Source organism: Polistes fuscatus, unplaced genomic scaffold, assembly GCF_010416935.1.
Source record: "Polistes fuscatus isolate 324 unplaced genomic scaffold, CU_Pfus_HIC Scaffold18, whole genome shotgun sequence".
Taxonomy (NCBI): Eukaryota; Metazoa; Arthropoda; class Insecta; order Hymenoptera; family Vespidae; genus Polistes; species Polistes fuscatus.
The window spans coordinates 2,318,637-2,443,712 of record NW_025113086.1 but is presented as its reverse complement, the minus strand read 5'-3'; the positions used below and the strand labels follow the sequence as shown (position 1 = coordinate 2,443,712).

The window sequence follows — 125,076 nt, the reverse complement described above, 5'->3', positions numbered from 1 at the left end:
ATAAAAAAAAGAAAGGAAAAAAATAGTATTCGATATTAAAGGAGAGCAGGGTGGAAAATTCAATTGCTGCTGACCGTACCCGATTTCTTGGCTGGTAAATATCACGACGCTTGCGCCGTAGAATTTTCAACTGTGCTTAATAAAATGGGGAAGGGATGGGAAGGGATAAGAGGAAATAGAGGAGAAGTGTAAGAGGAATAAAGAGGGAAAGAGATAGTGAACACGCAGGAAGGACAAAATGGACGGCAACCAATCGTGTAGCGGGCCAAAATGGCCGTCGGTGAATTTAATCAATACCTTGACTCCGTCCTTCGTTGTAAAGAGGAGGAGGACGAGGAAGAGGGGTTGAGGAGGTGTAGGTGGAGATGGTTTAGAGGAATGGCTAGGTGAGGGGTGACGTGGGAGACCTAGAAAAGGGGTATGAAGGGCTAAAGGAACGACGTAAACTATTATACTTTCGACCCATGTAAATGTTCATGTAGATGTACCACTACCGAGGTCGATATACCTTTGTCTCTCTACGTAACTCGCATTATTTCTTCTATCTTACAATACACTGTTGAAAGATAGAGGAAGAAAGATAAAGAAAATGTTCATTATCTCTCTCTCTCTCTCTCTGTGTAGGATTCATTGCTTACGTTAAGGAGTACAATGTTACTTCTATACATGTATCATTGTATTTTATTCAGTTAAAGTTATTACTTTAGCTGACAATCCAATGTTAACGAGACAACCAACGGGATTGACACTCGACAGGTGTTTTTCGATTGATTTCTTTTTATGGGATTGTTCAAATAAATTCTATTTATGTATGTGTTTCAAGTGTTTGTATGATAAATGTGATAGGAGTTTCATCGAAGGGATATTAAATTAGTTTGAATGATTTTAAATGTTTAATGTTATCCATTTTGTATTATAGGGATTATTGTTTTTTGATATAAGTATAGTTAATACAGTAAAATTTAGATTATATCGTATTTAAATAAATAATATTTGTTTTATTAAATTATTTAGTAATCATTTAATTAATTATACCATGAAAGGATCTTTAAAAGTGGTACATATTGTCTGATTGAATAGATAACTATCTAGTGAGTAAACCTTGATGAGAACCTTTTTAAAAATATTACTTTTAAAAAATTCCAATTGGAAGAAGAAAAAAAAAGAACAGGTTACACGTGTGCGAGACAAAGTGTGTCGAGTGTTATTTAAGAAGAATAAAAAAGGGGAAAAAAAGGAAGAAGAAGAAAAAGAAAGGAAAAAAGATTGAAGGTAGAAGACAAGGATAAAGAATAATAGAAGGGTGGAAAGAGTCGATGAAGGGGTCGTTTTTGCGTGGATGGTAGGAAATTGAGGAGGGGTGAGGGAGGAGGGTGAGAGGGTGGGAGGGTGGAAAAGGGTAGTAGGTCGGGAGGATTTAATGCAACCACGAACGTTAGATCGATCGTATACTCTCCTACACTTTTTTTTGTTTTCCTTGCTTTCTTCGAAGGAAATGTAAAAGAAAAAGATAGAAATAGTGAAAGGGAAAGAAATGAGAAAAGAAAAATCTCTTTCTCTCTCTTTCTTTCCTTCTTTCTCTTTCTTTTTCTCGCATCTTCTCGTCGAAAGTTTAAATCGAGCCGACAGTACCCTAGGGCTCATCGCGGAAAGAATTCACTGGCGGCATCTGTTCTGAATTTCCATTCTCCACTATCGTGAATTCTAAAGAAAAAATAAAATTGTTTCAAAAGTGAGAGAGAGAGAGAGAGAGAGAGAAAGAGAATTTAGGATTACCAAAAAACGTTCTTCTTAAACTTGATCTTTAAAATTAATTTATTACTAAACTTTTTAGGTTAACTTTTCTGTACAACTTTTTTGTATATGATTATTTATTGCACACCCTGTAGATTTGGGTGAAAAAAAGAAAAAGAATGAAATACATTTGATTTAAAAAAGGGATTTATAAAATTGTTTCGTTGAAATGATTCTTATTACGAATTAATATTTTTCGCGTTAATTAGTTCCTTCTTTTTTTAGGTTATGTTTCGTAAAATTATACTTTTTAAGATTAACATTTTATTCTAATAATTGAAACATTTTCGTTGGCATCTTGTAAATTGTTGCAGACAATAATGTGACAAACGAAATACGATGGTATCAATGGTTTTTGTTTAAAAGTGATTCGAAAAATCAATTACTCGCTTGATAGACATTAGACGAAACTTTTGTTGCGGTTTGACTTTTTTTTTTCTTTCTTCCTAAAATGACATGCTTAGGATTTAACTTTTGGTAGAACTAAAAACTTTAAAGCACACCCTTTAGATTTGGAACGATTTCACGAGAGTGGAATACGAAATTCGTGTTTGCCAAAATAAGAAAAAGAAAAAGAAAATGAAGAGTGTACGATCGAAGCCGAACAAAGTACATGCTCTAGATCTTTCGATAAGATTTAAAACCTTTTTTCGAGGAAATATTTATTAACATTAAACATCTGTCGTAAGCGAAAGTATTACTTTGTTAAGAACAATAACCGATAAGCTTTGATTTGAGAAAAAAAAAAAAACTGATTTAGCCGAATTTCGATCGGAATCAATTCGTCTGGGAAAATTTGCTCGGACTTTTGATCGTTTTGATTATTATTATATTTTATTGCATCGTAGAAACGAAAGGTAAATAATTTAGGATAAAAATCGTATATCATTCGTATTGATTGATAAACAATTGATAACGGGGATGATTGAAAAAATAAAAAAAAAAAATAAATACAATTCGTGTCAATTAAATTACGTAGTTTACGTTTATATTACGTCAGAATAAAATAGTAACTCGTTGGATTTATCATTTCCTTTATCTTTTTCCAACGAAAAGAAAAAAGAAATATTTAATCCGATAACGTTTGGACTTACGTAGCAAGTAAATAACTTATTTTTTTTCTCCCCACCCAGTCCACCTTTTCCCTACACTTTTATTATTTTTTTTTTATAATAGAATTGAAGTTTTCAAGGACGTTTATAGTAGCAAAAAAAATAAAAGTATTTAAGATTTATCGATATATAATAAAAGATTAGAATTTCTAAAGAAATTCACGTACTTGTCATAACGTTATCAAATTTTTAATACGTTAAATACTTAAATATTAACGCGTGTACGTGTGTGTTATAATGTTGATGAATTAGTATTATTAATCCTCGTAGAATGAGAGAAAAAAGATCTTTCATGAAAGATATCATCGTATAATGAATTTATTTTACAAACAATTAATACCTGTTGTTGATACGACGATACCACCCTACGCTTATGAAAACATGTTACTTATCAATTATCATTGATCAATTGATTTGACGTTTTATATTTTATCGAATTTTATAACAATTTATCTAGAATCGATACGTCGTCCAATTACTCACGATCATTCAGTCTGTCGAAACGTTATTGTTCGGATAATTACGTTCTTTTATCTAATTGTAAATTTTTCTCAAAAAAAAAAAAGAAGTGCTCGTTCTCTTATTATTTATTCGTATAATTTTGTATAAAGAAAAATATATTTGTTTATTAAGGTAAGACAAAAGATTATTTGTTCGTTAAATTAGAAAAATTGTGGATAATTGATCGTTTTGATAATTTTGATTCGTTGAATTAGTTGAAGAAATTTTTTTGCGATTGAAGTTTACTATAGTTCGGTTATATTGATTGTATAGTCATTTGATTGAACGCATTCTAGCATGCTTTATCTGTAACAAACATAACCAATGGTATCTGTATTAGCTGGTATGTCACGTAACTGTTAGATATGTCAAATTTCTATCGTCGTAGTCAGTTCATGCTTCAGCTACTAGAAACTTCAGTTAATCTTGGTAGTATTAATGCTATCGATTAAGTAAATAAAATTGTTCGGTACAAATGTGAATCGTTTATTAAAATTATACTGTATTTATGAAACTCAGTGAATAATCTAAAACAAAACACAAAATAATTGATAATTAAACGTATCGTAAATTTGATTTAAAATTTGTTGTGATTTAATAATTGGGCTAAATTTTATGAAGTGGTTTACAATAGTTAAATAAATTTTTAATCGCGTAAATTTATAGTTCGGTGATTATAGTTGTAAATAATTAAAAATTATGTTTAGTGCATAATTTCCTTAAAATAAAATCAGGACTCAGTGATTGTGATGACAATAATCGTTTGTTAAATTTATGCACAAATGATTTCAAATGAAATAAATTCAATTTAAAGATATCAATCGTAAATTAAATCGGTTAACCTAATTCTATAATAAATGATATTTAAAATTTACATTATCACATAATCCTAAATTGAAATCAGAGTTCTCTGTAAGTTTTAATTGTAAAGTTTATTCCGTGCTAAGTGACGATAATTGTTTCCACAAAACGAAATAACAAGATAAACATCGAAGACTACTTTTGCTAGAAAATAAGCAAAAAAAGAAAAAGTATTCATTGACCAGACTAACCTAAATTCAGTGAACAATATCTAAGAGGAGGGGTGGGGGGTGGGGTACTAGACAAAATATTAGATTAGACACTTGTACGATCGAGAAAAACGAAATCTTATCCGTTCGTAAAAAAAAGAAAACGAAAATAGAAAAGTATAAGACGAAATATAATAAAAATAATAAAGAATAAGATGTGAGAAATGTAGAAACAAAGAAGAAGCGGTAAGGAGTGGGGGAAATAGTGGCAGAGGAATCGAGGAGTAGGGGTTTCGAGGTTGGGGGTGGGGGTAAAGTTTTGATATTGATTAGCCATCAGTTTCAGATGACGCCTCTAACCTGGTGGGTGTTGCTGGCAACGTTATTCGGCCACGCCAGGATCGTCCCGGCAAGGATTTACGAAATTGAAAACGCATGCGCCATTTTGTGCCGAGCCGAGAAGCTTCTTCTTTTAGAATCAAACGAAGAGGGGAATTTAGTTGGCAAAGTGGGGGAAAAGGAGGGGAACGAGAACGACGAAGAAGACGTGGAAGAGGGGAAGGTGGAGGAGGTGGGGGGCGGGGAGAAGGCGATGGCAGTGGGAGAGGAAAACTACGAAGTGATCCACGTTACTTCTCAGTTTGTCGAAGGCCGTCGTGGTGGCCTTCATCCTTGTCATCGTCGTCGTCCTCGTCGTCGTCGTCGTCGTCGTCGTGATGGTGTTGTAAACGATCATAATCATAACCACCATGACCACCATGACCATCGCCATTCGTCATTAAACGATTATTGTTTAACATCGAATCAAATTCGATTACATTGTCGAGAATTTTTCATAAATCTTCGAAATCGTCAGGGATGCAATTGCCGATTGATTTCTTCTTCAATACGAACGAATCTAATCGAGGGAGGAAATATCAATCCCAAAGATTCGAACAAATTATCGAACCTATCGCAAAAACGAGAACAACAACAACAAGGAAAGCAACAACAATTTCGGCAAGTAGTAGTAGTAGAAGAAGAAGAAGAAGAAGCAGAAATACGAGAAGAAGACAAACGTTTTTTATTGGCGACGATGAAAACGATGATGAGAAATCCAAAAGAATTGTCAACGATCAAGGATCATCATTATTATTTACCAATCAAAATGGAAACTAATAATCAAGAATTGGTAAGCAGTGCACCTGACAATCCATCAAATTCAGATGAGATTGACTGGGATTTGTGGTGCATGGCACAGTGCGATATCGGCCATGGGGGAAGTGCCTGCGAGTGTGACATCATTCCTTGAATTTTTATTCCTGGTTCCTTATTTTTTTTTTCTTTTTTTAATTTCATTTTTTATATATATGTATTTCGAGACGATTATTAAAGGAAGTAGGAGGAAGAAACCAATAAGAAGAAAGAAAGATGATAAGGAAAACAATATATATATATCTTTGATTTTTAATTTGATGATCTAAACAACTGGGGGATAATAAAAATAATAGCAAAGTTTGTTAGTTTGCCTATTGTCGGAGACGCCAGAGGAATTTACATATCTCATAGATGATATATATAATATTATAGGCGTGTCTAGGTCAGTCACGTTTGATCATACGTGATCATTAGAATCTTAACTGAGAATGTTGTTCTTCTATCTATCCATTTATCTATCTATCTATCTAGCTAGCTATCTATATCTATCAATTTATCTATTAAACTATCTATAAATGTATACGCAATACATGTAAGTTTGTCAATTGATTAATTAATTAATTAATTTTAATTTTTATCAAATGTATATACATTATTTATCTCATTATTTTCCTTGTTTCATTTAAATAACTATTTCTTTCCTTTACTGCTATCGTTTTTCTTTTTCTTTTCTTTTTTTCTTTATTTAAGAACGAACGTACAATTTGAAAATATTTTATACACCTCTTTAATTATTTATTTTAATATATATATGTTATATTAATTTTTTTTCTCTCGATATGTATAAGTTTTTCATGATAAGACAAAATATATTCATTTGAATTAACTCATTTTAATCGTAATTTAGATCGCTAAGAATGTTACGCTAGGTCGAGTTCACACGTCGAAAAATAATCATGCGAATTGATCGATAAATATTACAACACGTTTGTTTTCTTACTTGATAAAAAGAACGAAAACACACACGTATATATATACATACACATATACGCACACACACGCACATATACACATGCAAATCTATGTAAGAAAGCAGGAAAAATTTAGGATGTGTGAACACGAGTCTCTGGTTCGAGAAATGTGTGTATTATGCAATAAATGATATTTATGTAAAACGCGATTAAATTGTAACGTTTAACGTTAAATATTAATCGTCAATTAAATTCGATGAATATAATTATTGTATCGTGTGGTTGTCAATTTTTAGCTTTTACACGAAATCTATTATTCGAGTATTTTCAATAATTATATTATAAATGATATAATATAATATATAATATAATATTATATAATATAATAAACGCGTGTACATAGTTTTAAGATGAAAATCTAGAAACGGTATAATAACAAAATCCAAGTCTTCCATTATGATAGTTCATTTTACGATTAATTAATATTAATATAAGCTAAAGAATATGAATTCATCTAGCTATACGTGTTATCATTATTAATTGATAAGGAACAAATATTGTCTGTGTATTTTCATCGGCGAAGAAAATGAATTATTTTTCGTTTATTCTTTCTATCTGTCTAATTATCTATAAATCTATCTATCTATCTATCTATCTATCTATATCTTCCTTTATAATGCAAGAAATAATCTTATTACACGAGATAAGAAATGTGTACAAAATATACGATTCGTTAATCTTGCGCCGTTAAAAAAAAAGAAGTTGTGACGCGACAATAAGATGTAGATTTTAGAATGCCTATGGATAAGATGTAACGCTAATTTTTCTTCTATTTTTGACGATCGCAAATTATACCAACGTGCCATATGTATTTCTTAATATTTCATTTTTCATAATTAATTTTAACAAATTTTTTTCACCTAAAAATATATATAATAATAAATAGTTACAGAAGTATTATTTTATACATTACAATATTTTGATTATTTTAACTATAACTATTTAAAATTCAAACTTTTACAGTTTATGTTTAAAACAAAAAAGTCTGCCTTATATTATTTTTTATTCATTATTACGCGATGGTTAAAAATAGGGTTAAGGTATAGCGATCCAATAATTCATTATTTAGGCTATACTTTTAAGAAATAAAACTTGTAAATATATTCATACATTATATTGTTAAGGAAAATAATGGTAATTATTTGAAAAGGAGATAAAACGGGGTACCAAAAAATAATATATTTCAGAAATATTATATATATATATATCTATTAAATTACAATCTCATTGTAATATCAATACATGATACATAATATAATGTTAAGTAACTTTAATTTTAATCTTAAATGTAATAATAAATCGATTCGATAAGTAAACTAAATCTCTGCGTGAAAATAATTCCATCTCTGTCTTGTATATAAAATAAAACAATTAAAAAAAGCCAAGAATATGTTTAAATTTATAAAAAATAACAGGAAGAAACATCGCGATCAATAAATTTACAATATTCAATTCATTTGAAATGTTTAACAATAATTTTTTTATAATTAATCGATCATGAAAAACATGTCAAAAATGAATTTAAAGGATTTTAGAGTATAGTAGCACATATGTTTTATCGATTTAGCAGATGACTATGAAACGCTGAATTATCGATCGAGTAGATTGTCAAAATTTACAGTTTTATTACACGAACAGAAAAAGTTCAGTGATAATACAGTAATGATTTATTGATAATTAAGCAAAATTGATAATAAAGGAATCTACTTAACCGACTAGCAGCAATGAAAATCAATAGAAAAATTCTGTTTTATCGATCAGTAGTCGTGACGATTAACAGAGTTCTATCTTATCGATTGTAAACTCACGAGATATTAGTAGTGTTTGTATAGTCAAAGAATAATGAAGTACAAAAAAGCACACAGATCCCTTTTTTATCTGACCAGATTCATTTTAGTTACAAACGGGACCATCAGTCGAAGATAGAAGATACTAAAAGCTATGACTGTAATATATTATCAAAGAATGAAGTATCCTTATATTAAAAACGTTTAAATAATTACCTGAAATAGATAAAAATACTAAAATCAGAAAGATTTAATCTTAATTTCTACTCATTAAAAATAATATTCTCGTTACAAACATCCGCGACGTTAGGAAAGTCATACAAACAATATTTAATAAAAGTACTTTCATAGAGGACAACGTCTCATTTCAACGGTGAATTTCGAGGAAGACGGTGCTCCGAACATATACTCGGTGTTTTTAAACAACAATAGACACTTGCACCGATTAATTAACAATTATTTTAATATTTTAATGAATTCTTATTATAATTAAGATTGATTAAACGCATATATATTTATTTAAACATTACCTAACTTTTGACGTACTTTGAATATTAATTAATTTCGATTTTATGTTTTAATTGATGAAAATTCTACCCCTTCCCACCGAAGTCATCACTGCGCAAGAACATTACAACAAATGTACATTTGTTTAAACAATTATACAAAAATAAAAGAATATTAAAATGAGAGCGTTATAATATTAAATTTTATTGATTAATTTTATTGATTTTCTTTTATACACATGCGCAATTTTCGAAACAGCACATAAACAACTTTCACCAAAAAAACTTTAACAGAGGATAATTACTCAGATCAACGGTGAATTTCGAGGAGGAGGGATCACAGAACATATACTCCGAGTTTTTAAGCAACAATAGACACTTGAACCGATTACTTAACAATTATTTTAATATTTTAATGAATTCTTATTATAATTAAGATTGTTTAAACGCATATATATTTATTTAAACATTATCTAACTTTTGACGTACTTTGAATATATATTAATTTCGATTTTATGTTTTAATTGATGAAAATTTTACCCCTTCCCTCCGAAGTCATCACTGCGCAAGAACATTACAACAAATGTACATTTGTTTAAACAATTACATATAAATTGAAAGAATGTTAAAATCAGAACTTTATATAATTTTTATTTCTATTTATTAGAATTAATTTGTAATTACACTAATACATTATTTTAAATATTACATACTCTCCTATTAACGTATTTTGAATATAGAAAATAATTTTAATATGAATTTATTTTTATGATTTTAGATGACTGTGTCTTCAGCTTGGTTGCGTTCTTGCATTATAACATAATTATAAACTTCTCCAATTACTTATATTGTTTTTCAATCATTGTTACATAAAATTTAATATCAAACGTTTATTAAAATTTTATTATTTTTTTTAGAAACAATTCAATGGGTAGCGGGTGGATTTCTTCTTCGCAAAGGGCGCCATTTGTTAAGAAGGAATCTACTTCAGGGATGCGACCCTGCCCACGCGAGCCTTGATTCTATCTTTCTCCCAAGGATAGAATCATGTCCTACCCTTAGCTTTTTAAAGTGAAACTCCCTATCTTTTTTTTTTATTTTTTTTTATTTTACTTTGCTTTTTTTAACTCGCGATTTTGCAAGCATAGATGTGCACGTAGCATAGGAACTGAAACTGCATTAGAAGGGATGTCTACCACCGCTATTAGTAAGACAGGCCCAGGGATTCAGTTCCTCAAGCTTGCAGTAAATATAGCACCGGTGGGCAAACTGTACGTGCAGCGTAAGTTCCTCGTAATATAGATTAGAGTCAGTGGATTAGTCCAACCGGTGGGATACCACTTAAAAAAAAAACGTAAAATGTTTCACTTTAAAAAGCATACTTTTCAACTTCTTCCCTATCCCTTTGCTTTTTTGTTGCAGGTTACATAGGAGGAGGACCACACCAGGACAGCACGAGGACCAAACCAGGACAGCACGAGGACTTAGTTATAATAAAGGATAGTTTAGGATAATTATTTGTATAATAAAATGTATAATTAAATGTATAATTATATGTATAATTTTAATCTATTTATTCTTCTCCCCTTAGCACATTAAACCCGTGTGACATTTATATTTAATGTATTTTATTTGTTCACGGGTTACATGTTACTTCGATTCCATTCATGTTTTACTCCTCTTTTATCATTTTGTTATTTGGTTTTCCATTTTTCTCTTCATTATCGATAGTAATTGTAAAGATTTTCCGAATAAAACTCTTAGGGTGGGGCATAAGAGTGGGGCTCATTAAAAATCATTCACGGGGTGATCATTTTCATTTCATTTTCTTTGGTTTCAATTTAATTCGGATGGGGACATCTTCAGGATGCACATCCCGGGTCTTCAGAAGCGGTTACCTCCTCGTGGTTAGACCTGGGCAATGGTATTTTACTTTCAGTATAATGTTTAACATATAAAATATGTTAAACATTCCATTGCAAGTAAAATCTAGCCAAAGACCGCTTACAATAAACATTATAATTGTAATTAGTTTCTTTTAAATCCCTAATTAATATCATATTCCTTTACTCCCCTTTCCTTGGTTCCTTTTATCCATTTAATATAGAGAAACTAATTACTTTATAATGTTTTTTAATAACTTTTATGTATTTACAGATACCAGGGAGTAGTCCAAAATTATTAAAATTTTTTACCCTAGAAGTTATTAAAGGGGGCTTGTGTTTTTCAATGTACTTCTGTATTCTTTAGTTTTGATCGACAAGTGATAATGAGAGAACTACCTTATCGACTTTTTCATACAAAATTGATTCTCTCTTGTTTCATTATCGACGTATGATATACTAGCAGAGACTCTATCTTATCTTTTGCCAATATATGTAACTCGTATGATATATAAAAATTCTTGTTTCCTTATCATGTTTCAAGAAATTTCTATGTATATTTACAAACTATTTAATTATCTACATTTGTGGATATCTTTAAACAGTTTATATATTTATTTAAAAATGATCGGAATCGTAATAACATCTTTTTAAATGCATATTGCATTACGAAATCTGATTTTATATTTTAAAACTTTTCAAATCGAAATGCGAACAACACGACCACTCCTTTTTTCTACTCGAATATGTTTAAATATTATTGTTACAAATGAAAAATATTTTTACTATGTTTTATTCAATAATTAAATGAAAAGTAACAAGAGATATATTATTATTGGAATTCTTATAAACTCTAAGAAAGGATATATTATTTCCCACGAGGTAAAAATCAATCCTAGGAGCCATCGAAATTATATTACGTTTCTGATAACTTCTAATACAATTTCGACACGCTATTATTCGTTTCCCTATGGTATTTTTCAGATTCCTATAAAAGCTGAGATTTCTTGGAAGAAAGCATCAGTTCAGTTTCTCAGAGCTTTCTCTAAGCAACAACAAGAACCACATCTTCAGGTATTTATTCAAACATTTTTACATATAATAATAATTATAAAATTATTTGTTATTCGAATATTGAGAAAATTTTTCTAAACGGAGTATACAAACGCGATGTATTTGTAAAATTGAAATATTTTCTACGAAGGCCAAACTCATTTATCGAAACGTCACTCGCAACGATTTGAATCTTAATATTTTCATTTTTCTATACTTAAAACGAAATAACCATAACCTTTTAAAATATGCCCCATACAGCTTTGCCATTGGTTTACTCAGAATATTGACGTATATCAATGAGTCGGTATACGTTCCAGTTTAAGAAAAACTCATTGATTAAATTTCTTTGCATATAATGGTCCATATCTGGATTTGATAGAAAGATTTATCTTCAATCGTATTCACAAGAGTATATAAACACTGAGATTTTCTTAGATTTCCAACATTAAGTGTTTGACTTTCGTTGAAGTATCACAACAGATTCTTTGAACGAGTAAGAAAGTGTACAAATATTTTATTCGTACAAATTTGTATTCAGTGTTTTAATCGTCTAATTATTTCTTTAGATTTTTATTATTTCTCGTTAAACAAAGTTTTCTTTTTTATTTATCTTGGTTTTTCGTTTGTATTTTTTCTTCATAATTAATTCTATACAACGTGTACAAATTTAGTTCGATTTATCGTGCATCAACGATATCATTTGTTTTGCAGGTTAACCTCAAAAAACACATCATTCAAAATGGTTGCCATTCGTCTCGTTCTCGCCATCTTCTTCGTTGTTGCCATCCTTGGGCTTACCGTTGAGGCTGGATACAAAAAACCACCCTTCAATGGTAGCATTTTTGGAAAACGATCCAACTCCGAATCTGGTAAAGAAAAATACAAACTTTTAATCAAACATTTATGAATGATAATTACTAAATGATTTACTCTAATTTCATATTGATTTAATCCAATGTTTTTGGCATTTTATAAATATCAATACTAGTTAGATTTAGAAAACTCCAACGAAGTTTCAATACTAAAGAAGTAGTATTAAAAATAATTCTATTACTCATACTCGTACTCGTAATATTCAACGATGTACATGTACGAGCAAATTTATATTGAACTGTACTTACGTTTAAACATGTCTCGACGAAATTGTTATTAATTATTTAAAATATTGTCGATCTATGTTTCTCGTATTGTTATCGAGATAAAAAAAAATATATATATATATATAAAATCTTAACGAAAATTTAATTTGAATGATTGCAGATGCCGAAGTAGCCAACCGTGCACTTTCAGCAATGTGCGAAATTGCCAGCGAAGCTTGCAACGCCTGGTTATCGAGATAAACAGGAATAATCAATAATTAACTATAACTTGCTTGTAATCAACATGATCTTCTTTATGTAAAAATCTTAATAAATGTAATCATCTACTAACACATTAACATATCTAACCTATCATTCTGATATATTATTACTATTATAAGTAAATTAAATATAAGTTCATTTAAATTCTAATGGTGTTGGAGAAACATTCAAATATACAAATAGTATCATTTGAAATTGATAGCACGTATCGTTCAACTAACACGATGAGGGTTATCGATTTTAGTATATTTGTTTCGATTGAAAAAGTATTGACGTTATTTTATATTCAAATCTTTTTACTTAAATTATTTATTTAAATTAAATACGTAAAATATCGAATTTTTATTCGATCTCATCTGCAATTTTTTTAATAATTTGAAAAATATTTAATACATTTTATACTTTTGTTAGTTGAATACAAAACTTTTCAATCCACACACAAGTATTTTTATTATTTCAATAAATTATATTTCATTATTAGATAGATTTAGATTATAGTATGTTGCATGACTCATAATCATACTAAAAATATTCTAACAATCATAAAATAATAAAATAAATGAAATATATTTATTTTTGTAGAATATAATATCATTGAAATTCAGTCAATAATTGCAATGACTAAAGTTTTTCAGTTTGATCAAACATTATGAGGGTAAAATCGATTAACAACTGATACATGATTGAAATACTTAATTCGATTTTAATCGAGTATAAATACGCAGAATTTCGTAGCTCACTCGTTACAGTATATTCCTGAAATTGGAAAAAAGTACAGGTACGTTTTAAACAAATTTAAATATGCAAAATTATCGATTAAAAGACACACACACTCAAATATCTCAAAATTTTTTCACAATCGTTTGATATAAAAATAATACTTTTCTCTTCAAGCACTTAATAATTAATAATAATTTTTTTGTTTATTTAACAATACACAGATAATTTTAATTGTCACACTATGACGTTTGTTACTCGATCACGCGATTGGCCAAGGAAATTATTTTTCAATGGTACGTTTAATTAAAATAACGAATGGTGTGTGTATGTTCTTTTTTATTTTAATATTAAATGAAACTTGCATGAAATCGTTTGATTTTATTTTATAGCCTTTCTTGGATCAATTTTGATATTATTTGTCGTGGAAAGTTTAGTGAAAGCTGACGAAGTTCCAGCATTTTTTTTAAAAATTGCTAAAAATATTCCACGAGTTGGACGAAGCGAAAAGTTTGATGATTTCTATTCAAAATCCACTGACAATAATCCTAGTTCAGGAAAATATCACGATAATTCGAAAGTACGTGTAATTATATCTTATTTCTTTTTTGACATCTTTATTATTAATTGTTATTTTATTGTTTAAACTTTTGTTTCGAAGTCATCGCAGTCTTGGCAATCGCATGAAAATTCGGAACACTTCGAGAAACCACTTAAAAGACGTTTGGATTATTCGCTGATGGATCGTAAGTTAATTGTTTTATTTAAATGCAACGATTGTATGTGTGTGTGTGTGTGTGTGTTGGTTTTAATTTTTTAATTTAAACTTCAGAATCTTATTCTTGGCAAAATTTTCCACTTGCCATCGAAGGGCCTAGGGAATTGTGGCGAACTTTAGCAGGATATTCGAAAGATCCATTGGAAGAGTAAGTTTTTAATTAATTATCAATTATAAATAATTGTTATTCAGAGATTATTCATATATTTTCAAATAAATTCGTTCAGTATTTTTTAAATACTTTTTTTAACGATCAAAATATAACAGCATGTCGAATGAAATTTGGGCGAGGAAGAAACGGACCGACGAAGAGGTTTCCGATTAGAAACAATTAGAAAGTTTAAAACAAATTTATATTTTTATTCGTAAAGAATGAAATAAGGTAAAATTATTATATAATTGTATTCTTTTTATTAAAATTGGTGCTTGGAAAATATTAAACGGTAGACAATACGCACACTTATGTATTCAATATTATTTAAATTAAACAATTCTCATGTATTTGTCAATATATTTTAGCAACAATAACTTTACTACTAAAACAAATTATAATAATTATCGTGATATTAATTTTAGAAGTAACGTAAACCCTATTACATTAATTTATTTTGTATAATTAATATTATTTGATCAAATTACAATCATAAATATCGCAACTTCATTTCGATTGGCACATATTTCAATATAAATGTGCATAATTATATAAAAAAAAAATGTTTATGTATTTAGGTGCATTTACTCAACAATGTTTGGCCTTTCCGGTTTTTAACAAATTATGTAAAATAATATTTCATTTCACGAGATATGTCTTTAGCCAACTATAAAATTGAACGACACTTATCTTTCTTTCTCTTTAATTTTACGTCAATTCGAACTGTCAAAGTGTCAAACTCAGTGTAGCTTCTTATTTGCATTGTGTATGTACGACGATGATGATGATGATGCAGGTGCAACGAGAGGTACACGAGTTTCCAACTACAATTCCTCGTAATTTGTTGTAATTCTCGTAATAATAATCGTTTGGTGAACAAGAGAAAAGAAAAAACGGTTTAAATAAGAAACAAGGGGAAGAAGAGGGGAGAAATAAAATGAAAAAAAAATAAAATGGAAGGGTTGCGGTTCGGTCACGCGATCTTTTGTTTGAAAAATTTATACAATATTCTTCGTAGAAAGATTCAAGAACATCTTTGTTATAATAATATTTCTTTTTGTTAATAATAATCTGATCGATATAGTGACGAGATAAATCTAAGAAAATAGAATAAATTAATGAATATATTTTTGGTTAGATTTTTCTATTTATTAGGAATATTATCATTGGAAATATTTGATTTGAATGTTAACAAAATATTATAACAAATATATTTATTTTTTAATTCAATTTTATTTGTTAATATCGTCTGAATTTTATTCTCAAATAATCAGTCGTTGTTATGAAAAAATAATTCATAAATCGTACGTGAATATATCTTGAAACTTTAGTAAGAGATTTTCGTTTTTACCGATCGAGTTAAAAACTAACCTCTTACTCGTCATAAAACGTTTGTGAAATCTATTTTATCGATAGAACGTAAGAACTGTTTTATCAATCGTGTAGTTTGTTCGAGTAAAGTATATAGAACTTCGAATTTACCGATGGTCAAAATTGTTTGAATAATTCGAAAGAATTCAAATAGATGGTGCTGAATGTTTCGACCCAGGAAAAAACTTGACGACTTCTTGTATAGATGACAACACTTGTAAATGATCCCAATCATCGACAACCCTCTAAAACAATAAATAGTCGTAATTAAAATAATACTTGTGTTTAAAATAATGCTTTGCGTTTAACTCGGTTGATAGTGTATAATTTTTATTCATTATATGATAAAAATAACTACGAAAGAATTGACTTTTTCTATTATAGTGATTTTACATTAAACAAATCGTTACTTTTCGTACTTTAGTCGTTAATCATTTATTTATCAAACAAAATACAATAATTTAAATCGTCCTAATTTATTTTATTAAATCGAATTAGAAATATGAATATTTTTTCCTTAGATTTATAATATTAAAATACTAAGAAATCATTTCTTTACAAGCTTTCACTCGTTTCATATTCACTTATCGAAATAAAATCCAATTAAAAGAACACGATCATGTACCTAGTTGATCCGACCATAAAACACCGTATAATTTAACCCGCAGTAACTTAAAAAAAAAAAAGAAAAAAAACAAAAAAATATCAAATCCTAAACGTTACAAGAGTTACCTTTAGAACAAACTTTCCAAATAATCATACGAAACAATGATCCCCGACGATCTTTCAATTATAACCCAAAAGAATTTGAATACTCAACTTTAGGAGAATCACGTTCGAGGAAATGTGTGTAAAGAAATTGACGAAAACATTAGGAATCCTTTACTTTTTAAGAAACCCTGTTTGCCCCATCATCATCATCATCATCATCATCATCATCCTTATCATCCTCATCATCATAATCATCATTATCATCATCATCCTCTTCTTCTTCTTCTCCTTCCTCCTATTTTTATTTTTTCATTAATATTTTTCCATCCAAACGTAGATAATTCACACTTGTTGGTTAAAAAAAAAAAAATAAGAAAAAAGAAAAAAGGATAAAGACGAACAACACGAAGGTATCACGTTTTCTCTCTGAAAGCAGCCTGAGGTTTCCGTGTACAACTTATGTTAGCCATATCATAGCCATAACACTATAAGACATGATTTTTCATAGCTGACTTTCCCCGTTCGTGTTGGAGAGTAGTACACACCATGGACGACGAGTATGGGACCGCGTTTCCGCGTAACTCAGCGACACGCGAGATCGGTATTTTCTATCTCACTTTATATTCTTCAAGAAAAGAGGAGATGCGGCTGTTGGCTGATCGGCCCTCTTCTTTTACTTCATTCCCCCCCTTTACACCTTACCCCTGTGTTGCTTCACCATACTTCAAGCCCCTTCCCTGCCTGTTCTTCTTCTTCTTCTTCTTGCCCCCTGCCCCCTGCCCCTGCTTCTTCCTTTCCACCAGCACCCCCGACCCTCCCCCTTTTTTTCCTATCTTTCTTTATCTCATTCTTTTTATCTTTTTCTCTGAACTCCGGAGAATCCGAGCAGGGGTTCGGACTCGCACGTAGCAATTTACGGAAACCGCACGTAACGCGCGTTCCATGCTGCCCCTGGAGGAGGAGGAGGAGGAGGAGGAGGTACTGTGATAGAAGGAGGTAAAAGAGGTATAGGGAGGTATAGGTGGTATTGGTGATGGAATAGAAGGAGGGGGAGGAAGAGGAGGAGGAAACACAGCAGGCACGAGCGTTTCCACGGAGTCTCTTGCGTAACGGATCGGTGTTAGATCGACGGTCAGAGGTAACTGTAGTTTTCGAATAAGAGGAAATTCCTTCTTCTTCTTCTTCTTCTTCTTCTACTTCTTGTTTCTAACCCCCTTACCTTTTTTTTTTTTTACATGTATATGTTTTTTGTAGATTTTTTTTTAGGTTAGGTATAGGTTAGAAATCACAAATCAAATACGGGATTTGTGGTGGGGGTTAGGTGACTCATTTAGATTTCTCGGATCGTTAATTGGATGCGTTAACTTAAATGAGTTTGAAAGGTTTCATTGTTAATTTAATGAATTTATTTGTTTGTAGGATAATTTTGATTGGCTTATACGTGTTAAGGGTGTTGATTTGAAAGTTCGGGTTCAACGATATTTTTGACAAGAAATTTTTGGGAAATATAATTATTAAATGGTTGTTGCCGATGTTGAAGAAGATTGATGAAAATTATGGATTAAATATTTATCGTTTAATTTTTGTTTATCTTTTTGCGAATTCATTATATCCAGCATGGAAATTTTATTTTGTTTTTTTTTAATAAACAATTGTTCGCATTTGTAAAAGATACTTTATTTGCTTAATTTAATGCATTCTAGCATGATGTTTTATTCATTTGTCGTAGTTACTCGAAAATCCTTTTTGCCCAAGTTAGGCAAATAAATATCTACTAATCGTTCTTTAGAATTTTTCTTAGAAATAGTAGTTGGTCGTAAATCCTAGGAAAGTAATTAATCGTACTATTGAAAAAACTTGGATATCGAAGTGAAACGTTCAGGTGAAGTAAATCGATAATTAAGGCAAGTTTTTGACGATTGGTAAAAAAAATGTTTCTTTTTCCATAGTACGTATACGCACGCGCGGTTGCATGGTGTATATGGGGTTTTTAGAAAAGAAATATACGCGGGTAAATACTAACTAACGTTCGTCGTAAATCGAAATACGTGTTAAGGGAAGAAGTAGCGAAGTTAAACGTTTACTTTAATTACTCAAGTTTTTGATCTTCAATAAAAAAAATTTGTATCTCAATCCCATATGTGTCTATCCGAGGAAAAGAGAGAGAGAGAGAGAAAGATTGCATAATCATGATTACATAATTTAAAACAAACTAAGTAACAAATAATATTAATAATAATAATAATAAATTAATTAAGTTTCTCTGCGCGTTACGTGTACCGTTTTTGCTACACGTGGAGAAAGAAAAGGTGTTTAAGAAAAACAAACGAATTTACTAATTTTACTTGATATATTTTATAATTATTAAAAATCAACTATGACAATATAATAATAATAAAATTGTTAAGTAAGATGTAGAGATAGGAAATATTTAACGTGAAAAATAAAGACAAACGTTTGCGGTAAATTGAAATGCGAGTTAGAAAGGAGAGGAGAAATAGAAAGAAGAAGAAGAAGAAGAAGAAGAAGAAGATGAGGAATAAAAAGGTAGAGAAAATAAAAAAAAAGTAAAAAAGATTGTCGGTAAAATTGCGAGATCCGGCAATGGTGATGGCGCGATGGCAATTTTCTTAAGAATACCTAAGAAAATAAAAGAAGTAGTCAACGAAATTAATCCTCCGTATAGTCTGCCAATTTTTCGCAACTTTCCGGTACACGTATGCGGACATCTATATGTAATGTGTATGTATGTGTTGTATATAAAACACATTATGGATCCTAGCGAGTCAAATCGAAGGGACGTTATGTGTAATATGGAATTTAAGTTTTGTTATTTTCCCTCTTTCCCTCTGTCCATCTTATTCTTGTTATTTTTTTTTCTCTTCTTTGTATTTCTTGGAAGATACGCGTGTATACAAATTTTCTCGGATAACGAGCTAGTCGTGTTCGTCATTTCTTCAGAAGGAAACGAGGCGTCTCACGTAATTCGACGATCGAGTTCGACCTTTGTTCTTTTTAAATAAAACCCTAGTATATTATAATATACTCGTTGCAACATCTACTTTGCACGCTCAACGCATTGAGACATTTTAATACAATCATATTATTATTATCGTACAAATATTAAGCGTGTGTAGTGGTGTTTATATAACAAAATATTATATAATTTTATGAACTAACAAATTGTATTTTATAAATACAAATTGAACAGAAACGGGACTTGAGAAAGAATTTTGTTCGATATAATATTGTTTATGGAAATATATTTGGCGAAGAAAAGTATGAGAACGGGAAAAATCTTCTAAGCGGAAGTTGAACAACGTACGTGTACTAGTACAGTCGTTTAATAACCCTGATTTGATGTTTATACAAACGGTCGTGAGAGGAGAGGGAAATTTCTAGCGACGCCGAGTCTGGGACGAGAGGGTGAACATTGGGATCGCAAGCAACGAGCGTACATAATCACGTAATGCGGTTATCATGCCAATTGCGTAAATATTTGAGCCAATTTGTGGCATGCAATAGGACTCGAGAAGTAGTGCCTCGAGTGGTGCCACCTATCTGTCAGCGCTTTTGCTACTGTTGCTTCCACTCTGCCATCATGAATAATCAACTATTTATTACCTTACAACTTCTTCGAGGTTTCATCTTTTCGATATTGTTCAAATAGAAATGATGATTTTTAAGTTAAGTTTTTGTTTGTTGATCTTCTAATTAAATGAGAAATGAATTAAAAACGAGATGTCACGGGGTATTAGATGTTTTACATTAAATGAATAATTTAAACCGGATCATAAAGTAAGGTTAGTTTATGTTTAAACGAATAAAAATGATAAGATTGAAGTTTAAGTTTAATTAACAATAATTAAATCCCACGAGAACGTATACAGAGTTGCAATTTAATTTCATTAATCGAAGTTAATAATTAAATAAAGTTTAAATAAAACAACGATCGCGATAAAAAATTAGAAATAAATGGGAAACGAAAAGATTTGTTTTCCGAATAAAGGGGCTAAATTTTACGATAGAAAAAGGATCGAGGGAAAAAAAAATGGAAAAAAGGGACATAGGGGAATAGGGTGAGAGAAACGGAGACAAGGAAATAAAAAGTATAAGACAAAAGAAATAAAAAAGAAAAGAAAAGGAAAGAAAAGAAAGAGAAGACGTAGGTAGTTCCTGGTAAGATGTTCAAAGGCGAGACTTTACCTTCCACTCGGATACCTTACGTCCCTTTCGGAGTCCGGTACGACTCGACTGTTCTTCGTGTGCCGCCTTCTCATCCCTGCAGGTAGGTTGGTAGAGAGTAAGGGGGCCAAAAGCACGGATCAATTAGGCGAATGCACGAGAGAACGTAGGACCTCGTAAAACCTGCGGGACCTGCGTTTCGACTTCTTTCGATCTACCGGAACAACCGGTGCTCTCCGTGTCGAGGACAAAACGAACTTGACGAGGGAACATAAAGCGGACATCGAGAGCACACGCATATACACAGATAAACATATTTTTAGTCACACACTCGCATACGGATGCTCTTGCATCCACGTCTTATATTTCTTTTTTCATTTTCATTTTGTTTTTATTTTATTTTTAATTATACTTCAGTTTACCTCGGTTAATCTTGTTGTTTAAATAAGAAACAAACGGAATGTTGCATTCTTAACGGGCGTGTGCTTTTCATTTCGATTTCGTTCGATTTGTTTCTTTTTTCTTTCGTTGGATCATGGGCTTGGGGGAGGGGGGAAAGAAAACAAGTAAACGTGTGCGCGGATATATTCTTGATAAAATTAATTATTCTAGTATCGTAACGTGTATCAAATGATTGATTGAACAAGAAATGTTTACTTTGTTAAATCATTCATCCGAGATTTTGTTCGGTAATTTTATTATACTAACTGACACGAGCCGTTTATTTTGAAATTAACCTAAATCTATTTTTCTTTTTTTATAACAGGTAACTAATTCCAGGTGGGGTAAACATTTTGCTACAGTTAACGACAAATGAATATTAAGCCAATTATAATTAATATGAAGAATAGAACACATAGAACAGATACTGAAATACTTTTCTTTTGTTTCAGGAATCCCGAAGAAAAAGATGAAGAAGGATAGAGGGGAAAGTATTCTTATGCACGTGACGAGACACGTCGTGAACATTTCTCGGTACAATATATTTAATCATTTCATCATAACGATATTATCATGAATATTCATGACAGATTAAACTACAACAAATACATTTCCATATTCAAATCTAATTAAATCCCAATTAAACTAAGAACACACAAACGGAACAAGGTGTAATTTTAAAAAAAAGTAAAACCAATTGAAATTATTTAAATAATATTACGTTTCAGGAGCATTCACGAAGAATGAGATAAAGGAAAAGCATTCGGGAGCGTGTGAAGAGATGCCAGAAGATACTCAAAGAAAAAAAGAGATAGATAGATAAAGGAATAAGAGTGAGAGAGAAATAAAAAGAAATAAAAGAGATAGGAAGGGGAGCAGAAAAAGTAGCAAGCAAGAAATCCGTGAGTAGGGGGGGCAAGTGGTAGTGGGAAGGGGGGGGAAGGGGTAAGGGAGAGCAAGAGGCGCCTTGTCATGCCGTGTAATGACGACGAGTCAGTGCGACGCCCTGTTGGAAGGTGCAGCAGCAGAAACTTGATGACGAGACGAGGAAGAGCAAAAAAAAATATACTAAAAAAAAGAGACAGTCAGACAGAATGAGAGAGAGAGAGAAAGAAAGAAAGAAAGGGAAAAAAAAAGGAAACTAACAAACGTCCTGCTTTATCTTCTCGCAAAACCGAATAAAGTTTTCTCTCTCGGGTAAAGGTGAGGAAGAGGGGGTTAAAGGAGAGGAGGAGAGGGGGCTGGGGAGATACGTTGCTACCGTCATTCGCGTATCCACTTCTTCTTCTTCTTCTTCTTCTTCTTCTTCTTCTTCTTCTTCCCTAACTTCTTAAGTTTCTTCTTTCTTTTTGATTTCATGTCCGCCATTATGGAACGACAGCCAAAACGATGCAACTGGTTGCGATTGATCGTCCCATGTAAAACATGAATGGATGGATGCTGATCTTGGAATGTATATGTGTTTGCGTGTACGTGTGTACGCGTGTGTGTATGTATGATTCTTTCTTCGAGACTTTCAGGAACGTACAATTATTTTTTAGGTTATGTTGGTAGTAGTAGCAGCAGCAGCAGGTATATCTTATTCTTTTTGGGGTTGTCTAGTTTTGATGTCATTAGACATGGTTCAGTGACAAGGATGAGAGAGTTTTTTTTCTTTTTTCTTTTTTTTTTCGATGGGATTTCATTCGGAGTCCATAAGATTTGTAATTTTCCATTTGACTATGGTTTATTATTTCTTTCGATTTTTGGTCGATCATTGTTAGAACGATGATTCAAATTGGAATATCGTTCGAAAACGAAAACTTAAAGAAACTTATTTGGACTTTTTATTGGTTTCTTCGAATAATTCAGGAAAATATTTTTTTTAGATTTGCGTTAACAAACATAATGTTTTTCTATTTTAATTTTATTCACGATCAATTGATTCAACATTGTTAACTGATTTAAATCAATCGGCATTAAGTTAAATGAAATAAATTTTTTGGAAGATTATGTTAAAATACCACGTGAAATGAATTATTCGATAATAAAATTTTCATGATTACATTTCAATGTTTAATGTTAACGAAAGGTGTTACTTAGAAAATAACTCGAGGATTGAATATAAGTTTAGTTTCTTTCATATAGTATCCATAATATATTTGATTATACAATTAAATTTCATTGGGTTATCAATTTGGGGTGTTTAACAGTCGACAGAAATGAGCTAATAATTCGAAAATAAATGGTTACGACCAATAAGAAGTAAAAATACAAATACGTGAATAGTTCGGTAGTCCCGAAACGAATTATTTTACAAAAAAAACCTCCCCCTGAAATGGGACTTCTCGTTTTAAGAAGAAGAAAATAAAAAAAAAAAGAAAAAAAGGAAAGAAACTCGTATCGTAATTTTCGATCGGATAGTAACGAGGCGTCAACTGGCACGTTTCCCCAGATATAAACATATTTAGTGAAAACATATCGTTTCAGTGAATTTACGCGGGACCCAAATCGATAAAAGTGGACATTAACGAGGCCATCGAATTACGTTTTCATAGCCGTGCCGAAAAGGAACACTATTGGGGTAAGAGTAGGAGTAGGAGAGGGGGGGAAGTAGGGCCCGTTCTGGGACTCAACCTTTTACCTTTCTTTTTCTTCCTTTTGCCTTGTTCACGTATTCCTTTAAAATCGAAAAGAAAATCAAGCGAAACAAATGTACAACAAATCTATCCTTGATCGTTGATTATTGGGGAAAGAAAAAACACGATTGAGATTAGAAACGTTGAAAACCCGTGGTAAATTAAACAACGTCGCATTTAACGGGAGATTAAAGAATGAAAGGAATGAATGAAGAAAAGAAAAAGAAGGAAAAAAAAAAAGGGCGAGTACCCCTAAATGTGACCGGTTCGATAAACAACACTCCCCCCCCCTCATTCTCCTCCACCTCTTGACCCCGGTCATCCCTGTGGTGAGAAAAAGAAAGAGGAACGAGAGACCAGGCGTTAAATGAAATTAGCGCGGCGTTTAGTCGAGTTAGACGGCCCGTTTAGGCGATCCTTTTTGGGGTTATAAATTATTCCGGAATGACTTGCAGCATGCTGAAGTGAAAGAGAAAAAGATATAGATATAGATATACGCTATCGCAAAAGAAAGAGAAAGAGAATGATGTTAGAAACTGTTAACTATCGCTAAAGTAATAAAATATACAATATTTGTATATTAAAACATTGTAACTGAAAATATATTTACCTTGAATAATATTTTATCATTTTTTGTTCAACGTTAAACAACTTCAATACACAAAACAGGGATAGTTTAAATTAATATCAGTATTTTTAATAGGAAATTATATTAAATATATTTGTATTATGCAACAATTATTAATTCTATTTTGGGTATGAAAAAAAAAGAAAAAAAAAACACGAATGAATGGGGGAAAAAAGAAAGTAGTATAATGGAACACAAAAGACTTTTGACTTCTCACAAGAAAATTAGGGATTATTAGTTGTAAGCATTATAACGAGTCAAGGTCTATAACGATGGCTTTGGGAAAGAAAAAGGGACGGGTATAAGGGACTACATGGAGGCGTGAAACATTGGCGCCTAGTGGCGCCAAGTGAAACTGGAAAAAAGGTCTTTGGATATTTCGTAAAGGGTAAAGTGAAACCGTGAAAACAGGCGGGAGGGGGGCGGGATAGAAGATTTAAAACTGACAAGTTTGGCGAGGGGTAGGGGGGGGAGCGAAGAAAATTCAATACTTCTCATAATTAATAAATATTTCACTAATATAATATTTCATTTAACAGGTCTTCTCGTGGCTCAAGTGGTAGAGCGTTCTTTCGGTATGCGAAAGATCCCGGGTTCGAATCCCGGGCCTCTCGATTTGTTAAACAATCTTGAAACTCGACTTTATTGGGAGAGTTTTCTTCGAACGAACAAATGCGTCAGGGTTGCGTCACTAAATAATATTTCATTTGAATGTATTCGTAATAACAAAAGATTATATTTTATGATATTAATTCATAGAATTATTTTAATTTATAATTATTTGTTTAAAACAAATATAATATCGATAATCGTAAAAAAAAACAGATCGAACAGTAAATACGATTGACAGTAAATGACAGAATAAAAAAGTATACAATAGGAATAAGTATGATTGTTAATAATGTAGGGTGTATATAGTATACATAAATAGGTGAACGTTGACGGGACTATTAATCTCTGACGAACAAGCGGAACTAAGGTGAAAATATAAGATAGAAGAAGCACGAAATATCGGCAAAGAGAGAAATAGAGTGAGAAAGGAAATAAAATAAAAAGTAAGTAAGAAAGAATGAAAGAAGAACAAGAACAAGAAGAAGAAGAAGAAGAGAAGGAAACCTCGGAAGCAATTATAAGCGAGTCCTTAAATACCTAACGCTAAGTCAGCCACGGGGTCTTTGTCTCGTGTACCTGTAGCCGACTTGTTTCACAAACGAGGCTAGAACGAACTACAAAGGTCGGCCGCCCCCATGTTGAACAGAGAAGAACACTATGCCGTTCTTCTAACCTTTCTATTTCTCTTTCTATTTGACTACTTCTTTCTTTTCTACTCCGTGTGAGGCATGGGACCACGGAGTTGTTAGTCGCCCGTGTGGCCCTTCAATCTTTCTTTCATTCTTTCTATTTCTTTCTCTCTCTCTCTCTCACTCTCTCTATCTCTCTCTTTCTCTTTCTGTTTCTCTCATTCATCAAGGAACTTCCTAAAAACCCATCGACAAAAAAAATATAGTAAGAGAGATAATAGTAATAAGACACTACCTTTTCTTTTTTTCTTTCTTTCTTTTTTTTTCATTCCAATCAAATATTTACACTCTTATTATTGACTCTTAACAGATCAGATCTTCATTCATTCCTAAGTTCGTTGTTTTATCTTCTTACTACATCGATTATACAATCCTTAACACGTTCCCTGACGTGAATATGGTTATGGTATTAGAGTTTTAGAATCAATTATTATTTCTGTTATGTTAAGTTGAATTTTTTGTAATTATTATGCATTTCAGAGAGTAATGACTAACTCTGATTTATTAGACTGTCTACTTTTTAATGTTCAATTAAATGTTTACTGTTCGCTAATGTGTCGAAACAGTTGACTCACCGGTTGGTAATTTATTACACGGATTTCGATTTGGTCAAACGCGTCATGTTGTTTAATATTAAATTCATGTTACCATGAATGAATGAGTGAAATTGGAGATTGTCAAGATTCACATGGTCACTTGGTACACGTGAAAAATATTAATATAAAAAAATAAACTCAAATATTCGATCTTTCATCGACATATTTGATACGCGTGAATCTTGACATTCTCCAATACATTAATCATAGTTAATGATAATTATATCATAAGATTTTCGAACAATTGATTGAAAAGAATAATTTCTCTAGGATTAGGACAATTGTATTTCTCATAATGTTTCATAACAAAACTATATTATCACAAATCACAGAAAAAAAAAAAAAACAAAATGTAAAATATTTTATAACCCATTTGAGATCTGAACCGTTCTCATTATAATTCATTTTTATTGAAACCGAAAAAATTTCTAGAGAAATCATTGAATAGTAATAGTAATAGTACTTTTGACTCGGAGAACTTTATTCTAATCGTTTGAAAATAGAAGAAGAAGAGAAGAAAAGAAGAGAAGAGAAAAAAAATAGATGAGATGAGAGAGTATTCTCTTCAGCAATGATGTTTCCGTGCAAATCTTTAAACCGCCTTGGGGTGATCGCGTGATATCCTCTTGGCTGGTGGATCCTAGCTGAAGAGCTAGTCAACCCCCTTGGGAGAAGTGTTCTTGTTTTTTTCTTGTTCCTTATTTTTTGTATTTTTCAGAAAGAAAGATAGAAAGAAAGAAAGAAAGGGGAATAGAAGAAGAAGAAGGAAGGAAGGAGAGGAGAGGAGAGGAGGAATAGAAGGAGGTGGAGAAGGAGGAGGAGGAGGAGAAAGAGGAGGATGCCTGAGGATGCACGACCAGGTCCGACCTATCCTGAAATCCAGGACACGCGAGCCTCGCGGGAAATTCCTAACTTCTATATAACCGAGCAAGCAGCACCTCTTCGTCTGTTCTTGGTAAAACACCAACGACCGGGTAGCCTCGAGCGTTTAGTATCTTCCTCTCGTGCCGAGTCTGCGCGCTTATACATCGCGAATCTCCACCTCCTTCTTCTCTTCCTCCTCCTCCTCCTCCTCCTCCTCCTCCTCGTGCTTCTCCTATTCCTCCTTCTTATTCTCCTCCTCCTACTTCGTGTTCTTCTTTTTCTTATTTTTCTTCTTCTGCTTCTTCTTGTTGTTTTCTTTCTTTCTTTCTTGGTTCTTCTTAAGCCTTTTGTCGAAACGGCCTCTGTCCTTCGAACTGTCAATGATTTACGCTTTCCTTCAACCAAGAAGGGCAACCTCGGGAATGGAGATAAGTGATTGGGTTGATCATAGGAATAAGAAAATCAAATGGTATATGTTTCATTGATATGGTTTTTAATAATAATAATATAAATAATGATTAAATGTTATCAAGAATTTGGGATTTGTTAATGGAATAATTGTATTAATTATATCAATGATCATTACAATGAGAAATAATGATTTGTATTAGTATAAATGTAAGAAAATATTTGGGTGTGTTAAAACAGGATAACTACTTGAACGTATTTAAGTAGAAACAATTTGGTAAAAGAATTAGAATAGTTTTGGTTGAATGGTATAGAATGGGATTAGAATTAGAGTCGAAAGGATTTCTAGGAAATAATAGAAGATTTCTTTGGGAGAGAGTAAAAGAAAATAAAGAAGGAAAAAGAATAGGGAAAAAAAGACAGTAAGATGTCGGAGGTTTGGGAGGAAAAGAGTTGGTAGGAAGGGAGTTCCTTCGGGCACGGTCGAGGGCTCTTGAAAGAGGTCCAACGAAAGAGGGAAGAAGAAGTAGTAGAAGAAGAAGAAGAAGAGGAAGAAGAAGAAGAAGAAGAAGGAGAAGAAGAAGAGGAAGAAGAAGAAGAAGAGGTTGCAGGGCTAGCGGAGGCACTGGCGCCGCACGCGGCAGCCTCAAAGGGATCCTCCGCACGCCCATCTGTCTCCGCCCCGCCCCCATTCCCGCGCACCATATACATCATGTACGAGTACGACGTTTCAACCGACCACCGGGACCAACATCGCGTCAGCTTCAGCGTCAGCTAGCGTCAGCTTCAGCGTCAGCTTCAGCGTCAGCTCAGCGTTAGCTTCAGCGTTAGCTTCGGAGTGTCAGAACTCGCATGAAGGTAAAGTCGCGTCACCATTCCATGGCACACCTCACTCCCCCTCGAGGGTTCAATTTTTGTCCTTAGGTGAATACCATATAAAGTGAGCCTCGTTCCACTTTTCCGAACGGCTACCAGTTTCGTCCGATCGTGTCTCAACCTTCGTGAGATTTTCAAATAAGGTATTAGCCTGATTTACCACCAAGTGACATGACAGCTTCAACGACTATTCGATTCAATTCGAATTCTGGGATAGCAATGTCCCACCTCTCTCTCTCTCTTTTTAACCAATGTTGGTAAGACTACATGTCTCTTCTTGTTCGTGGATTTGTTACTTCTCTAGTAGGGTTTCTTTTTATCTTCTTTTTTTGTATTATTGTTCTACTTGAGGGGTTATCGTTTGATAGAGAAATTCTATTCTACGAGACTATTTTGGTCTCTCGGAGTGTTTTGTTTTTGCTTATTTTGTTTGCTTTTTATTGGGGGTGGGGGTACCACATCGTTACCGTATAATTAATAGACTTTTAAATGGGCTATCATGGGATAACGTCACGACCATGCGAGAAAAGGATCATCCATTCTCTCTCTTTCTCTCTCTCTCTCTCTCTCTCTTTCTTTCTCTCTTGACTATGGTAAGAGAAGCGTGCAAGAGAAATTTTGCAATATCACGCTGCAACGGTCGATCAAGTGTGCCGTCACGAAGGACCTGACTTTTCGGTCGTCACGATAGCCAAGGCTTTACAGCTTACTTAGCAGTAAGAGCGAACGGCGTTTAGTATCTTGACTAATGAACCTGCGGGATCCTGCGAGCACCCGCCAGGTTACTTGGGTTTCGTTTTAAACTCCCGTGGAAAGGGTCAACCAGAGAGAGCTGAGGAAGATGGATGCAGTGATGCTTGCTTGCTTGCTTGCTTGCTTGCTTACTTGAACTACAGTGTTGCCAGTTTCGATCTTGGTTCTCATCAATACAAAAAAACAAGAAACACACTAAAAGAATATCTTTTACGAATAATCTTTAAGAAAACCAACCAGCAAATCAAGATAATTAGTCGAATACTCGGAGAAATGAAATTACGTATCACCAAATAATTTTTATTATCACCGTGTTGTTAAGTTCCGAGTCATGAGATTGATAATAAAATAAAGCAAAAAAAAGGGGTCAAGAAAAAAAGGTACATTTAGGTATCTTTCGTCATGTTATTTGATTGATTGGACAGTAACTAATGAGCGGAGGGAACTAATTGCTCTTGGTAAAAATTAGCTGGCAAAAACAAGGCTAAGCATACATAACGCCACTGACCCGTGACTTCCCTTAGTAAAGATCACAAGACTACTTAAGCCGCTTCCTGACCACGACCTTCCGGTTCGACCTTCCCGATATATCCCGTTAATTATTTCGAGACCCACTCTCTTTCTCTATCTCTTTCTCTCTCATCATCATCATCATTATCATCATCATCATCATCGTCGTTTACGTTTCCGTTTCTACCGACTAATCTTTTTTCTTTGTCCCCTTCCCCATTCTCGGATGCACCTTTCCTCAAATCCCATTCATAGAATTTCAGGATTTCTAATAGGATTATAATATAGGAAAAATAATTCAAAAGTTAAAAGCCAATTCTTTGACAACAAATTCAACGCTTAAAGTATAAAATGGAAAAGTAATTTTTTGATTGGTTCGAGTAATAAATTTGGAGACCGAAAAGGGTTCGAAAGCAAGAAGGTTTCTCGAAATCTTAAAAATCCCTTCTGGGCATAGACTGGAAAGAAATAGAGAATACAAGGGGGGAGGATCAATTATGTTGCCTGTTGGGTTTTTAAATTCGTGTCGATTCTGGTTAGGAACAAAACCTTTTTTCCCTCTTTCTCCGATACACCCTCACCTCCCTCATGCTCCTCATCCTCCTCCTTCTCCTCCTTTTTCAAGACTCTTGATCTTTGTCTTCTTTCCCTTGTCTCTTACAACACGAGCTTTTGAAAGACAAAGATGGTGATAGAACAGAAAGAGAAAGAAGTAGTACTCGAGTTCTCCGAGAGAACACCGATCGATAAAACGTATCTGAAATAGGCTTCTGCGTTCGAGACAAAGGATAGCGAATAGGAACTCTGATTGTGGCTTTAAATCTTTGCAAATGTCATTCTCGTAGTTGTCCAACTATCAGTAAATTCATAAATTTGCATTTAGGCATATCAAAGTATTAAAAAATTGTACATCGATATCAATAATCCCTAACAATGATCTAAAAATCAATAAAATAACAACTATAAACTAAACATATAAATGAAAATAATTCGAATGTATAAAAACAATCTTTAAGAAGTTTCGAAAATGTAAGATTTAGATTTACAATGAAACATCGATCACGTTTATAGCACCCAAAGTAATTTATCTCTTTCCGATTCGGTTGGTATTCGTCTATCACGTTAGTTCCTTGTCTAGCATTGACCAATAGCGTGACAGCCTTGGGCTGGCTAGGCAGATGCATGGCAACGAGTTGACATCGAACGCTGCGGGCTAGCAAGCTAGCAAGCAAGCTAGCAAAGAAAAAGAACAGTTTGAACACGCAAGGGAAGAACCGAACAACCGAACAAGCTAGCGAACAAGCAAGCAAGCAAGCAAGCGTACAAACCACCCTACATTTTTTGGAAAAGGGAACGCCATAACCTCGAGCAGAGCACGCTCGTTTCGTTTTCGTCTTTCATTGTCGTTGTAAATGTATCTGTCGAAGTATTATAAAAGTATAGTAGTTGGGGGGTAGGGAGTCCCTAACACAACCGACTACGACACATAGAATAGTAATGAAGGATAGAGATACAAGGCGGGTCTTATGGTGTGTGCATGGAGAGGGGAAAGCAAGCGTCGGTGTCGAGTCTCGACGGTGCTGAGCGTCGTCACGCGAGAACACAGCCAGCTGACGTCCTTTTCTTTTCTCTTTCTTTCTTTATTTCTTTATTTCTTTCTATCATTCTTTCTCTTTTTCCCACCCACGCTATTCATGACTCTCCCGAACCCCCTTACCGACCTAACCCCTCGTCTGCTTCCACCAACCACCTCACCAACTTCTTTTTTTATTCTTCTTCTCTTTTGTTCCTAGCTACCAAAGCACCTTTCTTCTTCTTCTTCTTCTTCTTGTTCTTCTTGCGAATAACTTGGAAGCAAGTAAGAACTAGCAGAAACTCTTCTTTCCACCCACCCACGGGTGGAAACCGTGTGAATTCTGAGTTCCCTTTATCAACAGGCCGTCAGGACGCTTGGAGAACTCCAGGTGTTCGCCTTTTGCATTCGTAATATATCCTGCGTGCTTAGGAGGATGGAAGAGAGAGAGACATTGTGTTAAAAGGAAAAGGATTTTTTTGTTTCTTTCTATCTTTATTTTTCTTCTTTTTCTATTTTTATATAAAAATATAAAATTAACGAGAACAAGAACATTTCTTTCCTATATTCTTTGACATTTTTAATTTTTAATGTATTCTATTAATTGGAAAATCTTAATTTAGGATAATTAGTTGAGAATCTAAAGGATCTCAAGGTGTAATTGGCATATATAGCATTACGGTAAGGGTAGTTTCAAAGTGTCACTCATCTTCTCTTATGTTCCTCCCCTACAATTATAGACGACCGTTTTCCATTTTCTCCCCCCTTTGGTTGTTCTACTTTAACATCCCAACTCGTTCTAGACTGACTTTTCTAACACGTCTATCTACGAGGGGGAGAGAAAAGTCACTTTTATGTTAGTCAACCTACCACCTGAATGAACGGATGAGAATTAAATGAAACCAAGTTGTAGTAAGGAATAGTGTTAGAACTTGAAAATAATGTATATCTGTTAAATTGAATAATACTGATCATAATTTTAACATAGTTGCTGTAATCCTCAATAAAATTATTCTAAAATACTGTCCTATTTTTTCCAGTATTATATTCCAATTATTCATTTTTACAAGTACACAGTATCTTTCGAGTTACTATGTTGTTTTCTTTTTAAGTAATTCAAGCTTTTCCTGATTTCTGTTAGGTAGGTTAGAACTAATTGGTTCTCGGATATCTGTTTTATAATAAATAATATAATTAATAATAATTGACTAATAAAGTTAACTGTTCAAGGATCATTTAAAGTATCCCCGAACGGATTAACATTTGGAAAAAAATATTAAGGGGTAATAAAATGTATAGGGTGACTCTATCTAAGTCTAATCCTGATGCTAAATATAGTAAACGTTTTTCGGAACGTGAAAGAAGAGAAAGAAAGAGAAAGAACGATAATGTTACGTAGAAGACGGTCAAACACAATGTTTGCGGGCAACGCCTACCCATACTCATCCCAGTTTTACTGCCCGGCAGTAAAGTACGAAAATTATGATCCGAGCTTGTCACTGCTCCAGGCACTGAGAAATTCTTCGACCTGAACGTTCCGTCTCTTTCTTTCCTTCTTTCTTCTTAGTCCACTTATACCTACACAAATATAACAAATACATACGTACCTCATATACCCAAGGATTGGTATGAAAACTGGGAAAGAAATTGGGCTGGGGATTATTTCGCTAATTTTCTTCCTTCCGTTCTATAACGGCGGGGGGGACGGGGTTGTAACTTTTTATTCGTATTTATTCACGGACTGATTATTTTCCGAAAGAATTGGAAAGTTTGATAGGATATTAAATCGTTTTCTTATTCCATTTTTTTTTTTTGATAACGTACAATTTAATCCATTTAACAATTAATTAAAGATTCTAAAATATTTTACTACTACTACTGTAGTCAAATATTTGTTTTTCTTCGTTTGATTTTATAAAAGAAATAATAAATAGGATTGGAGATGAAAAGTTTTCTTTCCCAATCGTTTCTCAAAGTGAAACACAGTTAACAGCCAACGGTAACGGCAACAGCAACAGCAACAGCAACAGTAACAGCAACAGCAGCAGCAGCAGGAAACTCGGAATGGAATAAATGCGAAATCCGCGCGAAATTGCACTAAGGAGAGAAAGTTTCTCTTCTCGTGTCGGTGTGATCAAATTGCCAGTTCGCGGTTTAAATTGCATGCGTTTCTACGTGTCATTCGGATTCGAAGGAAATGTCACACACTCTAGGAAGAAGAAGAATAAGAATAATAAGAAGAAGGGAAGATGAGTGTCTTTTCAAACGACGTGTCTTACTAATCGTTCTCACAATTTATTAATAGTTACCTATCCGAAGATATTCTCTTTAGATTTCGAATTTGATTGACAAGAAGATACCATTTCTATCGAGGAATGATGACAAATTATCAAGTTTTTCATCTGACGATAAATAATTTGCTATTGCAAACATAAAGAGAAAGTTTTTTAAGAAAACAAAATTTCTAAGTTCTTTGATACACGTTTGAATCAGTACGTACTAACATATAAGTTAATTTTTTAAAGGTACATATATCAGGTGATTTTTAAAACGAGGACCTATCGGCTTTAGGAAATTTCTCATTCTCTCTTTCTCATTCTATATAGGTATCGCGAACGAGTAACGGCAGTACGAGTAACACACCGAGTCAGGGTCCTCCCGCTGCCTAATTGAATGGCATTTTATTTAGCACAGTTCCCCGCACACTGGATAGCTGGCATTTACCTCAATTACGTAATTCAGCGTATACAAGCTCAAGCGGGCAGCTACCCAACGCAACATAGGCATTGCAAAGGCTATGGTTCTGATGGTGTTGGTGTTGTTGCTACTCGTAATAGTTGTTGCAGTGTTGTAGTGGTGTTGATGGTGGTACTGGTAATGGTAATGGTGGTGGTGGTGGTGGTAGCTGTTGTGCTAGTACCTCGCACGTTTTACTAGTGGTCTGTCAGTGTATTAGTGAGAATGGTTGTAGTAATGTTGGTGGCGGTGGTGATGGTGGTGGTGGTGGTGGTGGTGGTCGGTCGACTGATGACACGTGTTTGCGCTACCGCCGCCATGCAATTAGCCCCCCAATGTAATTTCGCACCGTAAGAGCGTGCCACGCTCTTTTGGCCTAGTGCCGTAGCCGAGGGTACCTACATCGGTGGGTACCCCTGTATTACGAAGCGGGAAGTGATTTCGTTCGATCTCGCTTAAGAAATTCGATCCTACGAGATGAAGATGATGAAAAATAAGAAGATGTTAGTAGCTGTTTCATTCTCGATCGTCGACGTCTACCCCCCTTTTCATTTTTCTCATTTCCATCCGTGATATATTTGTTTTTTATTTTAAGGTTAGGATATCCTATAGGTCAAATATAGATCAGTATGGAAAATGAACATTAAACTCTATCTTTCGAAATGGTCTTCCCTTTTTCGAATTTATTTAATCATTATTTATGTCAATCATCGTACATACGATTGGTTAGATCCCAGATGTTACGTGACGTAACGTGACAATAGATGCATCATTAGATTGTTGGTTATAATATCATCTTTAATACTATCTACTTGGTAATTGTCTCTATCCAGTGAAGTTACACAGTCATCTTGATAACAGTTTCAAATACATTTGCGTTAGGTCAGTGTTCTTAAACTGTTTGTGACGATGATCGGTTTAACGTTTGAAATAATTCATAAGTTTAGAGGGGTTCTAATCGAACGATCAAACTATTTTTTTTTTTGGATCTTTCTCGTTGAGTTTCCGTTATTCTTTCGTTCTAGCTACTATTTTGGATAATTTTTTTTCTTCTTTTTTTTTCTTCTTTTTTCTTTTTCCTAATCACGGTCACGAGCTACCAGGAAGCGTTGTGTAACGTTTAAGGAACAACACCGAAGGCGTCGGGAAATTACCGTGACTATCCGTCTATCCATCGTCGGTCTATTAAATTCTTGCGGTAATTTTAATAATCGTTCGGAAGTTTTCGGATTTTACGGAAAATAATTTCCGTCCTTTTTATTAATCCTCCTCTCCACCAGCACTACCACCACCAACCCCTTCCCCTTTTTCTTTCTATTTGTCAGTCTTTCACGTACAAGGAATGCACTTGGAGATGATAAGAACGATCGGTCATAACCGTGTTCATAAAAAACTTATCCAATAGTACTTTAGACAAAGTTAGGGGTCGTTTTTAACGATTATCACTTGGACAAAAAAATAAAAAGGAGAGTGAGAGTGAGTGAGTGAGAGAGAGAGAGAAAGAGGAAAAAAAAGTATCCTCTTTCGTTATCTTTATGACCATTACACAGGAAACAAGAACTCTCGTTGTGGCGTACACGAGTCATAAATATAAAAGTCATTTATTTTAATTACGATTTTGCAAGGCGATAGATAAAACAGATATATACGAGTTCGAAAATTATTTACGTCGCTTGTCCTCAGGCACTTAAATAAAACTACTAGCAAAGAGAAAGAGAGAGAGAGAGAGAAAGGTTGGTAGGTGGTAAACCTTTTTTTCTTCTATATTTTTTCTTTCCATGTACACCTACGAATCTCGCGAGGATTTTAGATTATTATCGTCGCGAGTTTCTTTTCCTTTTTTTCTTTTTTCGTAATTTCTTTTTTATATATATTTTATTTTCTTTCTTTTCAATCGCTTCTCACCTCGCTCTTCGCTACTTTTCGACCCTCCCCCTCCTTTAACAGATAGATTTTAATCTTCGTTGGATGGAGAACGCATACGCAACACATTTGTTGGTTTTTTCGAAGTCCTATTCTCATTCTTTTTTTCTTTTTTTTTCTTCTTTTCTTATTTTTGTTCAACCACTTGATATATTCACTTTTAATGTCTTCACGCGTGGTGACTTTGTTTGTTATTCTCTTTCCTTCAGATTTACTCGGTGTAAAGTCACGATATCTTTTACCATTTCACGATTGGAGTAACCAACCATCGGATAAGATCCGTTGCGCAAAAGGAAAGAATCAGATTTGTGTGTATATACTTACGTATTTACTTGTGTGAATATTTACGTGTGTTTCTATGCGTGTGAATAGTTGGTACTGGTTACGTGTCAAGATTTTACTTCTATTTGAACGATCTAATCTCACTTGGTTGATCTTCATTAAAGACTTGCCAGATAGTATCGCGAATGAAAAATAAAAAGAAATAGCAAAAGAAATGAAAACCAGGGTTTTCTCATAGATCCGACGGATCGACGTAACCGGTAACAACGAACGGTGCTACGCAAGTAAGTAAAGTACATCGGCGAAAGGATAAAAGAGTAAAAAAAAGTTGTTAGAAAGCTCGGAACAGCTCCACCTCCAGCCATTGGTGGTCCATTCCCTTAGCGATCGGTTGATGGGCGGGGCCAAGGACGTTCTCGTCATCGCTCCTGTCGCGATGATCCTGACGTACAAAGATTTCTAAACAGATAACAACATTTATAACTAAATATATCTATGTTTAAAAACAAAGAAAAAGAAAGCAGGAACATTGACAAATTTCCAAAGAACATTATTAAAATTTAAACATATAAGTAAAAATGATATAAATATATATTTTTGTTAAATAGTTTGAAAGAGTGTCCAAGTATAAAAAAGTATTGGGAATAAGATATTGGAGTATAAAAGAAGAGAAACGATGATCCGTCAGGACGAGCAACGGGCAAGTGCGTTCGCTGGGGCTTCAGGTATAATCGTAGTCGCGTTCCGCAGGTAGGAAGATAGGGAGATTGTCTGATGGGGTGTGGTCAACGTAAGCCACGCCTACTCGGTAACCATAATGGCCTCCGGCTAACAAATGAGAGTTGGGAAGACGGTTGGTCTGTAGTGGGGAGAACGAATCACGTTGCAGATTGACAGTCGCCGTGGGCGTGGTTACTCGTAGCGCCACAGCGGCAACTTTGGGAAATTATTTACCGGGCTCGGGGAGAGGCTCGGGCTTCATTATGTATCATTATACCGGTCCGCGCCGCTCGGTGTGCACTGCAGTTAGTGGCCAAGGCGCGCGCGTGTGTGCTTTTCTCTCTTCTTCATCCTCGTTCGTGTCGTGTCGTGTTGTTATCGTTGTCGTTGTCGTCGTCGTTGTCGCGGTCGTCGTCGTCGTCGTCGTCGTTGTCGTCGTCGTCGTCGTCGTCGTCGTCGTCGTCAGGATTGCGATTCGTGATTCGTGATTTTTGTCTCGAATTTTAAATCGACATTTATTAACGTTATATCGTGTGAACCGTTTTTATCGAGAGAGAGAGAGAGAGAGAGAGAGAGACGAGGAGAGAAAAGAAATTAGAAAAATTTGTTTTATTATTCGCTAATTAGATTTATAAATCTTTAGCGAATTTGTTTATGTATACGTAAATACATACAACAATTGATTAATTTGACACAACTGGTAGGCGAGCGCGCGTTCGCGCGTGTTTTCATAATCAGCGAGGAAGCTGATGATGAAGTGTCGTGTGTGAAGGAAAGAAAATTTCAAGGAAGATAACAAGAGAAAGAAAAAGAGATAGAAGAGAATAAAAGAATAAATAAATTTGGATATGTCGAGGGGGTATGTTTGGTGCAAGGATAAAAATATGAAGAGATTTACGGCGAGCTGACCGATCTCGGGATTAATCGAATTAGTTTTGGATTTAACTTAATTAAAGAGCGGAAAGAAGAAGAAATATAAATAAGGAAGGAAGGAAGGAAGGCGGACGAATCAATTTCAATTAATAAAATAATAAAGTGCAACAATTGGGAAAGAAGAAGGAAAAAAGTGGCCGTGTCGTTAAGTGGAGGTGAATTGAGTGAGAATAATAATAAAAAAAAAAACAAAAAGAAAAAAGAATAAAAACGGGGCTTAGAGAAAAGGATACAATAGAAAAGAAAAAGAAAAACTAAAGTAATAGTAAGTTAAAGATCTTGTTGAAAGATTGAAAACTATCCAATGTCCTTGGCTGGGGAAGAAGATAAAATCGAACTAATCCAAGATTCGGGCCCCGTACGGGTGTCGCGGTAGGGCGGCGGCGGCGACGACGTCGTCCGCGACAAATTTATCAACGCTCGAGGCCGCTCTCGAGCTCGGCTCGAAGGTGGAGAGGCCAAGCAGCACGACGACGCTCAATTTCACGGACCTGGGGAGCCCATTCGGGGCGGGCGACCCCTGTCCGTCTAGTACCCCGACCCCGAACAGTATGTCGGGTGGTGCCGGTGGTGGACCGTCGGGTGGCGGTCAAGCCGGTGGTGGAAACGGTGGTGGAAACGGTGGATCCGACATGGACCAACATCTTCATCACGGTGGACTCGGTTCGGTGACACCAGGACCACCTGGTGGTGGTAATAATGCTGGAGATAGTACAACATCTAGTACACCGGTATCCCAAACTGGTAAATCAGCATTCATCGAACTTCAACACAATAACCTCTACAACCCGGCCAGTTTACGGGGTGGATACCCATCTGGACATAACGTACCTGGTGCACATCAATTCTCTCATCAGGTCAGCGCCCTCGGACACCAATCCTCTGGTCCCGGTAGTGGGAATCAACAACACGCTGAGCCTGGATTCCCAAGTCCTAGGTCAGCGCTTGCTGGATATCCCTTTGGACCGATGCATCAACATAATGCATATGGATATCATCTTGGATCTTACGCGCCTCAATGTCCCTCGCCGCCCAAGGACGGTGAGTACCCTAACTGTATGTATTCGCAACTTTTTTACAATACTATTTTTATCCTTATACATTTTCTTTTCGTTTTCTATCTCACAGTAATTAAGTAACTTATCAAAGTGTTAGATCAAGTTAAATCCGACGACAAGGAATGATATATAATCAATCTTGTTTATCTAAACTCGCGTCAATAAAATGATCTTAATTCGTTCAATCTCATCGATAGTTCCATACGTGATTTTTAACGATCATTGTTAATACTACAACCGAGTAAAAACAACCGTTCTTTTCGGAAATGGGTGGAGGTTATGGGGTGTGGGGGATTTTAAAGAAAGACAACGGTAGAGAAAGGTTAAAGAAACAGAGAGAAAATCTAGAGCAGCAGGTAGCGGTTCATCTTAAGCGTCGGTCGACGCCCCGTCGTTCTCTATCTTTCTTCCCTTTTCATAGTACTACAATGCCATGAAACAGAATCTATGATATACGAGCATAAAAAGAAAAAGGAATCCTTTTTAAGAACCCAAAAGAACAAGAGGAAGGGGAAAGAAAAAATTAAGAGAAATAAGAAAACAGGTAAAAGAAATAATCAAGTTCAGATGGTTCGAGTTAGTCGTAAGGATTAGGAATAACAGATCGCGAATCCTTCTACGTGTCCTTTTATTCTTCTTTATTTTCTTCTCACCCTTGCAACTCGCATTAGCACACGACAACGTAATCACACCGTTGGATTCTTTCTTCAAATTGTCGAGACTAATTACGTTTCTCATTATCAAACGTCGTAGCAACCGGTGGTAGTAGTATAAGTACTTTATCTGCTATCCTATCTCTTACTCGCTGATGTTAACAGATATATCTTTTCTCGCGAGCACTTATTCCAAGAATATTTTACTCCGTGAAATATCGCATCATGTGTGTATGCGCACACACGCAAACGTACACCTACACGCACACGCGCGCGGGTGCATAGACCAAGGTTAACGAAGAGAAAAAAAAAATGACAAGTTTCAACTTAACGTTGATATTAAAAAATAATTTACGTTAGTCTAGAAAAAAAAAAAAATAAGGTTAGGTTATGTTATATTATCAAAATGACAGAAAGTAACTATAGTAAAGAAATTCCTAATATAACGCGTCAATTTTATCGAACAATCTACACCGAATAAACACTAATTAATATACCTATGACTTTTTTCAAAACAATTTTTGTGTAAACCTTTTGAAAGTTAGTAGTTAAAAAGGGGCTGCTTGAAAATGGCTCATTAAATAAAAAGAAAAAGGTTGATAATGTTCTTAACCTCGTAGTTTCGACGTACTTGGATTATGGTGGTTAATATCGAAACAGTTAGGTTAAAACTGTTTGATAGGGGATGAAGTGGAAAGTGTAAAGTAACGAGGAATTTCTGTTAGGGGTTGGTTAGTCATGCTAGTAGTCTCTTGAAAACCCTTCCTATGGACTCTCTCTCTCTCTCTCTCTATTTCATCGGGGATGGAACTCGAGTTTTCTCTGTTTGTTGGAATACGTTGATATCTACTTTTCTACTTCTAATTCTATTTCTATTTCTCTTGTACTTGTGTTCTTCTTGCAGAACTTTTTCTTGTTCTTCTTGGTGGTCGACCGACAGGTCGTCGACAAAAACCCTCCAACAGTGGTCTCTGTGTAAATTCGTAATGACGCCTACGTTCTTTACCCTTCTCTGGTTTCTTCCATCACCCACCTTCCATCACCCCTGTTTTTTATCTTCACCCACGACCCCTCTCTCTCTCTCCCTCCTTACCTCTTCTCTACTTTCACGATGCTTACACACATCACTTTTCTTCTATTTCTCGCTTTTTATTTCTACCTTTTGTTTTTTCGTTTCATCTTCTTCTTCTTCTTCTTTTTCTTCTGTTAAGAAAATTCAGATATTTATAAATAAATATATTTTAATACAATGACCTTATACATAACTTTGAACCTTGCTTTTCATCTCAAACCAAACCAAATGCATATCTCAGTACCGTACTCTTCAATTTCAAAATATTCTTCTACGCACTCCGTTATATTTTCAGCTGATAAAAATTGATAACAACTTTCATTTCTTTTTGTTTCTATTATCAAGCATTTCACAAACGAAATCACCCCTTTCAGTGTTTTCCAGAACATTTTCATTTGCGTTCGAGTTGAATGAACAACGATTCGCCCTAAACTTGTGGATTATGAACGATGATCGCGAATAGTTCGCGTGGACTTGTGTCGAAATTGCATACTAGGAATAAAACGTTTGAAAATAACTGTGCGTTTCTCTATGAGTATTGGGAAAAAAGGGTTGTCTCCTTTTATCGAGGGATTCCCTAAACTTTTTCTTCACCCTCTTGTGTTCTTTTTTCTTCTTTTTTCTTTTTTCTTTTTCCTAAGAATCCCGAGTATTCGCGTATATCCGTTGTAATGATACCTAACAATCCTTAATTTGGTTTTTTTTCTACTTTTATGCGATTTATGAAAGGACTATCGAATCATTCGAAGTAATGCAAGACCATTTCCTCTGAATTTCTTTTTCTACTTCTTTTTCTTTTTTTTCAAATAGGATAAACTTGTAAGAAATAGGGAAACGAAAATAGGTGTGTGCGTTGAAATCAGAGAAATTCTTCGTGGGTGTAATCAATTCGAATGATCTCGGTGTTGTTATTGTTATTATTATTATTATTATTGTTGTTGTTGTTGTTCGCGAAAGAATTCTAAACGATATTACGATTTGCGAAAGGTTCAATTTTCGAAAATGAACGGTTCGACGATCTTCGACAATTTTTCTATTTTATTCTTTTTTTTTTTCATTTTGTTCTCAAATAACGTCATCATCGATACCGTGCGTTTTCATTATGGTATTTTCATTCTTTTTTTGTCCTCGCCAATCGATTCGATAGAAAAAAAAATAATCGAAAGGGGGGAGATGAAAAAAGGGTTTCGTTCGTGATAATCGAAATCGTTTGAAAAGAAACAAAATAAAGAAGAAGAAGAAACAAAAGTGAAATTTTATTTTCATCGTATTTTCATTTTCATTTGTTCACTTCTTTTTTTTTTTTTTTTCGAAAATGATCTCCCGACGATTGAAATTTCCATACGAGATGTTATTATAGTACTTTCATAAATATGAGTATAGTATTCTTCTCATAATGCAACTTGCGTTTCTCGATGAGGAAAAATAACGTTGCAGCTGCCATATAAAAAAAAAAAAAAAAACAGAAAAAAATAAGGCTGCGTGCTCGTTGCATAAATTTATCGATCTTTTCGATTTCTTTTTTTTTCATTATTGTCCGTCGTTCGATCAGTATACTACTATTATTTAAAATTAATGTTAATAGTTATAAATCTAAATTTTTATTTTTATGGGATTTTCAAACGATCGTCCGATGTTTCTTCAATTTTTTTCCAGCCCCCAAACAAATATTTTTGCAAAACTATACCTACGTTCTTTCTGTTATTATAATAAATTTACAGATATACTACGCGTTTAGGTTCGTTCAATTTTAAATGAATTTTTATTACTCGCGAGCATAGGAATTTTTTTTTCTGATCCCCATATGGGATTAGTCACGCGACTAACATTTTTAGAAATATTTATTCAATATTTCATAAATTTTCTATTAAAATCAATATTTTTATTCGATAAGTATCAGAATTTATTGATTAAGTTATAAATATATTATTAAATAATTATTATTTATATTTTACACTTATTTATTTACGGAATAAACACTCATACATAAATTGAACAAATAAGATCAAGTGAAAAGGCATATGATAAAAATAATATACATATATAATTAATAAATAATAATAAGTTATACATACCAACAAGAACTAAAGATTTGAATTTAAAGAAAAACTTTAACGAACAGCTTTTCAACGTGCTGCAATGAGAAATTTAACTGACAACTATAGTGATTTTTACTAACAACATTAAGTATACCACCAAACGATTAATTTTATTTATAACTATCACTCCTGTAAACATTAAAATTGTATTTAGAAGAGAACAACAAATCAAAAACACGTTCGATCTGGAATGACTGTCCATAAACGAATTATTTTTACACGTGGAATAATTGAGTTACAGGTAGCTCGCATGAGTGAAAATAATTCCAATGAAGTTTTTCATTTTATTATAATGTTCATATCACAACGATCATCATTTAGTATATTTTACCTCGACGTATTTAAATACTCAACTAACCGTCATTATTTAATTTAATTAAATAATAAACATCTGATTATAATCGTGATCTTAATTGCCACTGAACATGCTATTGTTTGTGCATCAATTCTTCAGCTTTATTTGCTCTTCTGTTTCTTTATTATTATTTTTCTTTTTTTTTTTGTTGTTGTCGTAAAAATCATTCCAACGTAAAAAGAATAACATTATTTTGTAAATTATTGATCTAACAAACAGATACAATTTGTTCGAACAAATTGTAATTGTTGTATAAACGGTTAATGAATTATTTATATAACAATTAATAATCGAATTTCTTATTAAATTTTATTTGCTTTTTTATTTTTCTCTTAACTTTCCTTTTTTTTTTTTAAATAAGAATTATATTAATGAAAAGAATAAGTTTTCTAATTAATCTAATCGATCATCATCGAAACGTATTATGAATGTCATACTTAATTTACGAATTGGTATTATCAACATTTATTAATTTACTTTTAATGATATTTTCAAATGAATTAATTGACAGACGATTTTTTCCTAATCGTTTTCAGTAAATTTATATTCGTATAATAATTTTCTTTTAGTATGAAAATATCTGTTTGGATAATCTCATAACAGTTATCAAATTCTTCAAACAATTATCCAAAATAAACCGAGATATTTACGTAACTGTATTCCAACTTAAAGTTTCGATCCTGAGTGTGGTATTTAAAGGTTGTTTGCTAAAGGATTTATCTGCATCTTAATATCTGAACCTTTTAAGGGTTTCGAAAGGATCCTCTCGAGAATATTACCAGACTGAGAAAGTTCTAATTTTTGTGGAATGTTTTCGTCAATGGTTCTAAAAATTTGATAGAGTAAATTTGTTCCTGTTTGTCAAAATTATTTTATTTTCATTGAGATATATTTAAAAACAAAAATATAAGAATCAGTGTAAAATTATACGCATTTGAATAATTAGGATACAATCGGTGATACTAATTGTGAAGATTTTAATGAATTTTTGTTGTAGAATCCAAGAAATTTTCATCATTTGAAATTTATTTTGTAAGAAAAAAGAAAATGTATATATTATCTGTTAAGGAAGGTCTTAAAAATAGTACGTTCTTAAGTAACAAAATCGTATGCATCGAATCGTAAGGATAAAAAAAAGGGAGAACTGTAAGGCTAATTATTATAGCAATTAATCGGTGGATCGTGCGAGAGTTCCGCGAAGGTAAGTCATAAAGCTTACCGTCGGTTGGTTCAACGCTGTTGCTTTTATGTCGAGCTAATAATTTTCTCGACTATGTTTCAAGCAAGTATTTTGCATATGGTAACGGCCAACCAACCAACCAACAGCTGCCAATAAGAGAATTATATCCCTACGCGATAAAGGAAGAGAGAAAAAGAGAAGTGGAAATTAAATATTAAGATAAAAAAGATAAAAAAGGAAGAAAATAAAAAATTGATGGGGAGTGGGAAGTTGCCCGGAGGGGGGGGGGGAAATACTATGGCTATGGCTATGTTAAAACGGTACTCGCCGATTTTCCGTACTCATGATGAACGTATACTTTTACAGATACAGTGGTTTCGTCATATAACCCGTTTCTAATTAACGCAAGTTTGCTCGTAATCGATAATAATATACCTTTTTCATTTTATCTTTCTTTCTTTCTTTCTTTCTTACTATTTTTTTTTTTTTATTTCTTTCTTTATTGGTTTCATTTATTCTTTCAATAATTCGTTTGTTGATCTATAATTTCGAAATCGTATTGAAAACTATTTTTTAATGATGATCTGTAATTCGTACATTTTGTTATCCAAAACGATATATTTATTCCTTATATTTTTAGATAAATTATTTCTGTTTTATTATTGAAATTATTTATTATATGAAACGAATTATTATATACTTTTGTTTAAAAAGTTTTCATTAATGTGACGGAAAAATGAATAAGATTAATTCTATAGATTTTCAACGATGACATTTATTTTGTTTTTTAAAAATAATTTATGAAGTTGATCAGTAAATTTTGTTTTAAATGTTTAAAAATAACTCTCTTAGTTTTTTGATTACGTAAATAAATCAATGTAATAATAAAACGAATGAACAGATTGTTCTATATATCATCGAATACATTTTTGAGGTTAGAAACTTCGACGAAAATTTATAAAATGTCTAAACGAAATGCAGAAATAAGAATACAATTTTAAATAATTGAGAAGGAACGATTAAAAATAATCGATATAAAAATATTTAACAAAAAGAACATAAAAACAGATATTTTGGATTAGGTTAGAAAATAAGACGCGTCTTAAAATTGAACGAGTAATATGCGAATAATGAGAATAGGAATTACGGAATGATTGAATAAAAAAAATTGTAAAAAAAAAATAATAGATTAGAAAAAGAAATATAAAGAAAAATGTGGAAACTAGTGAAGTATAGTAGATGGATGAGCTATGATGATCGGTGGCATATACAATACTACGGCCTTTCGCCTTTTAGAGGGAATGACACGAGCGCCGGTCATAAATCACGATGATCGTCGCTCTAACCCACGTTTACGTCCGGCCGCGCGACCGCAAATTACGCTTTAATTAATAATCGCGCTAATTATCACGGGGAAAGGTTCGGTATGCGAACCTCTCGCGTAACTCCTCGACGTTAACTCGATGTTTTGTCGCGCTTGACATCTCAATGAACTTAAGCAAACCACGAATAATACTATTAGCTTGTCGATTTTACGATCAAAGATTAAGGACGTCGACGTATTTTTTATTTTCTTCAATTGTTTTTGGTATCAATTTTAAGATATAACTCAACAATTTTCAGAATACGTACGATCGTATACAATAATATATGAAATATTGTAAGCACAATATTCTTTCAAATAAAAATGAACCGACGATAAAATATTGGATATATGTTTACAAGTTTTTAGGTTATGTGAATCATACATTGGTTCTTATTAATGTAATACGTTGTCGTACCTCAAAAGGGGAATTACTCACTTATATTTCAATGCACGTTTATTAATTACTAGATATCTCTAGATAATACGCGCCATCTACGTTTGCATTGGTGCATTGATTAGCGCCAAATTTAACATTACGAAAGTTATCCGAAATATAGAATCAAATGGAACTATCGGTGAATAATATCGTTAATTATTGAAACATTTATAATATTTGATCAATATAATATATTAATCAAACAATCTCACGTTAAGTTTATTAATTTTGAAATTGAAAAAGGGATGAAATTTTTTAGTTCAGTTTCTCTTTAGTTCGTATACCAGAAATGACGAGGATTCTGAAAGTTGATGTTAGGGTGGTGCATGTTCGCAGACCTCTCGCCATTGGGCGACAAGGGTGGAAGTCTGGTAGATGAACTTGGAGGTGGTGGTGGTGGTTCACTGAGGAATGGCAAGGGTAAAAAGATGAGAAAGCCGAGGACCATCTATAGCAGTCTGCAACTTCAGCAGCTGAATAGGAGGTTCCAAAGAACACAGTACCTGGCATTACCAGAAAGAGCAGAACTTGCAGCAAGCCTGGGACTAACTCAAACGCAAGTAAGTTTTATTACCAATTAATTTATCCTCGAATAATATATTTTATCCTAGTTGATAATAATGACAATAAACATTAGAAAAACAATAAATTAAACAACAAATCGTTGGAGAATAATAGTGAAACCAAAAAAATAATGGGAAGGTGCGTTAACCCTTTTTTGTTAGGTATAGAAAAGAGAGTATCAAATAGCAAGGACTCGGTATATCGCGTAACAGGATCCTCAATGTATAGCATCTGTCAGCATTATCGGCACAAATGACTTTAGTAAATCACCAATCTGCCACGCCCTGGACATCGGGGATAGGGTTGCTGAAGTGTCCAGTGATTCGAGTAGAGGGTAGGATGTTGGTCATCGTAGTTGTAATAACAAGCAGGATCCATAAATTTTCTCTTTGGTACTTTTCCATGGTATACACACTCTACGTGTAGTAATATCTTCTATCTATCCCTCAGTTTCCTCGAGAGAAGAAAAGATCTTTCTCTAATTATCTATCCTTCATGGTTTCCAATGAACGATTTATTAGAAAGAACGTTGAGGAGGTAATATCGAGGCACGTGAGCCAATTAAATATATTTATCTCTCTCTCTCACTTATTCTTGTTTCCTATCTATCCATCCTTTCCTATACCAACACCCTACCAACATCCCAACCAGTTTCATGATTTCGATCTTAACGATATATACTCGGAAGGAATTCTTTTAGATTGGAGAAACTATTTCTTAGGATATCACCAGGAAGATGTCCTCGTTAGATCATTTTTATAATTACTAGTCCATGTGTCAAGAAGACGAATATGGTCTATTAAGAAGTTGATCTTTTTATTTTTAATCTTTTTCTAAATATATGTGGGTGTGTGTGTGTTAAAATGTTAGTAGTATCCTAGTTGTATCTGTGTACGTAACTGTACATAGGATATTTTTTGTGGAAATGTTTGTAATATCCTAACTAGTGTTCCTTGTTTCTGGTATGTGTATGCGTGTGCGTCTGTGTATAACTGCGTATAGCGTAATCACAGGATAACTGGCTGTCGTAGCTCGTTGATGTCGTTGCAGGGGGTCTCGAACCGGATAATTTCATTAGCTCGAGCACCGCGGGAGCTTGTCCCCCCCGCATGGAAAGAATCGAGCTGATGAGCGATCGCGCGCTTCGCTTGTTTGCAAAACATCCGACCGATATAGAATCTTCCCTTATTTGAATCATTGCCTGGATACAAACTTGACGACATTGCTTCATTTTTTTTTTCTTTTTTTCTTTTTCTTTTTTTTATATCAAAGTATCGAGACTTATATACATTTTCGTTTGGTATTATTGATTAAATTCTTTACGATTGCAAATAAGTTGATTTATATTGAAATTATTTTCACTTAAAATGATCATTTATAAATAAATAAATTAGATCAAAGTAATATGAAATTAAAGATTATTACGCGATTAAGATTCATAAAAATAGGGTTTTTATATATATCTATATATTTTAATAAACACTTTTATATATTTCAGATAATATTTTCTTAAGATAATTGAAACAATTTTTAATATGAGAATATTTTTCTAACCGTTAAACTGAGATGAAATTAAGAAAAGATTAATCATGTATATATTTATCATAAAACGCGAAACGATAGAACATAACCTCTAATATTATTCCTCATCTAAAGTATAAGTCTAAGATTGTCGGTGGTAGAAGCATGCATAATTCGTAATCACCCAATCAAGACGTAGGACGGTAAAATAAGCGCTGTTGGGTTTTCGCTACCGTCGGGTTTCTTGTCATCGCAAGGGAACACAACATGGCGCCTCTCTTTCTTCGGACCCTTCCATCATCGTCGTCCACCTTTTTTCTTTCCTTCATTCCCACTTTTCGTATAACCTTTCATTTTACTTTCAAGTACGTATAACCTATCCAAAAATAAAAGAACAGTAGTAAAAAGAAAACAAAAAACTAACCAAAAAGATACGGAAAGCAAATAAAAAGAAGAAGAAACAAAAAGAAAAAACGGATCGAGCTGAGGTCACGCATCTCTTTTTCAACCGGAGGCTTCAATTTGAGGACGTGGTAGCGTGTTTCGTGTCGGTTGGAACAGAACGGAACGGAACGGAACGGAACAGAAATAAAGAAAGAGAAGGAAAGCTTCTGCTGCTGCTGTTGTTGCTGTTGATGTTGATGTTGCTGTTGCTGTTGCTGTTGGTACGCGTAAAGTACGTTCAACGTACACTTACACATAGAAAGTAAAAAAATAATAAAAAAAGGAAAGGGTTAACACACAGTCATCTCTCTGCGTTCCTGCCACGTACCTTGGGCGTGGTGCTTCCTTTTTTCTTCCTCTTAGTCGACTAACATAGCTGATCTCTCCTCATTGGCCCCGAGAATGCCAACGCGTCGAGAACGAGATTCGAAAGTCGCAGGAGGGAACAAGAAGAAGAAGAAGAAGAAGAAGAAGAAATGCACGTGAAGGGAATTTGAAATTTTCGATTTTCCACCATTCGACGATAAACTTCTCTTTACTTACCCCTACTTCTCTTACGAACCAACCCCCCACCCTCCACTCTTACCTTATTTCAACATCCCCATCTCTTCCGTTCACCCTCTTTCGACGTCATCGATCGAATTTTCTTTTTTTTTTCTTCTCCTTCTTCTTCTTCTTCTTTTTTTTTAAATATATATAGGGAAAGAAAGTTTGCGTCATTTAAAGTGTAATGTATGAACCCGACACACACATCATCGATCGATATTATTCTTCTTTTTCTTCGTTTTCTTTTTCTTTTTTTTTCATATGTATGCTTCCTTCATGTTATGAACATAAACGCTCCTTAACGTTTAGCGATCGTACGCGTGTATGCATCCTGAGTTTACACATAGGGGTGGTTTTTCTGATGAAATATTGTTCACGGGGCAAGAGGGGGCCTTACTCGATATGTGTGTTATTTTTTCTTCTTCTTTTGTTTCTTTTTTCGTTCCTTAGATTCGATTGATAATTCTTACGAATTTCTAGTTCGGTTTTGTTGTAGATAATTCTTTTTTTCTTGAGATTTTACTATGGAATTCTAACCTAAATAATATCGATTAGGATGAAAATAGAAGTAAAGTAACATATTTATTCTCTAATTATTATATTATAAAAATATATATCGACAGTTTTAACTGTTGTTGTTAAATTTGAGGATTGTAGTTTTGAATTTGATTACTTTTATTTATTTAATTGAATTTCTTGCGAAAACAGACCATTTCTATAGGAAACGACGAACCTAACCTTAAAATATATAAAATTTATCTAATTTTCAATTATTCGTAATAATTCTTAACAAACACTGTTGAAAACGATGAACTTAATTAAAATTTACTCGCACTAACAATCTATCATACTATTTATATTGTTTTAATTGAATATATTTGAGAGAAAATTAATTGAAGAACAATAATTAAAATGATATCGGATGGTTAAAATAAATTCAACTAACGATAAATAATGCGTTCCAGTCGAGAACACGAGAAATGTTCAAATAATAATTATCTAATGATAGATCAAAAAGAAAATTCGTTGTAGTTAGAGACCAGAGGGAATTGTCGGAAAACAATTCTCCCAAGACTTCATCGGGCAACGGTGTTGGGTGTTGGGTAGGGTGGGGGGCGGAGGAACAGTTAGGGCGGAGGGAGAAAAACGTTTAAAAATAGAGTGAAGTGTAGAAGAAGAAAGATAGGAAAAAGGTAAAAAGAAAAATAAGAATAACGATAGGCCGTCATCGATGAAGGGAAAAAAGTAAGAAAGAAAAAAAAAAATGAAGTGTTGGAAGATACTTGGGTACGGAGAGTACGGATAATCATTAACCGTGCATGACTTATGACGTTCCGACGGTAGTATTATACTACGTGTTTCCATACTTCGTTACCTCGTTGAAATATGTACTAGAACGAAATAGAAATAGAAAAAGAAAGAAAGACAGTGAGAAAGAGTGTGAGAGAGAGAAGGATAGAGTGAAAGAGAGGTATAGGAAACAAAAAAGTAAGAGAAAAAGAAAATACAAAAAAGAAAAAATTCGAAAGAATATCTAAGTGCGTAGTTGAAGTAGATTACTATACTCGTATTAGTGTTTTAACGTTAGTGGGAAAGAGAGGGTTAAACTAAAAGGTGAGATAGTCGGTGATCGATTTTATCGATCTAGCAAGGAGCGAGTTCGAGCACATGGATCACGTTCCGCTCGAATCTGCTTGATCTAACTTGACTTCTATTTATCTCTCTTTTTCTCTAATACCAACTATCTATTTCTTTCTCTATTTTATCAAAGTCTTTCCATCTTGATTTCGTTTTATCTATGAAAGTGTTCGCTAGCTCACAACGCTTTTCCCTATTTTCTTTCGATTATATTTTTCTTTCTTTTTTTTCTTCTTCTCTTTATCTTTTTATTTATTTTTATTATCATTATTATTATTATTATTATTATTAATCGTGATTGCGAAACAACCCTAATAGATTGTTAGATGAAATATATTTTCTTTTATTTTTATCGTTTTGTTTTTTTTTTTCCAACTTCTTCCATTCGATCATTTATTTACAAACCCCCATACGTTTATCTAATCACCGTTGTAATATTAAAATAACAGTGATGGAGTGCGCGTTTGGTATTTATTGAAATGGTTATATGACTGAATTGAAAAATTGTCGGGGTTAAATTAATTTCATGATCGATTTCTTATTTCAATTATTGATATTTTACGATAAATTTATTCATTTATCGATCATTTTTCTTTTTCCCTTTACTTTTTTTTTTTTAACTCGTATATTTCATACGATTTTTCTTTTTTTTTGCGCTTACATCGGCGCGAACTCGTTTGAAAGCCAATATCACGTTTTTGCCATAATTAATCGGAAAATTTATTGAATAAATTCATTTCGTATGGTTTTTTTTTCTTCTTCTTTTATGAAAACTTTTTCAAACGATCCAATAAACGGATCGTACATTCGAATAAGACACTCTGTAGATTGAAGTAAAGAGAAGGGGTGGGGGGGAGAAAAGGGAAGGAAAAAATGAATTCATATCATCGTACTTTCAATTTCATTGTTCCACAAACAGAATTTCTATTCAAATGCAATCGACTCCTCGTTTATAAGTGTCAGGTGTGGCATCCAGATCTAACGGGTGTAAATTTCATAAAAGTTTTTAAAATATAATTATCAAGACTCGTAGACAAATTTGTAAGATTAGAATATTCTAGTTTTGTGTTTTTTTTTCTTTTAACTCGTATTTTTTCTTTTGTTTATTTTTATTTCTATTTGCAGGTAATATTTTTGTTATTTTCCTGTCGCGCTTACTCGGCCAACTGGCATCGTACTAGTTTTATCTAACCCTTATCTCATCGACGTACCTTATATTGCCTACCTTTTGTGATAGAAAAAAAAAAACGCGATATATCCGTGAACTTATTTTTTTACCCCCTCCACTAGGACCCCCCCACCACTACACCCCATTAGCTTTCATTCGCGTATGTATATATATATAAGAATGTACAAATACAGATAATAATAAAAAAGTAAATTCGTGCGTTTGTGTATCGGTGTATCTGTTGTGTGTCTGTGTTGCTGTGTGTCTGTGTGTGTTTGTGTTGATATTATTACTATTGTAGTTAAAAGTATTATCGACACGTGTGAAACTTTTTATCCGCTTAGATAAATTAATGCAAATGTACGTGTAACTGGGAATAGAATAAATACAGGGTGTTCTATAAAAAGATGATAGGAAATCAGCAGAGAGGAAGGGGCGTGTTGGCTGATTTCTGATCGTTGAAGAAAATAAGACAGTTTTGTTTTATGATTATTGTAAATTTTGAAGAGAAATAATTGGGCAAATGTATTTAGATGCATAAATGGTTAAAAATTTCGAACATTGTTATACGTGAACTTTCAATTGAATTATTATACGATTTTCGCACGGTATTATAATTATTTAGCATTTTTAAACGATGTTTGGTTTTCAAATTAGTCAAGATTGTTGTTTTATCTTGAAAACAATGAGAAATGTAATGACACATCGATTAGAAGAAATCAACAGGGAATAAATTTTCTATATTTTCGGTTGAGTTTTTTAACACTAAATTATTTTTTTATGAGCTTAACATCCACGTATAAAAATATCAAAATATCTAAACGTTATAGTTACAATGCATTATTATTAATATTAAGTGTATCCTGTGTTCGTAACAAGAACAATATAAATTTCATTTATTAAATTTTACAAATTATGATATTTTTTTACAAATTACAGTACACTGTATAAATAATTTTGGTTTCTTATTTTTCTATCTAAAAATATAGACAAATATCTAAACGTTATAGTTACAATGCATTATTAATAATATTAAGTGTTCGTAACAAGAACAATATAAATTTCATTATAAATGAACGATGTGCGTTAAATTTTACAAATTATCATATTTTATTACAAATTACAGTACACTGTATAAATAATTTTGTTTCTTCATTTTTCTATCAGCTAAACATTCATATATAAAAATATAGACAAATATCTAAACGTTATAGTTACAATGCATTATTATTAATATTAAGTGTATCCTGTGTTCGTAACAAGAACAATATAAATTTCATTTATTAAATTTAACAAATTATCATATTTTGTTACAAATTACAGTACACTGTATAAATAATTTTGTTTCTTCATTTTTCTATCTAAAAATATAGACAAATATCTAAACGTTATAGTTACAATGCATTATTATTGATATTAAGTGTATCCTATGGGTTGTTACTGCTACTGTGTCAGTATTATCGACAGTGTAAGGCCGTAAAACTAATAGAAGTCCAAAGCGACGTGTCCCTATCAGCTTTGTATCTGCTGAACGTCGTCCGAACGCCAACAAATGGGAAAGTTTAACGGCGTAGCACGCGATCTGGCAGCGATCTAGCAACGGATCCAACCTACGATCTAGACTACACCGACTTATCATTATCGATGCTCTCTCTCTCTCTCTCTCTCTCTCTCTCTTTTTTCTATCTTTTTTTTCTATCTTCTTTTTTTTTCTATCCTTACTTCTCTATGCTGTTATTATTACCAACCTGATCTGCGTGCGTTCACGCAGGCAGGCACGCACGCGGGCCACGCACGCAAACGATCGTGCGTTACCACGATCTCTTCTTTTTATTATTATTATTATTTTTATTATTATTATTATTATTATTTCCTTCTTTCTTCTTATTTTTCTTCCTTTCTTTCTTCGTATTCTCGAAATTGCATTTCAAAGGAATTTCCAGCTTTTTATGGGATTCTTAATGTTCCAACCCCCCCCACTCTTCCCCTTTCCCCCACTGCTCCCCTTCCCCCTTGCCACCATGAACCACTCAATACTTTTTCCCTTTTGAATCTTAAGGCACGAAATTTTTCTTTAATTTTTAACTTACGGTGTTTAATATTTTTACAAACGAGATTGATGTTTCCTTTCGTACAATGTTCTTTTTCTATTAATGTTTTCTTTTTTCCGTGTCACCGTTATAATCAACCGAGTGTTGTGTTTAGATTTTTTTGTTGTTTCGTTTTATAATAGTATTCGACGTATCGCAATGATTTTGTTTGGTTTTGTTTTTATTTCGGTTGAAGTGGTTGGCGTTAACACGTGACGACGTTTACTCTAATAGAGAGTTTTAATATTTTATTCTATTCGATTTTGCGATTGGGGTAAAACGTTTTCTTTTCTCTTTCTGCTGTTTTTTTTTTTATTTTATTTCATCAACACGCGAACAAAAACTTCGTCGTCGGTTGATCGACTATTTTTTTCCTTTATCCGTGACGAATAAATAGAAAATAATTATCGAATGAGAGAAGATACGAGATTTTGTGATTAATTTTGTTCTTCCTGTTCATTGGAATATTATTTTTGGGAAAACGAATTTGATGATTTTTTTAATCATCGAACTATAATTAGATTTGCGAGAAATTTCGTTCGAGAATCGTTTGGCATTGAAATTAAAACTTATCGATGAAATATTTTTACGTTTAGAATCGAATGGAAAATAATTTAATAAACAATTAACAACAAAATTATATATAATAATCGAAAAATCATTTACAAGGTACCTCTTGCAAATAAATTTGAGATACTTTCGTATAATAATATAAAATTCTATCGTTTAATTGGCAAAAAAAAAAATAAATCGAAGATACGCAAACTAATAAAAAGATAATTGAATATTTGAATCATAGTTTGGTGAGAAATATTTCAAAATTCAAACGACACCGAATAGAATTTAGTTGACAATATTTTTGTTGTTCTTTGTATAAACGTTCAGGCCTGGTTCACACGTGTCAGTCAAGTTTGACGTAATTGTGTCGTACGTATCCCCAACTCAGAAAGGTTTCTCGAGAATAATTAATAACACCGGTCGAGAGAGAGTCTCTCCTTCTACCTGGAAAGTTTAATGTCGTAGATTAACACGAATCGCAACACTTGCCTCACCTCACCTCACCTCACCTCACCACACCTTACCCTCACCTGGCTTAGCCTCGCCTTTTCCTTTAAACTAAATCTATCTAAAGAAACATCTGACGATTAATCCTTTGAGAATCATCAAGATTTTTCTTATTTTCTTCATCCTCATCTCTTATAGGAAAAGTAACATAAACGGTAATAGTATTAAAACCGAGAGAGAAAGAGAGAGAAATTTTCTACACTCGATCGTCCTACTTTGAAATCATACGACTCGGTAAACTCGGACAACTCAACTTGTTTATATCTTTTTATTTGATCTGGTTAATCTAGATAACAAATCGATTTAACTATCTAGAATAAATTGTTAATCATTGAATTATGTAATGAAATTTTATTACTTTAACTACAAATCCTATATTTTTTTCTTATTTTTTATTTACAATACATATATATATATATATAAATATATGAGTGTGTGTATATATACATTTGTATATATGTTGTAAGCATGAGATTAGAAAAGCGTCGATCCATGACAATTCCAAAGTTTCTCGGCCAGTAAATGCCTATGCACATACGTGTATTCATATATATATGTGTTTATCTATGTGTATAATATTATATATATAAATATATGAACGAGTAATGAAGAAAGATAGTCACGATCAGGCTCACGATTTTCCCAGCAGCGGAGAAAGGAAAAGAGAAGTAGACAAAACTGCCGGAAATGCCGAGACTCGAACGTTCTCTCTTTTTATTCTATAGAAGAGTTAGACACGTACCTATTTGATCTATGTATGCATGCATGCATGCATGCATATATATATGTACGTATGTATACATATAAGAACGATCGACGTTATGTACATCACTCGCCCCTTGCGGCTCGATCAAGGGAGGCTAATAATTATTTTCACACAACCCGCCTACCATGCATGCACGTATAACCCAATACCAACACAGGTATTCAAAGTATATGCTATTTCCTACCTAACGAATAGAATTTTTTCAATAAATTTTCACGAAATTTCATTCCTTGCGACTGGTATACCCTAGCGGTTGTCGTAAAACATCAAAATAATGGTTTAGAAGACAAATATGAGGATGTTTTAAGAAGTCAAGTATGAAGTAAGGGGTTCCCCGAGAAGAGAACCACGGCATGAAGAATAAGAAGACAAGAGGGGAAGAAGAAGACGAAGAAGAAGAAGGAGAAGAATTCGCGCAAAACAGGCTCGAGGGGTTTGGGTTGGCAGAAGCGCACAAGCGCACAAGCGCACAAGCGAGTGAACGAGTGAGCATGCACGCTTTGGCCAACCTCTTCCTTCCTCGTGGAAGGAATCCCTTGGTTGCTCTTTGGGAAGAGTACGAATCCTTCTTTCATAGCCCGCCTCCGAAGAAAGATCTTTCTGAAAGATCACCGCCGGCACAATACCTTAACTTTTGGCGTTTGGTTGCACCTGACCAAGTTTATGCCAAAAGGGAGTTCGATTCTGAACGAGAATGAGAGATAGTCAAAGGAGGTTGGTGCATATTCGGTTGGTTTACATAGAAATAATATGGAAAGTAATAAAATAAAGATAGGAAGTTGGAGAAGGGGAGGAAGAAAGTCAGATTCCAAGTACTAAAAGGGAAGAATAAGAATAAGAAGAAGAAGAAGAAGAAGAAGAGTAGGTGGTGATGGTCTGGTAGAGGTTGTTCGAGTAGTATAGAGGAGGAGTGTACCTGCTGGTGGTAGGAATGGGTCAGGCAGCCTTGCCCAAGCCTGGGTTCTTCGGGTACACACACATTATTTCAATGTTGGCAGTAATGCCTGTTATTAAGCGATGATAATGATTGGTATTATCGCGGCTTGGGAGCAGGACTGGTAGCAGCGGATATAAATCATCCTTACTTCCTTCTTGCGCTGCCAGTATATATATAAGAGAGAGAGATATATATATATATATAGAGAGAGAGAGAGAGAGAGAAAGAGAGTACCTCCATGCCAAGAAGCTGTAAATAACCAGCGATATGCCAGCAGTTAAAAGGAAAGACTTTCCGACTTAGAGACCATGGTCCGATAACAGCAACCAAAGTGTCTTTTCTTTTCATCCACGGAATCGAAGATTTTTCATGACTATACCATTCCCATCATATTTGTCAGTTAAATCAATTCCTCAGTACTCGTAAATTCCGATAAATGTCTGAAATATTAACAAATTTTGAAAGATCCAGGAATTGTCCTTGAATTCTGACGTGTTATTTTGTTCTCTTGGTTTTTACTACTTGGAATGAAGTTTTTTCTGTTGATATTTCAAATAATAAATCATTTTTGATGATCGGATACCGAAGATCGTGCGTATACTCTCTCGGGACTCTCTTTTAGTTCGTTGAAGAAGAACTAAACGCGCAACTCGCGAAAATAGTACGCGTCTGCGCGAACCATCAAAAAGACTTAGGCGCACGCTCAGCAACTCTCTCTTTCTCTCTCTCTCTATCTTTCTCTTCCAATCCCTCGTGTAAATCCACCACCATCATCACAACCACCACCACCACCACCACCTTATTCTTATTCTTCTTCTTCTTCCTCAAGTTTCGGAGGAGACTCACGTCTAACGTTACTAACGGCGTAAAGCCGAGTAGAGTCACGCCCACGGTGGAACCTATCTCGATCTAATAAATCCGACATTTCGACTCGATAAACTCTGAACTCTTAGTAGTATTCCTCAAGACTTGGTGAATATAGTAAACACAAATTTATATTAAACACATTGAAGTTTTATATTTTATCAATAAGTGATTGCTTTAATTGAACAACAATTTTCTTTTTTTTCGAAATTAAATACGAACGTTTCGATTAACCGTAAAGATTATAGGTTAGGTTTCCCGGAAAGTTCGTATAACGTTTATTGAAAATATTACTTTTGTTTAGGAAGTTTTTTTTCTCATACTCGATCGATTCACATGGAAGACAAATTGTTTATGGGAATAGATGAACTTAATTGTTTCCAACGTTAACTTTAGTATTATTGTTTACAATATTACGTTTGCCGTTGGTCAAAAGGAATCGGTATGGTATATAAAGAAAGTTTTAGAAGAAAGTTAAAGAGAGAAGTAAAAGAATCGATCTCGTGACTTGAAAACTATAATTTGCGAACACTCTTCCCTCCAGCTTCCTACAGTCTATATACGTTTATGTATTATATAGCATATGTTGTACGTGATTGGTTGGTTGGTTGGTTGGTTGGTTTGGTATCGAAGTCTCAGCCTTATACCGAACGGAATTTTTCTGCGAAAAGAGGTAGCAAGTAATCTGGTAGAGAGCCAGAGAGAAGATCCTTGGTTTGCGTTAGCCGCGTAACGAGACGACCTAGTTCGAGACTCTTTCGCGTTTCGCACGCAAACCGTCAAGAAGTAAGGGCTATCGTTTTCTTCGTTTACGACTTCTTGGTAACGCGTAAACTCGAATAAAGAGAGAAAAGAATACGAACAAAAAATATGAGCTAAGAAGGTAAAAAGAAAACTGTAATAGTTGAGTGTAAATGCAAAAATGGATGGAAGGGACAAGCAGGGATTGATGATAGCTCCAAGAGGATTGTTCTAAACTTTCGAGTTTGAGGTTAGCGAACTTCGCGGGGATGGATTCTTCGGTTAGAAAAAGTGGGGAATTTGCAAAAATGAACAATTATAGGAATCTGGTTCTGTGTCCCTGATGTATGTATGTGTGTGTACGTGTATACGCGTTGCCTTGAGGTCCCAAGCTCGTTCGTCTCCATTCGATCTTGAAAAGCACCTACCTTTGGATGAAGAAGGAAGAAGGAGAGAACGCATGCGCGGATCGTTTGAAGTATACCCATCCCAATGCTTTTGCTTTCTCGGTTTCTTACCGTCTCTCTCTCCTTCCTCCTCTGTCTCACGCTTTGCGACGGCCCTTGGTCAGCCCTTTCGGTATTCGTTTGTTTCATGTCGGCTCCCTTCGAATTTTCTCTCTCTCTCTTACTTTCATTCTTTCTTTCTTTCATTCGTTCGTTCGTTCGTTCGTTCGTTCGTTCGTTTGTTCTTCCTTTATCTTTCTCGTCACCCTTCCTTCTTCGTTCTTTTTTCAACACTGCTACATGAGCTTCCTTCCTTCCTTCCTTCCTTCCTTCCTTCCTTATTTCCTTCCTTTCGTATTGGTTTTTACTAACAACCGTATCCCCTCCCCCCCTTTATTTTCTCCACTCTTTTAGTTATCCCGACCTAACCGGATTAACTCGAGAGTCATCATTCGATGAACAAAAATATCAATTGTCGATGAAGTTACGTAACTTATGCGTTTGTTTGATCACCGGTAAATATACCGCTAGGCTAGGCACGACCTAGTTGATACACCTTTGAACGTTTCGTTTCAATTTATCCAATAGGAGTGTCTTTGAATACTATTTTTTGAATCGACGTATGTTGTATAAATCCTTAGAGGTTTCTGGTCGACCTCGACCTCCCGGAAGGAATGGCGGCAGAGTAAAAGAGAGAGAGAGAGAGAATCAAGAGAGTGCAATAAAAGGGGGAGATGAGATGAGATCCGCGAAAGAGAAAAGAAAGCCAAGCTGAGACGTTCTTCTTCTTCTTCGCGAGAGAAGAAACCCAGAGACGAGAGTCGCACAAGTCCCCAGGTAGAAGGCGGCTCGATCGAGAGAAACGGGACGTTCCCTTCTCTTCCCTTCCCTTCCCTTCTCTTCCCTTTCCTTCCCTTCTCTTCTCTTGTCTTCCCTTTCTTCGTCCCGCACCCCAAGCCCTTCCTTTACTTCTATACCAGGTACCCACCTCTTTCCACATTTTTCGCGTTCTCCGGAGAACCAAAGATGCAACAAGAACACTAACTGCCACGACGAAAGGATCGCAAAGACTTTCGTATTCGGTTGGACGGTTCGATAGCTAACCGATCGCGAATGATTTTGCTGATCATTTTCATAAGGACAACCGATCTTCTTCATCTTTTGTATCAAGTGTATTGGGATTTACTTGATGGTTTGAACGTAGTGGGTAAGTTGAACGGAATTGCATAAGGAGTCTTTTCTTGAAGATTTGGGATCAGTTTGGGGATTCTAACGAGGAGAATGTTGCGTGAAATTTGTACGCGAACCTCGATGTATTTCGTTTTAGTTTACGGTTGAGATCTGAGATTAGATTGATGATAGGAAAATGTTGGAAGTTGAAGAAAATTTGATGAGAATGCTAATGATATAAATGTTTGGAATGTGTTAAAGGTTGTATAGAATTATTGGATAAGATTATTAAGTGATGTTAGATGATTTTTAGCTTTCTAAAGATTGTCTTCATTTGAAAGAAGAAAAATTCCAGGTTTTTTAGGATTCCCAAGTTCTACAAAGTAAATTCTGAATCAAAATCGTTCAATATTTCTCTTAGCTCAACAAAACATAAGAATCATTTTAATTCTCTCTGATTACCAATTCTTCAAAATCAATTAAATCAAAACGAAAAAGCAATCTAATACTTTAAACATTCGCAAACCAATCATCCGTTAACAAGAATAATAAATTTCCAACGAACAGACAAACAAATGTGTTCCAATCAATCGTATAATAGGGATTTCTCAAAAGATTAGGTATTAGTATAATCTCGATGTAAGATCTTTCCATAGAATTAGAGAAAAGATATTTGGTTTAGCAACAACTATCTTGTAAGAAAAAAGGTAAAGACGTAACCGAACCGTCGGCTAACCTAACCTAACCTAACTAACCAAACCGAACCGAACCGAACTGAACCGAGCTGAATGCGTCGCGTCGTTGTCGGCAAGTTCATTTCGTATTCAGGCTGCGCATGCGCCAGTTGTCACCGCTGACACATCGTACGTCAATCCGTTTCTACACATAAAGCTGTGGAAGAGTAAAAAGGAACGGACAACGTGGGTACCCAGGGGAACGTCTCAATCGGCATTGCCGATCGATCGACGATGTCTTCTTCTTCTTCTTCTTCTTCGTCTTATTCTTATTCTTATTCTCCTTTTTTTCTTCTCCTTCTTATTCTTCTACTTCCCCCTCTCCCATTGCACCTCCATCTTGGCACGAAAATCAACGAATTTATTCCATTGCCGATGCGTTCTTATATTTTATTGATAAGAAAACACAAAAAGGGGGTCAATAGAAATTAGTAAGAAGAATTTAGATCCAACTTTTGATTAGGTGTACCATGAAAAGTATGAATTAGCTATTTTCTATGGTTTAAATGTGAAAGGTATTTATTATAAATCACTATATATATGTGTGTATAGGGTTCTCACTATGAATGGGATTTTATCAAGTCATTGTATAAATGTATGTTCAATGGTATGAGAAAGTATACGAAGTGAAAGATTTTAGTAGCACCAAGATCTTATCTGTTCAACACCAGCTGCCGCCAACTTGCTATAGTTAATTCGTTCTAATGCACATAAGTATAATATATTATTTATATCGTCTAATTGTACGATTCGAATGTATTTTAAACCAACACATTTTCAAGAATATTTTTATTATTATTATCCTTTAGAAAATATTTCTTACTTATATAGTATTTTAACGAGAAAGAGAAAGAGAGAGAAAGAGAGAGAGAGAGAGAAAGGAAAAAAGAAAAAAGGTTGTTGTATTGTAACTTGCGTCAGATTATGTGCATCTTTCCTACTATCTCTCTCTCTCTCTCTCTCTCACTACTATATATAAGTAAGAAAGAAAAGTAAGAAAAGAAAGAAGAAGAATAAAGAAAGACGGTGGAGGTCGGAGTGGATCGCCTTGGAGCCCGAGAGGCGCCCCGCCCACCGTCTCGTCTTTGCTTCAAAGAGAAAGAGAAAGAGAAAGAGAAGAAGCCCTTTGCGTTTTCTACTCTCTCTTTCTCTTTCCCCTTCTTCTTCTTCTTCTTCTTCTTCTTCTTCTACCTTTCCACTCCTCCTTTCTTCTTCTTCTTCTTCTTCTTCTTCTTCTTACCCCGAAAACGAATCCTCGGGGTCTCGCAAATACTTTCAAAGTCTACCTCACACGAGGATTTGTATTACATATACATACATATTTTGTAAAATTAATTTTATTTCATTCTCTTCTAATAAATTATTCTCAATTGGTCCGGATGTATCAGTCAATTTTATTTGATTTTAAATTGGTATGAATTTTGTGAAGAAAACTTAGCCAATAGGAGAACACAAATGTTGAGTTAAAATCGATGAATCAAATTTTGGTTATTCATTCGTTCGTGTGTATGTATTTGAATTATTTTATTGGATAAAGATGTTTTGAATGATTGAATAGGTTTGAGGTTGAAGGGTCTTACACCCCCTCTATCTATTTCTCTCTCTCTCTCTCTCTCTCTCTCTCTCTCTCTCTAGGAATGGCGCGTAATGTACACCACAAACTAAACCCCACGGTCCCATTCATCTTTGGAAAGATCCTATAGGTACCTACCTAAAATCGGATGCCCTTTTGTCGATCGATTCCCTTTGTTAACGGCGGCCTATCGTGTTACCCACTTTTACGAATGAATCCACTTTAAGATCCTATGAACTAATAGCCCTAATTTAGTAGTTAAGTGGGGACGTTGGTCCAAATATTGCAAGCTCCGTGACGATAATTAACGACAATTAACTATTGACTCTTTATTTCTCTCTCTCTCTCTCTCTCTCTTTTTTTTATTTTATTTTATTTTATTTCTGTGTTAAATACTTGAACATTATTAATAGTAATAGTAAGTTTTTTCATACGAAATTTTATTCGGTTTCATATCGAAAGTTAGTACCGTTTGATCGTTTAAGTATATGTATGAGAAATTTAATATTTATTTGAATACTGGGTTTGGTTATTATTTATATTAAAATTAGTAGACTTTGGATATCTCAAAAGTTCGAATTTTTTGATAAATTAATGTAGAATACCATGTTTGTACTCAATCAATGAATAACTATGTCGATTTTTCGTGTCACTAATATTCCAAACAATTGGACACTTTTCTGGACATACTTTTATCGTTACCGTAAAAAATCAAAATTGAATAATGTCACGATTCACATGGTGAGTGTCACCATATACCAAATATATCGATGGAAGATTAAATATTTGGATTTATTCTTATATACATTAATTTTTAGGACATACACCGAGAGGTTATGTCAATCCTGATATTCTTCAATTTTTATCTTGCATTCGTAACACACACACACACACATATATATACTAGTATTAATTTCTTGTATTAATTATAACTAATTATAACTAATTATAACTAGTATTAATTTATTCTTGTATAAATTAATTTTTAGGACATACACCGAGAGGTTATGTCAATCCTTGATATTCTTCAATTTTTATCTTGCATTCGTAACACACACACACATATATATATACTAGTATTAATTTCTTGTATTAATTATAACTAATTATAACTAATTATAACTAGTATTAATTTATTCTTGTATAAATTAATTTTTAGGACATAGACCAAGAGGTTATGTCAATCCTTGATATTCTTCAATTTTTATCTTGCATTCGTAACACACACACACACACACATATATATATAGTATTAATTTCTTGTATTAATTATAACTAATTATAACTAATTATAACTAGTATTTATTTATTCTTGTATAAATTAATTTTTAGGACATACACCGAGAGGTTATGTCAATCCTTGATATTCTCCAATTTTTATCTTGCATTCGTAACACACACACACACACATATATATATACTAGTATTAATTTCTTTTTTTTTTTTTTTTTTCAAAATAAAAAAAGAGCAAGATTTTTGCAAGAGCAGCATGACGAAAGGAAATAAAAAGAATAATCTGGAGAAGGCAGTAGCAAGGTAAAACGCGGGTATCGGTTTCACGGATCGTTAAATTTCGTCGTTACGACACGGGCCTTGGTAATGATCGCGTGCAAAAACCTACGCCGTGTGAACGTTTAATTTGGTGTGATTCCATAAAGCTTGGAATGTTTTCTCTCTCTCTCTCTCTCTCTTTCCCTATTTCGATCTCGTTACCGATCGTTACGTTAAAACGCACATTGGAAATCATCGATGCATCGAATACTCAGTCTCTTACACACTTTTGTCTATCCTCGTTTGAAGTAGCGAGTGAGTAGTTATTTTTTTTTAATTTTTTTTTCTTAAACTAAATCATCGTTTCAATCCTCTACTCTACCAACTATCGCACATTTTTTTTCCCCTCCTTTTTTTCTCTTCGTCAATATTTCCTATCTTTTATACATTGAAACTTTCACTGATTTTATCGTTTACGATATCTTCGAGGAATTGTTCGTTGCTGATTCCACAAAATTATCTCTCGATTTTCTTTTAACCGTGTAGCATTACAAATTGTATTTTCATTTTCCTAGTGATTTTCTTATAATTTAATGATTACTCGTTGTGTGCGTACAGGTGAAAGGTATCGAAGGAATCTATCCATTTGGGTTGGGTCTTTACAATTTAAGTTTAGATTTTGTTGTTTTGTTTTGTAAGATTTACAAATGGTTCGAATATTTATTCGATATATGAAGTTACGTATGATAGAATTGTATAAAAAAATATTCAATTATATTTAAATATTATAATAATCAGATTTATGATTTTTTAACGAAGTTCAATAATTTGCATTAATTGAAATTACGTTGGATCGTAGAATTAATAATCACGTTTGCCATAAAATATATTCTTACGATGACAAGTTTGAAATTAATGAACATCGAATACCACAATTATGACGTTTTTCTTGGAGAGGAGAGGAGAGGGGGGAGGAGTAAACATCGTAGTATAAATGTCAACGCGTCATCGAGTAATCATCGTAACAAAACTCTAAGCAAATCTAAAAAGAAGAAGAAGAAAAAGAAAGAACAGATATCGTAAGGAATAGTTTAGAATCATAGAATTCATAATTGTGCGAAAAGTATGAAAGTCGCGATGTCGTCGTCGTCGTCGTCGTCGTCGTCGTCGTCGTCGTCCTAAACTTTTCTCTCATCTATTTTTTTTCTTTTCAAGCATGGTTGTTCGATTAAGCTTTTACTTGTGTGGCCATACGGTGAGACTATAGTTCACGGTGCCAAGTTATCCGACAATTTAAATGACAAACTTTCCCGTGTATGACGACAACGATGAACGACGACTACGACGACATTGCATCGTGGGAGGCCGAGTAGGAGGGGGAAAATGGTTGGTGGTAGCAATGGTAGTGGTGGTGGTTGGTCGTGGTGGTGGTGGTGGAGAGTAAAAAGGGGAAAGAGAAAGAGAAAAAAAAAAGGAAAGAAAAAAAGATCGATAGGAACGCGGCTAACGATTACAACTTTTTCTTTCATTACAACCCTTTGAACGGTGGTAACGTCGGCAGATACCGTGCCGTGAAACGAGGTCCCAGATTCTTTGGCATTATCGAGCATGACGTTCCTCGTGCAGTGTTCTCTGGCTAGTAGGTCGATACACTTTTATTACTAGTTTAGATAGAGACTTTCTGTCTGACCTAACATTGCACTATTCTAACAATCACTTGATTTTTTTTCCCCCCTTTCTTTCTTCTTCTCTTCTCTTCTCTTCTCTTCTTTTTTTTTTTTCGCTCCTCTTACTTTCAATCGATAGATAATTGTTAATCTATATTTCATTTTTGTTTTCGTTTTTATCAATAGTATCGTTTTGTTTTTATTCGGATTGGAAATTATGATTATTCGTTCGAGCTCGAATTAAGATAAAATCTCTTGAGTAATGATATAATTGGATTCATTTATAAATAGTTAACAAGTTGACAGATATTTTTATAGGTTAGGACAATACTTCTAGATGATTTCAAAGCTTCATAACTTACGATTTTACAATTACTAATAATTTGGATCCATTTATAAATAGTTAACAAGTTGACAGATATTTTTATACGTTAGGACAATACTTCTAGATGATTTCAAAGCTTCATAACTTACGATTTTACAATTACTAATAATTTGGATCCATTTATAAATAGTTAACAAGTTGACAGATATTTTTATAAGTTAGGACAATACTTCTAGATGATTTTAAAGCTTCATTACTTACGATTTTACAATTACTAATAATTTGGATCCATTTATATATAGTTAACAAGTTGACAGATATTTTTATAGGTTAGGATAATACTTCTATATGATTTCAAAGCTTCAAAACTTACGATTTTACAATTACTAATAATTTGGATCCATTTATAAATAGTTAACAAGTTGACAGATATTTTTATAGGTTAGGACAATACTTTTAGATGATTTCAAACTTACGATTATACAATCATCAATAATTTGGATTCATTTATAAATAGTTAACAAGTTGACTGATATTTTTATAGGTTAGGACAATACTTCTAGATGATTTCAAAGCTTCATAACTTACGATTTTACAATTACTAATAATTTGGATTCATTTATAAATAGTTAACAAGTTGACAGATATTTTTATAAGTTAGGATAATACTTCTAGATGATTTTAATATTCCAAAACTTATGATTTTACAATTTCTACGAAAAAAATTAGCCCAAATATACTTCCGACCAATCTTAAACATATTGCACGATAACACAGAGTTAAACTTCCATGACAGAAATGCAATAAAATTGTATATTACGAAAAAACGAACAAGTTCAAAAGATTAACTGAACAGAAACCAAAAAAAAAGAAAGAGAAAGAGAGAGAGAGAGAAATCAAAAGGGAAAAGTATATATATAAAAAATAAAAGGAAAGAAAAAAGAAAAAGAGTCCGTTACTCCTTCCTCATCATACTTCTCTTTCTCCTGGATTCTCCACCTTCTTCTTCTTCTTCTTCTTCTTCAGCACGCTCGCCGACGTCGCCGTTAACCCCCAACGGCAATTTCAGCGTTTTGTCAAGGCGGACACGACAGGTTGTACTCGGGGCCTTCGAAGGAATCCTTCCTTTCCCTCGGCAGCACCTTCTTTTCCTCTTTTCACCCTTCTTCTTCTTCTTCGTCGTCTTTTCTTACTCTCTTTCTCTCTCACACTCACATATACACACACACATATACAAATACTACTTTTTCATCCACATGTATTATGCGTATACATGAACAGTGAACTTTTTTCTCTCTCTCTCCCTCTCTCTTTTTCTTTCTTTCTCATAAAAGTTAGCCTAGCGGAACCGTAGAAACATACGGCGGCTATGGGAAATAATGACAGGGGCTCTTCGTTCGTCAGGACAGCCAACCGACAGACAAGTCGATCCGGAAGCGGCCAACGAAAATTTTTATTCCTCTAATCCCCTTACACTATTCTTTCTCCCATGTATGTGTATCCACTTATATACTTTTCTACATCCTTTTTCTTCTTCTTCTTCTTTTCTTTTTTTTTTAACTTACATACTACGCTGTGCATCAAATCGTTCGAAATGTTACCGATAACGATACAAATTCAATTGAAAATCTAACGACGAGCAAGAACCCTTTTGTTTCCAATTTTTGTTTCCTCCGTAAATAATAATAATCAGATTCCTAAAAGTTCGGTGAAAAATTTCAGTAAACTCGATAGGAAAAGTTTGGCCCAACTCGAATACACGTACGCATTACTTGCAAAATTAAATTCCACTCCCCACAACCCTTTGTATAAAAGAAAAATATTTAAAGCAAATTTAATCTGTCGTTTGACTCGTATACAATTCACGTAGCTACCAAACATATATATTTAGGGTTATTACGTATGTAGTGGTGTACAGTGTATATATAAAAAACGAAAACAAAAAAAATGGAGGGGCAACGGCGGATCTGGTAATCGGTAAGAGGGTTAGGGGGAATGGTTGGGGGAGGGGGAGAAACCTTCTTCCTGTTAAGTCGAGATAGTCCAAAGAGAGAGAGAGAGAGAGAGAGAGGTGGTGGTGGTAGTGTGTAACAGTGTTGTACCTGAAGCGTGAAGTCGCGTCCGAAAACAAGCGAGCAACATCGTCGAGGATTCCACGCGCGACGCAACCTAATGGGGGCCGGAAGGGACCGATCCTTCTTTTTTTTTGTTTTTTTTTTTTCCTTTCTTTTTTTATTTCTTTTCATTTCATTCTCAGTGTAGGTCGAACGAACAATTCAGAATCCTGCGAACTATCACGCACTTCAACGAGTCCACGTATCCAACAAACGAACGAGATTACGCGAGTTAGGGTTCTTGTTTTTTCCCCCTTTCCTTCCATTTTTTCCTACTTCTTCTTCTTCTTCTTCTTCTTCTTCCTTGCTAAGGCCCCATTTTCCCCCACCATCAACGACCAACCAACCAACCAACTAATTCTTCCATTTATTACGAAACTCTTTGTAGGTTATGTTAATTTGTTTCTTCTTACGTTTATTCGAGTTAAACTCAACGAACGTGTTTTGTTACTTGAACGTTTTGTTTCTTGTACGCTTGCGTACCAGTTTACTTTTACTTCCTTTTTTTATCTTTCTTCTTTCTTTTTCGGGGAGTCCATTGTAAGAAGGAATCCTGATTTTTTGTTTCTTTCCGAGAGAGACAACTGGAAACGTTAGATTGTGAAATTATTTTGTATGTTTCTCGATCGAATCCGTCAATCGTATGAATATTTGATTATATCTGAGAAGAACTCGACATAATTTGTACCATTTAAATGCGTTGTAAGTATGTTAATTGGAAATTTTATGATCTTTTTATTTATACTTATTATTTTTTTTTCCGTTCTTTTTATCTTTTGATAAAACTTACCGCGAATACGAAAAAATATCTTTACATACACACGTACATACTTTCTCTCTCTCTCTCTCTCTCTCTTTATCTCTCTTGAAAAGTTTTTTCTCTTCCCATTTTTTTCTCATCCAAGTCAAGTTAAGTTGTGTAACAACCGGTTAACCTACACATCAGTCATTCCGCGATTTAATCTAAATAAAATGCAAGTTAATATAAATGAACGTTCGAGGTATCGTAGCATTACACTTGTTATTAATTAATCCCTTAATACGATACGTATTTTATTAGTTTAGAAATATAAAACACCGTCAAATTTAACCGACCTATTGTTGTTGTTGAATATTTAAATATACAAAATTTAATACTATATTAAATTTTTGCATAAATCTCTTACGTAAATTGAATTGAATTTTTCGATTATTCATTTTATATTGCAAATTACGTATGTATATATATTACCTGTGTCTGATAATTTATATATTATAATTGATCTACATTCGGATTGGAAAAAAGGATAACGGATATGAGAAAAAGTACGAATGGTTAAAAAATAAATCAAGGTGAGTGAAGTGAGAAAAAGAGAGAAAGAGAGAGTAGGAGAATATTAACGGGAAGTTTAATCGTCGGCTGGTCCAAGCTGTCAGCTCGGACGCACGCCGGGTCAGTCCGGCCCTCGAGGTCAATTAGTACTGCTCAACACTCTCTTCTCTATCTGACCTCCGAAAACGAGCTGAATCCTTCCTTCCTTCCTTCCTTACTTTCTTTCTTTCTTCCTTTTTCATCAATCCTAACTGATAATATACCATATTTTGATTATTACAATTATCGGAATAATATGATCATTAAAACGATGACCATTAACTGATAATATATTCATTGACAATTGCAAATTAATACGAATAATATAGGATAATTAAATTTGACTCTGAAAATATAAATCATTTATATTACTATTTAATATCACAGTACTGTCAAATTTTATTATTGGTTATGATAATTCATATTTACCGCTCAACGTGTTCTCCTAATATAATATATTTTAAATATATTTCTCTGTCATTTATTTTTTTTATCCAATCATATGTTCTCGTTTTATCTATACTTACATATATAATAATAATAATAATTTATTCAACGATATAAATTTTCCTATTAAACCAACAGAAAAGAAAAAAAAACGAATAATTGCAAACTAATATGAAAGCTAACCTACAAATGGGCAATAAATTTGAATTTGGATATAAATAATGAGAATATTGTTTTTTTTTTTGAAGTTATTTCTTCTTATTTTAGTTGTAGATAATTATTAGATATATGTTGGTTTAGTTCATGTTAAACCACATAAATTTTCTTCACCATGGTGTATCCAAGAATGAGAAAAGAGAAGGCAATCCCATTACGACATCCCATTAGCATGCATTAATTGCTGTCTCGGTCCGCAAGTTCGCGTGCCCTGTCTCTCTCTCTTTCTCTTTTTCTCTTTCTTTCTCTTTCTTTCTCTTTTCGATCGTGTTCCGTAGTAGGTACGTCCCTCTAAAAGTCGTTCCTACCTAACGTTCGTTTCCAGAACCCAGCTCGTTTCAACGGGGCACTCGAACCTCGACGCTTGTTTCTCCTACGTGCATCGTTTCCCCTTCATCGAGTTATTAAGTTCTTGAGAGAGTTCCCTCGTGTATGGCATGCCATGGTTTTCAGTATTGGGCGTGAACAGTAGACATTTTTAAATCTCTTCAAACCCTCCATTTTTCTTTTTCCTATTTATTTTCAGTTATAACCTTAAAAATAATATTTTCTTCTTTTTATTCTATCTAATTAATCAAGAACGTTAAAAACACGGTATATACAATGCTTTAATGGAATAGAAATTTGTTATCTAATTGTATTTTTTCATAATATAATTATATTACAATCGGTATTTATTTTTAGGTTAGAAAATTTTGCGAAATACACTACGTAACAAAACCTAATGAATTTTTAGGTTAGATTCATTTGTCAATCATATTGCAAGTGACAATAACTTTGTTTTTTGATAGAATTTAAATAAAATCTCTTACGTGTAGTATTAAACAATTCAAATTTTGTTCTTTAAGATTGAAAATAAAGGAATGCACTCGTCATTTTGTTTGTGGTCTCTATAGTTGGATGATATTCTTCCCGTTCCTGTTTTACAAAACATGCTTTGGTAGACCGAGAGAGAGAAAGAGAGAAAGAAAAAAAGAAAAGGAAGGGGACAACAAAAAAAAAGAAAGAAAAAAAAAGAAAAGAAAAGAAAAGAAAGAAAATTGGTGAAGAGAACGAAGACAGGTAGGCATATAATGGGAATCGATCACAGAGAAACGTGGTGCGGTGGTTTGCTCGTTCATTTGACCCAATTACGCTTGGAAAGCAAGCGGCACAGACTGTCGCGGATCTTCAACGGACTGGAACACTACTCGTACACGAGCTAAGAGAGGATTTTGTTCAATCTTACGATACCACAAGATATTCTTTCCTTCCTGCAATGTTATTTAAGAAATATTACTTTGATATACATGGTTTAGTTTTCTAATTGGATTTCTGATACTTAGGATATACTTTTACTAACGCGTGATTATTATTGCTCGTTAGGATCAGAGTGATAGCAGGTTTTCAACATTTTTACGTTTCATCAGTAACATTGCGACACGTTTCATTTGAAATTAATAAAATTGAGTAAACTCGCGAGTTATGTATTTACAAACAATTCAAATTATACGTATATATTACCTATTAAATTTTACTACGGTACAATATTTAAAGATTAAAAAAAAAATTATAAGAATAGATATATATGAATTATAGTATAACGATTTATAGTATTATGATCCTGTAATAATAAATCTTATGACACCACCATAAGGATTCGTAATAAGTATTTCAATTCTTGTTTGAATGTAATAAATCTTGGATTATCGATACTAAGAAATTTTCTAACAAAATTCTGATAACTTGGAATAATGTTTCTAACACGATCATGATCGATAGAATCGAAGTATTGCGTCGTAGTACTTTTTCCTTGGCCTCTATGGCGAACCAACGTTGGTCTTTTCCGCTAGAAGAAAAGAGTTGGAGAATGATAAAGATAGAAATAAAGGATAGAAGTTAAGATAAAGATAGATAGATAGATAGTTAGATAGATAGATAGATAGATACAACTTTCCTATGCGTTAGCGAACACTTAGTTAGAAGTATACTACTCATACATAGAAAAGTTGCAGCACCTTCGTGGCCTTCGGGCGTCATTCACTCGAGAGCCGTCGCTGGTCGCCATCCACTTTCATTATGGACTCCGCGAGTTTGCCTTTAATTACATTTTTACATCGCAAACTGGTACTGGATTCTACAGAACAAAAAAAACATTCCTCCAAGAGAGAGAGAGAGAGAGACAGATATGAAAAAACAACACCCCCTCCACTTCTGAAAAAAGAACCCATTCGGTTAAACCGTAAAATGATTTATTTTATTCCCTTTTTCGTTGTTCTTATTGTTATTTCAAATTATTCCACCCTAATCACTTTTTTAAAGATTAATATTTTATTTCGATTAAATAAATAAATGTTTTCTAATAGTATCGATGATAATTCGTTTCTTGAAAAAGTTAAGAACCGTTCTGTTATACGAGAAAGTGATAGAAACAAAAAAATATCATTCAAGCTAGGTATATTAAAAGTTAGGTTAGGTATATTAAAAGTTAGGTTAGGTATATTAGAAGTTGTATTTTTCAATGGAGATTGTTCATCGTTTTATCTTCGTAAGTAAATTTGTAGATGATAATTTAACGCCGCGTTAAAATTCGGCCGTGTTAACTGGTCTCTACAAAAACTGGTAGCTGAAAAACCATTTGGGTTATAGAAAAAAAATTAAATTATTCGTTTCGGATTATTCTAAAATATATTCCTATGATTTATTAAAATAATTCTTAATACCAGGAACAAGTGTTAATCTCATATCGATGATATTTCGATTCCCGTAAAAAAAAAATAAGACCATTTCAACTGGGCTCTGAACAAAACTGGCGGCAGGAAATCAATTTGGGTTGTAGACAAAAAATTAAATTATACATTTTTGATGACTCTAAAATATACTCCAATGATTTATTAAAATAATTCCTAATACCAGAAACAAGTGTTAATCCCATATCGATGATAATTCGATTCCCGTAAAAAAAAATTAAGACCACTTCAACTGGACTCTGAACAAAACTGACAGCAGGAAATTAATTTGGGTTGTAGACAAAAAATGAAATTATACATTTTTGATGACTCTAAAATATATTCCCATAATTTATGAAAATAATTCTTAACACCATAAACAAAATATTAATCTCGTATCGATGATAATTCAATACCAGACCGAATAGGAATGTGTAAAAGTGTCCTTTCCGGCTATCGGTCTTCCGTTCTTGATTCAATCGGCAAGATACACAGTGAAACGAGAAAAAGAGAAAGATGGCAAAACATATAAAGAAAGCGAGAAGAGTTTGAATCCGTAGAAAAAGATGGCAAAGTTGATTCCGATCGGTTGGCGATCGGTTGCCGATCGCGTGCCACTTTGTTTCTTCCTTAAAAAGAAAGAATAAGCGAGAAAGAACCAAACACACATACACACACACATACACAAATACAAACGTATACAAAGATAGAAAAGGAAGAGTAGTTCGACATAAATAATTAATAAAGGTATCGCTGAGTTTATATCACACGTGCATTCTTCAATCGATCTTACGCGAGATCCTTACTCGATTTTGCACTAATTCATGGTCACGCTACCGCATACGGAGAAACGCGTTAGGGTAAAGAGAAGAAGTCTCTTTGCGATCTGTCGGAAGAGTTAAGAAACATACAACAGATACATACACATATTACACGTATTTATTTATACATTTATGTGTGTATGTGTGTGTTTATCTGTGTTGATGCATTTGCGCTAACCGTTCGTAAGGCTACTTCATTGATTGGTGTTTACGTGCGATCGTAAACAAGTCATTACGTAATATAATACACCGAGTATACTTCTGCTAGATAATTTATGAGCATGGTTCCTCTCTTTTCTCCTCGTCTTATAGTCGTTGTCATTATTTTCCATACATTTCTTACCCCCTTTTATTCTCTTACCATGTTTGATTTTCTCTTTTTTATTTTTTATTTTTTTTTTGTTTTTTATTTTTTATTTTATATTATATATTCAAGTTCTTATCAAATGTTATGTTAATGTACATCGTACGAATGATTTTTGTTGTTTCTGTACTTCATTACGATTACGTCAAGATAATACGGTTGTATGAGATTATTAAAGTTTATTACCTTTTTTCCTTTTTTTTCTTTTTATCTACAATTGCGCGATCTCATTTGATAACACATTTAATTGGAATTTATAATATTTCATTTTTATTTGATAAATTTTTTTATTTAATAATTTATTAACATATATATATTTATGATTTATATCTAATATTTAAGATAAGTTGTTTTTAATTATAATATATTAATATTAATTCATTTATGATTGTTCGGATAAATTTATGCTTTTTTTCTTTCTCTTTTATAATACTTCATTTTATTGAACACATATTCAATTATTGTTCAATTATTTCGAAACGATATTATTTTATGTAGATTTAAATACGAAATAAATTACATTTGAAACAAAATCAAACTTTTGTTTGTTACCAAACGATAGATTTGTTTTTGTTTTTTGTGTTTCTTCATTCGAAAAAGATTCGAAAGGTTGAAAAGGTTGCAAAAGGTTGTAGTTTCTTCTCTGTTTAACACGCGCGGCCCTGAAGTACTGCCCACCTGACGTCATGCACCTGTTCTTTCTCTCTCTCTCTCCCTCTTTCTCTTTCTTTCTTTATTTCTTTCTATCTTTCTTTTTCTTCGAGAACGCAGCAGGCATCAACCCATTACAAGGCACCACGGGTTTCCTTTGCTGCTCGTCTATTTCGTGCCGCGAGATTCGCGCCTCGTATAAATCCGAACAGGACAACAACAACTTCATTCGCGTTTACTTTTTTCTTTTTCTTTTATTATTATTATTATCATTATTATTATTTATTAACTTTATCTAATTTTTTATTCATTTTTTTATAATATTTGATTGTCTCTTCGGAAAGGATAAAACGCGACGTACGATTTTATTTTCCCATTATACGAATATCATTCTTATTTTCTTTTCTTTTCTTTTTTTCTTTTTTCTCCACATACGAGATTATGTTATTTTATTTCTTTATTTTCTTTTTATCTCTACAAATCGTAAAGTACTTGGACGATTTCGTTTTACGATCATACCGATTGAATTTTTATTTTAATATTACTTTTCTTTTTTATTATTGTTGCTTTTTTTTATATTTTTATGTGCTTTCAATAAGATAAGACACTTTATACGAGTACGACGTTTAATAATTTCCCGTTGAAAATGATTTTATTTTCTCTTTACGTAGATATATTGTACATAATGTTGACATTCGTAAAAGCATGCACGTATGGAATATTATTTTCACTTTTATTTCTATTTCATTTTTCATTTTTATGATACCCATTATCGTTACAAGAATTTTATTTTATTCTTCCCCACTAAGATATCGACGCTTAACGATTTATCATTTTACGCGATTATTTACCCCACGAATTTTATTCAACGACGTCAAACAAATATTATTATCGTTCAAATAAAGATATAAAGGAAAATCTGTGCGAAATGTTTTTTATTTTTTATTCGTGCGATGATGTCTCATGGGTTTTTCTTTTTTTTCTTTTTTTTTTTTTTCATTATATTATTTTGTTCTCGAGAGACAGATGAGATAAGTTAGTAGGACCTTAAGAGAATGACGAAGCTACGCGACTTTATCGCGTCCTATTCGCTAGTTGCGTAAGAACTTGCATGCGGATGCGACGCGTCAGAGAATCCCTCGACCGTAGCGATTCTTCTCTTCTTTTTTTTCTTTTTTCTTCTTTATTTTTTTTTTCTCTCTCTTCTTTTTCTAAATATCCATACATATTTAACAATAGGTAAAGAGTAAGAGAGAGAGAGAGAGAGAGAGATTGAGAGTACGTGGGTGTTTGAAAATGAATATTTTAAATATATCAAGATTATAAGTAACACATAAAATATATTTATTAATTAATTTATTTATTTATATTCTTTTCTTCCCTTTTTTTCATACGATATGTAATAACCGTTACGTATCTTGAATATTTTAATTATTATTTATTTTTTAATATGATTATATCTTAAGATTTATGAACATTTTATTTATATTTTTAATGGAAATTAAAATTCATATTGGTTTATTTCATTTTTTTATTTTATTATTGTGTGGTCAAGGGTTTCTAGACTTAATACATAAATGGGTATTCGTGACACAATTAATTTCGAGCTTTGAATAGCTCAATGCATAGAGTTGTCGTCTGAAAGATGATAAAGATTAAAAGATCCTGGGTTCAAATCCCCTTAGGGGGGATTCCTCGATCACAGTAGTTTTTTCAACAGGATCAATTTTTTCACGAATCATTATAATATAATAATATTTCTAAATATTAATAATAATCAATATAAAAAATAATAATAATATTTTTAATGATTATAAATTTCAAATTTTAACTTATTAAAATGATTTGATCAAATCATATAAAATATATAATTGAATGAAATTGTTTTAATGATAAACAATTGCGATGATAAGTGTTTGATTGATTATTGTTGAAATTGAAATAACAAATATGTCATTAATTAATTATCTTAAAAGAAAAATTGTCTATTTGATTTATATTGAAAAAAAAAAATTGAAATGATAAATAATTCATTTAATAATCAAGTAAAAATCTCTTCACTCTTCACACACACACACAAAAGTAATTTTGATGATATATAGTCACGTTTCGTCTTCTTTCAAGAGATTGTCCTTCGTCATTCTCTTGGAAACCTTTTTCTTTTTAAATTCACATTTTAAAAGGGCGGCCGCGCTAAGTCTTTTCAACAACGCGAAAAATGCAGCTTTACGATGCTACCAGTGGTATTCGAACGATTCATCGGATACCGGTCGTTACGTTTCATGTTCTCGTACATGCATAAACATTCACACAGACACACACACATATACACTTATATGCGCTCATATATCTTATAATAAATCTTAAACAAGTGTCCTTGCAAAAAGATCTAAAGATTCGTAGTTTAAATTCGAATAAAATTTCAACCAGAAATTCAAGCATTGAACTTTACAAGTAAAAACAATTGCTAGGATAAATTTTAATTCTTTTATAACCAAGCATTGAACTTTCAACGTTAAATTGATTTGAAAAATATATATTTTAAAATTAGATTTCAATTGTCTTAAAAATCGAAATCGTTGAACTCTCCCAATAGAAATGATTTATTTCTCTGTATTTAAAAAAAAGAAAAAAATAGGTTTTATCGTTTAACTTAACATTGACTTTTAAGTAAACGTAGGAAAAAAAGGAAAAACATTATGAAATAAATTTGAATTAACAAGAACGCACATATATGCCCGTATAGTTTCCATAGATATCTACGGTTTAAACTCATCCATTAAAACGTTTCTCGTAATCGTCTTATTCAATGGTAATTGACATATCGAATGAAATTTATTCCTAGTATTCTACATAACTATTTCAGATATTTACTAATTGGCTGAATCTACGTCACGTTAACTTAAACATTTTACATAAATATACTCATTCAATTATCTTTTGCAAGATAAAATTGTATACGTTAACAACATTATCTATGTTTATTTCAAACATAAATCTTCGTTTATCCTATATAAACTTTTTAACGTATATTTCCGTGTTTCTCATTTCGAGTCCTACAAGATTGGAAAAATACTTGCTGATTGTAAGGAAGGTAAAAAAAAAAAAGAAAAAAAATAGGAAGAAGAAGGAGAAAAAGTAAAAAAAAAAAAAGTAATACGAGTAGTCTGAAATAAGCCAGCACCTCGTTAGGTACGTTTAAGATTATCCTGAATATCCTTATAACCGGTTATAATATACATGCATCGTATCAATTGCAAATACAATGAATTCGATTGACTTTACGAGCAAACTCCTATCAATCGAGAGAAAAATATATATTTAAAAAAAGAAAAAATAGAACAAACATATATTCACGTAAATGGAAGAATTAAAATCGAAGAAATTCATCATTAAGGATCAACTTTTCTTTAATACAAAAAATAAAAAAATAATAAAAAAAAAAAATAGGAAACACGTATATACGAACACGTAAGTGTAGGTATTTACATACACACAGATGGATATTCAAATACAAGTTTATAAGGAAATTCTGAGAATTGCAGTTTTCGATGCGCAACTCAACTCGTTTATAAATTAATCAGATCCACGCATCAACCATGATGTTTCGAACAGTTATATAATGAACGTAAGAAACTAAGATATAAGTAAGTAAGTAAGTAGGTATATTTGAATTAGTATGAGTTTGTTGTACGTGTAGATTATTCGTTTGTATTGGATTAGATTGATTCCAAGAGTTAGAAAAAGTAGGAACAATGCGGTAGGTAGGTACATTGTCTCGCACGATACGAATTCCAGTGTGACCGGCTGTGCCAACTCTTATAGAACATTCAAGATTCGTCGAAGTATAGTAGAAGAACGTGATACGTGACGCGTTTCGATAGTCGAGTAAAGAAACCTTTTACTAGTACTACTACTACTACTACTATTACTTCAACAAAATTCGATTTTATTTTGTTCGATTAAAAACTATTACGATCGATGAATTTAATTACTATCTTCTTCTTCAAACAATTTATATTTTTTATAGATATTTATTTCATGGATTTATATAATAAAAAAATAAATACATTTTTTACTTGAATCTTTAATTAATTCTTTATCAAATAAAAACATATACTTTATCTATTAAAAAGTAAAACAAATTTGTTTCCAATTAATCGAGATCACGAACTTCGATTATTACTTCAACGAATACGATAATATATTCAATGACTATATCTATGTATATCATTTCCATAATTTGTACGAACAATTTTTTCATTTCAATCATTTATTTTCAATATTAACGATTCATACACAAAATTGATTAATTTTATTTAATTAATATTGAAATAAACTATTGTTTCGTTACTTCGTACAGATTAAGGGTTTACCGAATACATTTTCGTGGAATATTTTGTCGACGTTAGATTTACATCTAAGGGGTGGAAAAAAGAAATACCTGCACGAACTTATTGGCCAATTTAATCGTAATATGAATTGTATGGATTATGAATTTTATTATTATGAAACGAGTTACTTGAAGCGTAGAAGCATAGTTTTGTGAAGTCACAAAAAAGTCATGACAGTATATATATATATACACTTTGTTCTCTGTTGAACCGGTATCTATCATAAAAACAAATACTCGAACTGTCGACACGTAGAAACAACTGTGAGAGAGTGAATAAGACATACGGAAAAATAATATAAAAAAAAAAAAAAGAAAAAGAAAAAGAATTGAAGTAGGATGAGATGAAGGATGAAGATGAAAATAAGGAAAAGAAGAAGAAGTTGACAATGAAGGAGGTGTGGAAAAGGAAGAGAAAAAGGAAGGCGGGTGGTGAGGGGAGGGGAGGGATTCGTCTAAACGTAAATCATTCGTCAAATAATACGTCCTGCACGTAGAAAACGTGGAAAAAAACCTATCTGTTTCCATTTGATTATTTCAAATCAGAGCAATTACGTGAGAATTCTATTTTATGTGCAATAACACCGATAATCGTAGTGACTTAGCGAATTCTTCCCCACCCCCCCCTCCTCCTCCCCAGCCCCCTTGGTTTTTTTTTTACTTCTTCTTTTTTTTCCTTTTTTCTATTTTTTTTTTCTTCCTCGTTTTAGACGCATAAATCAAATTGACAGAAATATTCGTAACGATTCATATGATATGTAATTCTGCTTATGTATATATTTTTTTAAAAATATTTTTTCATACGTCATAATATAAAAAAAAAATACCATAGATTATTGATTTCAACATTTACGTAAGCTTACAAAATTCAAATCGTACGTTTTAATATAAAAATCCAATTCAATTATCAATTACGTTTGCGATTGAATATAATTTTGATAATTAATATTAATTCTCTATTACTTATATTATTTTCTTATAATCATTTTTCTTATTATTAATAATTCATTAATTAACCGATTAAATAATTCGGATTACAGTGTTTGAAAATTAAAAAAAAAAAAATATTAAATCACATTTTACACAAATATAAAAAAATACCTATATTTATATACTTAACTATAATACACGTATATAATTAATAAACACGTACACCCACGCATACTGGTGCATTGATAAAACTTATAAGAATAGTAACGCATTTAATTAGAAAACACATAGTAATATGTGTTTGTATGCGTAATCATTTACTAGAAGAAGACGTACTTATAGAAGAAGAAATTACGTAAGTGATTCTACAACATCACTTCTCCACCTATCCCTCCCCCCCGCCAACACCCTCTCAACCTCCTTCTTCTCTTCTACCCAACACCCCTTCTCACCACTTCCCCCCTTCATCAGCACTTTAAAAGCCACGTCAAAGTCTATCCTTCCATTCTCTTTCTCTCTTTCCACACAAAACACACACACACACATACACACATCAGACATATACACGTGTTCCTATTTATGTGTTGTATTTTTTCAAAAGATAGAAAAAGATAGAAATATTGACGACACGCGACATTTTGAGTCACTGTATGCACTCGTATTTGTATGTGTGTGTGTGTGTGTGTGTGTATAGTGATAGAAGAATGTTTTTTATGTGTGTAACACGCGCGATTGCGTAAGGTCGCGACTCGTCACTATAACGCATCCGGCCCTTTCAATGACATGCATAGTGGAAGAAGGACCGGAAGTTCTTTGACTATTCTCTTTCTCTTTCTTTTTCTAGTCTGTTATTTAACATAGCGTTCAATCAGTGTTAATAAAAGTAAATTAATGAAAATTTAGTTAGAAAATTATTATTTATTATTATAAATTTAATTATTATTATAAATTTAGTTAGAAAATATATATATATAAATAAATTTTATTATTAAGAAAAATGTATAAATTATTTATATATAATAATAAATTATATATATAATTATAATATTAATAATAAATTATATATATAAAAATTTTATTATTAAGAAAAATGTATAAATCATTCAATGCAATTTTATAGTAGAATAATCATGAAATATTATCCACTTATTGTTAATATCGTATATTAATATTTGTTTTATTTGTTAATAAAATAATAGGAATTTAGATGTAGGGTTGGTTTATTATTATTTTCTTTCTTTGTTTTTTTAATATTTTTAGAAAGTTCGAGATTAAATATTTGACGGATGATGATCAAAGGAAAATGAAAATGCAATAAATGAAACGAGAATATTTATATAGGTTTCTTGATTAATCCAATCTCATAAGATTCACACATATTCATACGTATATACGTGTATTACATGACATTCATACGTATGTATGTATATATATATGTTTATGTGCGTATGTGTAGTATAAAACATTCGATTAAGTATGAAAGGTCTCATGATAGGCTACGTAACTCGTTCAAAGTACGCATGCTGGATGAGAGTACCCCCCTTTTATTTTTTTTTTCTTTTCTTTTTTCAAGTTAATTTTATGATACATAATAAATATGAAGAAACGTTAGTCATATAATAACGTAATGATATTTCTATATATTTATATATAGAATATATTCAATTGAATAATATTCAATATATTTTCGATGAATTTTCTCTCAAATATTCCAAATTATATCGATTTGTTATAATTTTAATTAATATTATTGTTGAAAAATATTATAATAGTGGTTAATAAATAAATGTATAATTTGTTTAATACACTAATTTATTAAACACTAATTAATATATATACATATATTAATTTTAAAATAAAACAGTGATACGAAACACGTACGATGATATCAATATTAATTAAATATGAAAATAAAAAATAATTCAAAATTAACAAACTAACAATTACATTGACAATTCGTTGAAATGAACATTTCCTGTTAAAAATTATAATATTATTTATATCGATATAATTAAACTATACAAATTCTCAATGGGTCAAAATAATTTGTGTTAATTAGTAATTTTAAATATTATTCGTAATAAATTATCGATACAAAAATAAATCACAAAAGTTCGATCTGACAATAATTCAAATTATCTGACACACAACTCTCTTGGTTCTTTTTTCTTTTCTTTTAACATAGTCAATTCGTATCGGCAGGTTTGAAGATAAAACGGAAATTTCGTTTTCTAGTTGCAAGCGGTGAACATAAATCGCACTGACCAGCTAATTAAACCGTTGGCTATCGCGACGATTAATCGATCGGCATTTCCTCTCTTAGAAGTATACACGCACGCACACAAACACACACATATATATATACATATACACGTACACATTGGTTTCTCGATCATCCCTTTTCATTTCTAATAAATATAAATATCAAATGAAATATATAGAAAATCTAACTCATCGATATTCCATTTCTACTTTTATTACTCCACTTTCAATTCTGATTTTGATTCGATAATCAATGATTTACTATGATTACAAATAAAACGAAGAAATAACGAGATATAATCATCCTGTTTCATTTTTTATATATCTTACAAATAATTAAATTAATTAAAATATCTCTATTTCGTGTTTTCATTAATGAATTTAAACATTTGACTTGATATTCAATTTGAAGATGAACAATTTTGAAAGAAAAAAATACTGAGCAAGAAGAAATAATTGTTGTTCAATATTTAATTGTTGAAACAATTCAATCAAATTCATTAATATATTTCACTTATGTGTACTTCAATTACTGAATTTAGATATTAACCTCAAATTAAGTAGACATTTTACATTGTACTTTAAAAACATTTATAAACAAAAAAACGTATAGAAATAATAAAATATCATCGGTTTATTCATTTATATGTCGAAAAAAAAACAAACTTTGATAAATACTACACTCTGTAATTAGTTTTGAGTTGACAGTTTAGTTCGGCCGGGCGCCGTATCGGCGCCACTCGAGTGCAAGGGGTTTAAATTTGATGTGCAATGTGAAGATGAAAAATATTTAAGAGGTCAATAAACCAAAAATAAGAAGAATAAGAATAAAAATAATGAAAGAAGGAAGATATATTGTTGTTGTTGCTATTGTTGTATACGAGAATACACCAGATATAGACTTTAACGATTGGAAAGAATAATAAGAATATTTGAAAGCGTAGGAAGAGTATATATTCATTCCATAAAAGGTGTCCTATAAATAATGTAAAAGCATCGTCTATGACGGAAGACGTGTTAGAGTCAAGGAATTGTACGATACACGAAGTTTCTACCTAGCAAGTAACCAACCAACCAACCAACCAACCAACAACCAACCAACCTAGCTACTTTAAAAGAAGAAGAAGAAGAAGAAGAAGTAGAAGAAGAAGAGGTTTCAGGTGCGATCATCCTTACCATGCTTAGACGAGTTAGACGGATAGACACGCGTAATATCTTCTATCTCACTCTTTCTACTAGACGTTTGAATATTTATGTTCAACCTAACCTAACCAAGATCACCGTCTAACGTCGAAGAAATCCAACGCGTTTTCTGGAAAAAGAAGAAAAATTCAAACAAAAAAAAGAAAAAAAGAAGGAAAGAATGAAAGAAGGATACCAGTGGCTTCACGTGTAGTTTCTTATTATACTTGTGTTGTGTTGTGTGTGCGCGCGCGCGCGCACGCGAGCGAGCGTACGCCGATCTGATTTATGGTTATTCGGATCCGTTCGTTTAATGCCGCTCAATCGTCGTTACAGCTACGTATATACCGTATTCCAGTTAGTCCTGTTTCGGACTATACTATATACATATACATATATTTAAATATATATATATATATTAATATTATACTCGATCGATATCTGTACATATACTTCAGGGCCCAATAGCAATTTACACGTTTCAAATACTCATCCTGTTTTTTTTTACCTTTCTCTTTTCTAACTTTTATTTTTTTTATGGTTTTTTCTTTCTTTTATATATATGTGTTAAGGTGAAAGACCGAAATTAGGAAATGTCAGGATTCACATAGTAAAATGTCGACACGTACCAAATGCGTCGGTGAAAGATCGAATGTTTAGGTTTATTTTTATTTTAATATTTTTATATTTTTGTATATTTTTATATTAATATTTTGTTGTTTATTGATTCGTTAGATTCGTTTCCTATTTTTTCTTCCTTTTAATTTTACTTTTATTTTATTTGTTGTTGTTGTTGTTGTTGTTGTTGTAGTATTACGTTTTAATTTTAGATCGTTTCCCGATAATACTCAGTTGCAATTTGCGTCGTGATTTTCCTTACTGGGTAAGCGGTATCTTTTGATGTAGTACGATTAGAATTCCAACGAATTAAGTCGTTCTGTTATGTCATTGGATATTAACTTTTTTACATCGTTGGTATTAACTTTTTTCTTTATTCTTTTTTATTTTTTTTTCTCGTAGGGTGAATTGTGTTTTTTGTTGTTGTTGTTGTTTTCCAATGTTAATAGTTTAAATTTTGATTTTAATTAGAATACAAAAGTATTTCAATGCAGTAAATCATAAAAAAAAATAATAAAGACAATACAATTAAAAAAAGTTTACGAATAATTAATGATATTAGTAAAATTGATTTAAAAAAAAAAAAATGAAAAATGAAGAAGAAATATGAAATAAAAGAAAATGAAAATAATTATTGAAATGTATGTACATAAGAATCGTGCAAATCTCAAACTCTGAGCTTAAAAACAAAGGATCGATAATATTCCTTGACTACAGTCTATACTTTATTCAGATAGTTCGACAAAAGATACACCTAGCAGTAAGATAATATGGTGGTTTTGAAGAAAGAAAGAGAAAAAGAGAAAAAGAGAGAGAGAGAGAGAGAGAGAGAGAGGAAGAAGAAAAGAGAGACAAGAATAGATTACATCTGGTGTAGAGGGGTATAGAAAGGGGGAGGGGAGAAGGGGTGTATTAAAATAATTCTTAATTTAGCGTTTATATTGTCGATCGAAATCATCCACGGTTATATATATATATATACTATGTAAGTATATATATATATACTTACTATACTTAACTTACTTTCTTACTAACTTACATGCGTGTAGTATAATCATCCTTAGAACGGTGTCAACTTAACTTCGATGAGGGTATTTGAAATAAACTTAACAAATCGATTATTTCAGTACCTTGTATGTTTCATAAAACCGAGAATGTATAAATCAATGAAAGTGGGTGGTGGGTATGTGGATTGTGTGTATCTTATGAACGTGCAGACAAATTTGCATTTATTTCAAAACGATAGGGGAGAAGAATCACGATCATCTCTAATGTTACGTAAAAGTTAAAATGCTTTGTATTATTAATAAAATAATTAAGTATAATAATTTATACTAACTGTCTCTCTCTCATTCTCTTTATATGAGTTTATATTGGAGAAAGGTTTAGAATTATATTCGTATTTTCAAATGAATTGTAATTGATTTGTCTTTTTTGTGTCATTTATTTCGTTCTAAATTAATTCGTTATAATATTTAATTTTTATAATTTTATAATTATTAATATTCGTCAATTAATAATAAAATTGAACGATTGAACACATGAATTTTGATTTTACAATTGAAAATTGTATGCTTTTATGACGTTCAATTGTATTTTTTTGTATTGTATGATTTTACATTTGACATCGAAATTTATTCTCAGGACACTAATTCAATCCTTTTTGCATCGATTAATATTTATCTTGTTTTTTTCTAAACATTCTTAAATTATTTTAAAAATTACGTTGAATTCGTAAGGAGTTAAAAACAAATATATATTCGATTGAATCTATCTATGCGTAAGCGTACGCTTGTATTTGTATTCAAAGTAAGTAATTAAAATACATTATTAAAACCGTGACAAAAAGTTAAAATCGTTTAAACGATACTTAAAGTGTCAGCATCGTGATTTTCGATGGTACGTATTGGGTAAGTTGTAGTAAAACGTAATACTCGATCTTGTATTATGACGGTATAATTTAAATCACCTGAAACCGGGTTCAGTTTGTTAATCAGAAAGCCGTTAGTATAACATGGAATGACCGAGTCGATATTTATACTCGTTTTATAAAATAAAAACGGTTTGAAAACGAGAGGAAAAGAGAAATATAAAGATAAAGAGATGGAATGAGAAAAGTTGAACGAATGTAAACGTTAAAATGAGCATTCGAATTACTCAGTGTGTTTGTATCCGTGCGTTTGTATTTGTGTGTTCGGTGTTGCATTAACTACTCGTTAACATGTTCATGGTTTTAATTATTAGCTGCCAATATCAACTGGTGTTACATTGTATAATTGTTACAACTCAATAGACAAATCTTTGAAATTAGTATTACCATGATTTTCTTCATATATATTTAGATTCGATTCCGTTTGTTAACAAGAAACAATTTTTTCTACTCTTTTTTCTTCTTCTATTAATATCGTAATACAATAATCAACGATTATCCAATTTATAATTTATAACGTGTTGATCGAATAACGTGTATTATTTATTCATTATTTTATTCTTATAAATAAATATCAAAATATATTGATTATTTTCTTCATTCACTTTTTCTCTAATATATTATATAATTAAAATCTATTATAATAAAAATTATTTATTTTATATTTATATAAATTATTTATTATATTTATATATAATAAAAACTATTTATTACTAAAATAAAATTTATTATATAATTCTAATAGATTTATTTGATTAATATTGAAAATAAAATATCTTTTACTTTTGTTTCTTTAAAATTATTTTTTCATTGGCACACGAGTATCGTTAGTTATAAATAAATGTTATATGATTAATAAATTGTTCGATATCATCACACATATTTAAAAATGTATATTCGAAAAGAAATTAATCAATAATTTTGTCGCACATTTATATAAGATATAATATATTTCCAATGATTTTGGGTGTTAACCGATTTACGTCACAATATAATGGCGATTTTTGCACTTTTGCACCGTAATAGAAAATTAGTATCGTCTTACCCACGGGAGTTTTTGGCAGGGACGACGAGTCCGTAGGACTGCGCCTAAACACGAAAAGCGAATAGCAGTATATAATGTCTATAGGTATATGGGATGTGCCGAGGGGTACGCCCACGATGGTCCTCCCAGTGTTTCTCAAACTTTTCAACCAATTAAATAACATTTTAAAACAGATAAAAATATATTTTTCATTAAGAGACAAAAATATATTTGTTTCACACGTTTGAAATGAATTATTTCACGAATTAAAACCTATCTGCCCCCCTCCTGCTTCCCCCCTCCACCATACTCTACCATTTTACATATTATTATTATAATTATATTCAAATGACGATGAAATTAAAAGTTTATTTCATTTGAATTCATTGAAATATCGTAAATGATTGAAAAAATATTTTCTAATATTCGTAACACGTACGTAGATACAAAGTAGGGTACCACTGTGTGGTACGAATTTACGAAAAGGGATCGTTGATGCACAGCCTGATTTCTGGCAAGGAGGGACCCTCCCCTTCGTCATCGGTACGAGTTTTAATGCGTTTTACGGCCTCGGCTAAAAACCCATTAAGGGCCCGTCTACGGGTGGGAGGACAAATGCCGTCTTCACCGTACCCCTTTTCTTTTTACCCTTTAAACTTTTACTATATTCACATTGGTCAAAATCATTTCTTATCTTCAAGTCTTTCAACATTTTTTTTATTCTTTTTTTATTAGCAACAAGATCGAGACTTTTTAATCATTAAATAAACGTCATTTTAAACAATGCGTGTTTCGTTTTATGAAATTATGTTTGTTGTTTAGAAAATAAATTGACGTTCGATGGAATGTTTCTTATTTTTTTCAATTAAATTACACAAGGTTTAGTGGGAATTTTAATTACAAGAAAAGTTAATTAAAATTTTTAAATAATAATATAATAATAACAAAAAATTTGAAGGTATTATAATTATTAATTATTCGTAATTGTGTGTGTGTGTGTGTATTCACGATTGAATAAAAATAAACTGAAAAGGGGAATTATATATATTGTAAAAAGAAAGTAAATAGAAAAAGAACAGAAAAAAAAAGAAAAAAACAAGAAGATTCGTTACCCGCAGAAATGTAGTTCGACTTCGTTTCGCACGACGAATTGCCACGATGAACATTAATGAACATGCGACCGACATTTTGACGGGGAATTCACGAGGATGAAAAGTGCGGGCACCAGCCGGCAGCTATCCATTTTTATCGTTGACATTCTCCAAATGTTGCTAAACCTATACATACTCCCATTATTTCTCACGTGTGCATACATTTTTCACTTTTACGAAAAAACTAATTGCAATCGAACCCGATCATCTGTTTTATCGATCGAACATTCGAAAAATTTCAAAACATCGAATTTATAAATCGTCTTTTTTTTCATTTACAATTTAATATTAATAAAAACAATAACAATTTAAATAATACAAATGTATTATTATTTTGTGTAACATTTATTTCCATGGATGCAATTGTGAGCAACGATTAATCTGATCATTGAATTTTATAAAAAAGAATGACACAATATTTTCGAACAATCGTATACAAATTTTATGAACAAAACATTGACTCCCCCCTCTTCTAACACGTCACAATATAACCTAAAATTTAATTAATGATATGAATATAAAATCACTGAATCCCTCATACAACATGTCACCAATAAACAAATAATAATAAAATTAATACAAACACAAATACCAATAATAATTGAATAAAACAAAAATCTATCGTACACCCCACTTCCCTAACCTTAAAATATTACCAAGCTGACGTAAGAGAAAATTATCTAACCTAGAAAAAAAAAAGCAATCAGAAAAATGAGTAAAAAATAAAAAAGAACAAAAAAATCAAGCCTAGCAGAAAAATTCCGTACCGGCGAAGCAAACAAAAAACAATCTACGATAAGATCTTCCCCCAGCCCACTACCCCTCCCCTCTACCCCACCGTAGAAATCCCCTATACACATCCTTAGAAAAAAAAAAGAAACTAATTAAATATAAAATTAATGGTACGATCGTAATAGCATACCTAAACGGGGAAACTAACAAAAATGTAGCTTCAATCAACGCATATCTCATTTCGAGTTTGCAAACGGAAGCTCGGTAGCTTAGTAAGGTCGTATTCCTTCGGCGTCGGATGCTGTCGCCGTTCATTAAGAAACGAATCCTCGAATGTTATGCTCGTTCGTTTGCACGAGCATCTCTCCTCTTCTTCCTCCTCCTCTTCTTCTTCTTCTTCTTCTTCTTCCAAGCACACGCGAATAGTTGTTCAACAACGACGTATATTAAAAGGTAGGTAAAAGATAAAGAAGAGAAGATTAAACTGAACGCGAAAGAGTAAAGAAAGAGAAAGAAAGCCAAGAAGAAGAAGAAGAAGAAGAAGAACACGAGTTGAGGGAGGGGGGGTTTAGGGGTAGGGGTAGGGGAAAAGTATTGGGGTGGGAGAGGTGGTTTTGCCGCCGCTGGCCGTGTACCGTAAACAAGTTTTATCCATCCGCCAGGGTAAAATAAATAAATGACGGTCGTGATGCAGTCCAGGGCCCGGTTACCTTCCTGCGCATACCGGGTGTTCACATCCGTGAAAACAGGCTTCGTAAATATGCACGTTTTATGCATCAATACCGAGCACCACCACCACCACCACCATCACCACCATCATCATCATCATCATCATCATCACTAGCAACCACTAACTCGGGCTTATGCTACTTCTTCTTTACTCGTTCTACATATTTCATTTCTTTTCATTATTATTATTATTATTATTTATTTCTTTTCTATTTTCGATGTACTTTTTTAATAGCCTTTTTTATATATAGATATGTATGTGTGTGTGTGTGTGTGTGTTTTTTTTTCCACGCTTATCTCTCCGTATGCATCTTTTTATTTTTTCTCTCTCTCTCTTTCTTTCGTTAGAAGCACGAGAAAGAAAGACAAAGGATGGGATCATTCTCGTTTCCTATCAAAGGGGTCGGGGGGAGGGACCAGGAGGGGGTTTCACGCGTTACACACACCACTACCGTATTTTTATATATTACTCGTGTTTTGTTTGTGTAAGTTGGTGATTTTTTTCTTTTCTATGGTTGTATAAAATTCCTATGTAACGACTACGACGAGAATGCAGATGATGATGATGATGATGATGATGATGATGATGATGATGATGATAATTCTGATAACGACGATAGTAACGATGACGACAACGTAACACGCGTGGATCATTAATCTCATACTTTTTAATACTCTTATAGAACTTCTTTTTCATATTTAGCGACACGAAACGATCTTTGCGAGATTAATTTATACCAATCTTTGATCCTAATGACTTTTTTTTTCTTACTTAACTTCGCGTATTTTTATATTAGATTGAAATTTTTTTAATATTATACCAGGAATAATAATAATAATAATAATAGTAATAGAAAAAAATTGAGTATTGTTTAAAACAACAAGAACAAGAACAACAACAACAACATTAAAATAATTGAGATATTATTTGCTATGGGCTAAATTCCGCTTGGTTGAACATGTATGAGTCAGTAAGTATTAAGTTGGTCTTTGTTTCAAGTGCATATAAGTGCATTCACTATTGCATAAGAGAGATAGACATTAGATTGAATTCTTGGTAATTGTGTTTCTGTCAAAGTAAAGTTGCCGACACGAGAGATAATACGGTTTTTTAAATTATCTACTTCTATTTATTTATTTATCTATCTATCTATCTATTTATCTATCTATCTATTTATCTAGCTAGCTATCTGACTTTGTTTCTATCTTACTCTCTTTCATTTGATCTATCTCTTTCTATTTCTTAACCAAGAAACACACGATGAACGATGAAATAGCAGGGTAAACTGGATATTAATGCAGGCAGAGTCGTCCACGACGACGACGACGATGAAGACGACGCCAGGAGGGAGTGGACAATTATGAATTGCATGTATAATAATATGTATATGTATGAGTAACACACTTATGCATATTCATCAAATAATTCGCATGACCCCGTATGTAAGATCTCAAAACTGATTGGTACTTTTAATAACAAATGTAACCAAAAATTTGCTTTAAATTTCTTCGATTCAAATCTGTTCATTTGTTTCAACTTCCATGTTTCTCTTCTTTTTATTTTGTTTTAATTTAAATTTAAGAAATGTTAAAAAAAATATATATTCGAATGATTTCATACTGATTCATACTGATTCATACTGATTCATAATGATTCTCTTATCCTTATTTTTGTTTTTAATTAATATTTAAAAGTTCAATTATAATTGATTATAGAATTTCAACGATATGTATATCACTTTCTTAAAATTATTAATTTGAATCGTAAGAAATTGTTATGAGAAATATTTTTTAGCGAATTATTTAATCAATTATGACATAATAAAATTGTATCTTTCGTATCATTCGATATGGGGGGGGTGGGAGGAAAAAGGAAACAAATAAAAGAATATGAAAATAAATGAAATAAAAAACAAATATATATATATATGCACGGATATACGCGAAGAATAGGATCTCTTTTTAGAGAATCGTTTTTCTTAACTCAATTACAATGCCGACGGTGCTTTTAATGACTCTCGTAATTACGCTAAGGCAATGTCAAAGTTAATTAAACTTGTCGGGATCGCTATCTCACTTTCGTGTCGCGTTGTTCGGTGGGGTCGTTGAAGCTTCGCCTTGCTTCGAAAAGAAAGAGAAAGAGAAATGAATAAAAAAAGAGAAAAAAACAACAAGAAAAAAAAAAAAAAACAAGAAAAAAGGAAAAAAATTATGGCGACTTCCGAGATAGTTGGAACGCGCGATTTTTAACGAGTTTCGGAAGTCCGAGTTAGAGATGTGCGGAAAAAGAAGAACAAGGAACAGGGGAGAGGTGGGGGTAAGGGGTCGAGGGCAGGGGGAGGGGATTTGCAGAATTTCGAAATAAGCAAACAACAGGGTTACGTGGGGTGTCGTTAGAAAACGGAAGAAACCAATAAGAATCGCGTATGTATCTCTTCTTTTTTTTATCTCGATAATCATCGAATTTGTGTCAAGGTCGTGGTTGGTTAACAATCGTTGCTAATGTTGTTTCTCTGTTTTTTTTTATTCTTTTTCTTTTTCGCTCAATTCTATTCAAGATTAATCGGAATTTTGTTCGGTACTCAAGTCGGATTAAATATTTCGAGAAATAATTTAGTAATGTATGAATTTACAGTGGTGGTAGGAGTGAGGGTAATAGTTAAAGTATGAAATTGGCAAATTCGATTGGTGTTTTGAAGTCTACTTGCATTACTGAGATGAAAGATTAATATAAAAATCAATATTTTCGTATAATCACGTAACAATAACTATTATTATATTAATATAAATATTTTAAACAACAACAACAATAATAGTAATAATAATAATGTCAGAAAAGACCGAATTCTTATCAAAGCGTATAAAAATCAGTGTACAACTTCCTAAGGAGTATGTTTGCGTCTAAACAAAATTCTCAATAAATACAACAGATATACAGATAACCTGTAACACTGTATAATCTGTATAACACTGTATAACACTGTAAATATGTTCCTAGAAAATGACGCGTTGTGTGAAACCGTGTTATATGAGAAACCAGAGTTTCATCATTTTAAAGTAATTTAAAGTGTTAATCAAAAATCGTTTTATACGGTGCCGTAAAAGTACAGTGTTGCACAAAAGTTTGTCACAAATTTTCTTATCTTGTCATAGCCAAACCGTATTACAGGGATGCCGTGTTGTAAAAAGACTATCTGTAATTCTTTTGGCATTAGGATTACAGTTATTTTTTTTCTTTCTTACTTTTATTTTTCTCTCATTCTATAAAACAGAAAGTTTCACGCGGAAGAAAGGATCGAACATCACGAACACGAAAAGTCACAAAAGAGGTGGTGGTGGTGGTGGTGGTGGTGCACCTTTGGTGCCTGAGTGTTCTTAACGAGCTTCGAAAGTCTTCCAAAGTCATAAAGATCGTTTCCTTGCGATTTCGTGCTCACGCTTATGAACACGAAGGGAAGCGGAGAAGCTCGATCTACGCTCGCTTAACGTCTTTAACAAGTAAATTCCATCTTGACGCTCTCCCTCTCTCTCTCTCTCTTTCTCTTTCTTTCATATTCACATTTACACATACACATAGACACACATAAGACACACAGAAACATACTTTCATATTTACTCATATTCTCTCATACTCTCTTTCTCTTTCCTTTACGTTCACATTCACACATTCACATTCACATTTACACATGCACTTAGACACAGATAGGACACATAGAAATACACTTTCATATTTTCTCATATTCTCTCGTACTCACTGTTTCATTTTATCATCTCATTCACTCGTTCACTTTTACTAGAGAAATAAAACGATAAAGATGAAGATGAAGATGAAGATGAAAACGAGTTGAGTTGAGTCGAGTTGAGTTGAGCTGAGTTGAAGATGACGAAGCTGGATGAGAATCGAAAGATCTCTTCCGTATGGTGAAGTTGAAAGACGATATATTCGAGCGACCGGTTACTGTAGGAGGCCTAATTATCAAAGTCGTAAGGGCGACCAGCTAATGAGGCCGCCTCGTTACGATCTGTCGATTAAAATCGTACCGGCCATTGCTCTCTTCACTTTACCATATAATCTTCCTTCTTATACTTTTTCTTATTTTTCCTTCATATTCTTTTTCTACTTTTCTGTCATTTTTTTTTCTTTTCCTATGTTCCTTTTTATCATATGATGTTTATTATTTATTTCTTATATATGTATATGGTGGTTGAGTATCTAAAAGATTATTCAACTGTATGTTCTTTATTTAGATCTGATTTTTTATTTTTTTATTTTCTTTTTTGATAAAAATTGTTTAAAAATTGTTAATTATTTCATTATAGCAAAGAATGAGATAGGATACTATTAGTATTATTAATTATAAAGGTTGCTATTTGTTGGATCAGTATTTGTATTAAAATATTAATATAATTTATAAATTAACAGTATTGTACTCTAAATAATAGAAAAATAATTAGTATTATTAATGTTATTAATATTATATTAGGTTAATAATATAATTAATATTTTAAATAGATAATAATAGATAATTTTAACCTATAAAATACTGGTTACTGAACAAAATAATGCTCAAATGATTTGAATAATTTAATAAATAAATGAAATATCGATCCATGTTAAAATAGTAACACAATATGAATACAATAAACTATTTAAAAGATATTTAAGTATTAAAAAGAAATGAAAACGTGGCTAATAGTCCACGAAGTTAACCTAAAAAAATACCTAACCTAAAAAAATACTGGTTACTGAAAAATATATTGGCAATAAATGTTCACCATTTGAACCAAATAATGATCAAACGAATTGAAACGTTTAATAAATAAATGAAATATCTAACCAAGTTAAAATATGAATATAATAAACGACTTTAAAGATATTTAAGTATTAATAGGAATGAAAACGTGGCTACTAGTCCACGAAATTAGATAATTAGCAACTGCGAAGGATCGTTACTCGACTCGGCTATAATCAAAAGTGTAAAACTCTCGAGGTGCGAGTTGGATGAGTTGGACCGTTAAACGAAATAAAAAGAAAAACAGAAAGAAAGATAGCCGGAAGATGATGAAGAACAGAAACAAGGATAAGATTGGACCAAAATCATTGTACCTAACAAGCAAGTGCTTCTATAATAAAGACCAACAACAACAACAAAAAAGTATAATCCAAGATGCGAGAAAAAAGGCAAAAAATAAAATAACTATAATAATAATAATAATAATAAGAAGAATAATAAAAAAATAAATAAGGGAAGAAAAGAACAGAAAAATGACAAAAAAGGAATAGAATTTTACGAGTAAAGAAGTCTCCTTTTCGAGAGGTACGAAACTTCAAGACTTTCTTTTATGGGTAAACTCTCCTTTGCGAATACCTTCTTCGTCGTTAGACACGATGGAAGGGAAGCTTTATGGTTTCGTTCGCGGACTCAGTACTTACTTACTTTACCTTGGACCGCCCATTCCAACGGCAACCGTGCACAGTTTTCTCTCAAGTTTTACCCATCGGTGATCTTCAAACTACTACTCTCGCATGATGCGAGAAAGAAACATTTTCTATAATATTTTTCTTACAGAAAATAGAAACTCTCTCTTCACCCCTCCCTATCCTCTTATTTTTATAATTTCCACCAACGTATATCGTATTATTTATTAAATATAAACATTTTTTTTAAATCGCATGTATTAAATAATTGAAAAGCCGGTTAAAAATAATTTGTACGATTCGAAATGAAAAAAACAGTCTGTCAATTTGATAGGAACAAATGTTAAATCAATTAGAAATTTGAATAATTAAGAATAACGTATGGAAAAAGAAAAAGAAAATAAATAAATTAAGCTTGCAGTACAATTTGTTGGGGGCCATTTTATCGGAGTGTATAAAAAAGAAAGTGTGAAGGGTTCGGACCTATCGATGAGTGTCGAAAGGGCCACAAGGAGAACCCATTGGTTAGATCCTTTTTTTTCCAACTCGTCATCCTTGTACACTCTGATTGGTCGGAAGGCGATTCACGTCTCCCCTCTTTTTTTCTTTCTCTCTCTTTCTCTTTCTCTTTCTGTCTCTTCTATCTCTCCATGTCACGGTGAAATTAAGCGTGCTTTTAACACGGTCCCCATATTTGGGACCCCTTTTTTTTCAAGAGCACACAAGAAGAAGAAGAAGAAGAAGAAGAAGACCGCCAACAGCGATCGATTCTCCTCCAATAACACGCGACCACTTTTTCTTTACGATGACAAAAGAAACATGGCGCGTGTGCTTTCACCAAGAGTAGTATTATTATCTTATCTGATATCTTTTAGATTATTATTTCGATATCTTATTTTCATACTTCCATTTTTTCATTTATTCGTCGTTATAATTCAATGGTATTGACAATAAGTTGCTAGTGGTCATGAATTATTGTCGGATTTTAATCATTTAACACAATTTTCATGTTATAAATTATTGATTCATATATATGATTTATGAGTATTAAAATATTTTTTACTGCAATATAATCGTCGTATACAAGCTTCTTATTCCGATCATATTAATTTATTGTTCTTTTTATTACTTCAAATTATTACGTTGCTTTTAATCGTTAGTTTCATTAACTATGATATCTTTAATTATCATGTTGAAAATAAAAATATCCAATAAAATATTTGATTTAATTCATAATTATCGATGAAATTCAATTAAATTCATATACGGGTCTAAACGTTAAGTGAATCACAATATTCCAATAAACGTTGATATACTTGATATTTTCCATACAAATATTTCCAATCGAGAAAAAAAAGAAAACATAAAAAACGAAGTTAGGTTCGGAGCGAGGTTGATTTGGGGAAATGAAAAAAAAATAGTATTAAATTCCTAGAGAAGCTCGAAGCATAATTTACAAATTCGCCCGTGCATGGATAGGAAGAAGAAAGCGTATTGCTGAGTTCAGGGTAGCAGAACGAATTTAATGGTACGTCGTCGACACGCTGGTTGCTTCTCTTTCCCCCCCTTTAACCTTCCTTTTAAAGTAGTATATATATATAGTATATATATATATATAAACCTCATAAATAACATCAGCAACAACAACAGAACAAGAACTAGCAACAGCAAAAGCAACAGTCTGTCTTTCGACAGTTTTAAAACGCATACAAATGCAATGATAGTTGCAACAGTATACTTCATATGTGTATGAGTATGTGTTTATGTATGTGTAGGACCTACCCTTCCGGATGACAGACGAACAGCGGAGTAGTTGTACGCATTGATGCGTATGAAAAAGCGCGCGCATGTCCGCCATGACTCGCCAGTAGCACGCGAGCGAACTAACAAATGAACGAACGAATGAACGAACGAGTAGTATACTCGGTAGCATTAGGGAGAAATATTCAGATGGACCTGCGGGGCCCCATTGTTATTCTACCGTGAAAACGGCCGACGTTGTTACCTTTTATTAGTGTAATTTGTCCTATTAACCGTTTCCCAAGCCTGCTTGGTTGCTTGCTTGCTTGCTTAGTTGGTTGGTTGGTTGGTTGGTTGGTTGGTTACTTACTGCTTTACTTGCTTGATACGTTCACCTTTTCTTCAACGGCTTTCCCTTCTGATCATTTTACTGGATAAAAATCGTCAAGGCATCTGACTCAGTTCTTATTTCTTCATACATTTTTCTAGATCCATCCTTTTTTTTTTCTCCACGATCTATTCGTATTTTCTCATAATTTATCTTACGAACCGAGACATATTGGAAAAATCTTTGCGCTTTTTTATTGTTTTTATAGAATATTTGATCATTATCGAGATGATTTAATGATTTATCAATGTGGGAATATATTTTGAGAGAATTTTATAACATTGTTTTTGATATTAGAATAATGGTAGCGTTGATTTTTTGGAATTAGAAATATTATTAAAATTAATTTTGCGCATCTGTCTTGCATATATTTGATAATAATAATTACTTAATAATTGTCACGTGATTAAAACTAATACAATTTCTCTGATATAATAATCCAATATAACTTTCTATCATACGAAATGAAAAAGAAAAAAAAGATTAAATTTATTAAATAATGAGCATACAATAAATAATAACACCTTAACTTTCTCTAAGATAATAAATTTCAAGATAAATTGTAAAACAAGTAGTATTGAAACTTTAAATCTTCGTGTAATCGCAGATAGATTAAAATCATTGCGATATCATCTATCAGGATTCATGATTAATTCGATTATTATTAATTTTTATTCTCACGAAGGATAGACATTTATGATTTCATTCGTAGCTTCCACGAAGTTTCGATGTTACTTGGTATATCTGTGTGTAACAGTACGTGTTAAAGTTCTTTTGAAAGGAAGGAAAGATGGTGGGGCCCACGCCTCGATGAAAGTTCTCTTCTCTGTTCTGTGGTTCTGACTCACCGATTGAGATTAATGAAGGTGCGCCTTAAAGGCGCCGGGAAAACGATTCCTAAGGTCAAACCATACACATTGTCTTCCATATGGTTGACTGTGCGAAAATCTCAAGTAACACAATGTGATTTCTTATTCATTAAAAAGATGTCAACGTCTTTATATATAATTTAAACTATAATTTTTTTTTTTTTAAACAATATTTTCTTCGAGTACGAGAATTTTTTTTTATCAATCGAATATTATATTCAGTTAAGAAAAAAAAACATCTTTCTTTTATTAGTTGGGAAAATTTTCATTTGCAACATTTCCATTAATAAAAAAAAAAAAAAACATTCGTAAAAGACAACGTCAATGAAAAATATTAGTAGATAAAAAATAAATAAATAAATAAAAATCGTTTAAAAAATAATAATCCACAAATTTTGTTAGAAAAATAATGAAAATGAATGATGAAGTGCAGATGAATTTCACTTTCATACACGCTTCTAAAGAATTCACTTATTCGCATATCTAATATTTGCAAAAGAGAGAGAGAGAGAGAGAGAGAGAAAGAGACTACTATTGGAAACTTATGTGAATGAGCGTAGGCAAGTGCGAGAGAGAGTAATACACGGTGTATCATAGTTAGCCATGGTGATCGTGTTCTGCGATAACATCATCCACCTTCTTCTTCTTCTTCTTCTTCTTCCTTTTCTTCCTTTTCTTTCTTTTCTTCCTTTTATTCTCTGTGTTCGTAAGACAAGTTACATAACATTACCTTGCCGTTAAAGACGAAACAATGGTCTCACGTGAGACAGCATGAGGTGCCAGAGATAGACGATATCTCGAAGCTATCCAAGTTCTCTAACACCGGACCACATCAAGCGGCTCTTTTCACGCGTCCCCATAGCCGACGTTTCGCTTGGACGCCTAAGTTAATTACCGATTAATCGTTGAGTGCTAAGACATTGGCCTCGTACATATAGATACCACGATTATCTATATATTATTAAACAATAATAATAATAATAAGAAAAAAGTCATTAATAATAGACAATTACGATATTTTATCTTATTCTTTTTTCCCTCGGGGTTATTCATCAATTATATTTATGATATTAGTCATCAATACGGTTATTAAGACATTTGGTTTAAACAAATACTCGATTGTATATTAGTTCATTTATATTTAAACATTGATAATTATTGTTAATATATTATTTATTGTTTCTTTCATTTATGGTATGGTAATCGTTCACGAAAGTTTTCATTTTTCATTTGCATACTCTCAGTTTCATTTGCACTCTCTTATAAAGTACTCATTTGTAGATTAGTATAATAAATTTATATTTAAAATAATTGATACTCGTGTTAACATATTATTTTTGTTTCTTTCATTTACGATATAACACAATCGTTCACGAAACTTTTCATTTTTCATTTGCATACTCTCAATTTCATTTGCATGCAATTTCATTTGCATTACCTTAAAAGTACTCAATTGTACATTACTCAATTTATATTTAAAATTGATACTTATGTTAAACATATTAATTTTGTTTCTTTCATTAACAATAGAAGAAGATTCGTTCATGAAAATTTTCATTTTCATTTGCATACTCTCCTTTCATTTGCATCCTTTTTAATCGATAAAAACTTTTCGTTTTAATTAAAAGAAAATGTTATTAGACGTATATAAAATAGATTTTTGTGCAAATATGATAAAACAAATATATAATAATAATTACTTCATTAAAATTTTATTCGAACATTTTGATTTATTGATAACGAAATGTGGTAGAACTAATTGAAAAAAAAAAGAAAAAAAAAAGAAAAACAAAATAAGGTGGTAACAAAACGAAATTGGAAAATCCTTTACTCGCATTCATTGTTCGTATCGCGTAGGTTCAATAGAATAAGCAAACAATTTATTACGCCTACACCTCGAGGCGCATCCCATAGTAATATTATCGTTGATCGCTCGTTGCTTCTTACAAACGATCGAAACCACCGATCGAGAAGAGCTTCCATGGAGAATTTAACGCAGCTCTTGCCGCCGGTATCTCGGCCTCGTAATTTTCCTCTCTCGTTACGCGTTTCCCTTCCTTTTATTTATTTCCTATCTCTCTCTCTCTCCCTCTCTCTGTCTGTTTGTTACTCATACGTTCGCAGTAGTTCGAAGAATTTGCTTTCGTTAGTTTTTTTCTTTTTCTTTTTTCTTTTCATTCTCTACTAGAAATAATATCCTATTCGTTCGAAATTGTTGTCGATGGTCTTGCTAATTTCACAAAAGTTTCAAAAAAAAATTAGTTTAATCACACACACACATTTTTTTATAATTTTTATATCATTTTACAATTTCATTTGCAACCTCTTATTTCCTATCTCTCTTTCTCTACGTTTCTTTATGTTAATTTTGTTGTTGTTATCATTTCATTTTCAATTAAACTCGACCATTGAACTTTACTTGAACATAAATAATAAATTATTTTGTATAAATTTATATTTAATTTAATATAAAAACGTAATCGTACGTAAGATTTGTACGATAGTTAAAAACAAATTCATCGATAATAAATCTAGCAAACAAAACGTGTTTTAAACGAAACAAAAAGAATTCAAAGATTTTCTATACACAATCGACAAAAATTCTGTTAGAACGTGACGCATTTTACACGGTAGCAAATTGAACGTTGCATCAGTGTTGGTAAAAGTCCGACAAAGTTGCTAACCTTCTTGTCAGGATGTTGAGTATCGCATTCATTGCATTCCCGTTGGTATATCCTTCCTTCTTAACCTTCTTAAGAAAAGAATAACAAAAAAAAGAACAAAAAAAAAAAGCAAAGTAACATCCTAGGCACGAGATAAATCCTAGAACGAGCGGTAATAGGGCTAACTGTTGGGAATCTTCTAACCGGTGTTAAGTTGAGTCTTCTACTTGCGTTATATGTGCATCATACACCATCGTAAGTATAAAACAGAAAATATAATACACGTTACATTGTTATATATACATATATACATATATTTATAGGTATATGCTACACCAAGTATTATACATAAATGTAGAAGTCAAGTGTATATATACCGTAGAAAGATTTCTGGAGCGATAAAATCCTACGAGCGAGGAACTCATGTCCCGTAACTATCTACTTGTACGGTCTACTCCTTTTCGTGTGCTCACCCACTCGAAGGCCTTTACGAAAGACGAATGAGAGTAAGAGAGAGAGAGAGAATGAAACTACGAAGACGACATTTTCCAGGAGAACGACTCACCACTAAGCTGGCCGAGTAAAAGCGTGAAATTACTGCCAACCTAACTAAAATTACCCCCTTTTCATCTTCCCCCTCTCTTCTTTCTCTTTCTTTCTTTCTTTTCTTTTCTTTTTTTTTTCTTTTCTTTTCTTTTTATTTTTCTGCTCTTACTTCGACCGGATTCTTCGTTACGAATCCCTTTCCTAACCTATCTTCTTGTTCTTTTTCGAATCGATGCAACAGCTCGGAAATTGTCATACCGTTTCCCGTTGGTATGTTGGATTACATCTTAAAGAAGTATTTTGGGTAATTCACGAAGATCACGTGTGATTATACGAATCATCCCCTTTTGTTTCCCCTCCACTTTTATCCCCCCACTCTTCATTACCTTTTGTTCTTTATTCAAGGGGATTACACGGTTTGTTTGTTTTCTTTTGGATTTTGTAATGAACGTAATTGAATTTGTATTTTTCATTTCTAGGGACGATCGTTTGTTAAATCAGGATTCATTTGCAATTAAATTTGCAAATGAATTTTTTCGTATTCTTTTTCTTTTTCTTTTTTTTTGTCTGTCTTCTACACTTACTTCAATCTACTTTCGTAACTACTGACACATTTTTCTGTTTCTTTCTTTTTCTTTTTTTTTTTCGGTAAGTCAGACGAATTAGTCTCGAGGATTAATTTAACATTTGACCCGAAAGCTCGAGCTTCGTTGAAGATTTTTTTTCTTTTCTCTCTTCGCAAAGTCTTGCCAACTTTTGTATTATTCAACGTGAAAATCACGAAAAATTCGCGTTTTACTTTTAATATATCGTAGTAATTATTAAATAAAAAAGTGAGAAATACTTTCTTTCAAGATCGTATCGGATTTTTTTAATCGAATGAAAGATTTTGAAACTTTGAGAAAATTTCGAAACGTCGAAAACGATTGACAACTTTTTTTGACGAATTTCATTCGATCGTATAGCTTCGTACTCATAAACGTGTGTTAATGAAATCAGTAAAAAGTACTTAACAAGTTTTACGACTGATAAATTATTAAATCGTCGTAAATTAAAGCGACGTATTACCGAGTCATATAAGTGGTATCAACTCGGACGTTTAAGGATCGTTAAAATGTGTCTATAATCTTAGCTAACTGTAACGAATACATAATGGGTTGAATAATCCTGTTAAATAATTTTCGTGATTTAGGATTTAATAACTTCATTAATATCTGATATTTATATTATCACAAATTTGGGAATATTTCAATTTAAACAAATATTTTGCAAAATATCTTATAACAAAATATTTATTAAAAATATTTAACGAGCAACACTAGCAGAACGATTAAAACAACCTGTCCAATTAGTTTAGAATGCAAATTGTTAAAGATTGAACATTACGTTTAAATAATAATGAAAAAACAAATAATGTTAATCGGATGATTAAGAGACGACTATAAATTGTCAACAATTGGTAATAAGAAAAAAGAAAAACAAATAATCTGATAAACATCAATCTAATTATCACACCTGTCCAATTAAAAACGTTCTACAATTTATTCCAGAACAATCAAACAACACATGATCAACTACTCAGATAATTAAGACAACTGTGTAATAACATGAGTAAAAGGTTAATACGATTCCTTAAGATTTAGGAACTAACTACTTGATCATTCCCTAACAATTTAGTTAATTATCACACCTGTCCAATTAAAACGTGCTTATACAATTTGTTCAGGATTGAGACAAACAAACGTTTCGAAGAACCTGAAATAAGATAATTCGGATAGAAACCTTTAACAAGGAACAATGAACAACGTGTTAACATATGTAAAATTAAATCAACAATTTGTGAAGAAAGTTGAGATCGTTAAAAACGTTGATAAAACGTTTCTAAGCCCCCACCACCAACCCTACCCCCACTCTTAAACCTGTCCAATTAAAACATGTTTACAATTCGTTCAGTATTAGCAAACAAACATCTTGAGGAACCTGAAATAAGATAATTCGGATAGAAACCTTTAACAAGGAACAATGAACAATGAACAACGTGCTAACATATGTAAAATGAAATCAACAATTTATGGGGAAAAGTTTAAAATCGTTAAAAACGCTGATAAAACGTTTGTCCCCTACTCTTACCCCCCCCCTCTTAGCCAGAATGATAAAACGTTCCCATGTCCCCATGAAGAATTAGCTCGGGCAAAGAAGTTTCCTCAAGAGAATCGTGGATGGAACGGAGTGCTCGTTTGTAGGTGGATACCTTCGTCACGGTGAGCGGTTCGCAGCATGGTTTACCGGACAATCGTGGTGGACGAGCTCGAGGACGATGAGAGAAGAGAAAAGAAGAGACAAGAGAGTAGAAACGAATGGCGAAAGAAGGAAGGAAGGAATGAAGGAAGGAAGGAAGGAAGGAAGGAAGGAGAATAGGAGGATAGAAACGTTTGTGAGAGAAGAACGGGACAGGGGGCAAGAGGAAGGGAAGTAAATAGGAGGGTAGGAGGGGTGAGGTGTGGTGAAGTGAGGTGAGGTGAGGTGAGGTGGGATAGAAGAAGGGATCTTCTTCTTGGTAAAGGAGGAAGAGAGGAGGAGAGGAGGAGGAGGAGGAGGAGGAGGTGCAGAAGTTGGACGAGGATGACCGTGGGGTAAGGGGATTGTCGTGCTGTGCTCATCGAGGTGTAGATCCTCGTCCCCTGGGTCGTTCCTACGTTGTGGTCAGCGTCCCACTAAGCCACGGTCACGTTTACGTTATGCCACGAACATTGTCATACGTGAACAAATTCATATAACCTTTATTTTTTATTACTATACACGATTTTTTTAATATGTTGGGAATAGAATTATCTTCTTTTTTTTGGGTGATACGAGGGATTGTCATATTTTTAGGGAATACTGTAGATGTTTGATTCTGATCATGGGAACGTAAGTTAAGTTATTGGATAATTATTTGATGGGATAATTGGTGTATAGATAATTTGATTTGAAAGTGGTGTACAGTTTGCGAAAACGGGGGGGTCAACTTTGTTAAGACATAAGATTGATTGTTAATTAAATTAACATTAGTTCTGTTAAATAGGAATCTTAAAAATCAGACATACCCAATTAAGAATATCATAAAAATCATAAACCCTTAGCTAAAAAGAATAAATAAAAACATAGGTTACTAGTCATCTTATTTGTCGAGTTTTTAGAATCCAACCCCCCCCATTTACGTTAGTTTACGGATTAAGATGTAACTCGTATACCTGTAACAAGTAGAAACCGATAAAGTCTAAAGAGACTAGTTAGAGATCGAACGTGTTCAAAGTTGAATAGAAGAAGTTTAAAAGAAAACAAAATAAAACAAAACATGAGAGATTACAAATAAAAATAATACTTGGATAGGATGATAAAAAGAAATAAATAGTATAGTGGTTCGGTACCCTTTACTTCGTGGAAACGGTAAAGCCCATTTGGAGAAGCCGCCGGTCGGCCGGCTTCGCGCTTCGTCGGACCGCGAGAGCGTTTCTGGACTTTTACGGAAATCGGGAAACCTGGATGGATAGATGGATGGTAAACTCACAGTCTATAGACGGCTGCCAGGCCATGGACGTACCTACCATGTTAAGATAGAACCGCCACGTATGCACATGCACCTGCCTCGCGTGCGTGAGCTCAGGTAAACTCGCACGAACAAACTCAGCCAAGTGTTCGCGAACACTTCCTAAGTTGGGTTAAAGGATTAAAAGGAAAACAACAACATCAAAAAAATTAACGACACACACAGACACACACACAGATATACACATGGTCGTTGGAGATTGAGATATCGTTGGGTTAGGTGAGTTAACTTAGCAAGATTCAATTTCAACTATTTCTTTTTTTTAAGCACCTTCTTTATTCATACTTGTTGTCATTGTCCTCTGATTACCGGTTTTCTTTCTTATTCGATCAGTATCGATAAAAGTTGCACTGTGTACTTTATAGTTTAGGATTGCGTTGACGAGTTTCCATAAGAAACAAATATAATCTTAAATGATTATTGTTATTGGTTTAAATAATTGTTCGAGGATAGTTTATAAACTTTCTTATCCATACCTGATTGATAATGTTGTTTCCTTTTTTATATCAATTTCATACTTTAAGTCAACTAATTTGGTATTGATGATAATAAATGATTCTGTTAGATTCCTGTTACCTCGAGGAATATGGTGGAAGTGTCTAAGCATCCTGTTTGACTATTAAAAACATAAGCAACGAGGTTGAACGAGCTAAGAGATATTCACAGGGGACTTGAACGGTGCGAAATGATGCAAAGAGGTGGGACTCGTTGAAGGAGGGTGGGATGGGGGTTTGGTGGAGGGGGGAAGGAGTACACTGTGGAAGTCAGGATCGGTTCCTATGCATGCGATTGCATGCGGATGAATAGGGCCTTTGTGTCTTGCGAACGACAGGCGGTACGATATACAATAACGGTGCCTTCAGATTTCTCACGTAATGCAGGTCCACGTTCTTTCCAATGACGCCTTCCTTCTTTTCGCAGCTTGCTCCTAAATTATTTCTTTCTTTTTATCTTACTTTAAAGTTACTTTTTTTAATTGGTCAAGATTTTATTATCTATATTTGTATCGGTATGTTGATTATAATTATACGTTTAAAAAATAATATTTAAATCTCTGTGTAAGGAAAGATTATGAATTCGAAGATCATTTTAATCAAATTTTAATAGATTTTAATTGGAAAAAATAATAATTATATTGAATTTCAGTTTTTTTTAACTTTTAGTAGATTAAAATTATTAGAATATTTGTATAAAATTATCGGATGTTTTTAATCGAAATGAATCATGTTTGAAATAAATATTTAATTGAATAATAATATTATAAATTGAATAATAATAATGTGTTATACAAAAACTGACGAAATAATAAAATCTCACATAGATTATTTAAATAATCGATTAAACGAAAATCTTGATCCCTAAACTAAATTTGAATATCTTTTTCTTATCCCAAGTAATACCGTTAACAAACGAAAATAATCTTTCCTACTGGAAATAGGAAGAACACACGAAAAAACGATGAGCATCGATTGGTATTCCAATAGACGGAAAAGGGTGTGAAATGTAAAATAAAAGGAATTGAGAGAAGAATAGAACGTATGATGTAACACAACACACATATTAACCGGCTTTATGACTTACATATGAATATGCATATAGAAATAAATTAAAGAAAAAAAAAAAAAAAAGAAAAAGAAAAGAGAAGAAAAGAAAAGAAAAGAAAAGAAAAAGAAGGAAGAAAGAAGGAAGGAAGGAAAGAAAGAAAGAAAGAAAAACAAAAAAGAAGAAAGAAAAAGGAGCGAGAACAAACGTTAGTTAAACAAAAGATCGAACCGATGTTGGTGAGGCCTCGTCTACCGGCAACACTTCGTGTATTTCAATCGTCACGGTTGTCAATCGTTGTTGTCAACTGTTGTGTCATGCGATACGTGAGCTCACTGCTAACTAAATTGTCTTTTCGATTTTACCAACTTTTATCTCTTCCTCGTTTTTAGGATATTCTAAAAAAGATAAAAAAAAGACACAATAAAGAAATATAAATAAAAGAAAATTCGAAGTTATCAACGAATCTTGGTATCAAATAACCTTTTGAATGCTATGGGCGCATATATGCGTCCAACGAAAACAATCCGAATCTACTCAGGACTCATATACGCGCTTATCAATTTATTCGATTATTCGTCTAACGATTTTTATCCAATTTTTTCCACTTTTTATCTATGATAAGAAAAAGTTAACGATTTATTTCGAAAAAATTTAATCAACGATCATCCGCACAAGTTGTTGACCTACTTTCGTTTCGAATGAAACAAAATTGTTTTTTCTTTTTTTTTTCACGTCACAGAAAGTTCACGAAAGAAGAATACTGTTCCGGTAAATTTTCCTTTTCGTGGCGGGACGGGGCGGGAGTGGGGGGAACAAACGAGGCGCAATTAATTATACCAAAAATTTCATTTTAAACTCGCGCACAAATGTGTGCACAATACGTACGCGTATGTATAGTGCTTATTAAACTGGAATAACCACGGATGGAAAAGTTATGCCAACGTTGTTGGAAGTGAACGATTGTTCTCTCTCTCTCTCTCTCTCTCTCTCTCTCAAAACTGTGTTGGTGCGATCGTAATCGCGCATAATCGTAACAAAGCGCGACGGCTCCGATTAAAAGCTTTTCGTTGCGCTTCCGCGTGGACTTTTCCCCCTACTGACCCCCCAAACCCCCCCTAAACGCCCCCTGTTCCCCGCTGCCACCTTCATTTCCACCCACCCCCGCCATTCTTCATTTTAATATCGTGCGCATCGTTGCACGAACTTTGAAATGAGCGATGGAATTAAAAAAAAATTACATACACACACGTACACACACACACACACATATGCGCGCGTACACACATTAGCGTGAAAGAAGAGGAATAAAAAAAATGTGACATAACTGACATCAAAGTGTCGGAGTATAAATAGGAAACGTGAATATATTATCATATTAATAATGGATTTGGAATTTGGAATTTTTAATATATGATAAACTAATTTAATTAGAATGATAAATTGTTGATCTGTAGATTAGAATTTATAAAGTATGAGTGTTATTTTCTTTTTCTTTTTTAAGTTAAATTATTGCAACGCTGTAATAAATTCTAATCTATTATAATAATTGAATATTACATTAAATATTCTATTATATATACTAAATTAGGATCTATTAATATTGAACTATACCAACTTCCTAACTATACATATTGAACCATATCAAATTTCAAACTTATAAATATAAAAATCATACTAAATCAAACTCAACCAATATAATACAACATTAAATCATGTAATCTAATAAAAAAGATTTTAAATATATAACAAACAAAATCATATATATGAATAAAATTACAAATATAAAATCATATACATAAATTATGGAAGAAAGATAAAATATTTAGTGGGGGAAAAGGTAAGCAGCAGTAAAGACAGAGAAAAAAAAAAAGAAAAATAACAATGCGAAGAGGTCCGATGCACCGTTGGGGAATTTTCGTTGTTGTCGAGGTGGCACTGCGCATCACCGATGCCAGGCAGGAAGTGGGAACCGCCGAAGCAACGGCAGGCAACGAGGGGGCCCCTGTTGTCGAGGGGGAGGCTTCGTGCTTCGTCGTTGCATTGTGGGAGTGAGCGAGTGAACGAAATGAGAAAAAAAAATAATATACAACACCGACACAGACAGACGGAGAGAGAGAGAGAGAGAGAAAATGATCGAAAGAGAGAAGAAGAAGAAGCATTATAGCATTATGCGAACGAACGAACGAATGAACGATTCGAACGGGGCCCTAGTGACGCATTTACGCGGCTATTATTACTCCCTTCTATCCCCTTCGTCCTACCCCATCTCCTCATCAACCACCACCACCACCGCCACCACCACCACAACCACTACCATCAACTATTTCTCTCCTGGTTCAGCTTCAACCCTCATCCAAATTATAGATACCTAACCACTTACGTCGTTAAAAAATGTGACACGCGTTACCATCGAATTTTACACGCTTTTATAGACCCTAATCCAACCCGCTCGTTATGTTTTCTTATTGGCATCGGTCATTTCCTTCATTTGCTTTTAATTATTTTCTTTTTTATTACAATTAAGATTGAATTTAAGTTTGTGCTGATTATATTTATTTTAGGGGTGAAGGGAATATCGTATTAGTTTCATTTAAAATAATTTTATTATATTAAATTTTTAATTGTAACTTAACTTATAGGTTAGATTTAGGTATGAAGTTTAATCGAGATTTCTATCGATATTATCGAATGAAATTGTACTGATGCTGAAATTTCGATTCCCATGATCTGAAATTTTGATTATATTGTATAGCAATTTAAGGAAATAGGTTAAAATAAGATTATAAGAATAAGATTCGGTTTAAAGATAACCCCAAAAAATGTATATATAATCAAATATTTCATCAAACGCAATCCTTTTACCAATCTATTCGAATCAGAATATAATCGAAAATTTGCACATGTTATATAAAATCACACAATCGACTCAACACTCTCGTTTCAAATCAAATTAAGTAACAACACTCGGCGTATCGACATAACCTCAAAAAATGTGCCCGCGTTGCTTACGTTAAACGAAAAAAAAGAAAAAAAAAACTACAAAAAGGAGAAACCAATCAAATCATCATTCTTCCTTCAAACCCGATGAAACGAATGTAAGAAACGATAAACGAAAAATACGTTAACAAAACAATTTAAGATATTAAGATTACTATCTGTTACTTAAGAAATGAAACAAGGGTAAGAAAAATAATAATAGAAGTATGAATTTGATTACGACAGGGGGAATCGTGAATATTTCTTTCATTCCAATTTGTAACAAACATTTGATCTAACATCGTGGATTAATAATTCTTCATTGTTAAAACGAAGTGAAGTCTCCTAGACGATAAATTCTACTTCGATCGATAAACTCGGAATTCAAAGAACGAACGTACGAACGTACGTACGTACGTGGCCTTCTTTTATATTTCCAAACGTTCGTTCCAACCGTGCCATTCCACTCGACTTTCGATTTTGCATAACGTATTCCACGCAGCTATTGTATGATCTATAGATCATCGAACTGGAATGACGTTCCCTCGTCGAAAGAATTTTTTTTCATTTTTCTTTTCGTTGTTAATTTTTCTTTTCTACTTCTTCTTCTTCTTCTTCCTTTCTTTCTTTCTTTCTTTCTTTCTAATTTTTTTTTTCATTTAACCGTACACTCGACCTCGAATTTCACTTACGATCGTCTCGTCACACGCTGTTTAAATAAAAACATAAAGAATTCTATGCGGACAGAAAGATTGATATTCCTCAATGTTACAATGTGGATGATGAATTACGATACTTTCATCGTAGAATCTAATAGATATTCATGATTTTTTTTTCTATTTCTTTTTAATTCATTGAGTAATAATTACGAGTGTGCGCTTGCCGTTTAATAACAATTTCTTCTTTTTTTTTTCTTTCTTCTAAACGCGATAAGAGTTTTGTATTAATTATTTTCTAAGAATTGTTGCTTAATAAAACGTTGCAATTTAGTATCGTGATTCTATTGATGGGTAACAGTTACAAATTTATATCTTTCTTTTTTTTTATTTGATTATAAGAATTTTTATCTAATTTTTATTGGTTTTGTAATTTTACTATATGCCTAATATGGAAATATTGTTAAATTGGTATTATAGTTATATAATTTACATTAAATATCTGCAATATAATCTATCAATTATTTATTAATATTAACATTTAACAAATTCACTATCACGTGTGTACTATTTTGTAAATTCATAACGTGACGATGAAACGTCACTATGTGACGATGAAACGTCACTACATGACGATGAACGTGACTAAATCAAATTCATTGAACAAAAAACGAGTGAAACCCTAAAAAAATTATTTACATAATTCAACTATAAATTTAACACTAAATCCATTCGGTTTAACACTACTTCTTACCGTGAGTGATCAAATTATTACTTTAAAAAAAAAAAAAACATATATCAAACATATAATTGGATAATGAACAAAATATTATTATTAATTTAAAAATAAATAATCCACATTCTCACATACATTGTCAGAGTATTTTCAAAAAGAAATACGAGTAAAATATATCCACATACAAACACGAGAGAAATAATGAATAAAAGAAGATAGAAAAATAAATGATAAAGTAAAGAATCGAAGTTGAATTTGTAAATTGCGTGGGAACGATGTGTAAAAATGTTTTAATCGAATAGAATAGGTTAGGTAGAAGGGTACGAAGGGGGAACCAATGATAAAATTAGTTTGTTAGGGCATTGATGGAACGTGTGCCGCAGGTGGACAGTATCGCAACGATACGCGTGATTATTTATTGTGCGGACAGATTGGATCATTCAGAAGCTCGGGGAGCACTTCGGTAGGAAGGTAGATAGATAGATAGGTAGGTAGGTAGGTAGGTAGGTAGCTTTGCCAGCTAGGGGGGAATTTAACCACCCCTTCATCCACTATGGGAATAACTCGATTCGAACGAACGATACACCCGGTGGTCGTACATAACCTTCAATTTCCCGTAAAGCTTAACACTCGTACTAAATAATTCAATCGCTCTAATAAACTATAATAAAATATTTCACTTTTTTTTTTCTTTTATAAAAGTATCCAGGCATCTTATTTTGCAATCGTACGTTTCAGATTATCATAACTCTCGTATATTATTATTTACTATAGAAAATATATAGTATGTGTATATATATATATATGTTGATCAGTCGAAATTACAAGTTTTATAAAATTAGATCTATTTTAGTTGAAACAAAATCGAGTTTGTAAAAATGGAAAGTAATTGCTATAGTTAAAAATATATATATATATGAAAAACTTCTCTTATCTAACTCACGCTATTACTCGTTCGCTATCGTTATCGTTTAAGTATAATATGTACCGTTCTCAATTAACCTCTTTTTTTTTTGTTTGTTTCTTTTTTCCTTTTCTTCTTTTTCCTCATTCCTTCTTATTCCTTTACTAAAAACTATAAAAAAAAAATGTCTAATTTCGTATAACTTCTAATCATTTAATATACAATAAATTAATAAGTACTTAACCGATGTGTGAAAACTAAAAAGAAAATAAAAGAAAAGATTTATCAATGAAAGTAAGTAAATGAAAACGTTTAAGTATAATAAATTGGAATAATAGAAAAAAGAGAGAAAGAGAAAATAAAACATTTCCTTTATGGTTTCATGTTGGCACGCTTGAATATAAAGACGGAGTGGGTGGGAGGAGGTGGGGGGTCTAGCATAAAAGTTTTATCGCTCACGCCTGGTGATAATTAGGTTGAGAGGTACACACTTGCATTGGCCAAAAACTAAAGTAAAACGATGCACCGTTATCAAGACACACACACACAAATACACACAGATGCACAAATATATAAATGTGTGTGTGTGTACGTGTATATAAGTACGTTATCGCGAGTCAAGGACCATACTTCTCCGAAGTATACTAATTATGCCACTTATGTTCGTTCCGTGTAATTTACTAACGCACCCATAAGTGCGTCGTCGTAGATCTTTTCGACAATTCCCATACAAGTTTAGGTATTCTAATTAATCTAAACATATTTATAATAAATTTTTGAAGTTTACCTAAAAATCGATCGATTATTATTCTTCTACGATAAAGTTCGATTATATTTTTCCTATACAACCATAAAAAGTCAGATTATTATAGTTAGATATCGTCGTCTCGTTTAAACCACTTTTCATGAATATTGAAATTAGTATAATAACTCCGTACTCTCCGTATACTCGTTTTCGCATATTTATTATTATTTGTTTCATTTTTTTTGTTTTGTCTTGAATCTAGAAAATTCATTCGATCCTTTTTTTCTTTTTCTTTTTTTGTTTTCGCTTACGTAGATAACTCGTATCTCTTCTTTTTTCTTTTTTTTTTCTATTTTTGCGTTTTAGTTTCTTCATTATTTGTTTTTTTTTATTCTTATCTTGAAATTGAAATTTTATCCTTAGGATATATATTCTCATTGAGTATGCATCGGAGAGATATCGACAGCAACCCTAAGCTTACGTTACCTTATTTTGCCGCAAGCTACGACGGAAGCGATCTTTTCTGTCTTCGATTATTTTTTGTTTTTCCTTTTTTTTTTTCATTCCTGTAAAATCAGTGCGCATCAAACTCGAACGATTTGATTTTCTTTTCTTTTATTTTTTTTTCTTTTCGCATCATAGTTTGAAATAATTCGAAAGAACGTTTAATAAAAAAAGTTATTTTCTACACTGTTACTTATTATTATTATTATGATTATTAATTGTTTATTGAATATTTCGAAATTATTAATATTAAAAAAAATTGACTAAATAATTAAATAATTTATTTTGAACACAACCGTGAGTCCGTTTGTAGGTTGTTCGTTGTTAACTGGAGTAACCGTGCACCACCTGTGAAGTTACCTGTAATAAATAACATTTTGCGGGAAAAAAAAAGAAAAACAATAAAGGAAAAATGCACTCGATTCGTTTTCGAAAATAAACTGCACAATTGTTATCACCTAAATTATGAATGCAAAATAAAATTTCCTACATTCATTTGATTCTAAATTATTAATTTACGATTGTAATTAACATTTAATATTTTGTTTTTTTGTAATTTTATCATTAAATATATATTGTGTTGTTTCCTTTTGATTATTTTTTCCTTCTATACAATTTAGTTTAAGTTTGATTTTTTAGTAACCCCGTCGGCGTAAAAAACCAGTTCACTTGGTTCACGTTTGCTCTCCATATTTTTTTTCCTATCCCTTTCTTTATTCTATTTCTTATTTCTTTCCTTTTTTTCCTCTTCTCTTTCCTTCTTTCTTCATCCCCTGTTTACGTATGTATTCCGTCACGCGCATTTGCATGCATTTCGGTAAACCCGTCCAAGACTTTTTGTGCTTTCTTTTTTTTTATTTTTCCCTTAGCTGCGGATTCCTCGCCATTTGCCTTTCCATTGCTCTGGAATTCAAACCTTTTCGGAATCCTTTCTCTCCGTGTCTTGGAATTAGAAACCGATTGTGAGAATGTCGACCAAATGTAGTCCACGTCTAATTGATTTCTAAATACTAATTACTATACTTTTTTATTTTTTTATTTTTTTATTTTTATCAACGAAATAGTACAAATTTGTTTCAATGAAGTATTCAAATAAATGTAAACGAAATATAATGGATTGTTGATAAAATTTTAATAATTATTTTCTCATCTAAATTCAGATTCATTTGTTCGATTAATTTGGGTCTGACTAAATTTGCTCAATGTTTTTCTTTTATTTCTTTTCGGTTAATATAGTTCATTTCTTTTTTCTCTGTAAATTTAGGTTAGGTTTTCACTTCAATTGTTTTCTCTGCTAAAAAGTGCAATTCTGTTCAATTTTCGTTCAGGTTTGATACTTTTTAACTAAATCGACTTAATATTTTCTAATTAATTTAATTTAATATTGTTTTTTGTAACAAATTTAGTACAACTTTTAGGTTATCATTGGAATATAAAGATCTGGATAAAAATATAATATACATTTAGATCAGAGAAAGAGAAAGAAAAAAAAGAGAGAGTGAGTACGATCGAAAAGAACTAGCGAAGGGACGAAAAAAAGAAATTAAAAAAAAAAAAAATAAGAGAAGTCAAATAACTTAGAAAGGTTACGTGTAAAATCGAGATATCGTATACGCAACGAGCGTTCCGTTATTTTTATTATCGTTCAAGAACGATCGTGGCAGGCGTCAAAATATAATACTGGATTTACGAGACAGATATGCTACCGGTGTTGCCTTAACGCGTAATAAAAAAGAGCTTCGCTCAGTAAAGTATCGTAACGAAGTGTGCAAAGGGGTGTATTAACGAGAGTCCATTAAATCGCGCGTTCGCTTACTCCTCCGAGTATATTTTTGCATTAATTGTACATGGGGAAAAAATGAAAAAAAAAAAAAAAAACAAAAAGAACCAGAAAAAAACGTCTCCTAAATCCTACATGGAAAGATTTGAAGAAAAAAAGAAACCAAGATAAAACGTCTCCTAAATCCTACATGGAAAGATTTGAAGAAAAAAAATAAAGCTAGAATAAAATTATCATAAAAGATAAAACCATATTGGGATAAAAGTAATCCTAACAAATGAAGTTTAAGTATGCTCAACCGTAAATTTGTTTACGATTATTTTCTTTTTCTTTTAATCGTCATAATTTAACATATTTAATTGACATATCAATATATTCATTGTATTATATTAAAAATTAATTATAAACAACGTTCCCAATAATTTTCTACGTAAAAATAAATCCACAAATTATTGTAGAACAAATTTTAGTTCAGTTTAATCGCAAACACACAATTGATCAAACTCGACGAATAATAAATTAGAAATAATTTTGAATATGTAAACGAAACGAATTAAAAAACACATTCTGAAATGTCTTATTTTTTTTTCTAACGAATATAATTGAATGTTGGTTGAACTTTTATCGTTTGAAAAAAGTATTTCTAAAAAATGATAGGTACAAGAATAAGAATAAGAATAAGAAAAAGAAAAAGAAGAAGAAGAAGAAGAAGACACAAGTAAAAGTAAAATAATACTAACTGGACACTGTTGGCTTTTATCGGCAGTACCAAGGCATGCCTCGCAAATAAATCTCTTTCTAATTGCTCGTTGAAAAACTTTACTGTGCAAAGCACAACCGACAAAGGTTCCGAGCTGCTAGAGAACCCCTTTCCTCGACGTGCTTTATTTCGTTACGCGTGTCGAGACGAAAACAAGAATACAACAACAACAAAAACACACACACCAAAGTAAGAGAAAGAGAGAGAGAGAGAGAGAGAGGAAGTCCACTGAAGTGAGACAGAAAAATGTGTGTTAGAAAGAAATAAGCACTACTGAAAAATAACTGTCGTTCTAGCAGCTTTGTTTATTGATATTTACAACCAACGATGCTGGGGTATATAGACAAACCTAACTCGAGGGTTCTTCTTTTTATGCGAAACCTTTTTAGTCTCACTTGACTACCCTTTTATCTTCCTTCTCTCTCTCTTTCTCTTTCTCTTTCTCTCAAACTCATTTCTCTTTATTTTAGATACTTTCTTATTGTTTTGAATTTATTTTTCTACTTTATATGTCTGCTAATTTAGAATCTATTAAAATTAAATAGTAAATAATTGTAATTAAAGTTTCTAGACCACGAATAAAATAACAAATCTATGTGTGTAGAATGCATATAGTTATAGTTGAAGTTCCTAGATAACCTATGCAATAACGAATCTATGTGTATCAATGTGTATAATGCATATGTGGAATTAAAGTATATTTAATTATAGTTGAAGTTCCTACATCATGTATACAATAACAAATCTATGTATGTTAATATGTAGAATGAAATTTTATATAGTTATAAATGAAGTTCTTAGATCATGTATACAATAACAAATCTATATACGTTAATACCTATCTCAAATCAAATTGTATATAGTTATAATTGAAGTTCCTAGATCACGTATACAATAATATATATATAAATATCTATCTAAAATCAAATTGTATGTAGTTGTAATTAAAGTTCTTAGATCACGTATACAATAACAAATCTATATGTTAATGTGTAAAATTCATGCATAGAATCAAAGTGTATTTAGTAATAGTTAAAGTTCCTACATCATGTATGCAATAACAAATCTATGTATGTTTACATAAAGAATGAAATTTTATACAGTTACAAATGAAGTTCTTAGATCACGTATACAATAACAAATCTATATGTTAATGTGTAAAATTCATGCATAGAATCAAAGTGTATTTAGTAATAGTTGAAGTTCCTACATCATGTATGCAATAACAAATCTATGCATGTTTACATAAAGAATGAAATTTTATACAGTTACAAATGAAGTTCTTAGATCATTTATACAATAACAAATCTATGTAGGTTAATATGTAGAATGAAGTTTTATATAGTTATAAATGAAGTTCCTTGATTATGTATATAATAACAAATCTATGTATGTTAATATTTAGAATGAAATTTTATATAGTTATAAATGAAGTTTCTAGGTTATGTATACAATATCAAATCTATGTATGTTAATATGTAGAATGAAATTTTATATAATTATAAATGAAGTACTTAGATTATGTATACAATAACAAATCTATGCATGTTAATACCTATCAAGAATCAAATTATGTATAGTTATAAATGAAGTTCTTAGATCATTTATACAATAACAAATCTATGTATGTTAATATGTAGAATGAAATTTTATATAGTTGTAAATGAAGTACTTAGATTATGTATACAATAACAAATCTATATATGTTAATACCTATCTAAAATCAAATTGTATATAGTTATAAATGAAGTTCCCAGATTATGTATACAATAACAAGTATTAGTGTGTTAATGTGTAAAATGAAATGTTATATAGTTCCAGTTGAAGTTCCTAGATAACAAATGCAATAGGAAATCTATGTGCGTTAACGTGTAGAATACATGTGTTGAATCAAATTGAATATATTTATAGTTGAAATTCCTAGATCACGTATACAATAACAAACGTATATGTGTTAATGTGTATACGTGATGTGCACGTAGTGCATAGGGGCGAGGTTTTGCCGTCGGTGGTTGGCCATATAAAACGTGAAACAATGCCGCGCGGAACGGTGCGTTTCTTCTTTGCTCGAGAACCGAGCCCGCACTGCGGTTTTAATGAACTCGTTTTGACGTGACGACGCCTCGTGCACCTTCTTCGAGAATTTTCTCTCTTGTCTTCCCTCTCTCTCTCTCTTTCTTTCTCACTTCAAAACCCTTTTTTACCCACTCCCAATCCTTTCTCCAACGTAACCCCCTTTTTTTCTATTTTATTTCCATTCCCTTTCTCCAATGCATTTCTATTCCTCGTCATTGTAGTTGGTCAACTTCAAACTCATCATACCTAAGGCCGCACCCGAGCTTGTTAATTAAATTGATACTCGCGTTAGGTTGCATATTATTTGATTTTAACCCTTTCACGGGTTTATACAAATTTTTATTCGTTTTATATTTCTATTCATTTGGAATTATTTTCTTTTGGGAGAGGGTGAAGCAATTGTACGTTTACCAAAATTTGGTTAAATGGATAATTTATTATTGTTATTATTATTTATTATTAAACAAGGTATCGAATTTGTTATGATAAATATTAATAATTTCTATCAGCAATAATTTATGAAATTGTTATGATTATAAAATAATTAATTATATAAAAATTATATTACACGTGCATAACAAGATACCTGTTACAAAACATCGAATAAATAAATAACAATTTAAAAAATAAAATATCCAATCCCCCGGTATAATAATCAAAATATAACCGAACTAAGTTAGTAGAATTCAGTGAGCATTTGAGTGCATGAAAATGCAAGCTTACAGCGTACATTCATTACGGGATTCAAAATTCGCATAAAATCATAAGAATGATCTTCAAGATTGATCCGGCTTATCCTATAAAATAGGAATATTCCTCTTCCTCGAAGTTGAGGACATATACATTCAAAGATACACACACACATACCTGTACTCATATATACATACATTTATACACATAAATGTAGATACGTAGTTCGTTTGCGAGTGGATACGATGCAAAAGCTTACGTAAGAGCTGAAAGAACGTCACGTGCATACGGCGCATGTGTGCGCGCTTCGAGAAGACAAAAAATACCGCATGTGCAATCCCAGTCGTCGTGCACATGCGCATTGGTATCCGTTGCAGGACTACGTTCTATGTGTGTAGGCAGAAGGAACGACACGAATGATTACGAAACTAACGTACCTCTTTTCCTTTCTTCTTCTTCTTCTTATTCTTCTTCTTCTTCTTCTTCTCATTCGTTGATATTTCCGTATCCATCAATTTCAATAATAATCGCAAAATTATACCCACGCTATAATAATGAAAAAAAAAAAAAACTCATCCAACGATCTGACCGAATTTATGCTACAATATTTGTAATATTTTTGTTACAGGTAAAAATATGGTTCCAGAACAGGAGGAGCAAGTATAAGAAGATGATGAAAGCAGCACAACAAGGTGGCGGCGGGGGTGGTGGACAACACGGTAGTTTGTTAGCCGGTGGTACTGCCCTACCTGGTGGCCCTTCACCTCAACCTGGTCAACCTGGAAGTCTCATGCAAGGAGGTAATTACTATCATCGACTAATATCACGCAGTTATTAACACTAGAACTATATACGTTAAATGATGTTTAACAAATATCTTTTACGAATGTATTATATATATGTTACCGTGAAAAACCGAGATTGGTTAATATCACGATTCACATGGTTGTTTGTCAAAGCATACCAAATACCGAATATTTGGATTCATTTTTATACATTATAATATTTAGGACATACACCAAGGTAGATCTTGACAATCTCCAATTTCAATCAGTTAAATGGTGGTGTGTGTGTGGTTCTAGTGTTAATTTTGTTAATGATCATAAACGTCACAGATTGTAATTTATAATTGTAATAACATAATTAAGACGTATGATTAAAAACTAATGATATAATTGTAATATGAAATGGAAGAGATCTAGAATAGATCTTAACGAGTTAACAAAGATTGGCCGGTTATGTTAACAGGCGGTGGAAGTTCTGTTTCGGGTAGTCCGACGACAGGGTACCTAGGAGGAATGGGGGGTGGTGGTGGTGGTCACACCCCCGGAAGTTCGAGTCCCGGAAGCGAGATGTCGCCTCAGCATAACGAGAGTCCCCCTGCACCCGCCTGGCCGGGTGAGATGAAACACCATCCTCATCCCCATGCCCCACCACATACTCACCATCATCCACACACGCCTGGACATCATCCACCTCCACCACCACCACCCCCACATCACGCGGGTTACATGCCACAGTACTCTTGGTATCAAGCTGATCCTAATCCTGGACTACTCACGTGAGTTTATTTTTATTTTTCATACTTTTCCTTCTTACTTTTATTCAGGCTTTTTATATATATACTATTAATTAATTATAATAATTAAATATAAAAGATAATAGTATTCTTTTCGAGAATATTTCGTACTTAGAAAGATGGAAGTAATCGAACAAACTTATATCCGTGGTTTATAATATATGGGGGATTATAATGATATTATTTATATTTTTATTTAAATTTTAACAACAATCAAATAGAATATATTTAATAGATATATCAAGCTAGGTTTAGAAGTTTATTTCGTACTTAAATAATAATCATTAAAATGTAAAACGTAGTAAAGATATGCGTTACGGTAAACGCGAGATAACCTCAAAATAAATCGTAAAATAAACGTAATCAATTTTTCGATATATTACAATTGATTCTGTACCAAATTACCGAATCAAACGTATACACGTGCCGTTTGTAAAATCGTTACAATATCTATCCACGTTTCGTTATGAATAAATAAAATATAATACGAAACAATGTTGCATATCACGAGAAAGTACACGTATCTTTGACGAATGATTATTACTATTATTATTATAAACGAGATTAATGGAAAAAGTCAAAAGATAATTAACAAAGTGTTACGAGAAGTTATGCCGTTGCTGTATACTTTTCCTTTTGCTTTTGAACATTTTTATTTTCAAGGTAGCGTTGATAGAGCTCTTCTTATTAACGAATCAACGTTGAGAGATAGAGACAGAAAGTGAAAGAGAAGAAAAAAGGATGGATGATGTGTGTGTGTACGGTGATTAACTACTTTTCTCTGTGATATGTTACAGGGTGTGGCCGGCGGTTTAACGAAGACGTCCCCCGAATCGTGTCGAGGAGGAAGAGGAGGAGGAGGAGGAGGAGGAGGAAGTTGTCCGCCATGTTCTAGAGGACGTAGTACCAGATTATTCGTGGCGCCAATCACGAACAGATATCTCGCGTTAAACGTTAAATATCCCCCCCACCCCCTCCACCAACCAACCAACCAACTAACCAAGTAAACCCCCCACCCCACTCCAAATTTGTTCTGCTCGAATCGAAATTTTGTGGTCCGTTTGTTTTCTTTTTCTTTTTATCAATTATTTGTCTTGCTGCAATTTTTAAATCAAAAAAGAAAGATCAAACGCGCGACGCGTGTGTGAAAATCATCCAACCACCACCTCGTTACCCCTCAGACCACATACACACACACCGCCCCCTACCTCCCCCCTCTCAAACCCCTTAAAGTTTGTTTCATCGAGAGACAATGATGGACAATGAAGTTCATCCTAAATCTCTGATCGTGTGAATTCGTTCATTATTTAACAAAGAAAAAATAAACGATGAATGGATTTGTGGAGATGACGGTAATGAACAAGGGGATTAAACAAATGGATAAGATATTAAAGAAAAATTATTGTTGGGTAGAAAATAATAGGACTCCCACGGGTGAACATAGATTGATCATCGATCGTTATGGGAAAAAAAAAAAATGATCGATCGCGTATGTCGCGCGTCGATCATCGTGTATTATAAAATAAAATAAAATAAAATAAAATAAAATAAAATAAAATAAAATAAAATAAAATAAAATAAAATAATAGGAATATAAGAAGAGAAAGAAAAGTAAAAACAAAAAAAAAAAAGAAGAAGGGAAGCAGGAAAAAAGTAAAAAAAGATAAGAATTAAAAATGATTTTAATAATTAAAATAATAAAAAATAAAATTGATGCGAGAGGTGTGGTAACGCGCGTAGGTTTTAGGTGAATCCAATGACAATTTTTTCTGACGACGAATTGAAATACGACGATTCGTCGATTCGAATGTTATATGAAATATTGCGATTTCGTCGTTCAAAGATTAAAACAAACAAACAAACAAACAAACAAAAAGAAAAGAAAAGAAAACAGGAAGAAAATTGTATATCAAAGTGTGACTTGTTGGTGTTGTTCGCGGGGATGTTTCAGTGATAAACGCGAAATAATATTCTGTGCGACCTCGAATAATTAAACAAACAAACAAAAAAAACAACAAAAAAAGGAAAAAGCAAAAATAGAAAAAAATCACGTAACTCGTTCGAAGGACTGCTACGCCCAATCCGAGAAAAAGGACGACAAATCTGTAAGTGCAAATACAAACAAAAACAAAAAACAAGGAGAAGAAGAAGAAGAAGAAGAAGAACGAAGAAAACGATGGGAAAAGAAAGAAAAAAAATAGAAAAAGTGCAGGCTCGCTATATCGAACGACGGACAGACGGACGGACGGACGGGCGGACGAATGAACGACGATGGAAACAAATTTAAAGGCAAGAGAAAGAAAAAATGAATGAAAGCAGAAAAAAGTGAATAAAATAAAGATAATACAAATTTTTGACGAGAAACAAAATTTTCCTTAGACAAAGTTTAAGCGTAAAAAATACGTGCGCGGGAAAACCTTCTTATCTCTGTCTCTCTCTTTCCTGGGCAAGAAAAAAAAATAAAATAAAAAATAAAACAAAATAAAATAAAATAAAATAAAATAAAATAAATTCGAATATATCGAAATATAATTCGTCGATCGTTGAATGCGTGTATGCGCGTGTATGTACGTGTATGTACGTGTATATCTGTCTACGTGTATGTGTGTACGTGAGAGAGAAAGAGAGAGAGAGTGTACAATAGTTGTGTCTTTCGCAGAGACACGACTAAGGGTTTCGCGAGTTCGCACTTTCGAGGCCCCCGAACTTAATTAAGCGTCTAATTCCAGTTTCCACCAGCCCCCTCCCCCCGTTCTTCTCCCCACCCCGACTGTTGGTAATTATTATAATAATACCATTAGGCGTCGGCAAATGCGTATTACTATCACCGAAAGGGAACTACGAGAGCGAGCTGCCACTATGCGCTCACGGCGATTATTATAATTATCCTTCGGTCGGACGGAAGAAGAAGAAGAAGAAGAAGAAGAAGAAGAAGGAGAAGAAGAAGAACCGAAGCTCTCATTTTTTGTTGAAGAACAAGATTGAGAGTTATTCTTCTACTTCTTCTTCTTCTTTTTATTTTTCTTATTCTTTTATCTCATCTATTTATCTTATTTTCACACTTTTTCGTCTAGATTTCTTTTTACATTCGATATTATTATTGTTATTATTATTCTTATTATTATTTTCTCTTTCCCACCTTTCCCACCTATCCCACCTATCCCCCCCACCTCCCACTTCCCCGCCCGACCGGTTGGCAAATTTAATTTCGATCGTTGCGATACAATCAATGTGGCCTTGGAAAAAAAAAAAACATCATCATCGTCATTTTTACCTTTACGTCTTCGTAAGAGAGGAAGGTAAAAAAGTCTAAGACCGTATCCTTCTTGTTTTTTTTGGTTTTGTTTTGATCTTCTCATCGTCGTTAGTCATCTCAACGTATTGTCTCATATTCGATATTTACTTGCTGTCATTTTCCTGCGGAAGATTGATAATACATCGATGATAAATAATAAATCTGGATTGTTTTATGGAAAAGAAAAAAAAACAGAATATATTTATCTTTCTAAAAACGCGAGAAATTTAATCGTCATGTTTTTTAATTATATTATTTACGATTTAAAAATAATTTACTCGAACGAGAATGTAATAATCAGAATCAATAAATCAGAATGATTTTGATAATATTTCGATAAGAACGGTTTCATTCGAATGCATTTCGATTGGACAGACGAAGTTTGGTGCATATTTTTTATGCGAAATTATTATTAAAATTGTTTAAAATCATCTTTATATTATCATCTCAATTTTGATTTAAAATAAAAATATCAATTGTAAGATGGCAGATCTCTAGTGACAGTTGCCCAACTACACTGCTCGACCTACTTTGCTCGGTCTGTGAGACAGAAAAAGATGGAAAGAGAAAGAAAAGAAAAGAAACAAAAAAAAAATTAAAGAAAGAAAGAGAAAGAGAGAAAATATTGCATAAACTCGTTGAGCGTTCGTACCTCAAGGCGCTTGAAAATAATGAAATCCTAATGACATTTTCGTGAGTCCAACGATCTCGGCAATCACGGTGGCTCGGTGTAATCACCGGGTTCCTCCTTTTCGGATGAGGCAACTTCTCCTCTCTTCCTTCCAGTTGAAAAAGGAAAATAACACTAAGAGGAAAAAGAATCAAAGAAAGAGAGAAAGAGAAAGAATAAGGTCTACTCCGAAAAGGAAAGAAACTAAAGGTTGGCAACCCCCCCCCCCTCCCTCCCGCCTCTTCAAAGTCTTCGTTGTTGAACCCGCGTCGAGTGGTTTGATTCAGAGGAACGGAAGGGGAATGAAAAAATCATTATCCTTCTCTTTCTCTTCCTCTCTTTCTCTCTCTCTCTCTTTTTTTGTCCGTTTTTCTCTTTTTTTTTCTTTCCTTTTTCCAGTTAGTCAACTTTCGAATCAGGAAAAACGGTAACTTCAATATTACATTTTTCTACTGTTAGATCTATTCTATGATTCCATGGAAGAATCTGATTCGTTAATTAGATTTGATTTATTTTATTGAAAATATTAAAAATGATATAAATATTAATAATATATCATTATTAATTTTTTATTTTTTTGTTTGTTTATAATTAATAATATAAATAAAAATATATCAAAGTTCAACCTATCAGATTATTCCGAAACAATCAAACAGAGAATTCTATACAAATTTTATTTTATTTATCAATTGTTCATTGTAAGTAAAAGAAAAAGAAAGAGAAAAGAAAAAAGAATACTTAGAAACTCGTATTCAATCATCCTCCCGGCATCCATCTTGAATTAACCTAAAAAAAAACGAACGAATAAAAGCGATTAGTAAAAACGTATTTTAAAAAGACCAAAATGTTACACGTATAAAGTCCTTCCATAATAATAAAAAAAAAAGAAATTAATTTATTACATTACGATTAAAAAATATAAATAAAAAAAACAAATCACGAAGCAATGTATATAACAACCGAACAATTGAATTAATATTCAATCTTTCTCTTGGCGTCCATTTTGGGGTCAACCTTTAGCCATCTTGCATCTCGAGTAAGTGAGTGAGTGAGTGAGTGAGTAAGTGAGTGAAAGAGAGTAAGAAAAAGCGAGAGAGAAAG

General features: G+C 32.6%; 4 protein-coding genes and 1 long non-coding RNA gene across 11 annotated transcripts; all 5 read left to right on the top strand.

Moving 5' to 3' along the window:
- Positions 1–5,009: 5,009 nt before the first annotated feature.
- On the top strand, positions 5,010–5,818 carry LOC122515596. The gene has a single exon (XM_043632995.1). It carries the CDS (start codon positions 5,010–5,012, stop codon positions 5,706–5,708), a length of 699 nt encoding a protein of 232 aa, XP_043488930.1. The 3' UTR covers positions 5,709–5,818.
- Positions 5,819–11,732: 5,914 nt separating this feature from the next.
- On the top strand, positions 11,733–13,247 carry LOC122515513 (SIFamide-related peptide). The gene is made up of 3 exons (XM_043632896.1): positions 11,733–11,835; positions 12,529–12,686; positions 13,078–13,247. The coding sequence occupies exons 2-3, from the start codon at positions 12,557–12,559 to the stop codon at positions 13,155–13,157; spliced, it is 210 nt and encodes a 69-aa protein (XP_043488831.1). The 5' UTR covers positions 11,733–11,835; positions 12,529–12,556; the 3' UTR covers positions 13,158–13,247.
- An 892-nt stretch (positions 13,248–14,139) lies between these two features.
- Positions 14,140–22,386, top strand: LOC122515595. Its single transcript, XM_043632994.1, has 6 exons — positions 14,140–14,191; positions 14,288–14,475; positions 14,557–14,641; positions 14,728–14,821; positions 21,985–22,066; positions 22,261–22,386. The coding sequence occupies exons 1-5, from the start codon at positions 14,140–14,142 to the stop codon at positions 22,013–22,015; spliced, it is 450 nt and encodes a 149-aa protein (XP_043488929.1). The 3' UTR covers positions 22,016–22,066; positions 22,261–22,386.
- Positions 22,387–22,444: 58 nt separating this feature from the next.
- On the top strand, positions 22,445–24,659 carry LOC122515512. Its single transcript, XR_006303289.1, has 2 exons — positions 22,445–22,735; positions 22,914–24,659. It is a non-coding gene; the product is annotated as an uncharacterized LOC122515512 (long non-coding RNA).
- Positions 24,660–37,706: 13,047 nt separating this feature from the next.
- LOC122515627 (homeotic protein distal-less) lies at positions 37,707–121,409 on the top strand. Of its 7 annotated transcripts, none has more exons than XM_043633035.1 (5): positions 37,707–39,294; positions 46,809–47,032; positions 119,060–119,231; positions 119,659–119,992; positions 120,808–121,409. In XM_043633035.1, the coding sequence occupies exons 1-5, from the start codon at positions 38,805–38,807 to the stop codon at positions 120,824–120,826; spliced, it is 1,239 nt and encodes a 412-aa protein (XP_043488970.1). In that variant the 5' UTR covers positions 37,707–38,804; the 3' UTR covers positions 120,827–121,409. The 7 variants fall into 7 exon arrangements, with proteins under 7 accessions (XP_043488970.1, XP_043488971.1, XP_043488967.1 ...); XM_043633036.1 differs by having other exon boundaries at positions 46,791–47,032; positions 119,680–119,992; XM_043633032.1 differs by having other exon boundaries at positions 46,791–47,032.
- The last annotated feature ends 3,667 nt before the right edge of the window (positions 121,410–125,076 follow it).

Bases quoted from the DNA above. Each gene is read 5' to 3' on its own strand.
- LOC122515513 (XM_043632896.1), top strand. From the start codon at position 12,557: ATGGTTGCCATTCGTCTCGTTCTCGCCATCTTCTTCGTTGTTGCCATC. The intron at 12,687-13,077 runs GTAAAGAAAAAT...GAATGATTGCAG, and splicing joins ACGATCCAACTCCGAATCTG to ATGCCGAAGTAGCCAACCGT.
- LOC122515627 (XM_043633031.1), top strand. From the start codon at position 38,805: ATGTCGGGTGGTGCCGGTGGTGGACCGTCGGGTGGCGGTCAAGCCGGT. The intron at 47,033-119,059 runs GTAAGTTTTATT...TTTTTGTTACAG, and splicing joins TGGGACTAACTCAAACGCAA to GTAAAAATATGGTTCCAGAA. The intron at 119,232-119,658 runs GTAATTACTATC...GAGTTAACAAAG, and splicing joins TGGAAGTCTCATGCAAGGAG to ATTGGCCGGTTATGTTAACA.
- LOC122515595 (XM_043632994.1), top strand. From the start codon at position 14,140: ATGACGTTTGTTACTCGATCACGCGATTGGCCAAGGAAATTATTTTTC. The intron at 14,192-14,287 runs GTACGTTTAATT...TTTATTTTATAG, and splicing joins AAGGAAATTATTTTTCAATG to CCTTTCTTGGATCAATTTTG. The intron at 14,822-21,984 runs GTAAGTTTTTAA...CTTTTGTTTCAG, and splicing joins TCGAAAGATCCATTGGAAGA to GAATCCCGAAGAAAAAGATG.
- LOC122515596 (XM_043632995.1), top strand. From the start codon at position 5,010: ATGGCAGTGGGAGAGGAAAACTACGAAGTGATCCACGTTACTTCTCAG.